Raw genomic sequence first — 142,471 nt, 5'->3', positions numbered from 1 at the left:
CTTATAGCAAAACATTTGAGTTTTAGTCACTGCAATCTGAAGACAGGATCACAGCAGTTGATGTAACACAGGGCATGAGGAGATCAGAGTAAAAGAGTTGCCTGAAAACCAACGGGGGGGGGGGGAAATGAATGAGGAAAGGAGGAAGTAAGGGAGGTAAAAACATTGCAATGGATATGAAATATATTCAGTCTGCTCATTCTTGTGGCTTTATGGATATGAATACAAATTGGCAATTTATGTAAATACATATGCAAATGAAGCACAGGCCACAGGCTCCAAGCAAGTAGCAGATGCAGCCTCTGATGCTGCAGAGGTTGTTTGCAGGTACACTAGATCATTTGTTTTAGCAGTGCTGTTCTACTAGCACTGCATTTCCAGAAGCAGTTACTCAGGAATATATTGCTACCACGTAGCTGCTCCACTCCACTGTAAAAGCACTGTAACTGGGTTCCACAACACAACCATCAACATATTCAAATGAGGACTTTTATTTTTGGGGTCTAGAGCTGAAGTGGTTAAAGCAAGGCATGGTCTGCATGAGTCACCGATCTGGCCCTCCAACTGCTCCTTACCTAGGGCTGTACTATATCCCTCTCCAAGCGCGAGGAAAAGGAGAACTCGGTGAAACTTATCTCCCAGCCTGTATTGTACTAAAATATAGACGGAAAAAAAATTGCATAAGCTGTATTGTGCTGCATACAAGTGCCGCCTCTGTTCCAAGTGAGAGGGATGGCAGCTCAGGGGCAAGCCTTCTCTGTAGTAGCACCCCAACTATGGAATTCCCTTCCAGGGGAACTGAGAACTACTCCCTTCCTCATGGCTTTTCAGCGAGCTCTCAAAACATACCTGTTTCATCTGGCATTTGGTTTTTGAGTTGATATTTGCCCTCTGTACCTCTGAAATATGCTGTGACTGCTTCCCTTGACTAATTTGTTCCCTATTGGCTCAACGACATTTGTTAGATTTTGCTCTGTTTTGGTTTATGTTTCATAATGTAATGTTAAAATTAATGTTCTAATGCTTGGCGTGATGTTTTTCTTTTTCCTGTTGTGATACTTTGTTCTTTATTGTAAACTTTATTTCTTATTAAGCCACCTTGAGCATTTGCTTTGGCATGGGAAAGGTGAGATACAAATTTCTTAAATAATAATAAATAAGTTGGACGCCTCCCAAACAGGAGAGGAAAAGCATGATATAAATATTTTAAATAAATGGTTAACAATCTGCCCCTTAGATTCTTCTCCCAACCAACACACACCCCAACACTGATGCTACAGCCAACTGTAGCATTCTCACTCCCAGATGCAGCATCTGTAAATGTGTGCAAGGCAGAAAGGAACAGGTGCACACTGTTCAACCATGCCAGGACTGATCATGAGCAATCAGGGAGAAGTTAGGTCTAAAAAAAACTGGCTGTAAACAAGAAAGAGTGAGAGAAAGTATGGAAAAACTTCCTGTTTTTCTCTCAAGAACTCCTCCAATTCAAAAATGTGTGTTGTGGAAAATAAAGAAGCTGCACAATAAATCTTGTATGTTCAAAAAGAACGTAATGCAAAACTTTTTTTTACACAGCAGTAATTAAGTTATGATGGTAATTGTAGCACACACACATTACGCCCTCCATTCATCTTCCATATCCCAATGTGATCTTCAAGTTAAAGAGTTTGCCCACCAATGACCTAGATTTAAATAAGCGCTTCTTTCCCTAGTATTCTCGGTGACCTATTAAACGTAAATAAATTTCATTATCTCAAGCAGAGCACCATCAAATGAAAACCACAGTGGCAAGACACATTTTGACAATCAATGTTTGTAACAAGCAGTGGCATCTCCATTCCCCAAACCATTTAATAGTCTTGCTTGAGGTCAAATATCTGCAGAGAGGGGCAAAAAATCACAGCAGTGACTGAATGCAAGTCAAGCAGCTAGTAAAGAGCTGGTAGTCGCTAAGTGTCAAATCAGGGCATTCTTAGTTTGAATCAAGCTTCTTCCATGGACTCAATAGCAGTGCAATTCTATAAACATTTTCTTGGAAATAAGTCCCACTGTGATCAGTGGGGTTTACTCTCAGGTAAGCTGCGACCCTATACACACTTAAGTGGCCTTAGGCATATCACTCCTTCTCAGCCACCCAGCTGCAATATGGCAATACAGTAATAATGCTTACTCACCTTAGAGAGTTGCTGTTAAGGACAACCTCAAATTAGTATACGTGAAGGGTTTTGCACACTCAGAAAACGCTACATAAATATTCAATATTATACTTATTGAATTGCTTATCATGGCAAACTATTTGTGACATCAGGATACTCCAGAATCACAAATACAGTACTCCTTCTCACACATTATTCTTCCACTTTAATTTGCACGTAACAGAACCCTCTGCAAATTTATCTGGAAATCCTTCAAAATTCAGTTGGGTTGATGCCCCAGTGACAGCAGACTAAAAATGCAAATTTAACTTTCACATTTTTGAAACATACTAAAATAAACTAGTGGGCACTTTTAAACTGCTTGCTAAAAGTACACAGTATTTTCTTGCAGCAGTTAGAAATATGCTGTACATTAACACTATGCCTCATATTTATCTGTAATATTCTAGTGTGCAAAATACTACTCAAATTTCTCCTGTTCGTTCTCACATTCACTACAGGAGGTAGCAACCTTGTAACAAATAGGCAACCGAAATTGCTCAAGATAGGAGCATAGCAGCTCAGTTCAGCCAAGAAGAGACTCTTTGTTATCTGAGTTAAAAATTTTTAATCCATTTCTGCCCAGCCCACAGGTGTACACATTTGATCCCTGTTGCATATATACAACGTTGGACAGAAATGGCTTAAACAGAATGAAGAAGCAAGTTATGGATTCAAATGAAAAGCTTAAGTCAAGCAGAGGTACCTCCTCATTTTGAGAACACAATATGACTATGAATTCCATGTTCCTGCAAACATTCAGCTTTTTATAATTGCTATTTGCGACATGATGAAATTCAGGGCCCAGTCCTACCCAATGTTCCAGCACCAACACAGCCCTGACATGAGGGAACAAGTGTTCCCTTTGCTTGAAGAGGCCTCTGTGACTGTCCCCCCATCACAGGATGTAGTGCATGCCCCACTGACATGACTGCATCAGTACTGGAAAGTTGGATAGGATTGGGCACACAGATATTATGAGAAGCATCACTGCATTTCTTCTAAGTATTTGTCGTCTTCTGCAAGTTACAATTTGTTTGTACAGTATCATTTAAAATTAAAACATTAATCCATCCATTCAATTTGATTATCTATTCACAAATATCTTATATTTATTTTTTCTTCGTACCCAGCATTAGAACTGAAAGAGATTCAAGACAGTTTCATTTTCATACCCTTCCTAACTGCATACGCTACAGCGATGGTACAATTTAAAAGTGATCACTGCTACTCTCAATATAGCCCTTATGATTCAAAGCAAATATTAACTTTCAATTGACTTACTGTACTATTAAACGCCTATAACACTTATTTGAAAAGTATTCCAAACAGCCCAAATATATTCAATCAAACTTCTGAACAAGATGAAGTTAAAAAAAGACTCTTTCCAGACTTTGCACAAAGTTTTAGATCTACTTCACAGCTCAGGGCTTATTTTAAGCAACCTAGCTAATTTCTGCATCTGGAGGTACATGACACTGACTTCTTAACTAACCTTCCAGCAAAAAAAAATAAAAATATCTGGCTGCATATAGGAAACAGCATATAGGAAACAATAGCATAAACAGCTTATTTATGAGAGAAAAGCAAAACATGCAAAAGAAAGGAAGCCAACACCACAAATTGTCCACTTCAGTTTAAAAAATTAAAGATATGTGGAGCAAAAAGGTTCTATTGCATTTATGGTAATAATAAAATTATTCAATTGTGTTAACACAATAAAAAGAGAAGGATAAGTATCAGGACTTGGAGCAGGCAGAACTGTATGAAGATTTGTGAATAAAAGGATAAAGGGCAACCAAACAATGAAATAAAATCTAGTCGCAATGTCCTCAATGTTCTTTCTGCAAAACACAAATCCATTTAATCTGGATCATTTTCATTGTAAGTACACCAATATATTTATTGGATCTAGAGACATTCTGCTAATCTCTGCTTCTGAACTACCTCCCCAGGGTGGCAGTGCTGCTGCTCAAAGCCCTCAACTGTCCTTCAGATCAGATTTAAACAGCTGAAATCTTGCTGAAGCAAGAAAAAATCCAAGCCACAGCCATACTAACATGCCATGTGACTGTATATATTTAAATTCCTGCAGAATTTCTTCCTTCCCCCTCCACAACACAATATGCATCACACAATTTAAAACTCAAAAATCCAATATCATCCCAATGTAAAACAGAAACCATCTTCAGTTCCTTATCGGTCCAGTGAACCAGAGTTAGCCCAGAAATGCTGAGATTCACAGATATACTCTTTGCAGGGTAGTGTGAAGAAGGGGGGGGGGGGGAATGTACACTCACAGATAGGCAGAGGAAATTGGAAAAAGATTAAGATAGACCCCCTTCCTCAAAAAGCAATCCCAGGATGCCTCCTTTTGGTCCATCCTGAGCAAACACTGACCTACATTGTGCCAGTGAAATTTAACCTTGTTAAAAAGATGCATTCCCAAATCTTCCTTTGCACTCCCCCAGTTTGCAACCAGTTCACAGTGTTAAACCCTCTGCGTGAAGAATCTGCTCTGAAATGAGACCTACTGGACTTACTCCCAAGTTGAAGTGGGCAACGGATGGCAGACTGAATGCAAGAAGCAGCATTCCTACTCTCCCTCTCCCAAAAAGTGATAGCTTGGAATAAACTGCATTGAACCCAGTGGGGCTAGGTAGGAGATCTGGCTGCATCTTCATAGAAAGGGAAACAAGGAACTCTTTATAAGTGAAGTTATGGGAAGGGGGGCCAGAGTGCCTCTACCTTTAACCATTGTATAAAAAGGGAATCTTGGCAGGTGCAGCTTTTAAAACCCTTCCATGTTGAGCTGCACCTGCTCAAATTCCCTCTTCTACACAACAGCTAGAGGCAGAAGTATTCTGTCCCCCTTTATACCCAGTAACCCTATTTAAGGTGCCACCAAAGTTTGTGGTGAAAGGAACCAGCTGCTGGCCTTTAAGGTGCTACATAAGACTCTTGGTTGCTTCAGCTCAAAATTGCCTTCTCCTCCCCCCCCCCCCTTTCAGCCACCCATGACTGCCAACTGAAGTTCCTTTTCCTCTCCTTGGCCAAAACCAAGCCCGGATTTCCTCATCACCAACTAACACACCTGACCAAACCTGGTTCCTGTCCCCACATTGGAGCCAGTCTTAAGTAGAGTGACCAGATCCAAGGGGGGGCAGAGCGCATCTACCATTAACCACAGTATAGAAGAGGGAATTTGGGCAGGTGCAGCTCTTTAAACCCTTCCATGCTGAGCTGAGCTTGAGCTGAACCCTACCATATTGAGCATTAAAGGTATAGGCACTCTGTCCCCACTCCCTCTTTGTATCTGGCAACCCTACTTATAAGGCACTTTTTCATGTTCAGATTGTCTCTTTATAGCACTAGTTCTCAACTTTTCCCCCCCACATGTGTACCCCTTGGCAGTCCATTTCCATAAATCATACCCTTCATATTTGTAGTTAATGTTTAAAATTAATGTTTAAAATTTAAAAATATTTATAATTTAGTTGCTGTTATTTCAAATTTATTAGTTGATTTTTCTCTGTAAACCGCTTTGTGATCTTTTTATTGAAAAGCAGTATATAAATACAGTTGTTAATAATAATAATAATAATAGTCTTCAACCACTAATCCATATCTGCTAATATACAAATTGATGACCAGAAACTAGCAGTTTCTGGAGCTTTCACAGCCAGCTAAGGCTGCAATCCTATCCACACTTACCTGGGAGTAAGCCCCACTGACTATAACGGGACTTACTTCTGAAAAGGCATGCTAAGATTTGGCTCTGCAATCCTATGCATATTTTCCTAGAAGCAAGTCCCATTGAACATAATGGGACTTACTTCTGAGTAGACATGCACAGGATTGGATTTATCCAAGTTCCATTAAACTTAATGAGACTTCTAGAGAAGTCATGCACAGGATTGGGCTCTAAGGTTACAATACTATGCCTATTTACCTAGGGGTAAGTCCCACTGAACTCAATGGGACTTACTTCTGAGTAGATATGCCTAGGATTGGGTTCTAAGGTTGCAGTCTATGCATATTTACCTAGGGGTAAGTCCCATTGAACTCAATGGATTGGGCTTCCGCTGCCTGCCTGGCTTGCCCCACAGGGCACTAACACGGACCTGCCTCCAGTGCCCCACAGCGTGCCCCGGGTGCGAGCCGCTGCTTCAGAGGAAGGACCTGCAGTGCTCAGACCCCCGCCTCACTCCCCGACCGCTGGCGCCTCCGTCTTCACCGCTCTCCCCCCCCCCCGCGACCCGTGTCCAGGCACCCGCTCTCCCGTTACCCGCGTAGGGGGCGCCGCTCCCGGGCTCGCTCCCTCGTAGAAGAGGCAGGAGGAGGAGGAAGCAGGTGGAGGCGAGCGGGGGCTGCTGCCGCCGAGGCTCCGCCATGGCTCAGCACCGCTTCAGAAGCATCTCCACACTCGGACTCCCGCCGCTCACCGACTGAGGCGAAGCCCCGCCCCGGGCAGGCGGGGCTAAAAGTGGGCGGGGCTGCTTCGTTCCACCCCGGACGGGCTCCTGATGCAGCAGTTGACGGAGTACCTGAGGCGAGGAGGAGAGGGGCGGCGACTGAGGCGAGGCCCCGCCCCCAGTGGGCGGGGCAAAGCGGTGGGAGTGCTGACGCGTGGCTGGCAGTTCTGCAGGTGGCTTCCTGAGCAACCTGGGGGGACCTGTCAGCCTGCGAGGCAGCTCCTCTGAGAGAAGGAAAATTGACCCCAAACCTCCACTGCCTTGTGAACGGGGTTTAGGCTGTGTGTGTGAGTATGTGTGGTGTGTGTGTCAATGACCCCCCAGCTATTCAGGGTGGTAAAAACCAAAGCAGATGGTGAACTGCTCCAAATAGGCCTCTCCAGACTGAGTAAACAGGCAATCAAATGTCAAATGCATTTGTAAAAGTGATGCACATTGGGGCACAAAAAAGAAAATTGGTGTCACATATACACTGATATGGTCTGAGCTCTGTGAGGAACCAAAGGTGATGGATAACTCAATGAAAGGTGACTCAATGAAAGGAACCAAAGGTGGACAACTCAGTGAAAACGTGACCCAGTGCATAGCAGTTTGACGAAGGCAAATTCCACAGTGAGGGTCATTAGGAAAGAGCTTGAGAATAAAAGCCCAAACCTGTCCTTCCCCCTCACTGGTGCAGCTGTGCAAAAAATGGACACGCTGTATGGGGGGGGGGGGCGGAGGCAAATAAGGAGGCTTCAGCAGGGAAAGGGGATTTGAATCCCCTTACCCAGTGAAGCCTCCTGCAATGGGTCTCCTTGGAGCTGCACTAGCATAAATCTGAGGGGAGAAAGGGAGCAGGGAAGCTTCAGAAAAGTGAGATAGGATCCAGCGCATGCCCATCCCACCCCATCCCACAGCATCCCTGCCCCCCATTACACCCCTCCCAGCCCAGTTTCCTGCCTTCCCCATCCTTTTGCATGCCTCAGTGGGCTTCTGCAGGCCTGGTGCCTTGCCAGGATTCTACTCAGCTGTGTACTCAGTTGTTGGTGTCTCCTACCAGCTGCTCACAGTAGCACAGTTCACTCTCCTACCTCAGCACTTAAATCTGTGTAACCAAACCATTTGGTTTAATTAGGTAACTCAATTAAGGGAGAAAATTTCCCCCCCTTAAATTGGTCTATAATTACATTATAAGGCTTACATTGACCAGAATGCATATTTGGTTTCAAAACAATTTCCTTCCACTTTCTAGTGTATCCCATTGTAATAACATTCAGATATGTGTGCTAATACTGTAGCTTAAGAAATTTGTAATTTGAAAGTGTTGTGTGTATAAATAAATAAATAATTTAAATAAATAAATAATTTGTTTGAGAAATAGTCTCATTGCCATTTCTTTCTGCAATACTCTCAAAAAGGTCAATAGTCAAGAAAAACATAGCATGCATGAGAGCTTGTGATAAAAATCTTTTAATATCTGAGGGCCCAATCCTATCCAATTTTCCAGTGCCAGTGCAGCTGTGCCAATGGGGCATGCACTGCATCCTGTGGTGGGGAGGCAGTCACGGAGGCCTCCATAAGGTATGGGAACATTTGTTCCCTTACCTTGGGGCTGCATTATGGCTGCACTGGTGCTGGAAAGTTGGATAGGATTGGGCCCTGACTCTTACATATTCCTGCTTCTTCCGTTTGAGAAGTACGAGGGGAATGGACTTGAGAACACTCTAGCCCACCAATCTCCTCTTCATTCTTTCTCTTCTGCTCCTTACCTCTCCTTTTTGAATTCAGGGAGCAAGTGGAGGAGGGAGTGGTGGAGGCAGGAAGCTGAATGCAAGTGGCTGTCCCCTGCCAATCTACTGCCAGGTGAGACTAACAGTGTAAACCTATGCATTTAGGTTTACACTGTTAGAAGTAAGGCCCATTAAATTCAATTATACTTGCTCCCAGGGAAGCGTGTATGGAATTTCAACCTAACTCAGTCACTCATGATGCAAGGGAGGGCACCAGGATACAGGTCTCTTATTGTCTTGTGTGCTCCCTGAGGCATTTGGCGGGCCACTGTGAAATACAGGAAGCTGGACTAGATGGGCCTATGGCCTGATCCAGGGGGGCTGTTCTTATGTTCATGAATTGCCCAGCCCTGATCTCTGGCTAATGTTGGTTTACAAATTTTTGAAGCGCAATTTTAAAAATCTGCCTGTCAGGCCTTCAGGAAGTTCCACAGAAGGGTTTCTGTTTTGCCATAGTTTGCCATAGAAGCCTATAGTTCCGTAGAAGGGCTGTTTTGCCTTTCTGTTTTGGATGCAGAAGGTCCCAGATTGAATCCCTAACCATTAGGTAGGACAGAGAAAAATTCCTCTCAAATGTTAGAAATTCCTGTCTTAAATCTTAAAAAATTCCTGTTTAAATGTTAAATCTACATGATTAATGTTAAATTAATCATGTTTTAAATGTCTGCTAGTCTGTGCTAACAGTACTGACTTAGATGGATCAATTTGTGACTCAGTTTGGTGATGACAGTGACATGGATGTGCAGACCTCAAGCAAAAATGGTACTTTCAACTCCAGGAGGTTGGTGAGAGAAAAATGTTTCCAGAAAATAAGCAACTCTTTATTTTACCCACAATGCAATAAACACCCAGTCGCGAGTCAAGTGGCTGCTATACTTGTTTACAAATATATGGAAAACCTTAGTGTTTCAGCATCACCTGAAGAATCTTAGGCTGCAATCCTATACACACTTAGTCCCAGGTAAATCCCAGATAAGTGGGACTTAGTCCCACTGAACTGTTTTTGAGTGGACATGCATAGGATTGTGTTAGTGAAGCCTTTTTCTTGTTAGAAATGTTTATTATATGGTCAATTTCTTGTGTATTCTGCATTAAAAAATTGTTTTTTTATTACAAAGAGCTATTTTTATACACAATTAAATGGCCAATTTCAAAACAGGTTTTTCTTGACAATTCAAAACCTTTGGTTTATTTATCATTTTAAGTGGAAGCAACTTTGAGAGTGAGACAATGAATATAACAGAGGTAGGTGAACTACTCCGAGAAAGCTGCTTACACAGTGGTTTTTCACCTACAGTGCTTTGCTATTGATTAGAACACTGTGCAGTAAATCCTGGCACTTTATATATTTGACATTTAATGAAGGCTTTCTTGACTTCAGGATATTTGGCTTCATATATGCTGAAATCCGGAATTGCACAATAGGCAGTTTGGAAGGATTATGGTGCAAGCATATTTTGATCATTTTTGCAATTTGTGGTCACTACAGAGAATTCAAAATATCAGATTCATGAGCACCATTTTTATTTTCTACAGCACCTCAGTGTGTGTTCTATTGCTGCCCTTTAGATGCACACAAAAGATTATCTTTCTGGGGCCAGTAACTTCCTGAATCATCCAGCAATTAACATAGCACCACTTTTATTGGTTTCATAGGTCTAATCAGTCTGAATTTCCAAACAGATTGCTCTGCTTTTATGATCCAGTGCAACTTATTGCTTTTTTGTAAACTCAATCTTGGCAATGAATGTGCTGTTTGGCGTGTTCATTGGTATGAATTGGCATCTCATACCGTCCAGTGTCACACAGATGAAAACAGGCACATGCTTGTGACCCAGAGAGGAAAAAAGGGATCAACAGGAGCTGTGCACCTGCACTGTCCCCCAAAAGGAGGAGTTACTTAAGGTTCTGTTTGACATTTTTGAAGTTTTTTATATTCTTTTGAAAAAGATTGGCTGCAATCAAATTTCAGGTGTTAAAGCAAACTCCAATCTTACCAGCTTTTTTTTTTTTTACATTACACATGAACAGTTGCTGTTGATGGTCTTTTTGCTGTCTATACAAGCTTGTGACAGGAGTACTGCCCTTCCCCATCCTATGTCTCAGTTACACACTGCTTAAACTCAATTTGGTGATAGTGCGGGGGGTTCTGGGGCAAAAGCCTCTCCATGGAGTCCTTGCCCGTTTTCCAATGGGTATGAACATGGGTATTAATCTGGGCTCAGCCTGGCCAAGTCCTGATCCCAGCCTTGGCTGTATTCTTGTCTATCATAGACTGTACAACTTTGCAGGCCAAGACAAAATACGTCATATCCAGAACTGCGTAAGTAGAAGGAGTTTCAGAAGTGGTAGAGGTTCAGTGCAACCTCTTTATGACCCAATCTTCCCTATAATTTTTACAGGGAATAGGCAGCGCTCTAATGGAGTTGTGTGTTGGCAGCTCCAGAGTGCTCAATGATCACCACCAATGATGTTGGTGTGTTGTGACATAAACTGTGTTGAACTCAGGTACAAGACAACATAACTAGTCCTGGTTTTGACTACACTATTCCTCCCCTTAAATGTGGCTTTCAATAGCCTCCTGCCTAGATTTTTAGCCAGGTCTGCATCTGCTCAGTTGAGCATGCTACAGCAGCAGTCTTCAACAGGTGGGTTGTAATAGTACTGCCACCACCATTTTGTTTTGTACTCCTCCTGCTCCCTCCATTATTTTTCTCTCCCTCTGTATTTCAAAATTGAGTGCACAATTTGCTATGCCATCACCTGCCCCTCTCTCCTACTGGGCTCTTTCCAGGTCCTCCCCCTTTTAGTTGGCCTGGAAAGAAACAAGGGACAGAACACCACAGTAACAGTACACACTGATTATCTACCTTCCAGTAGGAAAGGAAGTGGAAATGTGGCTGCTTCCTTGCCTGCCTCTCTCCCCCACGGGTGTCTTGAAGGTGGGTCTCATGTTGCAGGCTGGGATTTTAGGTGGATCAAATGACGAAGACTGCTGCTACTGCACAGAGCCATAGTTTGGATTCAAGTACAAACCGTATGCAAACTACTTTGGCCAGTTCTATGCAGAATTCCCTTGTGACAAGATCTTTGAACAAGCTAACTGTAAAATGTCCCAGTGCTATTTTACCCTCTTACAAAGTTATATTTAAAGCACTGGAGACACTTGCCAATGTATTCGACTGGGTGACAACTTATATAAAAATATTGGCTCTCTTCTTATCCAGATATTAATATCCTATATATCCTGACCCTGCCCAAGTCAGAAGAACATCAAACGGTTGAGGGCTTTGTAGAAAATTGACAAATGAATTATTTCTTTAGGCTTTTAATGAGACTGGTTGATTGACAGTGGCGGTTGCTATCTGGGGATTAATTTTAACTTTAAATCCCATAAGCAAAATTACTTTAAAAAGGAGAAAAACCAAGGCGGCTGCTCCTTTGTTCTAGTAAAAGTAATTTTATAGTGGAAGAGAAAGTGTGCAGTAGAATAAAGTGATGAACTAAAGCAGTGGTTTTTAAACTTTTCAGTCTCCATCTTTAATGGAATCTGGGTAACCCCTGCCAGTACATGTGTGGAGTCTCAAGGAAGCCCAGAGCTTCAGTGCATGTGCAGAGCGGCACAGCGCCAATCAGATGGTGGGAACTTATGCTGTGCTTGTGCAGCCCCTGAAGGTCTCAGGGAGCCCCAGTGCTCCTAGGAGCACAGTTTGAGAAGCGCTGGGTTATTGAGATGCTCTAAATCTACTATTCTTCCTGCTCTGGTCTATTCCTATCTTCCTTTATAAATCCAGGGAGTGAGAAAAAGAGGAGGAATGATGGAGGCGGGGACCACATATGGGGCAATTACCTCAGTCAGCCTTGTAGATGGGCTGGTCCTTTGTCAAGCAAAATAGCTGCCTTCAGTATTAGCATATCAAATGCTACTAATACAATAAAACCTTGGCCAGGACCCTTTAAAAAATTTTATTACATAAGAAAAGAAACAGATATAAGAACCAAGACATTAGAACTGCCTGAACAGGACTTGTCTGAGCAGTATAAAGGAACCAATTCAATAAACAACATTCCTCCCTGCTTCAGTCTATTAATGTTCAAGCAGTGAAGGTCTGTACTTGTTCATTGACATGCTCCCTACAATTTTCATTTATTTATCTTTTTCTTTTTGCTCTTTTTCTTTCTTTTCACGCTCTACTTTGGCTTCTTCCTCTTCATGTTTCTTTATCAACACTTCTACTTCTTTTTGCTTTAACACTCTGATTATCGTCTTCCCATTCTCTCTTGTCAGTGTTGCAATTTCAACTGAAACATGAATAATTTAAATATTAAAATGTGTATCTTCAGATCTAATTTAGAATTAGAGATAGCCAAGAGGTATTGGCTATGCAGTCCCCAAACAGTAAACCATTTTTTGACAAAAAAAGGACAAAGGGGATGGCTTTGTATTATTATCCATTCAACACACACAATCAATTTTAAACATAGTGAACTAGAATTATGCTCTATTTTTGACTAAGATACACTACTAATACTTAACAAAGGATGAGCTACCTATTATTGTTGCCAACCTCTCTGTCTCATCTTCCCTTATAATTGACTGGCAGCTATAACTCTTTTAAGGCATCATTGTACCACCCATATTGATAAATTGGGAGAAATCTTTATATGATGCAGAACGATTAATTTTTAAATATTACAATTACATTGAGCACCAGCAAAACTCTATCAACAGTAATATTGATTAAACTGTCACACAACTCTGCCAAAACCAACTGCACCTTCAGTCTTTAAGTATGAAGGAACAGCATCGCTCACCTTTCTCCGCTGAGAGTTTACTAACATCCATGGTTTTGTTCAGGACTTTGACAGCTAAAGCAAGTGCAGATTTCAAGGTCATTTCCCCCTCTTTGTAGTCTTGTTTTAACATTGACACGGCTGCCTGTTAAAAGAATGTAAAAGATGTCACAGCAGTTTTGCTGGGTGTGGTGGTCTATACAAGACTGTTGAAGCTCAGCATATTGAAGTTACTGTTGGACATTTTCTAAGAATGTAATTTTCACAAATAGAGAAAAGAAGCTTAACATAAGAGATGACATCACTCACAGCGCTATTGTTTCCGATGCATGTGGCTTTCCATCCCCCATAGTTTCCACTAGGGTCACTCTGATACAGCTGGAACCCATAATGCTTATCCCAGCCAATGTACAGCAATGAAACACCAAAAGGACGTTTCCCTGTTAACACACAAGGTTATGGGTGATTTAAATTAAGCAGCACAATTTGCCGGCTTTAAAAGAGGAGGGGAAAAGCCAAGAAGAATGCAAAATCTTTTCCTGTGAACTAGGATTTAGTTGACTGCTTCAGCTACTTAAGATAAGCTCCAAAATGAATCCCCCATTGCTTCTTTCCAAGATGCGGGGGAAGAACAAAATGCAACTGGATAACTTTTTCTAGTTTTTATATCACATTATTTGAGTCAATGCTCAAGGGTGATTAGTTGCAACATATTTACCTCCTTTTTATAAAGTAGGGCTACTTATATAGGTTATTCAAGGATTAATTTTGCCACTTTATTACTGTATCTACCACAAATCTTTACTGAACACAAATACACGAAACACATTTCAGAAATTAGGCATGGCAGGCAGCCTATTTCAAGTGTTGCAACAAGGTCCAACAGCCTGAACAACAAGTTTCTGATCTTTACATGGGTTTTCTCTCCTTCAGAGAGCAGACACCAAAGGACAATCTGTCTATTGGTTGGACCAACTTCATCAGATAAAATCAGTTGGCTTACAGATCTGCAATTTTCAGTACAAAGCCCTGGCCTCTAAGCTCCTATTCAGGTGACACAGTGATCTGCCTCAGATTGGTTAGGATGGAGTTTCGTGCCAATTGCCATAAACTGTTTAAACTTTTCTTGGACAATTAAGATAAAAATGTTACCTCCAAACTGAGTGTAAGCTTGCTTGATATCACACAGGGCTGTTACCAGCTGCTCACAAGGAATTGGTTCTTGGTACTGCAACAGGTACCTAGACAATATAATCAACGTTAGCATAACATTTAGGAATTTTTGATGCAAAAATTAATATGGCGTCCATGATATAATACATCCTGAGCTCCTTGGGAGGAATGGCAGGATGAACATGAAATAAATCTTGTCAAGCTAGTCTAACACTTGATTAAGTGAACCAATTCGTTTCTCCAAAAAGTCAAGGAAACAGTTGATTATTGGTCCCAACTAGTGGGGTCAATGCCCCAGTGGGGTGTGGCCCAGCCAAAGTTGGACAGTCCTGGAGACTGCCATTTTCCTTTCTATTTTAAAAACTATTTTTTGTATTTAACCCATTTTTGCCCAGCCCACAGGTACACATTTGATCCCTGTTGCGTATCTGCAACGTTGGGCAGAAATGGCTTAAGGAAGAGAAGTAAGAGAATAAAGTAGAAAGATGGGAAAGGGAGACTATGAAGAAAGGAGAGAAACAAGATGGACACAGTTTTTAAAAAAATAAAAAGTGGTTCCTAGTAGCAGGCTGGGGTTAAAGATGTTACCCAGGTCTAAAGATGTTGAACACTACTGATTTAATCAACCCATTCTAATTGTCAGTTTCTGTCAACTGCAAACAAGATAGATACAGGACACTGCTAACTCAGCAAAGAACTATGTGACTGCAAGGACAGGTTGTCCTCCTCAAACTCTGAAACCGAAGCATGATTGTATAAGTTCTGACTATCTTTGAGAAATCTTATTCTGTTTTTAAGACTCTTAGGCTGCGATCCTAACCACACGTTCCTGAGAGGAAGCCCCACTGAACAAAATAGGACTTACTTCTGAGTAGACCTAGTTAGAATTGTGCCCTTAACCAGGTATGCTATCTTTGTTTTAACTATTGCTCAGTCAATTTCCAAATCAAGCAGTTCATACCTATCGCCTTAAATCTCAGCAAGATCTAGCCAAAATTAAGCACTTGTCCCATTGATTTTAATTGGCAAGATTTTGACTCAACTCCTACTGAAACATATGGGACCTTAGGGCTTCTTGAGGCTGGATTTATCCTTTCTTCCTGCTACTGCTTCTCATTTGATACAGTTTTCAGCATATTTTAAATGACTATCCAAATTGGCAGACATAAAATGGAGGTATCTAGAATACATTTTAGATAAGTCAAAATAAACAGCTTTGTTTAACTTCTGCAGACAAGGGATGCAGCCCTAAGCAAAACTAATAAGAAGCAAGCAACAGAACTCAGATGGATTTACTGCAAAATAGATATTCTTAGGATTAGACTGCAAGATGGATTTTAATTAGTTCAGTACAAGTAATTAACTCCTCTGAAAATATTTATCTACTTCTCGACAGTACATTTACCAACTGGATTTACATCTTAACAGACATATTTACGGTCTATTATTTACTATCTATTACAATATGCCTAGATTTATAGATATATTTACATCTTTATAGAACGTCTCAAGGCTGAGACACATCCTCTTGCATGTCGTAAAATGCCACGCTCCTAGATGGCATATTCATATTATATATTACCCCCAGCAACATAACCATACAAATGACACACATTTTTAATATTATGCAACAACCATTCACCAAAAGAAGCTGTTCTAGTCATTTTGTTGGCTTGCTGGGTCTTCATTTCTGAGGCCTAGGCTGGCCTGTCATACATTTCAATCATTAAAATAAAAAGGTTCTACGTGCTTCTGAGCTCATACCTTTGCGCAATCAGCCTCAATTCATTTGTTAGCACGTTGGCATCTGAAGTAATACCAGCCACACTACAAGCCATATCCCTGAAACAGATATGTTCACGATGTTAGCAAATGAGCATTAGGTACTATTTTGCTTTTTCGTATGTCCACCACATATGATAAAAAGTTCCTTCTACCTCATTACATTTCCAACACAAGAAATACTGGAAAATGATACATAAATTGTTGCAAGAGATATTGCATTGTGTATTACCATTCAAACCAGAAATATTCCTCCTAAATGTGACATCAGAAATTAAAGATCAATGTAAGAAACGCCTTATTGTACATATTGTTACAGAGGCAAGAATATTGTTTGCGCAAAAATGGAAATCTACAGATGTGCCGACTAGAGAAAATTTAATAGACAAAATTTATGAAGTAGCAGAAATGGAAGTTTTAACAGAAAGAATGAAAGAGAGAGATTTAGATAGACTAAGAAAATATTGGAAGTTTTTTTGCGATTGGATAATTTTAGTTAAACAATATTGAGTGTTTCCCTAAATTTAATTTTTTATATCGATAAATATGATAGCCTTTGTACTGATGATTATTCTGTTGTTTTTTTTGTTATCTGAATGATGTATGTTGGAATCTAGGGCCAATACCCTTATGTGTAACCTGTGTTCTACCTACCCTAAGTAAAACCTATTTCCTTTCCGGTACTATTTTGCAGGGTGGAGGTAGTATTTCCAAATTACTATAGCACACTCCACTTCTGTCAACAGCTGCACCGTACCCAATGTACACTGTAATCACTCCATAACAGCATGTCCATTCTATAAGGCATATTCATTTGTGTATATACAAACTATATAAAGAGTTTGCGGGAATATAGCGCATATGCTTCCAGGGGGCATGAAAATTCATTCAGACATTTTTATAATGAAACACAATTTCATACAGTTCTGTAAACAACTAGATACAGATTTAACAGACGACAGACAAAATATTCTAGTTCAGAATGCTCTCACAATCAAAGAACAGAGATAGGAATAGACTGAAAGTTACAAACGGAAGCCCAACTATACAAAATCAAGCCAACAACAGGACAAAGTTTTCAAAAAGCTACACAAGGACAGGCAGGTCGCAGAAAACAAGGTGTTTACAAATTCACTCATGTACTCAAAAGCACGGAATACATGCACATAAAAGCAATTTATAACAGACTTACTCATTGAGCTTGTATATTTTCTCTGAAAAAAAGACTTCATCCAGAAGTTTGTGGATGTTGCGCCTTTCTGCTGCCAACAATACTCCATCATTTGCCAAGATTCCTAGGCAGGTGCCTGCATGCCCAATGGCTTCCATAGCATATTCAACCTGATATAGGCGACCTGGGGAAGAACATTGTTCGCAGCGTTAATGGTTGACTAAGCCACATAAGCAAAAAACTATTTTCACTAGGCTGAAAGAAGAAGAACCCACTATTACTGAACTCATGTAGAGAATGACCATCAAGCTATAAAATACTGTACAGTTACTTTTATAGGTCATTATTTGGCTCTAAAACTATTTCTGAAATTTACTCCAAGGCAGGGGTTCCCAAATTGTATGTTGCAATGTTCTGGGGAGTTGTGAGGCACTCCCTGGACAGGCTACCTGCCAGCCAGAAGTGAGACCGCAGTGCTGCAATGGCAATAGGAGGCTCAGCTCAGCAGACAGAGCTCCTGTACGTGGTTTTTGCACACTTGGAAAGGCTCTCCTGCCCACCTTGAGGCTCTTACTGCTGTCTGTAGCATCCCGCACTGTCTCTGAACCCAGAAGTAACTGGCAATCATACCATCCCCAGTCACTTCTGGGAGCTGTGTGCTGCATCTACAGTGCAGGGTGGGGAGCCGTGAGGCCAGGTAAATTTGGGAAGTGCTGCTCTAAGGTATATTGAATCAAGGTTCAAACAAATGATTAGCTGCCCAGGTGAACAGCAATAGCTGCTATAAAATCTAAGACAGCTGAAACAATCAAGCAGTCATGTTTCAGAGTAGTCAATAGGAAAAAAAATTATTCAAGCTCTGTCTGTACCACATACACACACTGACTACCAGTAGGGACAGGGGCTCTACATCTACACAGTCATGTAGCTTGGAATACTTATTTTGAGGGTTATGTCTCTTCAGGTTAGAACAATGACAGACAACAGAGCACAGTATTTTAAAAAAGAGAGTGACTCATGAACCAGGAAGCCCTTGAATCATCTCTCACCACTGCTATAAGCTTATTTGAAATAGTTATAGTCCCTCCACACACTAACCAAAATTCTTGAGAGGGCTTAGAATATATTAAGGTACTGTACACAAATAATCTGGATCCAGGTCACCCTTGTTGTGCAGGGCTTTCTCCCTCAGGCTACCAATGATGTCTCTGCGGCTCCTCCTTTTGGATGCAGACAAAAGATCTTGAGAGTGCATGTGTGTCTGGAGAGACAAAGATATTTATGTCTTTCCAGTTCTCAGAGATTCCAGTGGCTGTTCTGCTACTGAATCTCTGGACGACAGTGGTTGAGGCTTCCTCATCTGGGCTGCTGCCATTTCTTGCAGCTTCTGGCTCCTAGTGGCAGATGCAAGAAGTAGGAAGAAAGAAAATTCTCCCTACTTGACAAGTTTCATCTCAGATGACCTAACTGAGCAGGCAGCTTTAGACAAGCCACTATTCTATCTGCCTGCATCTGTAACAAGAAAATACAATGCTATCTGGCCTACCTAGCAGGGATGTTACTAAGATTTTGTGTGTGAAGCACTTTGAGTGCTATATCAGTATTATGATATTATTATATATGCTGTTCCCACAAGAGTTGACACACTCAAATCATTTCAATAGTAATTTGTGAATTTCAATCATTTTCTATTTTCTTCTTCTTCTGGCCATGCAATTACCTTCTGGAGAAAAAATTGTAGTTCTGGAATCATATCTTCGAGACTGCAAAGGGAAACAAAGAATTTTGCTTTTAAACACTCACCTGACAAAACTCAATACAGTTGTGCGCCACTTAACAAAAGGGATCAGGACCATGATCTCTATTGGCAAGCGACACCTGACACAATCCAATCTCTCCGCAGGGAATGGGATGCTCCGCTTTGCTCTCCTCACCTCTGGAAGGTTGTCTGAGCTTCCCAGAGGTAGCGAGCGGACTGCAGAGCTCAGACTGAGGGAAATCACATCTCTTGCACGACTTCCAGTTTCATGGAGGAAACCGGAAATCATGAGAGATGCAATTTCCGTTGGTCTGAGCCTTGCAGAGAAAGCATGCGAATGTGTGCTGCCTCTGGGAGGCTCAGACGACCCTTTGGAGGGGAGGGATGCAGAGCTCCCCTCACTTTCAGAGGGTTGGGATGTGTGCCCCCGAGGACCACATGGCCGCACGTGATCATCGGTTAAGCAATCCTGGCATAAGCCGGAACGTCGCAAAGTGGCGCACACCTGTACTCACAGGGTAACTAAACCCGCCCCATGCAAGGTTTGACACTCTCAATGGGAGCCCAGTTACAAACTATCTAATTTTTCTGAGAATACTCAATGGGAGCCATAGGAGAATCAATCAGTCCTTATCCCTGGCACACATTTCTGTATGCCAGATTGTACTGGGAATATATTTTATGCCCCTATAGACACATCCTCTTGGTTTTGTTTTTTTTAAACATTCCATTAGTCTTGTCTTTCAAAGAGCTTGAACCCCCAATCCAAAAATACCCCTACATTCAATTGTAAGAAATATGCATCTTGCATAGCTTTACACTTATGAAACTAGAAAAGATATACTTACCATGTTGCTTCAAATTTGCACTATGCTGAAAAACAAACAACCAAACAGATAATTATCCCTTAGTATTATCGCACACAGATTTTGCTTTTCTTTTAAACTAGTTATGCTCCTCTGCCTGTAACGGCAACCTCCTGCACTGAAATTTAGCAGTAAAAATTATTTCCCACCCTTTTTCCTTATCAGGAAAAGTTTGCCTTGCTAAATTTTTGTGAAACAGGTTGCCACTAATGATTACGCCACAGATGAAGGGATAGTCAGAAAGCCAGGAATCCTTGTCACAAATATCAAAGATGGTATCTCCGGCTCAGCATCAGTACTGGACTGCTGGGGGCCCAAGGAAAAGCCCTTGACTGGGTCCCTACCCACCCCCTAATAATGTAACGCAGTGGTTTTCAAACTCTCCTGGAGTTTGAGCCACTGTAAGTGCTTGTAAGTGAGGCAGGGGGGAGGCAGTGGGGGCGGGGGAGGCAGCGGCACGATCCCCAGGATTGTGCCGCTCAGGGGGCTGCAGGGGCTTGGGTGCACTTACCCAAGCCTCCTGCAGCCTCCCAGGGGTGCGAGCAGCCCAACGCTACCTTCAGCAGGGCTCCTGCAGCACTGAAAGTGGAGCGATCGCACTCCGCTTCTGCTGGGGGCACAATCGCTCCACTTTTACTTTCACTGCTGCGGGGAGCCCTGCCAAAGGTTGCACGGGGCTCCCTGCACCCCTGGGAGGCTGCAGGAGGCTTGGGTAAGTGCACCCAAGCCCCTGCAGCCCCCTGAGCGGCACGATCTTGGGGACTGCGCCGCTGCCTCCTCCTTGCCTCCAGGTTGCCCCTGCCCCTTAAGGGGGCCAGAGGCCAGGGCCCACAGGCTGGGGCGTCACAACGCCCCAGTCAGAAAAGCCCTGATGTAACGAGTGCAACTGCAGCCACTGGTTCTGAATGTTAAGGGGTTGCACAGCCAAATGAATCATCTGATGGAGTGTTTCTGAAACTGTGGGTCAGGGCCCACTAGGTAGGTCACGAGCCAATTTCAGGTGGGTCCCCATTCATTGCAATATTTTATTTTTAATACATTAGACTTGATGCCACCATAATATATGACTGCATTTGGGGAAATCTTAGAGACCTGTACCTTTAACAAGCTACTAGGTATATTCTTTTAACAATGATAGTAAATGGGACTTACTCCTGGGTAAGTGTGGGTAGGATTGCAGCCTAGGATAGTGAAAATTTTTCCTGCTTGAAGATGTCACTTCCAGTTATGACATCACTTCTGGTGGATCCTGAAAGATTATCATTCTAAAAAGTGGGTCCCAGTGCTCCCACTTGGCTTCCCTGCTTTTTCGAACATAAACATTCAATACCCTTTTCTGAAGCACTTGTTTTTGAATCAAAGAAGTCACCAGGAGCCAAATAAGACATTTTCCTTCCATGCTTTCTCTCTTCCTTATGGGCAGCCCTTTTAGTCTTGCACTAAGACTAAAGACTGTGCACTAAAGCATTAAAGACTAAGACTGTGCACTAAGCCTTGCACAGGCTTGCTCATGTTTCAGTCCCAGCATGGTTCAGTTGTACAGTGTGCTCCTGTGCCATTCCTTCATGCACACAGACATACTGCGTATGAGTGAGAAACACCAGAGTCAGTATGTATGCATACATGGAACTGAGAGTCAGATTGTTAGCCAGACTGAGAGCCTTTGAAGGGCCAGATTGGAGGTACTCATGAACCACACCTGACCCCCAGGTCTCATCTACCCACCTCAACAAACCATCATTTAGCACGAAGCACAAAGGAGCCATTTGTTTGCCTGCCCACCTGCCCTCACATGCTTTTGCTTTCGCTTTAAGAAGAGTTCCATGGGGGCCCAGAGCCCTGTCAGGGGGCGGAGGGCAGGAGGCCCCCCTCCTCTAGAGGCAGCCTTCGGGGGCTTCGGGGCCAAGGCCTCCCTCCAGCCCCTCCACCGCTTCCCACAGCCCGGGCGATGCCGAGTCATCCTACTGCCTGCCACGACCCAGCGCGACACATGGGCAAGAAGAGCCCCGGGGACGGGCTGGACCAGCTTCTCCACTGCGGCCCCGAAGGACCCCGACCGGGCAGCCCCAGAACAGTCCCTTCCCACGCCCCCCCCAGCAAGCTTACTCACCCCCACCGTACTCTCTGTCCACCGGCTTCGAAAATGGCTGCCGCGCATGCGCATCACTACCCAATAAAGAGCGATGGGAGCGATTGACACCATAGACACGATCAAAGCCCGGAGTGTCCGTTCCGCAGTCAGCACTTCCGGGTTGCTTTGGGCAGTCACGTGGCTAAAGGGACAGAAGGGACGGGTGCTCGTAGGGGTCAATTCCGAACCTTAGAGTAGCATCTTCTCCCCCCTCCACATACAGAGAGAGGAGAGACAGGAACTCATGTGGTCTTGCAGGCCGGGAGGGGTACATGATCAGTGCTGGTTTTTAAGAATTCTTTCTAAAGTCCTAATTAATTATTTATTAATAATTTAATAATAATTTCTTTGGGCTATTTTTAATAAAATTCTCAAAAACCAACACTAATCATATACACACACAAAATCTATCTATATATAAGTGTAAGTATTATTTATACACACACACATATATATAAATAAAATTGCATATACATATGCAAATATAGCCCACCATTATTAACCTCATATTGTAAATTGGGGCGGGGGGGGCACTGGGAGTTCTAATAACTCAGCAATGCAGAGCCCACCACCATGATTCACAACTAGCAAATTCACTATAGGCCAGTGTTTCTCAAGCTGTGGGTTGGGACCCACTCATTAGGTGGGTCGTGAGCCAATTTTAGGTGGGTCCCAGTCCATTTCCATGTGTATTTTATTTTGAATGTATTAGTCTTGATCAGCATTTCTGAACGTTTGCCCCCACTTCCCAAAAGAAGGCCCATAGCCAGGGAGACAGACCAGGGACAGACTGCACTTGCTCCCAGTGTGGAAGGGATTGTCACTCCCGAATCGGCCTTTTCAGCCACACTAGACGCTGTGCCAGAACCACCTTTCAGAGCGCGATACCATAGTCTTTCGAGACTGAAGGTTGCCAATACAATACTACTAGAAGTACTACTGGAAGTAACTGGTTCCCAAGGTCCTCCTACTAGAAGTACCACCGGAAGTAACTGGTGGTGATGTCATCACCAGTTACTTCTGGGTTGGGAGACCAGACATGATGCAATAAACACTAGTGAAAGGCTCCACGGCTTTTTTGAGCATGCAAAAAGCATACTTTGGAGCTCTGCCTGTCAAACCAGACCTTCTACTGCTGTTTGTTGTGTTTTTAAAAAAATACTTACTGTAAACTTCTATCTTACGTACTTGATTGATTTAATTTGATTTCTGTTGTATGGCGGGGGGGGGGGTGTTAAAAATTTTCCTGCTTGAGGATGTCGCTTCTGGCCATGACACCCAGGTTAATGACATCACTTCCATTGGCTCCCAACAGATTGTCATTCTCAACAGTGGGTCCCAATGCTAAAAACTTTGCAGAGATCCACTGCTGTAGGCTAAATAAGTATCCATGGACTGCAGTCTATGTAGTGTTATCCTCAACTGGAAGGTAAATGTATGTGGGTGCATACTTATATATTACACACACACACACACACACACAAGAGGGGGGGCAAAGAGCATCATCATTGGAATGCTTTCGTGTTTGATGTGAGAGGCATGTAACAATGCTTCCAAATATATTTACAAAATTAGCCAAATTTATTCAGGATTCAACATCTGAATTTCTGCTCCTAACATCTGCAATCTCAGTTTTTCTCAAGAGTCTTTTGTTCTCAGCCCTATTAAGTATGTAATGTCAGACTTATGAGGCGCATTTCAGGTATATGTTTTTGCAGTCTCCAACCAGATCTTCACAACAGCCTCTTGGCCCATCTCAAGCAGTTTCATTAAGTGTTTCCACCCAGTTTTGGCTGTGATCATTAAGTACTCTTCATTCTCAGGGTGCAGGAGAGTGGTGTACGCAGACATCACAAGAGACTGAGCAAATCTTGCACACACCAGGAGAAACAGAGCATTGCGCTCTTCTGCTGACAATGGAACAATGCTTTCAAAACCTGCAAGGACATGTCCACCCACACTGAGGGGATCCTTGCTTTCAATCATCATATACATAATGGTTATTGCTACTTCAAAAACATAATAACCATAACTCATGTCACTGAAGTCCAAGATACCAGATACTCTATACTGTGGTTCTTGAAGGGATACTGGACTGGTAACCAGTAAGATATTGTGGTCATTGAAGTCCCCATGATTGATACCTAAATGCAGAACAAACAAAAACAAAATATGTCATACAGGACATTACCCACCATACACTTTCTCCTCCCACTCTCTGAATTCAAAAAGGAAGAGAGAGAACAAAAGAGGAAGTGTGGAGGAGAGTTGAGTTGTAGGTTAGAGTGGCTCCAACTGCATGTTTGCTTCATAGTCTTGTTTTCTTTCTTTTCAAATCCTGCAAGCTTTGTTTGTTCATTCAATGTCTTAGTACACTTCACTCAGTATCGGGTTCCCTATTGACTCTCCAATCTTGGATCGTCTATCAGTTGGTGTGTTGGCAACCTTCAGTCTCGAAAGACTATGGTATCGCGCTCTGAATGGTGGTTCTGGAACAGCTTCTAGTGTGGCTGAAAAGGCTGATTCGGGAGTGACAATCCCTGCCAGACTGGGAGCAAGTGCAGTCTGTCCCTGGTCTGTCTCCCTGGCTATGGGCCTTCCTTCTTTGCCTCTTAGCCTCAGACTGTTGGCCAAGTGTCTCTTCAAACTGGGAAAGGCCATGCTGCACAGCCTGCCTCCAAGCGGGCTGCTCAGAGGCCAGGGTTTTCCACCTGTTGAGGTCTACTCCTAAGGCCTTCAGATCCCTCTTGCAGATGTCCTTGTATCGCAAAATTAACTGATAACTGATTAACTGATAAATTAACTGAAAAATTAACGGATAACTGATAACAGTTAAAATTAACTACAATTAACTATAGTTAAAATTAACATTTAAACATAGACCATACAAAAATGCATAAGTATGCATGACCTTGTTTGAGGCAAAGCAGTGAAGGTGTGATGTTTCAGACAAATGACAAGGGATACAGAAAAAGATTGATAAAAACATAAGAGAAGCCCTGTTTGATCAGGCCAAAGGCCCATCTACTCCAGCTTCCTGTATCTCACAGTGACCCAGCAGATGTCTCTGGGAGCACACAAGACACCTTTATCCTGTGGCCACTCCCTGCATCTGGTATTCAAAGGCAGCCAACATCTAGAACCAGAAGACTGAATTTACCCATCATGGCTTGTAACCTGTGATGGAATTTTCTTCCATAAAACTTTTCAATTCCCTTTTAAAGGCATCTAGGCCAGGCGCCATCATCACACCCTGTGGCAGGGAGTTCCACAGATTAATTGGGTAATCTGGGTAAAGAAACTTTTTTTTGTTCTAACTCTCCCAACACTCAATTTTAGTGGATGTCCCCTGACATGATCCCCTTCATGGATCAAACAAGACAATACTGGTAAGTAAAGACACACATAATGAGAGAACAAGATAGTTACTCATTGAACTAGAGATAAAACTGGTGTCATATCTGGTGTGATCTTAATTGAGAACTTTCAGTTCAAATTGTGAGGGGTCAGAATGCACTGCCCCTCTCCTCTCCTCTCCTCTCCTCTCCTCTCCTTCTTCGTCTTCTGCATTGCTGCCCCCCACCAGATTTAGAGCAGAGTTGTTCCACTGGGTAGCTGGTAGCTGGTAGCTGCCACTTTCCCTAGAAGTCTCCACAGAACAACACTATGTGATTACGTAGCATTGTTCTCAAAGGCTTCTGGGAACAGAACAATGGTGCCATATAAGGCCCTCCATGTTTGCCTTGCTCCCTGGAAATTACTGAAATGCTCCCCCTTTTTTTGCTAGTTGGCCAGTGCCACATCACAGGGCAGGTAGGGCTCTTCATTTATGAAGCATCCTTAAACATACACGATCCAGACATAGAAAAAAAAAACCCAACTAATATTGGACATTGCAGTTGTTTCAAATACTCACATGGTCTAAAAGTGCTTAGCTTTGGCACTATTTTAGCTTTGAACTGCTCAATAACTTGTTTTATCACCTCCAGATACATGCTCTGACCCAGTGCATACATGTAGCGTTCCAAAAGCGGAATATTTGCCAGATTCCAGATATATTCACCTCGATGTAGACATTTTATCAGTGGATGATGGAATTTCTTAAGGGAGGAAAACATAAAACATTCAGCAGCATTTTTACAGAGTGCATCATATAAACATCTCTGAAAATAGAATTGTAAACATTTTAAACATGTATCTTTGTCTCACATCTTGAAACCACACTTACAATGCTACAAGCCTCCTGTTCCAGGCTGGAACAAGAGTATTCCTGTTCAGAGACGTCTTTGTATATGATGACTTTAAACTGTGCACATTTATACAAGGTTATTGATAAATAGGCAAACTCATTTGAGTAATCAACTGTGCAAGCCTATACATATCTACTCAGAAGCTTTACTGAGTTTAATGGGGCTTATGCCCTGGTACATGTGTACAGGACTGCAGTCTAAGACCGCAATCCTATCCATACTTACCTGGGAGTAAGTTCCATTGACTACAGTGGGACTTGAGTAGTTGTGCATAGGATTGGGCTATAAGATTCCTTTAATTGGGTAATTTACCTCAATGTCAGGTTTGTAGCCCAACACAGAGGACAGGATCCAGCGGAGCAGGGAGCCACTGGTCCCACTGCCCTCCCAGGCCAGTTACTTCCTCCCCCCTCCGCCCCAGAACGCCTTTCCCTAGTTTGTCTGGAGACAGAGCATTAGACTAATAGCAAGGAAGGTTCCTATGAACTTACATCCTTCATACTCACACGCTAAATCTCACCTCTGCAAGTGTTTGATCCAGCCTGGCAGCTAGTTGCCCAATCTCATACAGAACGGGAGGACTCATTGGGACTGTTGCCACAGTTCTGCCTGGTAGGTAGGTCAGCAGCCTCACTATGTATTCTTTGGTACCTGAGTTAGCATCTAAGAGGCAAAGAGATAGATCTAAGTCACTTGATCAGAAAAACAGAACTGCTAACATCAACTAGACAATCAACTGGAGATCACGAGTCTGGATTGAAAGAGAACAGGACAGAAGAGGAAGTGTGGAGGAGAAAAATTTCTAGGTCTCCATCTCTCTAGTCCAGTGATTTTCAGCCTTTTTTTTATCTCATAGCACACTGACAAGGCACTAAAATTGTCAAGACACACCATTAGTTTTTTGACAATTGACAAGGTACACCACACTGACAGCAGTGGCTCACATGTCCCAGTAGCCCTACTAACAAAAGATCTTCCCCCCAAATTCCTCTGGCACACCTGCAGACCATCTGCGGCACACCAGTGTGCCACTGCACAGTGGTTGAAAATGGCTGCTCTAGTCCACCACAGTCCTGCATTCCACACTTCTTCCACCCCTTCCTTTTCAAATTCAGGGAGAGAGAAGAGAAGCAGTAGAGACTGGTGCTCCCTCCCAATCTGCACCTGGTGTGACTATCCCAGTTGGCCTCATGGATCTTGCGTGCTCGACTCATGCTTCTTCTAAGAAAAATATGGTAACAGCAGAACAGCAAAGCCAGCCCAACTTTAGACTCTCCTCACCTACTGATTCCTGAAACATTATTTCACCCTCTTTAGTGAAACGAGGGGTAGGCACAGGGAATCCTTCCTTATTCAAAAACAACATGATCCGGGTCTGCACCTCAATGAGTCTGAGATTCTGGCTCTCTTCAGAATTGGTAATTTTGAGAACAAAATCCTCTTTATGATCTCCATCCTCAAATTGCAAAACACACACATGGAAATTTTGATCAACATAGCTCGGAAGTGGTTTGAGCTCAGATACTTTTAATCCAAATCTTTTTTCCACCAGTTCAACAGCTTGCTTTTCACTGAATGCTGGCTTAGTCAGGTTGTGAGGCTGTTGATTACTTCTGGAAGACATCGTGCATCTAGAGGAGAAGAAAAAAAGAAAAAAGGAGAAGAAAATGAAACATCTGAATTGGATTTCGTAGATGAAACACCTGTGAATGCAACAACATTAGAATAGAAAGAAACGTGTTTTTTGTTTTTCCAAAGAACTGATCGTTATTTGACACAAGACATAGCTAATGGGGTACAGACTCCTCCACTTCTGGTAAGACCCATGTATAAGTGTTTTGTATGGCAACAAGATTAATCAGATGCATGTGAAGAGTTGGGTCTTCCACTGCATTGCTATAAAGTGGTGGCAACTGTGGGGTTTACTGTCCAGTCCTCTCCCCAGTGGGATTGCCAGGTGCAGCAGTGCCAAAATAGCAGCTGCAGTATCCTACGGCCCTGTGGAGACTGCCGGAGGTCTCATCAGGGAAAGGGGACATTTGACCCCTTCCCCTGAGTTAGGATGCAGGTCCCACAATGGGGCTACTCAAGTCTGCACTGTCCATTTTGCCAGCACAGACTGGAGAGCCTTCGTCACCAGTTTTCAGCTCAACATGGAGGGCAGGATCCGGTGGAGCAGGGGTCTGCTGGTTCCACCCCCTTCCCAGGTCAGTCACTCCCCCACCTTGCCCTCCCCCCAAACCAGAACGCCTCCCTCCACCCAGAAAACCCACTCGTTGCCTGGTGGTTTGACATTTGGGCGCTCCCGTGATGTCTCTACTTGTTGCTGAGGCCCAGTGCGGATTGGCGCAAGCCCAGAGCCAGTGGCCCCCCTCCCCAGTTGCTGTGAACATGCCTTATGGCATGTTTTGCAACACCCAGCACCAAGCTAGGATAGGATTGGGCCCTTGAAGAGCAGCATGGGTGGGAAGAGGGAAGCTTCCCCCCCAGCAACTGATTTTATAAACGCTGGGGTTTTTCCTCTTGATGGGGCTCCATGATCAGAAGTAATTCCCACCTGGAGAAAAACAGCTAACGATAAAGTAGAAACGTGAGGACGAAGAGTGGGTTCAGTTCCTCCCTGCACCTACCCATGCTGTACTTTCAATCTCCTTCTTCCCATCATTTTGTAGGGAATCAGCAGAACCTGAGCTGGGCCCTGCCACCACTGTGCCCTCAAAAGAACTCGTAGAACCTGTTTGACCAGAGGTGATGGTGGGATTTAAAAGAAATGTGAAAGTCAAGCCCCTTTTAAACTATTTTCAATTCACTCCATTTACACTTATGTTTCATCTGGCCACTATAGGGAACCAAATCAGGGTGACCAAAGATCTCCTTCCTCAGCAGTGCACCTGTCTCCACCACCACTCCTCATCCCACTTCCTGAATTAAAAAATAAGAAGAATGGAGCAGAAATGGGGAAGAGAGGAAAGTGGTGGGCTAGAGTATCAGGTGGTGAATCTGCCAGGGTGACTGCTTCCTACATAAAGCCACTCCTGCCCCTCCCACTCCCTAGATTTGAAAAGGAATTGAGGAATGAAGAGGAATGGTGGAAGAGAGTAGAGTGGTGGGCTAGAGCGTCTCTGATGAGCATATGTAATGCTAGCCCATCACTGTCTTCTCCTCCACCCTTCCTCTTCTATTGCATTCTCCTCTCTCTTTTCAAAACTGGGGAGCAGGAGGAAAAGGGGTAAAAGTGGGTGCCCCCAGTTGGTCTGCTTCTCAGGTGACCACTTCAGTTGTCCTCAAGGACATTTAAAGAAAGGGGAAAAAATCCCTAGTACGTCAGCACCGCTATTACATGAAAGTCAAAACAGAGCACTGTGTACAAAGATCAGAGATGTTAACTTTGTTAACAGAGTCCAAGGTTTAGCCGAGCTTTTCTGTCCTGGAGTCAAAAAGACGGATCCATGTCACTGCATTTTCAATAGCATGACCAAGAGTAGGAAGGAAATCAACATCCTTTGACTGTATTACATTTTGAGTTGTAAATATTGACAAATATTCAGACAGACGATACTGAGCTAAATGGATCAACCACCTGGGTCCATGCAAGGCACAGGGCTGGCCCATCCATGATGTCCACAAAGGCAGTTGCCTTAGGTAGCAGATTGACTTGGAGTACCCATCTCCACCTGCCCACTTGCCTCCACTGCTTGTCTTCTACCTCTCTAGATTGGAAAAGGGGGATCAAGTGGAAGAGGAAGCGTGGAAGAGAGAAGTGATAGAGTAGAACATGGACACTCTAGCTCACCACTCTCCTCCAGACTCCCTCTACTTCTCTGTATCCCTCCCCTTTTCTAATTCAAGGTGTGGGATGAAAAGAGGCTGGCACACCACCAGGTAAGGGGACAAGATTTGGTAAGCCACTTTAGGTGCCAAGAGCCCTTGGGCTAGCCCTGGTATGGCAGCTTCCTGTATTCAAGATCTTGAATCTAAAAAAATGGTATACTGGTCAGTGGTTCCTAAACTGTGGGTCAGGACCCACTAGGGGGTTGCAGCCTGATTTTTGGTGGGTCATGAAGGTCTGGACAGAGCCTCCAGTGTAAATTTAGGTAATGGCAAGATCAGATAACTAATTGCCTCCAGCTCTGAGACTATTCAAAAATCAGATAGCTGCTAATTACCTTGCAAACAGCTCAGTTCCTGGAGTTTGTAAGACAGCTGTTAATTGCCCTGCAAAGAGCTCAACTCTTGGGGTTTGCAAGCATGGGTAAATATAGGGAGGTAAATGTGGCTTATTTAATGCCCACTAATAAAGAATTTAAAAAAAAAACCCAGAAAATTTTGTTTTTACTTTTCTGGGGAGAAATGTGAGAAAGGAAGGAGAGCATTCATTAAAGTTCATTAGGGCTGCTTCGTTATGAGAAATAGATTGAGTTTTTGTAAATAGATAACCAAATAAAAATATTATTGTTTGTAAGTAAATAAATATTTCTTTCTGGATCCCTCTATTTTTAATTCTCGTAAACCTAGGTGGGTCCTGATAAGAGTGTCCTTTTAGAAAGTGGGTCCTGATGCTAAGAAGTTTGGGAACCACTGCTGTACATGATTTCATATTAAAATTAACCTTACCTGCACAATCAGGAAGTAAATAAATCTCCCCTTGGACAGTGCCACTGTTTCTCCTTCGCTGCCAGGAGCCCTGCAGTGAGTGATACAGTCTCACTTAGGTCCTATTGCAACAAAGTGTGAATGATCAAGTAGCTCCTGCAGTCCGATCCTGGGCTCAATGGAACTGCAGACACTGAAGGCACAGATCCCAAGAGGGAGAGCATAAGGGGCTGCAGAGAGGGGTGGTGGGAGGAGGAGATGGTGCTGTCAGTCACCAAGATCACTCACTGCTGAGTTCCCTTGTAGAAGCCTGGGTAGTGAAACAGCTCCCAAAGAGAATTCCAGTGATGCCATACTCTTTCCTTCCTATCAGAAGAGGCAATTCTAATTCCTCTGTTTCTTGTCCAGGGGGAGCTTATAAGGAAGCTGCCTATTGGCTATAGGCAATGAATGGGGCGGTGCTAGTCTTTGCTCTCAGCCTTTATTGAAAGTTGAAGCACCTAAGTTGAAGCTTCTCCACTAGAGGGCCTTCTGGGCTAAAGAGGCTTGCAGTGATCCTCATTATTCCAATAGGAAATCCAGCTTAAAGGCACTCGGAGCAGCACCCTCCACCCATCCCAGCTTGCAATAGGTGTGCATTGGAGAGGGTGAGAAAGCCACCCTCAGTTACAACCCCATCCTATACATCACTGCTCAAAAGCCTCAATGTATGGTGTTACACTTATTGTTAAGAATATTTATATACAGGTGTGCCCCGTATCTGCAGGGGATCTGTTCCACAGACCCCTGTCCCGCACATACCCATTCACATGCTTTAAAGCAGTGTTTCTCAAACTGTGGGACAGGACTGTTGGAGTTGGTGCCACTGCTGTCCAGAGGGGGCAGGATGCTGTCCAGAAGGGGTCGAGCTATGACCCAGTGAATCTGACTTTTCTACCTGTTCTCTCTGTGATCCTTGTGGGGTGTGACCCTAACCCTTTATCCTTCCCTTCTCCTCTGAGCACTTCCTCAGCAGCAGCAGGGGAATTTAGCAGACTCGACGAGGCTCTTCAGTATTTTGCATTGGGTTTCAAATGCGCAGGAGATTCTCTTGAATCTGCAAGCATGAAGATGAAACACATGAAGAATATCCAGAAAATAAAAGATGATGTGGAATTAGCAGGCAATACATTGATATGCGCTTACATGAGTATCCGGTTTATTGGAAAAGATGGACTGCTATCTTCCGTGAAGCTGGAAAAGGCTGCATGCAAATTAAGGAGTGCTACAATTATACTTCTGTAACACCCTGTCTCACCTCCTGAAGAAAATGCATGAAACTCAGATTTGCTGGTTGGAAATTTCTATGGCAAATTGTTTCTTAGTGGCTCAATTGCAGTGTATTTATGTCCTTTGTTCCATCACTTGCAAACAACCTCCAAGGAGAATTTATTACATTGTTTGCGTGTGGAAATAAGAGTAGTAAACAGGTTGCAGATGTCTTTTTTTTCTTTCTTTTTTAAGAATGGTGATTACAATGAATTGGGCAGATCTGCCATCTTGAACAGAGCAGATGGAAGGATGTTTTGCTAGATGGAGCTCTGGGTGCCATGCAATGGGACTTCAGCTGTAACTGGCTCAGTGTGGGCTCATGCTGAGGTGGCACCCATGCTGAGCCAGCGGCAAGTGTCGCAGCACGTTTGCAACACTCAACACCAGTGGAGGGCCAGTGCTGGCCCAACAGAACCAGGCCCTGAGTTAGCTGACGTGATTCCAACATTTATTGATTTAAAATATTGGTATTCCGCAGCTTCCATCACCAAGGAGATCTTCAGGCCAGCTAACAGCACTAAAAGGGCCTGGAGTTTGAATAATCTATTTCAGCATTTCTCAGACTGTAGGTTGGGACCCACTTGGCAGATTGTGACCCGATGGTGGGTCTCGCAGAGCCTCCAAAGAAAATACAGGAACCACCATTAACATCTGGAAAATAGTATGCTGCTGTACTGAGTCAGACCATTTTTCAATCTAATTCAGTGTTGCCAGCAGTGGCATCACTAGGGGGTTGCGGGGGGTGGTGCAGGCCGCACCGGATGATGCGCGGGGGGGGGGGGGTGACGCGCACTGGGGGTGACACACTAAAATCGTGGTGGTTAGGAGTAGTACCATCATGTTATATACCGTTGGATGCAGACGTTCCAGCAGAATGCAATGCAAGAAACCACAGTGAAATATCTCCTTTCTATCAAAAGTTATGGCCAAAAAACCAGAGAACAAAAAATGCAAGGAGCCCTATGCAAAGTGAAACAGAGCCGTATCACGCGCTTACTCACGAGTAGGCAAGCTTGCCGTAGTCTGTCGGAAAGGGTAGGTTGATAGGAATCCAACGGCACTAGAATGGTCCTGATCCAATGAACGTAGTCCCCAAAGACACCTGAGAAGGAAGTCCTTCCAAGCAGATGAATGTATTGAGTCCCATGGAAAGCAAAACTAAGCCTCACAGTTGTGTTTACTTGTGAGAAAGCAAACTTGGCTGGTGGTCAGGCCAGGCAAAATGGAATGTGAAGCCATCAGAATGGTCCTGATCTGATGGAACTGGAGCTCAACAAATGCTCCAAAAGGCAGCCTCCCCCCACTAAAAAGGATCAAAACAGAGGCTTCAGCTGATAAGATGAACTTTTTTGAGCCTTGCAAAGCCAGGTGAATCCTGACAGTGATCTGGTTTAAACAGAAGTTCTGAAATTGAACTGGGCACTGGGTGGGACTGAAAACCTTACTGGTTTTGGAGGGGGGGGTGTTATTGCAGGCAGACTACAGAGGAAATTCACTTGGTAGAACAGGGCTGGCTTCTGCTTATTTAATTATTTGTTTTACTTTAATTATTTATACTTATTTATTTTGATTTGCCTGATGATGTCACTTCCACCATGACATCACTTCTGGTGGGTCTTGGACAGACTGTCATTCTAAAAAGTGGGTCCCAATGCTAAAAGTTTGAGAACTGCTGCAATAAGATGTTAGTAAGTTGACACCCTGGGGGTGTGTGACATCACTAGTGACCAAAATCACTAAAATCACAGTTTGGAGGAATAATACCAGCATGTTATATATCAGGGGTGTCCAAACTTTTCGGCAGGAGGGCCACATCATTTCTCTGACACTATGTGAGGGGCTGGGGAAAAAATTAATTTACATTTCAAATTTGAATAAGTTTACACACATTTACATAAATGAATATATTAGAGATGAAACTTATATGAATGAATGAAAGCCTTGCAATAGCTCAAGACCTATAATAGGCCTTGCACAAAGCGTTCCTTCTGCATCACAGATGTGATGCATCCTTCTGCATCACAGATGTGAAGCAACTAGCAGTGGAGGGAGCCCTCATCCCACAGCTCATGCAAGAGGTCGAACAGTTGCCCTCACACTGAGAGCAGTTGCGTAGGGCCAGCATGGGCTCCAGCAAGTTTCCGGAGGACCAGAGGCTCATTGGAGGCTGGGGTCTCCCTAAGGGTCGCATTGGGAGTCCTTGAGGGCCACAAGTGGCCCCAGGGCTGGGGTTTGGGCACCCCTGTTATATATCAACTAATGTGTAATTTCATGCAGAATGTGTTCTCTGTTCCATCAAAATGTACAGCTCAAAAACCAGTGGGGGCAGAGTGATGGTACATCACCTGCCCACCACCTGGGGTGTTGCCCCGCCCACTGCATGGGGGCATTTGGTGGGCCACTGTGAGATGTAGGAAGCTGGACTAGATGGGTGTATGGCCTGATCCAGCAGGGCTCTTCTTATGTTCTTATGGGGGGTGACATAAACCCTAGTGAAGCCACTGATGTGTGCAGCTGGACTTACTCCCAGGAAAGCGTGTATAAGCAGCGTTTCATCCAACTGTGGGTTGGGAACCACTAGGTGGGTCATGAGCCAATTTCAGGTGGGTTCCCATTCATAACAGTGTGTTTTATTTTTAAAATATTAAACTTGATGCTACCAAGGTATCTGATTGTATTTGGGGACAGACCTGTACTTATTACAGGCTACTATGTACATATGCTTTTAATAGTCAATGGGGATTACTCCCTGGTAAGTGTGGATAGGATTGCAGCCTTTGGGATGTTTCGGGTTTTTTTTTTTTTTTAACAGACCAGCATCTCTTGGAAGGGTTAGGAGGGCTCTTCTTTATTTTAAATAATTTCTTTAGCTTATGCTTACTGTAAGCTTACTTAACTTTAATTTTGTCATGTGTGTGTGTGTGTTTGGGGGGGGGGGTGTTAAAGTTTCCTGCATGATGACATCACTTCCACATTAGTAATATCCCATCTGGTGGGTCCTGACAGCTTGTCATTCTAAAAAGTGGGTCCCGGTGATAAAACGTTTGAGAATCACTGGTATAGAATTGCAGCCCTAGCTTTATTTGAAAGGAATTAAAAGGCAAAGTGTCTCTGTACATGAGTAGAGGGCCTTTTTATTGAATGCAACCATGCTGAATTTTGTAATTATTGTAAATCAGAAGGATTTAAATATCCAAGGCTTCTGGGCAAATTTATCCAAACAGAAGATGAGGTGATCATTTATGTCACACATAATTTATGCAGTTACTCTCACAGCCTAAAGCAGCGATTTTCAACCACTGCGCCATGGCACACTGGTGTGCTGTAGATGGTCTGCAGGAATTTGGGGGGTGGGTCATTTATTAGTAGCACAAATGGGGGATTTTAGCTCCCTACCAGCATCATGGTATACTAATCAATGGCCAAAAAACCAATGGTGTGCCTTGGCAATTTTAGTGCTCTGTTAGTGTGCTGTAAGATGAAAAAGGTTGAAAAACATTGGCCTAAAGTATCTCAGTAGATCGTTGATAGAAGTGGGGGTGGGGAGGAAAAATAACTACCTACACTGCCCTGAGCTCATAAGAACATAAGAACAGCCCCACTGGATCAGGCCATAGGCCCATCTAGTCCAGCTTCCTGTATCTCACAGCGGCCCACCAAATGCCCCAAGGAGCATACCAGATAACAAGAGACCTCATTCTGGTGCCCTCCCTTAAGCTCCTTGGAGGATGACTGGAACAAGCATGTAATAAATGGATATATATCTTCAAGAAATTCCTTTTGAGCACACATGCCCATCAATTTATCATTTATTATGGCCACATTTCTCAAACTGTTAGCCGGGACCCACTAGGGGGGTTGTGAGCCAATTTCAGGTGCGTCCTCATTCATTTCAATGTGTATTTTATTTTTAATATTAGACTTGATGCTACTGTAGTATGTGACTGCATTAGGGGAAATGCTACAGATCTGTACTTTGAACAGGCTATTATGTATATGCTTTTAACAATGATAGTCAATGGGCTTACTCCCAGGCAAGTGTGGATAGGATTGCAGGGATGTTTGGGGAATTTTTTTTCAAACAGATCAGCAACTGCTAGAGAGGGTTAGAAGAGTGTTACTTTATATTAAATCAATTTTTAAACTTATAATTTACTTATAATTTAACTTATAATTTTAAACTTTTTAATTTACTTAATTTGATTTTGTCATGAGGGGTGTTAAATTTTCCAGTGTGATTGTGTCACTTCAGGACATGACATCACTTTCAGGTTAATGTCATCACTTCCGGTGGTCTAGACAGATTGTCATTCTAAAAAGTGGAACTAAAAAGCTGAAAAAAGTGAGAACCACTGTATTAAGGTGTTGCAAACTGAGATTAGAAAGATTCAGTATTAGCTTATATGACAAAATAAAACTGCACCATTTCTTGAAAGAAATTATACTTGGTATATTTTTTTTTGCTTGGCTGCTATTGCTAATTGCTTTCAGAGTTTGCGTGTAAATATATACACAAAAATTCAATCAGGTCTAATTCTGAAGCTGTTACAGTAAGTGAAGGTCTGTTTCTCTGATATGATGGGACGGGGAGGGGGTTGGAGAAAGAAACAAGGGGCAGGGAAGGGAAGACTCTGGAATATGAATGAGGGGGTGGGGTGGCAAGAACAGGGTTGGATGGCTTGGTTTGCCCTCTGTAACCAAAATAGCCTACTGGAAAAAACTAATTTCAAAGCAGGTATATAACCACCACAGAAAGAGACAATTCCTAAGAACTTTGATCAGTTTGGTAGGCCTCGGGATGTAATACCTTTAAGTAACCATTATGCTGCCATTTACCAACATGTGCTTTAACACTTGTTTATAAAAAACCATGATACAGCCCAGACATGGTACAACTTTCTTTATTAAAAATAATTTACATCAGTTAACATTTTATGCACAGTTGTCAGCAAACTGAACTTTGTCTCATAAGATTTCTATACAATACTTTTTAGTGAACTTAAAACCATTATACTGTTTTGTTGGCTTAAAAGAGCAGACATTCATTTGCAGTTGCTTAAGTGTGATTAATATGCATTTGCTTCTCATGTGTGTAATTCAAAAGAGTCTCTCCCAAGTTTGATAGTGAAGTCTTTTCAAAATATTAAAATACAAGTTCTCTTCCAAATCAAACTGAACAGGAAGATAAAATACATGTTCAGTTTGAGATTTTGTCCTCCCAGGGATAGAGATCAGAGTTTTGACTTGTGAATTTACCCCAAACCTTTCTGTGTAAAATGCACTGTTAACATTGCTAAGAGATGGACATAATTCAAATTGGTAATTTCCTTTGAAGCCAACAGGATCACCCAAACAAAGAACTTTACATGTCAGAAGTAGTTAAGGAAAACGAGGTTACTCACCCCACCCCTACTCCTTGCTGTTTCTGTCCAATAAATGGTTAAACCTAGAGCTTCTGCTTATATCAAGGTGATGTATATCAAGGTGATGTGGGGAAAATTCATGTGTCCATAACTGCAATCTAAAACAAAAGTGAGCTGTACCCATCTCATCAAAATTTGAGACATCACCTGACCCTATGCGTATTGCTTAGAAATTACTCCCATGTAAAGAGCACAGGCTTGCATCTTAAAAGCAGAATCTTTTAAGTGTGGAAGCCTCTAATGAAAACATCCCAACAATTAGAAGCTTTTTCCCTACCCCTGCCAGTTTTTGAACAGAAGGTCAAAAGAGCCCCATTCTTGCTAAGAGATTTCTCAAATATCCACATGCATCAGAATTGTGGGAAAAATGAAAAGCAAAATCAAAAAGCCAGCTGACTTCACAGCTGCAAAATCCAGCAACCTAAATCTGATTACTTTTGGAATAGGACTATTCTCTTGTCATTAATTTTAGGGCACAAAAACAAAGCCGACAGAGCCATGTTTATAAGAATGAAAGTGGGCCATTTAAGGAAACATAGCCTCCAGTTTCGGCACATGGACACTGATGGAAGAATTTTGGGTCATTAACTTCAGAATACTGTCAGATTTCTGGAAGTACCTGCACTATTCTTAAAATCAAATGGTGCAAAAGAGATGGACACTTGTGCTTCCACTTAGGTCCCAAAGTTTAAAATGTGAGCTCCTTGAAGCAGGAGCTAGCAAGTTTATCAGTTCAAACTAGGAACCACAGGGGTGCCTGATAGGGCATGCTAGTTGCAAGTTTCACAAGTTATTTTGGAGGCTAGAAGTACTGCCTCATCACACAGTGAGAGAGAAGATTCCTGTGGGCTGAAAAGTGTGTATAAGTCCTGTGCTAGAAAGACTTCCTTAGTAACAGTCAGCATTTGTTGTTGTCAGAACAGAACTGCAACTCTGCATAGATCACTGAAATGCCAATGGTGTAGGTAAGAGGTGTATGTTTCAAATGTCAGTGTACTGATGGCAAATCAATAAAAGAGGTTAGTCTTGATGAAAACGCTCAAGAAGAAGGTGGCAAAAGAAGAAGGTGGCAAGTTTTAGAATGTACAGATCACTCAATCATTTTTTTGGCAGCAGAAATCCCTATAGAGCAAAAGCAAAATTACTGCACACATCTGGTGGAACTAAAGTAATTCATAATTATGACCCATAATTATGTCACTGGTAGTCAAAAATAAAGCCATTTTTATGGCATGGAATGCTTGGAAGAATTTTGGACAAGATTCATTTAAAATCCCCCAGCCTTCTTTGTTTTCCTTGCTGAGTCATACCCAATTACATCAAGAAAATTGTTCTTTGTAGTCTCAGGGAAACATTTTCTCATAGCAATGTCTACACAGTCCCAACAACAGCAAAACTTTGTTATAATTGACAGTTTGGGCTAGGACATAGGAATCTTGAAAATGGCTCTCCAGTCAGGATAAAGGAGAATGAAGCCACAAAACTACCCTTGTAAATAACCTCTTATATCACTATCTTCTTCAGGGCAAACAGTTCCAACTGTTTTTGGTGGGATGCAGATAAAGGAGATCACCTGCCTAACCAAAAGAACAAGTTGAAGCCTCTTATCACAGCTCTGTTCCTCACTGCTTGCTTGCAAGGGTTTATAGTTCAACACCTGTGAATTGTCAAGGGAAAAATAAGGGGACAGAGGTGGTCCTGTTTCAAGCAGGGTCCATATTAAGTCAGTAAAGGTCTATTATCTAGTACTTATTAAAGATTCAGCTGCATGAAACAACACTGGACCCAGAAAGCCAATTTGTTGCCAGGCTGGAAGCCTATCTTGATAATTTTCAGGGGAAACAAACTATCTTCCACACAGAATGCATACTTTGTATGTTTGGTTGCCTTCAACCTTCTGCTCTATGGTGGATAGACAACTAGCTCTGTTTCTTTATTTAGGGAACCTGGATGCCTGAATTAACAAAAGCAACCCCCCTTTAACATTTCAAACCACAGACTGCCCCTCCAAACCAACAAACAGCAATAGAAAAAGTTAAAGGTGCAAAACAAAGGGAGAGAAGAATAACTGCAGAGAGTCTTGCTTAAAATCTTCAGTACAATTTTCCATGTCAGGTTCCACATCATTTATTTACAAAATGATCTAAGACAACCCCCACCCCACCCCCATACTTACAGCTCTCTTCCACAACACACACATCAATTTTTTTTAGCAATGTCAATAGCACCATTTTGAGTATTATTTTAAAATCAGGAAGGATCTTGCTGCAGTCACTACGACGATTCACAATCTTTCACATCCATGGACGAAGTATCTGAGCGCAGTGGGGCTTGGATGCAGTTCGGTTAATAGGCTGGAGCCTGCACAAGCCATTGCCAGGTTGGCCTGTATGCATGGTTCCACCCAGGGCTCTACAAGAGCCTTCGGACCACGTAGTTCAGAATGCCACCGTGTTTGTATAATGTTATGTCCACATCACTGTCAAATGCCGCAATCACATGGAATACTTTTCCAGTATTTGTCTTAAAAGAGAGAAAAGCAAGACCAACAGATCCATTAGAATCGTTGTTTGCCAAACTTGTCTCCAATGTTTTATAAAGAGTTAACTTTATTCACAGAACCACTTGGGGTATGTTTCATAATAGTGACAGTATACTGAAGAAAACTAAATTCCTAAGAGCCTTACAGTCGCTTGAAGAAATTTCAGCAGCTGAAGTGAAAAAAAAAATGCAGGCAAGGTCTACTATCTTGAGATGAGTACATGGCATCTGCCTCTAACAGTGTGGAACAACCATGCTCCTTGGGGCTACGAGGCATCTAACAAATGCAGGCAGTGACAGAGCTCCTAATTACTTGTTTCTACCATTTAAATGAACATGCTTCACTTCTCCCTGTATCTCAGAGCCTTCGCTGAGCTACTTAACATGGAAAAGTATGGTATATTTTGCATGCTGCTCATCCTTTGCCTTAAGAGTAGTTCTATAAGTCTCTAATGCCAGCTGTTGCTGAATTTCCACCAAATGAAAAAGGAAACCAGATCATTTTAACATACTTTTTTGTTTTGTCATTTATGAAGTACGTAGCACAGCAAGAATGCTATCAATTCCTTACTGAACTGCAACTCACAGTCAAGTATAGATGAAGGTGTTTTGAAAACAAGTGTTACAGGTGGGGCCTTGGTATCCACAAGGATTCATTCTCGGACACCCCACAGATAGCACAAACCATGGTTGAGATCCCTTTAAAGCCTCCAAAGGTGACCATAGCCATCGCCTTCTAATGCCCTGGGACTCATAATGCCTTAGAAGGCTTTAAAACCATCACTTCGGGTTTTCCTCTAGAAATCGGAAGCAGCGTTTTTCCAGCCTTTTCAGCCATTCTGAAGCCTGCAGAAAGCTTTCTGGTTGTCTTTGGAAGGTTCAGGTGGTGCCAAGTCTGGCTCAATGTGAGTCCAGGGGACCCGTGTTGAGTCAAATTTGCAGATAAACAAGCTCCACCTGTATTTACTTTACTCAGAAGTAAGCCCATTGTACAAGACATAGGCTGTAATCCTATCTTACCAGAAACAAACACCTCTAAGTATAGGAGATCAAATTTAACTTTTTTGCATCGTTTAAAAAAGTAAGTCTCTAATATTATAGACAAGACACCTGAATACAAAAAGCAACTCTGGAAGAAATACCTTTACATCTAGAGTGATTCCAGGAGACAGTTTTTGAGGAAATGAGATCGAAAATTGTTCCTTGCCGGTCAGGCCCAAAACACTTGCATTTTCCCCAGGGAGGAACTGAAGTGGAGCAATACCCATTCCAATCAAATGACCTTTGTGGATCTTCTCATAGCTTTCAGCAATAACTGCCTTCACACCCTGTAGAAACACAGTTATGTCTGGTGTAGACACAGTCTTTAAATTTTTATACAATGCTCCACTACTTCTGTTATACAGATGTGAGTGCCTTTGCCTTAAAATGGAGAACCTGGTTTACTGGAACTGGGTCTGGAATGTTAGCAAGGAGGCAGGTATCGAGAAAGAAGGATGTAAACAGCCATTGTACACAAAAAGAGGAAGAAAAAAAGATGTAACTTGTTCTATTAATGCCATTCAAATACATTGCAAGTGCTGGAATGATTATGGCCCAATCTGCCTGTAAAGGTTAAATACATACCAGCAGTTTTAAAACAGCCAATTTAGGTTAACTTTTAAGAGCTCTTCATTGTGGCCACTAGTTTGCAAATGTAATGAGTGAAAAAGTATAACCCAAAACCTGCTCCTTTGCAAAGTTCAGTGAAACCAGACAAGCTGATGCATTTACAAGAGAGAGACTGAAACTGGTCCAATTTAGCTCTGAAAAAAAAAATTAAGAACAGCACCTAATAGTAATCAAGGGACCTGAAACAACAAGCATGCCTGTGAACATATAATTCCATATCAACATACCAGTAAAAAAGGTCCTTTAGCAGCCCAATCTCTTGAGCTCCCTTGTCCATATTTTTTGCCGGCTAAGATGATCACAGGGATGTTCTCTTTTTGATAGAATTCTGCTGCATCAAAGACATCCATCTGAAGTGAAGGGGAAGCAGGAGGGAGGGAGAGAGAGTAAGTGACATAGTACATTCCAAAAAGACAGCTACCCATTAATAGTCTGTCTGAACAACTATGCCCTTACCGTCACTCCTTTCGGGAAGCAAATAGTTTTCGGAGCTGGTTTCCCAATGAACTTATTTAGAAGCTTGATGTTTGCAAAAGTGCCCCTTGTCATCACAGCATCGTTACCTCGTCGAGCACCGTAAGAATTGAACTCACGGGGTGTGAGGCTAGACGAGACCATGGAAGATACTCAGTACTGGCACTGGGAATGAACTTTGTCCATAGATATTATTACATTCTTATTATTAACAGTATTTATATACGGCTTTTCAACAAAAAGTATCCTGCCCATTCTCCATGGAACTTAAGATCCTGCATGTGGTCCCCCCTACTCCTTTGTCTCAGACCCAATCTACATGTTGCAATGAGTGAGGATGGTAAGCCGAGAAGATAGGACTGGAAACACACACCTCCAGCAAGTAGTACATTAGCAAATCTGGAAGAGGTCTGTGCTAAACACTTCCTCCAACGTGCACATTTACCAGCATACTAAGAGGATTTTTTTTCACATGGAGAAGCATTTGAAAATATAATTCCAGATGTGCAGGCTGAAGTGGAACAGTCCAGAATTCTACCATCTTGGCTTGCCATAATGCAACATATCCTGCATAACATATGGATATGGCCTTGCCCAGGTTAGGCTGAGACAGTGACTGGTGCAAGGTTACCCAGGAAGAATTGTGGTTAAGCAAGGTTGAACCTGGGTCCCCCCACACTTATACTGGCACTTTTAAGAAGAGCAGTCCTATCCCACGTCACCCTAAGGAAGGTCTGGATACTAAAGAATACAGATGTCCACATCATGTGCCCAGTTACAAACCGCAGGCACTGAAGTCACTGTCCTAATACTGCAACTAGATGGAGTGCGTATGAAATTTTTTCTCTGCCATCTGTCATACTAACACAGCACATTTTGCTATCTTTAAGGTCTTATAAGAGCAGGAGAGAAAGAATAAGAGATTACTGCGCAAACTGTGATCAACAGCCTGAAATTGAGTTAATCCTACTTAGCGACCTATTTTAACTAAGGCACATATTATTTAAACAGCCACTGTCAGATGAACACAACTAAGGGCCAGTTGAATTTTCAATCCCAACCCCCAGTTTCCTCTCAAGGTACATACCCCTTGTCTGCCAAATATCTGGCAGCAGCACTGCCTCTTGAGATGCTCCCAGCAGGTGAAATGTGATCTGTGGTGACACAATCTCCCAAATACAACAAAACATGTGCATTTTCAATGGACTGCACTGGAAGTGGATCTTTGGCCTGTTGGCAAAGAGAAACAAAAACTCAGTATGCATCTTTCCTGGTTTCTTAGTTCAATGCAGACTCAAACCCACTGCAAAGGTGAAATGGCCCATAACTGGAAGAAAAAAATGTAAGAAACATTTTGCAGAAACGGAACAAAGGTGCAACATCTTACTTTCCACAGTGGCCGAGCAGGTGCTTCTGGGGAAGCACAAAAGGAGAACTTGAAGACAATAGTTCTCTTCTCCTGCTGATGTTCCATCATAATATATGGGAACATAATAAAGTGGCATGCTGCACCTGAACACGGATGTTCCAAACAAACAACCATGACTCATGCCATAAATCTGTCCTCCACAAATGTGTCTAATCCCCCTTTAAAGCTATCTGGTCATCACCAGCGCTCCCTCTAAAATGCTCAAACTGGAGCCCTGTGCATTCTGTCACAGCACACCAAAGCTTGGCGACAGCCTCAGTGCCAAAGGCTGCCCCGATATAGCTCCAGTATGGTTCTGCACAGTCTGTAAAAATTACAGGGAAGACTGGTCATAACCACAGCGTGAGGCAGTGAGTTCTAAGAAAATGTGTTATGCAAGGTAATTTCTTTGGTCTCTCTTGAAGTTACCACCAATTAGTTTCACTTGGAAGAGCCTGGTTTATATTATTATAAAGTCTACTTTTTTTCCAGTGAGGGTCACGACAACAGGAAGAGAGAGAGCATTAAGCTATATTCCTTACATTGAACATAAGAACAGCCCCAATGGATCAGGCCATAGGCCCAACTAGTCCAGCTTCCTGTATCTCGCAGTGGCCCACCAAATGCCTCAGGGAGCACACAAGACAACAATGCATTCTGGTGCCTTCCCTTGCATCTGGCATTCTGACGTAGCCCATTTCTAAAATCAGGAAGTTGCACATACCCATTATGGCTTGTAACCCATAATGGATTTTTCCTCCAGAAACTTGTCCAATCCCCTTTTAAAGGCATCTAGGCTAGATGCCAATGCCACAGCATGTTCCACAGACCAACTACACGCTGAGTACAGAAATATTTTCTTTTGTCTGTCCTAACTCTCCCAACACTCAATTTTAGTGGATGACCCCTGGTTCTGGTGTTGTGTGAGAGGGTGAAGAGCATCTCTCTATCCACTCTGTCCATCCCCTGCATAATGTGAACTTTCCTTGATTCATTAAGCAGCATACTTACAATCTTATCAAAAAATGTAGGGTATCTAATGTAAGTGGACTTCCAATCCCATGTAAATAGATCCAATTCAGGAATTTCCAGAGAGTTCCACCGTTTATTTCCTTTCTGCAAAACGAAGAGATTATAGTACTAAAAAACAAAAACAAGTATCTGGCAGAACTAATTACTGATCATATTTTCCATTCTTGTACTAAAAATGCCAATGACAGAATGGAACATTGTGGAGGATGGCACTAAGTGTTATGCATACGACACCAACTGCAATACTGACATTATGTGTGACTTCTATTTCCTGGTTATTCAACTTTCCACAAACTCAGTCCTGAAGATGTGATTTATGGGTTGATCTCATGACATCCAGCTCCCTTCAAATCTCAGATCTGGGGGTTTGGGAGAAGTGCTCTCTCCATGAACAGAGCTTACTTTTCCAGCGCACTCTGGGCAGTCGAGTCTGCCCAGAAATCCAGGTGCAATGCCCATTGGGGCTTTGCACCATAAATGCAGCTGCCCTGAGTGTCCCATCGTCCTGATTTAGGAACATGAAGTGCCACAGTGCGCTGGAACAGTAAGCCAGTTGGGCCTGGGAAGGTATCCCAGTGCACAACAGTCTCCAGTTTGGAGACCGCTACATTAATTAATAATAAACCTCCCTCCCAACTGCATAACTAGATCATATGTGCTGAGGAGCGTAGGCTCTGACTTTTCTCATGGCTGACACATAGAACTACCTTGAGCCTTACCAGGGTGGATGGAACTAGATCTATTTTATTTTCTTCATTTATATATTGCATATTCTGCCATGCAAATGACACCTGAAGTAGCAAATCATTCACAGAAGACAAAGTGTTTGAGTTTCCTGTTACTTAGAACAACAAAGTACCTCCATTTTTTCCTTCAGCTCTTTAAACATGGATGTTATTACAAACTCTTCTTCCACTTGCTGAAGCTCTTCCCGAGTGGGCCAAATATCATACAGGAAGATGCTTTTGCCATCAGGACCAACCCCTAAGGAGACATTTTGCACATGGTGTTAACAGTCAACAGAAACTATTTCTATAACATCCAGGCTCAAGACTTTCTTTACTGCAAGTGGATCACAAGAGATCCACATTCACTTTGGGAAAACAGTTTCTCCCCTTGTTCTTAGGTAACCAAATCATTTTCATAGAAGAGAAATTTGCTTATCTGGCTTATAATAATTTTGTTTTTCTGATAGAAAACAAAAGTAGGTGGCTTGGTATGTAGAGTTTTGATGGTATGGTGGCATCTGGACCAATTATTTCACTAAACCAAGGTATGTCAGCCTCTTATGTTTTGCATAAGTACAATCTATGCAGGTGCCCCTACCTCCATATTTGGCTGTGGTAGGCAGGGGTAGGTGGCTTGCAGCGTAGGTGCCCCTGCAGAAAAGATGCTTCTTCTGAGTTGCTGCCACCTCCAAGCCTCTCCTAAACTATACAGCCTTCTTCTCTTCTTGCCTGATCTGTGCATCTTTAAAAGGCTGACTTATTCCATAGTCATACCTCACTATCAATACACCGTTGGCTCACAGCCCAATCCTACGCTGCCCGGAGTGCAAGGCCAAAAATGGCTGCTGCGGCATCCTGAGCGCTAAACAGGCAGTGCTGGCCGCACCTTGGGAGAAGGAGACTTTTTTCCCCTTCCCCCAGGTAAGGCAAGTAGTCCCACAATGGGACTACTTGATTCTGCAGCAACCCATGGGCTGACGTAGAATCGAGAGCCACCATGTCAGGCCCATGGTCCAATATGGAGGCTCTAGATGTGGCATAGCTCAGCTCCGCCGGTCTCTCCTCACTTCCTCCCCCAGCACGCCTCCTCCCTGGCTCTCCCCATGCCTCCACTCACCAGTCCACACAATTGCCAAGTGGCAGAGCACCAGTGATCCACTGGTGCTAGCCCATCGCCAGCTGGTGCTGAGCTAGCACTGGTGCTGAACTGGTGCTGAGGGCCGTGCATGTGCTTTATGGCACCTTTGCAACACTCACCACCAGCGAAGTGCCAGTGGTGTCAGCTAAGGATTGGGCTCTTAGTCATTTCCATTTCCACTAGGGTTGGGTGAGACAGAGTGGTGTGCACCAGGGCAGCGGGGCCAAGTGCCACCTACCATACTTATACCACTTGCTGAAAAGCACTGCATTAAACTAGAGGCATATGGATCTTACTGTGCCCTCAAACACCCTTTCAAGCAGTGCTAAAAAACGTAAACATTCTTAGTTCAAAAACGTTAAACTACTAGAGGAAAAAAACAGAAGCATCAGATTAAATATGAGCAGGAAGGATATACAGTTACCTAATGGCTCAGTCTGGAAATCAATATTCACAGTTCCTGCTATAGCATAAGCAACAACTAAAGGCGGAGAAGCAAGATAGTTGGCACGGATGCAACTGCAGAGACGGCCTTCAAAGTTTTTGTTTCCGGACAAAACTCCACAAGCAACTAAGTCACCCTGAAAGGTTAAAAATTAAAAAGATCTAAGCTCTCTCAATCATTGTCATGGTTTCCTTGAGCTTTCGTGGTTGAAGCTTTAAAGAAAATGCTGAAAAACCCTGAAAACCAAGGGTGCCTTGGAGGAGCTTATTCTCTCCTCACTACCTGGTCAACTGCAGGCATTGCCTTTTACAAAAATTAGCCCTCCCTTAATCTGCATCTTGAATTATAGTTTTTCCGGCAGGAACATAATCCCCTGGTAAGCAATATACAGTACATATTGTATTGTACAGTATACAATATACATTGTATACTACTGCCAGTATACAGAATAGGGAATGTAACTTAGAATGTGACCCAGGATGTGTGATCCAAGTGGGCTACAGCTAATCATATGGCAGAACCAGTGTCCCCACTAGATAGCCAAATACATTTTTCGTACACAACAAAACCCACCATTTTTCTTCATCCAGTCATTACACACAAAAGGCTTGCGTGGCTGTTGCTGCACATGTCTAGAATTTTAGGTGACAGTTTATTATTTCAGCCTACGCCACCAAGGATCAGGTCAGAATGTTTCAAAAACAAAGAATGCAGTCTGCCCTCCAGCACAATTATACTAGTGGCGGCTGGCAACAGTATTCAGGGACAGACTGCATCCTAAGATGTCCACTATCGAGAACTGAAGAACTGTTCTGAAGGACACCAAGATCTGTGGCACAACAACCTACTGATAGATACTGCATATCATAGATACTGCACACACACATAGATACTGCACACACACATCATGTCTGGTGTGGCCATATGGATTAACATAAGAGACCCATGAAAAGCATTTCTTGTTGTTTTTAAAAAGGGTTAATAGACTGTTTGGATTGAGACCATAGTGCTAGAGATGAGCTGTTTTCCCTCCTTTTTTAAAAATCATACATTACTCTTGTGCCATTTTCCCTAATGCAATTTCCTCTCTCTCCTTCCCTGTCCAGTTGCTATTTATCCCAAAGGGCAAAACAAATTCTTCCCACATAAATTACAGCACTTCCTTTCACACTGGGAAATTCAATTCCTGATAAACAGGACAAAATAGAATGCATCTTCTGTGAATAGGAGATAATGCACTATGTCCCCCCAAATATTTTCAAAGCTTCTACATTGTTGTATCAACTCTCAGACATAGTAAATTACACTGTATAGAATCTTAAAGTCATACATGCTTTTCTAAGGGTATTGAAGCCTAATACACTACGATAGGCTGCCCAATTTCAATTAACTAAATGTATTTAAAATGCTTTATTTCAGGTGTTAGAACATACCTGCACGATAGCATTCTGAATTGCTTCTGGCAAAGGTGCTGTGTTTCCAACGCACGTGGAACATCCATAGCCAATGACCTCAAACCTACAGTGGAAATCAAGATTCGGGGAGAATATCAGAAGCCTCACTAAATTTAATGGGGCATCCTCCCTTGTAAATGAATTTGGGACTACATTCTCCAGTTATCACCACCAGTCATGCTTTGCAGTATTCTGAGCTCATCAGACATGCTACAGGAAGGAGAAATGGCAGTGGCTGATGGTGGCCACACTTCAATTCTACAATCTGAGGCAACCCCTCAGGTGGTTTCACGGATGGGCAGGAGCTGTCACAGCTCAAACACTGGCAGCCCAATCCAAACATGGTGTTGCTGGCATCAGCACCAATCCATGTGCAGGTCTGTGTAGGTAAGTGTTGCAACAGGCAGTGTGGGGAATGGGAGAGGATGGAAGGAGGGCACTATGGGATGCGGTGTTTCTGGGCGGGAGGAGAGAGTGGTCGGTGGTGGCAGCACACTCCATATGCTAACCCCCACTCTTGGGCCTGAAAGCCCTACACAGGCTGCCAGGATTTGTGCCCACTAAATAGCTGGTACAGATCTAAGTAGCCCCATAGGGCAGGCTGAAGTGTTACATATTGTAAGAGGAAAAATATCCGCTTACCCTGAGGTGACCTCCAGCAGCCTCCTATCCTAACAGTGCAGACTACATGGCCTGCTTGTACCAGTGCACGGTTAGGACTGCACTCTAAGACTAATACCAAGACCCCTTCATACACTCTGAATACAGCTTCTATATACTTGCATGTTCTTTTAAACCTTTATATTTAAAAATAAAAAGGAGTTCGTACCCAAGTTTATTAAGATATGGCAGTACTCCACTGGAACTGAGATAATGGGTGACCATTCCACTCCCAGGCAATAAACTAGTTCTTATGTAAGGTTTAACAGTCAGACCAGCTTCAACAGCTTTTTTAGCTAACAAGCCTAATGGAAAAATGAAAAGTCAATTAAAATATTTGGAAAGAGAAATACAATTCCAGATGATAAAAATGTATTGCACATAAGTTCATTTTTACAGCAGGTAGAAGTAGTACAGGAAAGCATCATACACAGTTTGCATGCAGAAGGTCCAAGGTTCAATCCTTCCCCATCCAGTAAAAAAAAAAAAAAATTAAACCACAGGTCACAGGGATTGAAGAGATCTTTGTCCAAGAAATTGGAGACGAGCTGCACAGGATTAGGACTTATTCACTGCCCTAAAGACTCAGGTAAAGGGAGTTCTGCATATTGCAAAGGGATCTCAGTGGGTAGGAAGCCAAGCCAGCAGCAGTGCTCAGCTACTGGCACTCAGTGTGCTCTTTCCTCTTTGGGTAAACCAAAAGGTAAATCACAACAGAAAGCTGTTATCACATGAGCTACTGGGTTGGCAGCTGATGCATTTTAGGGTGAAACAAAAAGCAACGTTCACTGCGCATTGCCAGTTTTGCTGCCCTCGTGCTGGAGGCCTGGTTAGGACCCAGAGTCTCCATGCTGTTGTAACACCAGAACTGTAACTGCAGCAAAAGCCATTATTTATATATAGCTTTGCATCAATAGCAGTTCACAATCTATCATTCTAGCTATCTTTGCTAGGTGCTGCCTAGTGGAACTATGAAAAACTGCATAGCGCTGAGACTTGTACAGGATAGTGGTACAAACACATGGAATGACAGGATTATTGCAACAACAACAACAACAACAAAAAGAACAGAAAGCAGACCTAAGGCAGAGCATACCTGCCCCTAGCATCACAGAGGGATTGCAGTTGTTTGTACAGCTGATTACTGCGGCAATGACAACTGAGCCATGAGTCAGCTTGTATTCATTTCCTTCATACTCAACAGGGATCACATCATCTTGCTTTTCAACTGGAATCTGGAACCCTTTAAAGCCAACCTGGATGACCAAAAAAAAAATAAGTGATCACACAGTCACACAATATTCATCACTATTTTTGTGTCAGGAGGAACACAATTCAAATTCTGCATTTAACAGGCTAGGTATAAAAGGCAGCCAAAATTAACTGCATGGGAAATCTGCATAAGGTATTTCTACCTGCACTAATCTCCTCACAATTCGCATAGCTGATATCAATTAGTGAGGGCCAATACACATGCATGGGATTGGCCCTATACGAAAGGATGAGTATTTTGTTCATGTTCCACACTCATGCTTGCATACTACCACTAGCTGGACAAACCCTGTGATTTTCAAGCACTGCAGCTGATAGGAAATAATTTAAACTGCTGCAGGAATAAGGGGAGAATTCTTTATCCAGATTAGAAAGAGTATACTTGTTAAGTAAAAAGATGGGATTTGCAAAGGCAGTTCTGCATACCCATTTCAATTGCATACCTTCTCACTTAAGCATGCCTGGAAATCACTTTTCATATCCGTAATGGCCACTCTGTCCTGTGCCCTTTTCGGGCCACTTACGTGGGGTGTTATAGAACCTAAGTTTATGTGCACAACCTAAAAGGAGAAAGCCAGTTTAGTCATTGCCCAGTTTAGATGCCCACACTGATCCCTAGCTGTCAAGGTTGTCCACACATTTTAGTTAGCTATTCAAACATTCTGGTACATTTCTTCTTAAAAATAAGCCTTTTGACAATTTATGCAAATAGAACATTGAGGGAAGTTGCTGAGAACATTGAGGGAACATTGAGATTGAGGAACATTGAGGGAACATTGAGTTGCTGAGAACATTGAGGGAAGTTGCTGTGGGAAGTTGCTGTGAACATTGAGGCCTTGCTGAGGGAGAATCAGCATGGCTTCTGTAAGGGTAAGTCTTGCCTCACGAACCTTATAGAATTCTTTGAAAAGGTCAACAGGCATGTGGATGTGGGAGAACCCGTGGACATTATACATCTGGACTTTCAGAAGGCGTTTGACACGGTCCCTCACCAAAGGCTACTGAAAAAACTCCACAGTCAGGGAATTAGAGGACAGGTCCTCTCGTGGACTGAGAACTGGTTGAAGGCCAGGAAACAGAGAGTGGGTGTCAATGGGCAATTTTCACAATGGAGAGAAGTGAAAAGCGGAGTGCCCCAAGGATCTGTCCTGGGACCGGTGCTTTTCAACCTCTTCATAAATGACCTGGAGACAGGAGTGAGCAGTGAGGTTGCAAAGTTTGCAGACGACACCAAACTTTTCCGAGTGGTGAAGACCAGAAGTGATTGTGAGGAGCTCCAGAAGGCTCTCTCCAGACTGGCAGAATGGGTAGCAAAATGGCAGATGCGCTTCAATGTCAGTAAATGTAAAGTCATGCACATTGGGGCAAAAAAATCAAAACTTTAGATATAGGCTGATGGGTTCTGAGCTGTCTATGACAGATCAGGAGAGAGATCTTGGGGTGGTGGTGGACAGGTCGATGAAAGTGTCGACCCAATGTGCGGCGGCAGTGAAGAAGGCCAATTCTATGCTTGGGATCGTTAGGAAGGGTATTGAGAACAAAACGGCTAATATTATAATGCCGTTGTACAAATCGATGGTAAGGCCACACCTGGAGTATTGTGTCCAGTTCTGGTCGCCGCATCTCAAAAAAGACATAGTGGAAATGGAAAAGGTGCAAAAGAGAGCGACTAAGATGATTACTGGGCTGGAGCACCTTCCTTATAAGGAAAGGCTATGGCGTTTGGGCCTCTTCAGCCTAGAAAAGAGACGCCTGAGGGGGGGCATGATTGAGACATACAAAATTATGCAGGGGATGGACAGAGTGGATAGAGAGGTGCTCTTTACACTCTCACATAACACCAGGACCAGGGGACATCCACTAAAATTGAGTGTTGGGCGAGTTAGAACAGACAAAAGAAAATATTTCTTTACTCAGCGTGTGGTTGGTCTGTGGAACTCCTTGCCACAGGATGTGGTGCTGGCGTCTAGCCTGGACGCCTTTAAAAGGGGATTGGACAAGTTTCTGGAGGAAAAATCCATTACGGGCTACAAGCCATGATGTGTATGTGCAACCTCCTGATTTTAGAAATGGGTTATGTCAGAATGCCAGATGCAAGGGAAGGCACCAGGATGAGGTCTCTTGTTATCTAGTGTGCTCCCTGGGGCATTTGGTGGGCCGCTGTGAGATACAGGAAGCTGGACTAGATGGGCCTATGGCCTGATCCAGTGGGGCTGTTCTTATGTTCTTAAGTTAGGGACTAAAATAGGTATATACCTTAACAAAGATGCGTCACAAAAATACAGATAACCTGAAAGAGATAAGCCATGCTGTATTTACCTGTGAATACTCAGGGTCTTCTGTGGAAAGCTGATAATTTCTAAGTAGTTTCACAGTTTTAAGATATGCTTCCATGGATTTAAGTTTGGCCTCATCAAAGCCTAGGGAAAACATTTGAAGACTCAGAAAACTTACAAATAAAAATACAATCATTTGCCAATAGCCAGGGAGACAGTGTCTCAGTTCACATGTAGCCAAACACTTGGTCTGCCCGCTGCGATTTTACCTCAAACTTGTGCACTCTCCCCCCCACCCCAATTTATGCTCTGGTTCTCTCAGGCAAAGCACAATAATTGCAATAACTTTTATAACTAACACTTGTATGCTAAGTATTAAGTGCCTCACATGCATCATCTTGATGGAATCCTTAAAACAACCATGAAAGGCAAGTAGACATTAATCCCCTTCCCTGCAGAGGGACTGGTCTGAATCAAGCCCCGCTTGATGATAGGGATTGCAGTCCAGATCCCTGTTGTTAAGCAGCACACAAGGCTGTTGGATTCCTCACCAAAACTACAGTTGAAACTATAACACTATAGAACAGCATTTCTAAACATTTGTCCCCTACCGAACCACTTCGCACGTTCCACCTATTGGAAGTACCACTGGAAATAACTGGTGATGACATCATCACTAGTTACTTCCTGATTGGGAGGCCAGATGCAACGAGACAAACACAGGTAAGAGGCTCAGGGCAAACAGAAGGACATTTCTGAGCATGTGGAAAGTGCATGATGGCGCTCTGCCTGCCAAACCAAGCTTCTTACTGCTGCTTGTTGCACTGTATTGCTGGGTCTCGCTACTAGGTGGAGGGCATCTGGGGGTTCCACAAGTACCAACAGACACCACCTCAAGTACCACTGGTTGAGAAACACTGCTATAGAACATTTCAATAATCCAAGGACAACATATTGTGCCATATTACACAACTTCAGGCAACAGATTAAGTGAAACCTTGACATACCAATGCCTTCATTTCAGACCTACCTGTATGTTTTAAATGCTTTAACGTCACATTATCTACAGGGAAAAAGCTCAGAACAGCACCATATTCTGGACACATATTTGCTATTGTTGTTCGGTCACCTATTGAGAGTTGGGCAACCCCAGGCCCAAAGAACTCCACAAATTTTCCAGACACTCCTGCTTGCCTTAGTTGCTGGTGGGAGAAAACAAAGTCAATTCAAATACTCCATGTGGAACCAGGAAAAATAGCATGACTCAAGAAATGGAGCAGTTGCCACTCTAACAGAGAAATGCATAGGCTGGCTTCATTATGAGAGCCTTAAGGTAAGACTATCTCCAGGCTGACTGCAAGAGGACAGGGACAGAACAAGTAACTTGAAAGCACTTATAATCCTCTGCCAGGTGTCTCATGCAAGTGAACCAAGTTCCATATCAAATTCCTTCTTTAATTAAGCCATCTTTCAACGCTTGCTACTATAAACAAAGGGCTGAGCAACACTGGTAGTACACAGAGGGCTTTGCATTCTTAATCACAGAGAAGATCCCTCCCCAAGTACGTTTGCCTTTTCAGACAAATGATGTAAGAGTGGTGGGCAGCTCAGCATGCATGTGTGTGGGGTGGGCTTCTGCCAACACCTTTAACAAGGGTTATACAGTTACATCTCTCATAATGTGGATGATACATTACTGGAAAGTCGAACACTATGAAGCAGTACAATAGGGGACCTCATTAAAGGGAAGGCAAGAAACTGGCCCTGACCTTCCCAGAAAGCACTGCTCTCACTGGGTAGAATAGCTGTAAATCAATGACAAAGTTCCTCAGTCTACCTGCCATCAAATTTTGGGACTCTGCAAAACTAGTGCAAATGTCACTGTAACATGAGCACAAACCCCAGGTTCTTTATTTCACCTCTCAAGCACCTTCAATAGAGCCTGTATGATTACATGATCTGCTTAGCTTAGCACCAAAAAGAGCTCAAATTTACCTTAGTAATGCTTAGGACAATGTCTATAGATGTAGCAAGCAGACTGGCTGAGCCTGTCAGTTCACAGCCAACCACCTCGGGCAAGGTGAGGGCGACTGGCATTCCTAGCATGACCGCTTCTGTTTCAATTCCACCCATACCTGGAAGGAGAAATTGCACCACTTCACAGCTTGCTAAGTAATTGATTCCGTAATGTTAAAGAGTATATTTCAGTCCTTTTGTAAACGTCCTCTGCCTGAAGTCAAAACCTCATTTTTTTAATGCTGGGAAGAAATTCAGCATCAACCACATTTTACCCTAATTTCATGGCATGCACAGCAAGTGGCCTTTTGGCAAAGATACCGAAGAGGATATAAAGCCTCACCACTCAAACCATTTGTTCTTCAAGCCTTGCTAGGTTTGGATTTCATGTCTAACGTTGTACTAGTTTGGTGAAATGAAGGATAGATACCTTTATGTAAGCTGACATAAGGTTTTTCAAATGTGCCTTATGGCCCAATCTTATCTTCAGCCAGCCAGGAGAGGCAAGTAACTAACATTTTTATTTGCCTCTTCCTCTGCTCCCTGGTCCTCCTCAGATCTACACCAGCTCTTTTGCTGGTATCAAAGGGAGTGCGTCAGGTCTGGGGAATGGGCTGCAGATCCTGCAGGTGCTACTGCCACAAAGATCTGCCCCCAGCTCAGCCCAGTCCTATCCCTGATCCACCCCATTTTCACTGATGGCCAGCCTGTGGCATGCTGCCAGCATGCAGCCCAGACGGTCTTGTGCCATTGGCAGCTTTCTGCAGATCAGTGGAGAAGATGCTGTGCTGGCAGCCAGTGAGATGCACTGGCAGATTATGCAGTTTACTGGCATCTCTCATGAATAGGGCCGTCACATAAAGGAAGCTCCCCCAACTGATACCCTATGGGAGGGTGTCAGGAGCAGCAGAAACAGTTTACTATAAATGTTTCCTATTCAACTAGAGCAAGATTCTTGTTTTAGCAAACAACTCTCTTAATTAGCACCTGCTTAATCCCAAAATTGGATCAACGGAGTAGGGTAACTAAAATGGAGGACTGCCCTTCTGTCAATATGGACTCACAGGTCAAGGTACTTCCTCCCTAGAACTAACATGTTCCACAATGTGATGCAGGAATTTTAACAACTGCTTTTAACAGCCAATAGAAAGAAACCAAGGGTCATTTTGCTACAGATGGTAAATGGGGGTGGGAGGGGGTTTAGAATCATCTATCCAAGCAAGCTTACCCCATCCCAAGATGCCCAAGCCATTCACCATTGTTGTGTGAGAATCAGTGCCGATGACGCTGTCTGGATAGAGGAAGCTTTTATCATCAAAGACAACCCTTGACAGGTATTCCAAGTTCAGCTGGTGTGCCATTCCTGTTCCAGGAGGGATTACTGACACATTCTTAAAATATTTGGAACCCCACTAGTTCATTTTAAGGAGGAAGAAGAGAGAGAAATGATAGGTTATTTTCATGCTTTTTGAACCAGACACCTGCGTTAACAGTAACTACTCGTATGTTGTCTGTGAACACAGATATAGTCAAAGACCTCTTTTGAAACAAACACATTCCATATCTACTTGATGAAGAAAGCAACACAGCTAAAACTACTGTGTACTGAAACTACACATTACTTGGAGGATCCTGGCAAGCAATGTCAGTGTGTTAGTATGGCAAATAATGTCAACAGAGTAAATGTCAGCATTTGCTGACACATTGTACTTGACACAGCAGCCATAGTAGGTGGGGATCATCCAAGCATTTACACAGCCAGGGTTGACTCCAGATCACTTGCTGCCTAAAGTAGCATGCCAATACTATCCTATCCTAGTGATACACCAGCCTGTTCTGCTTCTCCTTCTCCCACTACCTAATTGTGAAAAGAGAGGAACAGAGCAGAAAAGGATGGAGGAGGGGGGAAAGGCAGAATAAAATGTAAATTCAGAAATAAAAATGTATTTCAGCTTTCCAGAACAAAGTCAGCCCTATAAGTAGTGAGGAATATTTACTGTCATCTAAAAACAAGAGTTAATGAATGCATAATGAGGGAGAAGCCCTTTTTTTTTTTTTACACAGTGAGCATGGGACATTGTCCCATAGTGAGAGTTTGGAATGGGACAACCAGGTGTGGGGTGAGAGGTGACTGCCATGGTTTTACATATCCCTTTTTACAAGCAGTTGACTTGGTTAGTGTGGTTAATTTATTTGATAGGTTATTCAGTGTTAACTTTATTTTCCACCTATGTGCATGTTTTTTGGAAGTTTTAAAAGGTCTTTGGGGTGTGAATGACTGAATTTGTTCTTGTATTCTTTTAACATTGCATCTGCCTCCCCCCCCCCCAAAATCAGGCACAACGACATCCTTAAGGAGAGGAAGAAAAGCACAAAGATTTTTTTTTTCCAAAATCTCTCACACAATAAGTGTATGTGCACTTGTTCTGAATTTTGAAGGGGAAGCATAAGGTCAAGAACTAGAACTGAAGAAGGGCAGGTTCTTGCTACCACAAATTTTTGTTTAGTAGCCAAGACCAGCCAAACTGCAATATTGTTTACCATTTGAAACAGCAAGCATAAAAGGTGCTAGTTGAGATAAAATCAAAACAGTAAAAAAAAATAGCCTGGCTCTCGATTTGTCCTGTTCCAAAGTAAAATAAATAAAGCTGGACTGAAATTGAAGTAGTTCCATTTGAGAACAAATTTATCGTGCTCACAATCAGCTGTCTTGTTTTCCAAATTACACATTCTGAAAGGATTAATTTTTTAATAGGTCCATCCACTAGACAACACAGTATTCATACAAAAATCATGCCATTTCAGACTGTCTCCAAAACCACCATACCTTGAAAAACTGGAGTCTCTCTCTATTTCTACCAAATTCCACTTCTTGGTTTTTTAATACTGTTTCAGGCCTGAGGAAAAGAAAATTAATTTAACTAGCAACATTTACTTTGCCGATATTTAACTTTGTTCCACTCTTAGGAATGGTTTAAGACAGAAGAGGCATTTTTCCCCTTAAGTGGTACCTATCCACCATGACCCTAATATGCTCTCTTAACACACACAGACACTCAGTAATAATGATAATAATAAAATCCACTCTATTGTGAAGTGTATTACAAGTGACAATTGTTACTACTTCTGTTTACTTGAAGCAAGTAGCTCAAATAGGACTTCTTAGAAAAGAATGTGCCTCCAGGATCACAGTCCTACCATGGGGAAGAGGTGTGGCTCTAGCAGTTTATCTTAGATATAACTAACCTTAAGCAACTCTGATGTGGGCATGAAACAGTGTGCTGGATTCACACTAATCTTGACATAAAAACTGCTTATCTTTGCATCAAGTTCTGTTACTGCCAGTTATAAAACCAGTAGGGCAACAAATCAGTGTAAAGAGAAGGCAGGAATTGTATTTACATCCTCTTTCTGATTTATGCACACGTTACCGCACCTTTCAAACAAAGGCCCTCAGATATTCAATTTTACTTATTACCCAGATAGAGACTGATTCTGAATACATATAAGTACTCACCAAGTGGTGTACTCAACCACCATTTGGTGGAAATATTTACTTATTAAGTTACTTATTAAATACTAATAAGTATTTACTTATTAGTTTCTATTTCTTTTTGCTTTGTATGTATGTATTGTTCTATAGTTTATGGTATTTGGTGTAGTTGCATTGTAGTTATGTCTATTTACTGTTTTTAGATATTCGTTTGTTTTTTATGCCAATAAAGGTTTTTAAGTGGGTGTGAAATACTCGTTAAGTCTTCATGATGAATTTTAAATTAATGGAGGACTAGTCTATCAATGGCTATTAGTTCTGATGGTTACAGGTTACCTCTATGTTCAGAGGCAGAGGGGTATGCCTTCATTCGTGGATTCCTAGAGGCAACTAGCTGGCCACTTTGGAAAGCCAATGGGCTTTGGACTAGATCTCTGCTGGATCTTCATATGCTTTTAAATAAATTGGGATGTAACTCTATGCACGATTTTGCTTTCATTGCTGCCAGAATCCACTTAATGCTTTCTTCAGGTAACTACTCAGAAAGAAAATTCCTCGCTCAACTCATCGTCTTGCTAGGAGTGACTAGGCAAACACCAAAGTCCATTTCATGCAGCAATATAAAGGTTAAAATCCACTTGTAGAGTCTAGTGCCAGCATTTTTCCAAAGCAACCGACCAAAAAGCACGTCTGCATTTGAGGTCTGCTTTTCATGGTATCTCTAGCTTTCAGAACATTCTGTATTGGGAATAGTACATAATTAAGAATATTTATATGCTACTTTTCAACCAAACTTTCTGGCTAGGGAAAGAAGAACCTGAACACTTACAATTGATAGTCCAGACTGGATAACTCTAAGGGTTCAGGGTCTTCCTTCCCTAGGCACAATGAATGCTTGGATATATTAGAATGACCATATTCTCTATGATAACACTTGTGTTGAACGCAAATTCCTTGTTTTGTTTAGCATAACTACCTACTCAGTAAAGCTATTTATGCAAGAGTGAGTAAGAATGAGAGCCAAATTAGCTATTATAACTAACATGTATCCCATGAAAGCTTTTGTCTGAGGGCAAACAGGAGCCAAGGGGCGTGGGGGAGAGGGGAAAAAAAGCCAAATCAAAACCATGGATTTAAAGTTCCTGGGTTAAAGTCCCTGTCACCCATGCTGCATTCCCATTCTAGATAGCAGATTTCACTCATGCAAGAGGCGTACCATATACTTTGGCTTTTAATGGTATCTGAAATTGTGCCTAATGTTAAGCTCCATGAGAATTTCTATTTCCAAAGCAGCAAGTCACAATTACAGCATGAATTCCCAATAGCAGAAGAAAAGCAACTCCTACATCAAAAGGAAATTTTTTTTTTTAAAAAAAGCTTACTCAGGCACTGGCTGAAGATGAAAAGGACACAGTAGAGGCGTGTTTTCGATCTGCACTGACAGTTGTCCCGAGTTACGACTTGATTCTCCATCACATGGCCCTTTGCAGCTGGCCTGACCTCTACACGAAAACTTCCGAGGGGCTTTAAGTGGAGAGAGCTTGGCTGGTGGCCTCTGTGGATCACCACCTCCAGGATTGGGAGCATTCTGTATTGCACTGTTATTTTTCAAATGAAATAAAAGAAGCATGTGTTAGTTTAGCAAAACTACTTGGAACTACTGGATGTAGCCAACTGCAAAAACATACAAGTTAGTTTTAAACACAACCACTAAGAAACTGAAATATTTCACTCCTGAACAGATCAAAGATGATGGGGCTTTGGTGAACCTCAATAGACCGGGAATTCCTATGCATTGACCAGAACTGGTACTAGAATGGTATACTTGATAGACTGCACTCTTTGCTCACCTGGGAAACACTAATGAAACAAAAGGGAATAAGTGATACATTAGAAACATGAGACTCCAGCTATTTAAGACTTAAAGTTCCAACTCAATATCCTCATGTGATCTAAAAACCTGAACGGCAGTTCTGGAATAATTGACAAAGTTGTCCTAAATCTGGAAATGAATCACTGGTGACATGGCAGATTTTAAGAAGACAAAACAAGTAACATCACTGCAATTGTTTCTCCCTCAATGCAATATGATGAACTACATGCCATGCTGACTTTTCCTGGCAGAAATTTCCAACAGTCCCATATTGTACACAGAGAAACCCACTCTCAATTGCCAGCACTATATTCGTAAAGAACAACCACCATCTTTACAACAAATACCATTTACTGAAGTCAATCTGCAAAGAATGGTCCACAGTGAGAGCTGTTGGACAGGCAGGATCGACTTTTGCAGGATCTCCTCCGAGACGTTTCACTGTTTCCCTCATAGCGGCAAAATCCACCATTGCAGGAATTCCACTGACAAAAGAGAACATTGAAAAGGAATTCTTACTAAGCATTCCCAGTCTGATTGCCTGCTTGCTGCATAGGTCAGCAAGGCTGTTTTTAAATCACTGAGCTTTTTAAATGGATTTGCTTTAATGCGATTTTTGCCATCCACGTGAGTTCTGGGAACGGAACCCTCGCGAATACAGACACTCAACCTGCACAACATGTGTTGCTATGTATGCAAGGACACACACTGTCTAGCTAATCCTTTAACCAGTATTTCATTGAAACCTAAGCACAGATGTTTAAAAGTTCAGATAGTACATGCAAATATCCTGAGGCATATACTAGAGCAGGGGTGCCCAAACCCCAGCCCTGGGGCCAATCGCGGCCCTCGAGGACACTCAATGTGGCCCTCAGGGAGCCCCTAGTCTCCAATGAGCCTCTGGCCCTCCAGAGATTTGTTGGAGCCCGCACTGGCCCAATGCAGCTGTTCTCAGCGTGAGGGCAACTGTTTGACCTCTCCCGTGAGCTGTGGGATGAGGGCTCTCTCCACTGCTTGCTGTTTCACTTCTGTGATGCAGTAGCAACAGCAAAGGAAAGGCTGGTCTGGCTTTGTGCAAGACCTTTTATAGGCCTTGAGCTATTGCAAGATCTTCATTCATTCATACTTCATCTTTAATATATTCATTTATGTAAATTTATTCAAATTTGAAATGTAAATTAATTATTTCCCCCCCAGCCCCCAACATAGTGTCAGAGAGATGATGTGGCCCTCCTGCCAAAAACTTTGGAAACCCCTGTGCTAGAGAGTAAGTTGCAGAAACACAACACTATCCCATTATTTCAACAACTCTTCTGAAACATTCACTGCATACAATTTATCACTGCCAATATAAACCTACATGAAGAGCTGGCCTTCTGACTATCTAAACACTGTGGAGGACCCACCCTGGACGTTTATCTAAAGTCTGCACTGCTTGAAAAACGCATGAGATCCAGCTTATATATACAAGAGGAAAAATGTAACTTACGTAAAGTCTTGAAGGAGGACTCTGGCAGGATAGAAGGGCACTTCAACATTGTTCTGTTTTATCTTCCAGTCCAAGATGTTCATCACATCTTCTTCTTTCACTAGGAAGCCATCACATTTACGGACAGCAGCTTCCAAAAGGACCCGTATAGAGTAAGGCAAGATATCTGCATAAAGATCAAGTAACTGAGTTGCTTAAGGAAATACTTTAGGTGGTGCTGTGTGAGTAACCTGGCTATTTCCCAGATGAAGAAACTGTATAATAAGCCAGTTATCTAGTCAGTCAGATGTGACAAGCTAATTATGCAGAAGAAGCCTAGCTCAGAATGTGGAAACAGAACACAAAGGTTACAGGCTGAATTGAAAGGTGTCTGTCCATATGCAGAAGACACATGGAGGAGCTATTCTAAACCTTGTTCTAGAGGAACATGGAACTAACCCAAGGAGTTCCAGAAGGGTAGCTATATTAATCTGCTATTGGAAAAACTAACCAAGAGTCTTGTAGCCCCTTAAAGAGTAACCAATTTATTTCAGCACAACTTCTTGTGAATGTGGTTTTGTCGCTTTCTGTCCCTTATCATGCAGTACAGGAAGAAGAAATATGAGAAGAAAGCAGTGCCTAAGTCTTTCTCTCTTAGATTTTCAAACTTTGGCAAGTATGTCTTCCAGATCTACTCAATGCAACACACAAAAAAGATGGCAGTTGCAAGGTTCAGGGTACAATCCTAACCCCTAATGTCAGTGCTTACCAGCACTGGCATAGCAGTGCCAATGGGACATGTGCTGCATCCTGCAGTTGGGTGTCACTCATGGAGGTCTCTTCAAAGTAAGGTAATGTTTGTTCCCTTGCCCCAGAGCTGCATTGCCCTTGTGTCAGTGCTGGAAAACACTGACATAAGGGTTAGGATTGCACCCTCAGTTGATCAAATATCACAAATCTTACTGATAACTTTATCAATATGTGGCCAGAACTATTCTAAGGAGATTAAAACAAGTCAGAATTGAACACTCATGCTCTTAAAAGCCAGATGGTCCCAATTAGTGTGTGCTTATTTTACACATGATTAATTTTAACAATTTGTACTAAATCCAAACACAACTAGTGGATGCAAATAACAGTGAGCAGGGAAACCCAATTCCCATCTTCCAGGCTGTCCATAGCCAGATAGAATTCCAGAGGTAATGATTCTCTGCCAATGTGATCTGTTAGCCCTGGAGATTAATTAACCTAATGGAACATTGGTAATCTTATGTGCCACAGAAGCAGGTCAATAAATATTGGATTGCATTGCTTACCTACTTCAACTTAAAACACACACACACACACACACACACACACGACAACCTTGTAAGCCAGATCACTTCAACTCTGTGTCGTGGTAAGATTTTTAGAAATCTGGGGTAGAAAGATCTTCCCATGATCTTGCCATGGAAAAATTTCAATTTCTAAAAATGCACTGTGTCATAAAATTATTTAGAAACATAATGAGTTGACACACCACCAGTCTACTTAAGACAGTTTCAAATTTGTTACTATTGCCTTCTAACATCCTATATATAAACCACATTGAAGGGAAAGTGGAAAAATGGAACACTGGCCCTGCTCGGCATCTTCATACGTTCAGCAAAAGGAGACAAACTCTACATCAGTCATTTTCAACCACTGTATCATGGCACACTGGTGTGCTAAATTTGGGGGAGGGTCATTTGTTAGTAGGACCACTGGGGGATGCAAGCCCCTTCGGCCAATGGGTGTGACTTGTCAATTGTAAAAAAACTGATGGCCTTGATAATTTATTACCCTGTCATTGTATGATGAAAAAGGTTGAGAATTGCTGCTGTACATACACATATGCATAGAGTCAGTTCTTATCTTCCATTGAAGTTTGGGGCACAGCTAGCAGGTGCAGTTTAACTCCTCCTGCACATATTGACTGCATGTTTGACTGGAATGTGAGAGGAGGGCTTATGTCTAGGAAATAGCTATACAGGTGGGACCTTGGTGATCCATTCTCGTATCCCTCGCTGATACTGAAAATTGCAGATAATCAAATCTGCAATTTTCCACCACTTTCTCCCTCTGAAGGGAACTGGAGCGCTTTCTAAAGCCCACAGAGGCAGCACGCATTCATCTGCTGCCTCAGCAGGTTTCAGAAGGTCCTGGAGAGGCAAAAAATGCCACTTCCAGTTTCCTTTGGGTGACTCTAAGTGGCATTTTTTTGCCTCTCTGGGCCATTCTGAAGCCTGCAGAGGGCAAATGCACGCTACCTCTGTGGGCTTCATTAAGTCCTCTGGTGGGGACTGGCGCTCAGCTCCAGTCCCCTCTGGAGGGTTCTGGTGGAGCCGAGTCTGACTCAATGTAGGTCCAGGGGACTCGCACTGAGCCAGATCAGTGGATGAAAAATTCACAGATAAACAGGCTCCACCTGTATATCTAATGTGCAACTCTTTGCATGCATTAAAATTAGTACAGAATATGAACAGTTTTCAGTACTGTGTTTTTACTTTTTAAAATAATTCTTTTTTTAAAAAAGTGCTCGCTACTGAATCGTCCTGTCTTAAAATGTTTACAAACATGTCAACAAAATAATTTATAAGTTAAGCTTCAAATATAAATTTTTAATCACTTAAAGTATTCTCCTCCCCATCAAATATATCAGCTTTGGCAAATAAAGTGTGAAGTTATTTATTCAACACATAAAATTAGCATGGCGCACATTTAGTAGACAAAGGTTAAACTGGAATTTGAACAAACATGCTAAATTAGCTGATTTAAGACATTAGGAGAAACATTCTGAAAGAAGCATCCAATTCAACATTTCCAGAAGGACCACATCTCTGAATATTTTATTTTCAGTAATGTTGGGAAGGCAGACAAGGCTATACAGTACTTAATGAGCCTTCTTATTGGCTAACCAAGAGACCAAATTTCACCCAACGCAGTTCAATAGCAAAAGTGCTTCAAGCCATGGTGAAAGAAAGAGGACAAGGTTGAAACTCCTAATTACCCATATGTTCGTTTCTGTGTTGATCCCACCCCAGACCCAGGCTAACACTAGAAAAAGGAAAACACAATAATTATAAGAATATTCCTTCCAAACAGAGAGCATACTGAAGGATTTTTTTTGCTTCCTAACTTAAAAGTTTTTTGCAGAGCACCATCAACACCTTGAAGTTATTCTCCCTTATGAGGACTAGATACAGCCAGGGTGGTGTAGAGAAAAGAAGGGTAGTGTAGTGGTTTGAGAGGTGGACTTAGACCTGGAAGATCCAAGTACAAATCCCCCCTCAGCCATAAAGCTTCCTGGGTGACCTTGGGCCAGTCACTTTCTCTCAGCCTCACCTACCTCATGGGGTTGTTGTGAGGACAAAAGGAGGGGAGCAGCTGTGTACACCGCCCTGAGCTCTTTGGAGGAAGGGCGGTATAAAAATGTGAATAAATAAATACATATTTCTGAAAGTCAAACTGGAGACTTCAAGGTGATTAACACAAGGCTGTAATGTGCATACAAGTTTTTAAACCAGGAACCATAGCAGTGGCTATTCCATGTAATGACAATTCATAAAGACAAATGGCAATAAAAGAGAACAGTAAAATGGAGAACATGAGTGAGCAGGTTTAACAGGTCCACAGTCTAGTTTTTTTTTCCGTTCTGAAGACCAATACCTGCTGCTGCAGGGTATAAAAAGCTTTATTTGAACTAGCAGTATTTTTATAAAGCAAACAGTATAATTCCTCCCTCATTAGGTGATTCATTCAAAAAGCTAACTGGACATAATGCTGTATATGAACTGGCAAATGTTTTAAATACAAGTCACCAATAGAAAAACAAGAAATGATCTATACCAGTGTTTCTCAAGGTTTGTCCTCTGCCGTACCACTTCACATGGTCCACCTATTCAAAGTACGACTAGAAGTAACTGGTGATGACATCATTGCCAGTTACTTCTGAGTTGGGAGGCCAGATGCGACGCAACAAACACCAGTAAGAGGCTCAGGGTGGACAGGAGGGCTTTTTCAAGCATGGAAAAGCATGGTTTGGAGCTCTGCCCACTGGGCCAAGCCTCCTATCACTGTTTGTTGTGTCACATTCCTGGTCTCGACGCCAGGTAGCAGGGGTCCTGCAAGTACCACCAGACACCACCTCAAGTACCACTGGTGGTACCCATACCACTGGTTGAGAAACACTGATCTATACCCCTTGTGATTTTTTCTTTTTAAATTAGGAATATGGATTCTTGTGCAGCATCTTTCTAACTGAACAACAAAGAATTTTTATAATTTTGAAGATTTTTCAATCTGTGAGAGATGGCATGACGACAATGGAATCTCTGATTCAATATCAGTATTCCTCATATATTCAATATTATTACTTTCAGTGTTATTCACATACTGAGAATTCATAAGCATAAAAGAAATGCACAATTTAGAGAGATCAAAGTCAAAATTCAAGTATAGATGCATTTTTGACAAGTATATCAAGGTTGATGACAAACAGGATATACTTTTAATGTGCTATGTGATGATCAAAATTATATGTACCAGAAAATCTCATAGGAATTCCCTCTTCCATAACTGTCCTGTGGCCAGTTACTGAAATTTGACTCCACCTCTACCTGCAGGAGGCTTCTCTTACCCCTTAAGGTGCTTCAATTTTTCAGTTAAACAGTTACCACTTGGTTTCCATCTCTTCAATTTTTGTAATGTAGAACTTCCATTGAACAACTCCAGGAATTTCTCAGACAGTCCTAAGAATCTATTGTAAAATGATTGTCAGAACCCTACTTTTGGACTATAATTTTTTTTTAATTGCTCTGGGCAAGTTTCCTAGCTTGGTAATCAAGGCTGTCATGTGCCTTGAACTGTAGCAGTTGGCAGGTTTCATTACCCCTGAGGACTGCATCTTTGTTCCTGGTGGGCCAGCTAGACTGTAGCCTAATTGGCTATTATTGCCATATAACAGAAGACCTTCTGGAAGGCGGCAGCAGGCTTTTGATCAGTTGCTTAGAAACCTCAACAGTGCTGAGCTGCTGGATCTCAGCTCTTTCACCTGTTTTCAGTTAGGCTCTTGCATTGTTCTGTGCCTTGAATAACTTCCTTGGGTTATTCTCTACAGCTGATCCTTTGGGGAAAAAAAATCTTTCAAAACTAAGCCCCTCTAGTTTCTGTCTTGCTGGCCCTTTTATCCAAGTCTCACACAGGAGGCTGCCTTCTGCTGAGTCAGACCATTGGTCCAAGTAGCTCAGGATTGTTGACTCAAGGTGCTTTTTTTTTTTTAAAAAAAAAAAAAGGATCTATCTGGTGATGCCAGGTGATCTGGAACCTTCTGCAAGCAAAGCAGGTGCTGTACCATTGAGCATGGCCTCTTATGGGCTGAGCTGTATTTTATGTCTCCTTCCCTGGAAACCTAGTCTTGTCAAAATCATACCTGCCTAGTCTTGAACTGTGCCTGTTCTATGACAGTGGACCACTCTAGGATTGTTCTTCCGATCAACACTGCTGGGCCAGGAGAAACAATAGTTTTGACTCAGTGTAAGACAACTTCATCTAGTCATAAATTTGCTTTCCAGAAGCACACAGCTGAAGCTCTTTGTATGTTTTTTTTGAGATAATGGTTACAGGTCAACATCAGCTTGGCTGAACAAACTGATAAGCTAAGGTTGAAATTCTACATGCGATTACTCAGCTGTACATTTCATGAAACTCAGCAAAACACTCTTATGAGAAGACATACATAGGATTGTTCTGATGAATTGAAAAAAGGGGACTGTAGGCCTCTGGGAAATATACATCAATTCTGAATCAGAAAGAAAGCAATTGTGCTGGTATTATCAACATAAGAGACTAAAGAGCTGGTATGCACAATGGTGAAAAATGGTTCCACAAATACTGCATTTTGAAATGATTTTTAAAAGTTTAGTTTAAGAGAGTCAAAGATGTTATTGTAACAGTTTGGGTGAACCATTGTTCTTTCATAAAACCTGCCTCAACTCTGGATTAATGAATAAAGAGTAGTCAATGGAAACTGTGACTTTTCTACTTGAAATGTTAGCACTCATAAAAATAATGTAGCCAACAGCACAATCCTATGGGTGTCTACTCAGAAGCATGTTTCACTTGCTTCAGCAAGACTTACTCCGCAGGAAATGCGCATAGAATTGCAACCTAATTTGATCTAGAGAGAGATGGCTGTCCTAAAATACTGCTCCAACAGTATTCAGAATAAGAATCTGTCAGGAGCCACCGGAAGTGATGTCATCATCAAGCAAGAAAATTTTTGACAATCCTAGGCTGTGATCCTACCCACACTTATCCAGGAGTAAGTCCTATTTACTATCATTGTTACAAGCATATACGCAATAGCCTGTTAAAAATCTGTAAAAATTCCCAAATGCTGTCATACACCATGGCAGCATTGTGTACTATATTAAAAATAAAATATTGAAATGAATGTAGACCCACCTGAAATTGGCTCATGACCCACCTAGTGGGTCCTGACCCACAGTTTCAGAAACACTGGTATAGTTTATGTCAAGACAAGACATAAACAAGTTTATGAATATTTGAAGTTTATGAATATTAGGACAGACAAAAGAAAATATTTCTTTACTCAGCATGTGGTCGGTCTGTGGAACTCCTTGCCACAGGTTGTGGTGCTGGCGTCTAGCCTAGACACCTTTAAAAGGGGATTGGACAAGTTTCTGGAGGAAAAATCCATTATGGGGTACAAGCCATGATGTGTATGCGCAACCTCCTGATTTTAGAAATGGGTTATGTCAGAATGCCAGATGCAAGGGAGGGCACCAGGATGAGGTCTCTTGTTATCTGGTGTGCTTCCTGGGGCATTTGGTGGGCCGCTGTGAGATACAGGAAGCTGGACTAGATGGGCCTATGGCCTGATCCAGTGGGGCTGTTCTTATGTTGTGGAATGTCAAAAATGCAACTGAAGTGTATAAGAAGCTACCTTCTACTGAGTCAGACTGTTGGTCCATCTAGCTCAGTATTGTCAAGTACTAGCATTGGGCTTTGGACAGGAGTTTCTTTGCCATACTTGGGAGATTCTGGGGACTGTACGTGGGACCTTCAGCAGGCAAAGTAGGTACACTACAGCGCTATCCCAACTAGTATGAATTTTGTATTAGGAGCAATCCCACTGATTTACACAATACACTATGCAAGAATAGCATGCAAGAATATCATGATGGAACAGTGAAACACAACCAAGTAAGACATAAGTATCTTATACCAAGCCACATATTTTGAACAACATCACTGCAGAAAATGATGAATTCATACAAACCTATAGAATTAACAAGTATTTAAATAATGTGTAACATAATATCAGAGGAACAACCATTTACCATCAATAAGCAGCAATTAAAAACTAATAATTACCATATTTGGTGCCTCCGAGTTTAGCAACATTGTAGAACTTCTTTTCTGTACCATCATCCAGTAGTTCAATTATGCTCTGGAATGGGCTGTCTGAAAGACCAATCATGTAAAAATTACATTATTAGTTAAGCAATATTCAAGAACAGAGATTCAGAATATATAAAGAACAGCAATTGTTGACCTTGACTCTCTAAGGCAGTGATTTTCAACCTTTTTCGTCTCATGGCACACTGACAAGATACTAAAATTGTCAAGGCACACTGTCAGTTTTTGAACAATTGACAAGGCACACCTTGCTGTTGGTGGGGGGCTCCTATCCCAAATGGTTCTATGAATAAATGACCCTCCACTAAACTCCTGCGGCACAGTTGGGGACCATTTGTGGCACACCAGTGTGCCATGGCACAGAGGTTGAAAATGGCTGCTCTAAGGCATTCTTACTACTGGATATGCTAAATTAGCTTCTTATGCAAGTCTTGCTATTAAACAGAGTTTACTTGCACACATCATTAATTTCAGTGACCAAACTGAGTGGTTAGAACTGCAGACACTGATAATTAACGTTGTACAAAGTGTTACTACCTACAGGTAATAATAATTGTCCTGTCTTAGAATTGCATGAAACATATGACACAATTCTATGTACAATGTAGAAATGTTTTGCATAATTCAACGCCTTGTAGTTATTTGTGTAATAGTTTAAATATATGTACTTGGAACTGAGAACTGCTCCCTTGTTGCTAACGTTTCGGCGTGGACTGAAGACCTTTTTATTTCAAAAAGCTTTTAATTGTCGACAGGCTGGCTGGCGTTCCTGCTTCTTGCTTTTTATATGAAAATCCATGGGGTTTGTTTGTTTTTATATTTTTTAATTATTGTAAATTGTTTTTAATGATTGTTTTTTATGTTGTACTTTTAAATTGTAAGCCGCCTTGTGTGCCCGTTGGGAAAAAAGGTGGGGTATAAATTAATAAAATAATAATAATAATACTTTCTTCCAATGGTTTCTCAACCCTTTGTTCCAATTATACAATTGGTACACTGGGAAGCGGCAACATATGGAGTAATAAAGAAATACTTCATATACTTTATTGGGAAGATTGTCTCTGCTCTCAACTACAAATTCATCACACCTATGGCCACAATTCGAGTTAAGTACACTTAGGTTGCAATCCTATACGCACTTTCCCAGAAGTAAGCACCACTGAACATCGTGGGTCTCACTTCTGACTAAACATTAATAGGATTTTGCTGTTAAGCTTATTGATTTTGATGAGCTTAAGCATGCAAGACTGTGCTGGATTGTGGTCATGACATTTTATTGCCACCTGATTATTAAACAAATAAAGTCAATGATAAAATAAATACACATATACTCACGCAGCATTAAAAAGAGTGAAGGCAAAGTCTATGACTAAGTAATTTTTATAATACAACATAAACTAAAGACTTTGATCAGAGTTTAAGTGGAGCTTACATACCTCATTATATTTATACACACACACATAAATACAATGACTTTTCTTTACAGCCGTGTCCCTGCAACCTATAAATATAATTTCCATTTACATAGAATATTCTCACTTAAGTTTTTTGAACCAGGATTTCAAGACAACCAATTTTTTGAACATGAACAGTCTGAAAGACAATTGTATGTCTTGCAAAATTAAAAAAAATTTTTTTTAAAGGAGAATCATGAACCAAAGACCTTTTCCTTAGATGGCATAAGATACACATACTTCATCAGCCACTGAATGGTTGTCGTTCAGGAGTGGGGATCTGTCTACTACTTATTTCAATTAGGTCAGACAATCACTTCTGTATCCTGTGTCATTTTAGTGTGCGCTTTGCCTCTCATCAGATAGGTCTGACAGCTTTGCTGAGAGATGTTTGCATGTGTGTGTGTTTGTGGGGGGGGGAGGGGAATTAATAACAGCAGAAGAAACAGCAGAAACCAGGCCCTACATATCTTTCTATATCCTGATCTGCACCTGTGAAAGCACGGAACTTCAGAGACTCCTGCTGAACACAGAAAGGTGAGAAGGCTAACCAAAAGCCAGAATTAGATAAGCAATGTTGGGGGAGGGGGAGAAAAGAATGACACAGAAGGTAGGGACAGAGTATACCCATGTCATTTCTTCCATAATGTATCTCTATATATTATAGTATATATTATATCATCAATATATCTTTGAACAGAAATAGTATAAAATACATGCCATGGCATAGTTCCCACAGGGCATGGTGACACCAGCACATTTAAACCTATGTCAAGCTTGTACAAACTGTACAAAACTGTACAAACAAGAGGCTCACTAAAACAAATACAGGTTGGGCATCCCTCATCTGGAATTCTGAAATACAGAACTTCTTTGAGAGTCAATATGACTTTTTCTTTTTTTACTCTTTAGCCTAAAGAAATAAATCAAAAACTTGTGTTTCAAGCATAAACCTTGTTTCATGCACAAAAATATTGTAGTTTCAGGTGATGTGTACAAGGGGTATATGAAACATAAATGAATTCTGCATTTAGACATGGGTCCCCATTCCCCAAGATCTCTCATTATGTATATGCAAATATTCCAAAATACAGAAAAATCCAATATCGAAAAATGCTTCTGGTCACAAGCACAATTAAAGGCAGTGGTTCCCAAACTTTTTAGCATCAGGACCCATTTTTTGAAATGACACTCTATTGGGACCCAGCCAGGTTTACCAGCCTTTAAAAAATGAGATCTAGAAAGAAATAATATTTTATTTATTTATAACTAGTAACCACCAAAAAAAAAGATCATCAAACATTTATCTCCCTATATTACATATGCTTGCAAACTGCAGGAGATCAGCTCCTTGCAGGTCAGTTAGCAGCTATCTTGCAAACTGCAGGAGCTGAGCTATTTGCAGAATAATTAGCAGCTACAGTATCTTAATTTTTAATAACCTCAGGGCTTGAGTCACGTATTTGAAAGTTCCATCACACACTGGCGACCCAGCAAAAAAATCAGGTCATGACCCACCAGTGGGTCCCAACCTACAGTTTGAGAACCACTGTATAAGGGATACCCAACTTGTACTTCCATACTTTAATAATTCCTGCACACAGAAAACTAGTGTATCAAGGAGGCAGCTACACTTTAACACTCTAGTTTTCTATATGCTGGGCTGAATTTTTCATGACTACAACTACTACTACTTTTTAATTGGTTTCTCTGCATGCAGAAAACTAGTGTGCCAAGAAGGAAGTTACACCTTCCCCTTGACACTCTAGCTCTCTACATGCGGGGCTGAGTTTTCATGCCTGCTACCACTGGGATAAGGGATGCCCAATCTCTACTTCCATATTTTAATCATAATCTCCACCTGCAGAAATCTAGTGTGTCAAGGAGGAGGCGACATCTTCCCCTTGACACGCTAGCTGTCTACCTGCGGGGCTGAAGTCTCCCATGACTGTTACAACAACTGCTGGGGGGGGCAGAATAAGCACTGCCATGATGGGAGAGCCCGCCCTGAAGGGGTCCAGCCCTGACAGGGGCTTGTTCCCTGCAGTGGGAACCAGGCCTGTAGACAAGGGTGGTGAGGGGAGCAAGAGGCCCGCACAAGGGAGAGAGTCGGCGGCAGAGCCAGGGGGCCGAGGGGGAGGGAGGCGCTGGAAGTCAAGCGGACGACCCTCCCCCCTCAGAGTGGCACTTGCCTGGCCTGGCCGGTTCCATCGCTGGCGACCATATTACTCCCACAGGCGAGGCGGGGGGAGACCTCAAGCACCGCGAGAGGCCAGATAACAGGCTGCTCGTGAGCCTCCGCCAGCCCTCTCAGGCTCTCGCGAGAGTTCCGCGGGCCGCAAGAAAGGAACGGGCCTCCAAATCTCGTGACACTTTGCAGGGAGGACGAAGGGAAAAGGGAGGGGGAGAGCGGCGAAGGAGCGGAACGGGGAATAGCGGTGTGAGCAGGGGGACGCAACTCTCGCGAGGCTTTGTGGGCTGGCTGGGAAAGGGAGGAGGGATGAGTGGGAGTCCAGAGGTTGTGAGTGGAATCTTGGTAAGGGGGTGTCTGGGGGGAGTCTCAAGGGGCCTGGATCAGAGCAAGAGCAGGCAGCAGAGTTAAAAAATATGACGAAATAGCTATCACTTATTATTAAATATCTATTAATTACATTAATATTAATTCTGTTATATATATTAATTATCTATAGTTATTAATCATCTACAATTAGCTATTGTCTATTCAATATTAAATGAAATATTTATTATCTATTTATTAATAAATATCTACTAAATTAATATTTTTATTAATTATACATATTAATTATCTATAATTAATTATCTATGCTAAATATTTATAATTAATTATTAACTTTCTATACAATAATAATAATTTATTTCATTTATTATCTATTAAATTACTGTTGATTATCGATATTAAATATCTATTGTCTATTCATTTATTATTAAATGAATTTACAGATTAGTCATACCACTAAACACTACAACTGTTTGTAATGCAACTATACCCTTGCAGCACAAGCATGGGCGTAATTAACCTGGAAGAAAGTTGCATACCATAGAGTTCACTAAGGCTTACTCTTAAGGACATAAGAAGAGCTCACCTCCATTTCTCTGCTTCCCCCCCCCCATTGTTCTTCTTTCTCATCTATCTAGAGTAGTGGTTCTCAAATTTTAAGCTCTGGGACCCACTTTTTAGAATGAGAATCTGTCCAAACCCACTGGAAGTGATGGAATGACATCATCAACGGCTTGTAACCTGTGATGGACTTTTCCTTCAGAAATCCATCCAGTCCCCCTTCAAAGGTATCAAGGCCAGATGCCATCACCACATCTTGTGGCAGGGAGTTCCACAGACTACTTCCTCAACCGGGAGCTTGCTTATACCCATCACTACTCGTAACCTGTGATGTTTTCCTCTTGAAATCCATCCAATCCCTTTTCAAAGGCATCTAGGCCAGATAGAGTCACCACATCCTGTGGCAGGGAGTTCCGCAGACTGAGGAATCTATGACAGCAGTGTGTTGGCTGAGAGGACAACCTGCTGGCCAAGTGCCAGCAGAGGACTGGAGAGAAGAAGAGGCTTCACCTTTAAGTGAGGGTCTGAAGCAGAACTGGAGCCCAGACTCTGAATCCCTGCAGCTGCCTTGAAAGGCATGCAGTGGAAGCCCTCACACAGTAGAGGTTGGCTCTCAGGAGTGCAGTACCCCCATTGGCCACTAGGGGCAGACGCTTCTATGGAACGTTGAAACTAAAGGCTCAAGCTGTGGCTCTCACCCAGGGCAGAACCCAGGCGGGGCGGAACCTTTGTGGCCGCCTCTGTGCCTCGGCGGAGCTCTTTGGGTGCCGCACTGGGAAAAAAGACGTGCCGCTCTGTGGCCCAAAGGAGGCATGGCGGACGCCCAGCCGGTTGTACTGAAGCACCGCCGCACCGCCCTCGAGCGGGGGGAGAAGTTCGTCTCCGAGGTCTACTTCACCGACTGCAACCTCCGGGGCAGGTGCTGGTCCGTTCCCTAAAGCCTTCCCCCCACTGCTGCCACCCACGCAGTGGAAAGGCTGGAGGGAGCCTGTTGCTCTCGTGCGTGGAGGGCTGGCCTAGAGGGGCCTGAGTGCCCCCTTCAGCCGTGGTGTGGGCAGAGCAGCTCTTTCAGCCCTTCCATGCTCAGCAGCACCTGCCCAATGGCTCAAGGAAGAGACACTCTGTCCCCCTTTGTATCTGGCCACCCTACTGCATAGTTACCTGGATGGAAGTGGCACAGTGTGGCCTCAGGCAGCTCCCACCCAGCCTCAGCTGCAAAAGGGGGGCACAGTAAGTAGGGAGCCAGAGTGCCCTCCCCCTTGAGCCATGGTGTAGAAGAGGAGATGTGGGCAGGTGCGGCTCAGCATAGATAGGCTGAAAGAGCTGCACCTGCCCAAACCCCCTTCTATACCATGGCTCAAGGCAGAGGCACTCTGTCCCCCTTTATACCTGGCAATTCTACTCCTCTGCATAGGGGGGAAGGAAGTGGCACAGTGTGGCCTCAGGCAGTTCCCACCCAGCCTCAGCTGCAATAGGGGGGCATAATAAGTAGGGTAACCAGAATCAAAGGGGCCAGAGTGCCTCTGTCTTTAACCATGGTATAGGAAAGGGAATCCAGGCAGGTGCAGCTCAACATGGAAGGGTTTAAAAAGCTGCACCTACAAAAATTCCCTCTTCTAAACAGTGGCTAAAGGCAGAGGCACTCTGACCTCCTTTATACCTGGCAACCCTACTCCTAAGCATATTTATCTGGAAGGAAGTGGCACAGTGTGGCCTCAGGTAGCTCCCACTCAGCCTCAGCTGCAATATGGGGGATAATTAAGGTGACCTGATCACCTCTACCATTAGCTCAACATGGAAGGGTTTAAAGAGCTGCACCTACCCAAATTCCCTCTTCTATACCATGGCTAACGATAGAGGCACTCTGGCCCCTTTTGTATCTGTTAACCCTATTTAAGGTGCCACCAAAACTTGTGGTGAAAGGAACGGCTGCTGGTCTTTAAGGTGCCACATAAGACGCTTGGTTGCTTCAGCTCAAATTTGCCTTCTCCCACCTTTCAGCCACCCACAACTGTCAATTGAATTACCTTTTCCCCTCCTTGGAAAAACTGAGCCAGGATTTCCACCTCTGTGTCAACTAACATACCAGACCTGGCTCCTGTCCCCATCTTCGAGCCAGTAGGATGACCGGATCTAAAGGGCAACAGAGTGCTTCTATCTTGTCTACTGTATAGAAGAGGGAATCTTGCCAGGTGCAGCTTTTTAAACCCTTCCAGGTGGAGCTGCACCTGCCTAAATACCCTCTTCTGTACAATGGTTAAAGGTATAGGCACTCTCTCACCCCCCCACCCCTTTTTATCTGGTAATCCTAGTCATGTCAACTCCTCAAAGCAGTACAATATAAGTAAGACTTTGGTTCAACCTCCTTTTCCCTGTTCTTGCAGAGAGACAAGTTAAGTGGGTGTAACTGAAAGGAGCACATATTATTTGGCCTACTTCTCTCTCTCCATTTCCCTCCCCTTCTTCTGTAGTTTCCCTCTGTCTAGATTGGAAGCTCCTTGGGGCAGGGGTCTCATTCTTGTCTAGTGTCATGTACAAGAATGGTGCCATATTTGGAAAAATAAGATATATTTGAAGAATGTTTTGAGAGCCCTGTGTTTTTATTGTACATATTGCACAGTGTTTCTCAACAAGAGATAAGGGTACCACCAGTGTACTTGAGATGGTGTCTGGTGGTATTTGTGGAACCTCTGGAGGTCTGCTACCCAGCAGAGAGACAAGTGACGTGTTACAACAAACATTGGTAGGCAGAGCTCCAAAGCATATTGTTCACACACTCTAAAAAGCCCTCCTGTCCTGAGCCTCTTACTAATGTTGGTTATGTTGCTTTTGGCTTCTCAATCCACAAGTAACTGGCGATAACATAATCACTGTTACTTCTGGTGGTACTTCCAGTAGGTGGATCATGCAAAGTACTACAGCAGGAGGTAAATGTTGGGAAATGCTGCATGCTTTCCTAGTGTTGCCAGATTGTGAACTGGCTCTTATCTGTCTCATGAACAGGCATTGATCTGCAACAATTTCCCTTCCATGCTCTGAAAAGTATCATTTGCTGATTTTTGTCCATCAAACCACTGCATAAGAGCAGCAGGTCAGATCTAGGTGGTAAGGGATATCATCTGACCAAATTTTGATGAAGAATGATTGAGAAATAGCAATTGAAAAATTTCAACTGTTTCTATAACCACCCTAAACTTTCCTTAATGACTCATTTTGGCTATATTATATCAGTAATTTAACGATATTGGCAGGGCCTGCCATTTGCTGGCTCAACTAATGTGATTCCAGAAGTCAGGAAGTTGCATTTAGCAGCACTTCAATAAGCAGATAACCTTACTCCCTCCTTTTCAACTGCAGATTGTTTGGTGATACCTGCCCATTGGCATCTCTCTCTTGTTTTAAAACTGCTCAACGAATCCCATATGATGAAGCTATCAGACAAGAATTCCTACCTATAAAAGTAGGGGACTGTTTTGGAAGCACGTAAGTATTCCCTTGTGGAAGAATTAAAGGGACCCAGGATGTTTAAACTGACTGTCATGTCACATGAAGTTGATGATGTCAGAAAAAAGTGGTGTGTGCTAATCAAGCAATTTCAATATCTGTATCTCAAAGCCAACCAGAAGATAAAATTTGGAACACTGAAATAAAGAATGCAAAATGAGCAGCTATATATGTTAGTTTGTTCTTTACTGCTAATGCGCTCTTTAGCCTTTGAGTTTTTTTTCCTGGTTGAGTGCTGGGTGGTCATTAATAAATAAATAGCAATATCTGGTGAGGTTGCATTTGGAAATTCAAAATCCTTTGCACTGGAAGGAATCTCACTGTGAAAGTGGTGTTTTGCTTCTTTCAGGTGGCAGACCTGCTGGTTTAAAATAGAACTCAGCATCCCCAGAGAATGGGCTGGAAAGGAAGTGCACCTTCTTTGGGAAAGCGATGGAGAGGGAATGGTTTGGAGAGATGCCCAACCTGTTCAGGTGAGCTGGAGGCACGTAGATTCAGTCTAAGTACTGAATAAATGTTTAAGAGAAGAAACATGCCAGGTGCCTGTATTTTGAAAAATCCAGAGGTGTGCTCCAAGCATGGGTGGGAGGCAACATGCTTGCAGAATTCAGAGCCAGATATGTGTGACAACAGAGGAAGAAAGGTAGGTGAGGGGTTTGTCTAGGAGCAGAGCTTGCTTTGTAACAGAGAAACTGGCCTGGATGCCTTTAAAAGGCCTGGTCTGGCCTGGACACCTTTAAAAGGGGATTGGACAAGTTTCTGGAGGAAAAATCCATTACGGGTTACAAGCCATGATGTGCATGTACAACCTCCTGATTTTAGAAATGGGCTATGTCAGAATGCTAGAAGCAAGGAGGGCGCCAGAAGGAGGTCTCTTGTTATCTGGTGTGCTCCCTGGGGCATTTGGTGGACTGCTCTGAGATACAGGAAGCTGGACTAGATGGGCCTATGGCCTGATCCAGTGGGGCTGTTCTTAAACATTCATTGGCTCCTATAGGGAGATGTCTGTCTGCACTCTTACCTTATCACTTATAAGCAAATGATTCTGCTGGAACATTATGCCAGCTGTTCTAGAAAGTGATGTCACCTATGGAATAAACATTTTTTTTAATGCATTGCAGCTAAGAGTTTAACTGCTGAATCTCTTTCTCTGCATCTCCCTTGTCTTTGGCAGGGCTTGACTCAAGAAGGTGAGAAGACCAGTTACATTCTGGTGGACAATCTGAAAGAGGCTGATCCTCACAGGTGAGCAAAGAAGCTCCCCAGCGCTTCAGGGAGTCACGCTCTTGGATTCTGAGAAGGTTGGTAGGATGAACAGATTGGCAAGACCCGGAGAACTAATTTTGTCCATTTTGTTCCGGAAGATTTTTGTGTCTGACTATACACATACACACACGCAGTATATATGTGTCTGTGCGCGCGCGCATGTGTTAATATATATAAATTTCTAAGCGACATAAGTAAGTAAAGCTTGCTTACTTACTTACTTATTAAGCTTCTAAGTAAGTAAACGTTATAGCAAATTAGCACCTAGCAAATTTGAGGCACCACATTTTTTGTTGTTAGTTCTTATTTAGAAAATATTTTATTTATAAAACAAGTAAAATCCACAGTTACACTATACATGAAACTTCCAGACTGGACCAGGACAGATGTGAAGGCTTGCTGTAGTACTTAGGAATAGAGAGAGAAGGATGGGGATGTGGCCTAATGGTTCTTCATGGTCAGGGGTGCCACAGCATTGGTAAGAAAGCCCTACCCCTGTGGTAAACAAGAGCACGATGAGATTGCTGTATCTCCTTTCTTCTGTAGTTTGACCCTCTATGTGGAAGCTGCTTGCAATGGCCTCTTTGGAGCTGGGAAAAACAGCATGATTGCACCTCCTGATCTGGACAAGAAGTTCACCTTGCACAAGGCAGAGCTAGTAGTCTTCAACCGTGATGTCCATGAGCTTCTGGTTGACTTTGAGATTCTTTTAGACATGGTCAAGGTAAACCATACATTTACTTGGTTGTGTAATAGATAACTTGGATTAATTATGCACCAGCAAAGTTTCTTCCTAGTCATGGATCAGTTAGGAACATTGAGATCCCAGGGACACCAAGAAGCAGTGCTGCTAATAGGATTTCCAGACTCTAGTCAACATATGTGGGTAAATGAACTAGGACTTTGGTCCCCAGGGCACATGAAAGCTCTAATGCTACATCACAGGGACAAGGAGCTGTTTCTAAATGACACTAGTCAGTGCTGTTGTGTACAACAAATGTGCATATGTACCCAATTGCCATGTCTGGCTATAAATGCAAATCAGGCAGTTGGAAATATAAGGGCACTCACTATAAGAAGCTGAAGGACCCCAGCTGGGGTTTCCGGTTTGCCCAGAATGGCCCTGTTTGCACTTCACTCTTTACCCTGCCACCTGAATTTTCCCTAATTTTTTCAAAGCTTGTGCCATTTTGTAACATCACCGGGTCCCACCTGTGATTCTTGGATGCATCCAACTCGACTCCTAAAACCAGTCAATTTTCCAGCTTTTCAGATCAGATGAACCTCTTTATGGAGGTCAGAGGGAGGAAGGGCAGTCATATTGCAAGTTTGTGCCAAGTCGAGATAAATAATGTTTGGGTACTGCTTTTGCTATCATGGAATTATTATTTTCTTCCCCTTTCATTTAGCTTCTTGGGGAAGAAAACCAGCGGAGCTTTCAGGCACTTTATGTAGCCAATCAGATGGTGAACCTGTGTGATGTTACCAACCCATCCACTTTTCCTGCTGTTCATGAGCTGGCCTGTTCTATCTTCAACCAGAAGAATGGGGAGAGCCAACATACGGTCCATGCAATGGGCCACTGTCACATTGATTCTGGTAATAGCTTCACCTGGTTCAATGGCAAAGTGGGCGCTGGGGGGATAATTTTCAACCTGGCCTTGGGCTGCCAGGTGCACATTGGAAAGAGTGTTCATTATAGGGAAGTGAAATCTAACTTATGTGAAACCCATTTGTGTGGGTGAAAGATATCGACCAGAGACAGTGATCTGCAAGTAAGTAGTCTATGCTTACTTAGCATAATTCTGTCTCCGTGTTTGGACTTTTTGACAGAAAAATTGAAACTATTTGGCAGAGATTGGGGTGGAATAGAAACAGATTATTTGAGAGGTTTGGAGGTTGGGGAGTAGGAATAAAGGTAGAATATGGCTGCAAATTGTGATCAAAGAATTGTACGTGCACATAGGATAGGAATCATAAGGCTTAATAGGAAGACCTTATGGATATTTGCAGAAATTAAGATGGTTTCATGTTCTTCTTGTGTTGGTATAAAGTCCAGTAGTGCTGGCAGAGTTAAGACTATCACAATTGGCTTTTATATTTAATGCAAGGGCTGGGGAATTGTGGAGAAAAGGTTTAAAATACAGGTAAAAAGAAAGTCAGAGAGGGTCTGTTTTAATAGGGTCAGGGCCATCCCATCCATGAGGTTGACTGATGTGGCTACCTCTGGTGTCACATTGGTGGGGTGCATTCACCTATACCCTCTACCTCCACTGCACTTCCTTCTGCGCTCTAGATTCGAGAAGAAAGAGGGGAATGAAGTGGAAAGGGAAGCGTGGAGGGAGAGGTAAATGAAGTGCTAGAGCATCTCCTAGCACTCTCCTCTCTTACACATTTTTTCTGCTTTATTCTCTCTGTCACTGAATCCAGAGGGGAGGAGGAAGAGCAGGGGGCAGCTGCTGCTAGATAAAATAAAGGGGTGGTACATTTTCTCTTGCTACTACCCATATACAAGGGATTTTTAAAACAATAATTGTGTATTTGTTGTATGTCACCTACCCAGCTTCCCTTGTGGTTGTACTTAGTTGTGGGATAATTGCTGTATGTTTTTGGAGTGTGGGTAAACTTATCTTGGAATCTGGGGTTTCTGGTTGCAGAATTAAGCACGTTAATTATGTCTGTTCAGTCGTACACCAATCTTGCATGTGGCCAATGACATTTTGATATCTTTAGTAACTGCTTTTCTAGATCTGGAAAGATAATGGAAAATTGGGTGCCTCAGGGAAAATTGGTGCATCTCTTCTGCCTCAGGGGCACATTACCTAGATTTATAAACTCTGCAGGTGTCTTGAAAATAAACATGACCATGACTTCTGTGGTGTATGGGGTTTTAAGGGGAATTGGAATTATAAGGGATTATTTAATATATAAGAGGGTGATGGGACAGGTTAGGATAAAGAGGGAGAGTACTTAACATAGAGGGTAAACATGGGAAAGGAAGTTATGCCTTTGAAGTTAGAACTGCATAGTCAGGCAGAGTGATGGAGTGGAAAAGGTGTAAAGCAGCAGGAAGAAGGAGGAAGAGTTAACTTTGAAGTGGAAAGAGAAGAAATCCAGAAGGCCAGATGGCTTTGGGAATAAGAAGGGCAGCACCAGGGCTCGGAGATAACACACAGGTGTAATTGATGAGATCATGCTATGGAAGAAAAGTACGTGCATTCTTATTGGACTGACGGCAAAAGTGGACCCAAGTGTATGATTGATTGAGCAGCATAAGCGGGACAAACATGACTCAGCAAGATTGTGAAATGATGATTGGCGGGTGGTGAGATAAAGCTTTGCTGAGGCTTAGCTCTTGGTCCCCTTTGGGGTTGGCAAATGCCAAGGGGAAATTCTGCTTCTCTGAACATCTGGAAGGAAGGATTATGTAAGTGTATATAGGCATGTAGTATAGAACTAGTGAACTCCTTATTTTCCTGTAGCTATGTGTGTACTGACATCTCTAGCTGCCCTTGAGAAGCCCACTAGTTGGGTGGCAGCTACTTAAAGTACTAACCTCAGTTATAATAAAGAACTTTTACCCTGATTTTTGGAGTGTGTGTGCTCAGGGGCGGGCTTGGATGACTCAGGAGAACCCAGGGGCTTGCATGGGCAAGCAGCATGGGAGTTGAGGCAGCCCAATCCCTTCACAACTTCTGCTTACCATTTTCTTCATAGCCTGGCTGTGGCCTTATGAGGAGACTATCCGGAAATGTGCGCGCAGCTGGGTGACTGTCGTACACCTAATGGAGAAGAACCCGACATTCACCTTTGTCTGTTCACAGGTATTATATATGTATGCACACATCTGTTTCTCATTTGATTTTATACGTATAATTTGGATCCAGGGCCAGCTTGAGCCCCTTTGTCTGAGGTCCTGATCTCCTCTTCCTGATCTCCTTGCTTGCGCATGCGTTTGTGCACATGCTCATGCACACATCCCTTGCTTGTGCCTCCTCTTTCTGCTATAAACTAATTTTAAAAAACAGGAAGAGAAAAGTGGAAGATGTGGGGAAGAAGAGTGGTGGCCCAGAGCGTCCTTAGGTTATTACTCTTCTCACACTCTTCTGCTTTCCTCTTTTTTTATTTTTATTTTTTTTAAACTTAATAGCAAGAAAAGGAGGTGGCAACAGTAAGGGAAGCAGGTGGACTGGAGACTGGCTGAGGTGGTGGGGTGGGCATAGGGTGTGTAGGAGTTCCCCCCACTGCCCCACACCAATCTGCAACTTGTTTTGTTCACATTAGAGCCAAAAGTGTGTACAAACATTACTACTCTTGATAATGTATGCGACCATTGTCTTTCTGTAGGCCCAGCAGTTTGAATGGGTGAAGACCCACTATCCTGGGTTGTATGCTAAGATTCAAGACTTTGCAAAACAGGGGCGCTTTATACCTGTTGGGGGCACTTGGGTGGAAATGGTAAGAACAAGGCACCTTTTGCCTATCATTGTCTTAGTAATAATCATGACTCGAGACTGCGAAAGTTGGCCTGCTGTCTGCTTATTTGTACCTAATTTGCAGTTTCTTGTGTAAAGAAAGGGAAATTCATATTGTTCTATAGGCTTCATATTGCTTGTTCTTCTCGTAGACAGTGGCAAGATGTGGCTAATTCCTAGTTAAGATTTATGTGAAGGACTAGTTGCCTAATCTAGATAAAGGAAAGTTTGATTAACTTGAAGCCCAGCATAGGGTGACAAATTTATGATTATCCCCCAGGATGGGAACCTTCCCAGTGGAGAGTCCATGGTTCGTCAATTCCTGCAAGGACAGCAATTCTTCAAGCAGGAGTTTGGGAAGACGTGCTCTGAGGTACATGCTTGTCTTCCTAGCCCCTAAGTTTTCCTGGAGTACTTAAATCACAGTGTACTCCTGGGGTAACTGCCATTTCTGATCTGTCCACACTCAACATTTACTCATGTTCCAAACTGGCATTGGTTGCAGCATGACTGCCAAGTTGTGGGTTGCTTCAAACTGTGTCTTTTTGGTGGTTGTGGAGAACCCAAGGATATTGTTTTTGATCAACTAAGATACCATTTTGTGACCTCCAGCCTCGTTTTATAAAAGTGGCTTGCTCAGATGTCCACATGAACTCATGTGGCTCTCAGCACGAACTAAAGTCTGTTAACCAGAAAATCTGTTCTGTTGTCAGCTAAATGGAGGCAAATCCAGTCTATTTTTTACAGATGTCTACAATTGTTCTTTTCCCCCTTGCACACTCTTTTCTTTCATGATCAGTTCTGGCTGCCAGACACATTTGGCTACTCAGCACAACTACCCCAAGTGATGTGTGGATGTGGGATACACCGGTTCCTGACTCAGAAGCTTAGCTGGAACCTTGTGAACACTTTCCCGGTGAGTTGGGTTTTTTCTTATTTGTGTAAAGAAGTGGCCAGGTGTGCTTGCATTCAGACAACCCAGTGCCTGAGGTGCTGTATCAAACACATCTGCCCTCTCTGTCATGTCCTCCCTGGATTTGAAAAGGAAGCGGGTAAAAGTGAAAAAGGCAGAAAAGAGAATGGTGGGCTAGAATGTCTGTGACATCACTTGCCTCTCTTTCAGCCTTCCTCATCTTCACCATTGTTATCTTGCTTTTCCAATCCCAGGGACTGGAATGAGGAAAGAGGAGCAGTTGTGGTGGGCAGAGTCCTTGTGAAGACTGTTTTTAAAAGCTAGGTTATAAATGTCTAAGGGTGCAATCCTAACCAACTTTCCAGCTCCATGGTAAGGGTTGTGCAGCTTCGAGGTAAGGGAATAAACATCCCCTTACCTTAAAGAGGCCTCCTGACTATGCCCCAACTGCAGGATGCAGCAAATGCCCCATGGGCACAGTTGTGTCAGTACTAGAAAGTTGGTTAGGATTGGGGCCTAAAATAAACAAACAAACTGATGGTAAAAGAATATCTTTTGGTTCAGTGTGGAACTACTGAATGGGTAGCGGGCATGAACAAAGCCAAAGTTCTTTTTTTAAATTTTTCTTTAATTTCCAAGTTAATAACAAACAGTACATCTACAGTACATTTGGTACATATACAGTACATACAGACTATCTAAAGGTAAAGCGTAGCGAGTATGAAGAGTATGTCCTATTTACTTGTATTCCTACTCTTATCTATTCTGTCCTTCAGACTACATAATACCAATCTCAGTCATAACTTTTTATACTTGTCATCATCACTAATCTTTTCTCTATAATTAAGTTTGTTTCCACTATTCTTATTCCTCAAATCTGCAAATCATTGTCTTGTTTTTTCCTTCATATACAGAAAGTCAATTAGTGGGTTTCCAATTTTCTGCAAAAAAAATTACTGATTTTTCTTTAAGCAACAGTTTGTCCATTTCTGCTAAATTCAAAATTTTTATCCAACATTCTTCCACTGAGGGTACTTCTGATGTCTTCCATTGTTGAGCGAAAAGTATTCTTGCCGCACTAGTTATATATAAAAATAATGCTTCAACGTTTTTTTCCATACATTCTTCTGTCAATCCCAATAAAAAGGCTTCTAGTTTCATTTGTATATTTACTTTTAGAATTTGTTTCATCGGAGTACCTATCTGACGCCAATTTTTTTTTTTTGCTTTTTCGGATATCCACCACATACGATAAAATAAGCCTTCTTGTTTTTAATATTTCCAATATCTAATTGAACAAAGTCAATTCATGATCACTCTCAGTAATGTATTTTGTTAGAGGAAAACATCAATCCTGTGTACACTTACTTGAAAGTAAATTCATTGAACTTGGCAGGGTCTGACCAGATTGGACAGGCAGTTGATTTTCTATGGAAATCTTCTCTTGTAGCACAACACCTTTTTCTGGGAAGGCATTGATGGTTCTCAAGTCTTGGCCCACTTTCCACCTGCAGATTCCTATGGGCTGGTTGGTCATGTGGAGGAGGTGAGTGAAGCAACCTTCCATGGTCCTGCTCCAAGCAAGAGCAATTGAGTACATGTAATGCAGCCATTTTCAACCACTGTGCTGTGGCACACTGGTGTGCCGCGAGTGGTCCACCAATGTGCCACAGGAATTTGGGATACGGTCATTTATTAATAGGGCCAATGGGAAATGTGAGCCCCCACTGGCAGCATGGTGTGCCTTGTCAGTTGTCAAAAACCTGGTGGTGTGCCTTGACCATTTTAGTGCCTTGTCAGTGTGCCGTGAGGTGAAAAAGGTTGAAAATCACTGATGTAATGTTATATGGTGGGATCTGGAAAATAAGTTTCCAGCAGTTCTTCAGATAGTGAAAAGGCAGCATCTGAGATTGTGTACCCTGCCATCTTCTGCCTGTTTTGTGCCTTGGGCTACAAATCCCAATAAAACAGATTCTACATCAACTCTTTATTTATTATTATTTTTTTCACATTTTATACCACCTTTTCTCCATGGAGCTCAGGGTGATATACATAGTTCCTACCCTCCTTTCGTCCTCACAACACCCCTGTGAGTTAGGTGAGGCTGAGAAATAGTGACTGACCACGGTCACCCAGGAAGCTTCATAGCAGAGCAGGGATATGAACCTTGAACTTCCAGGTCTAAGTCCAACTCCTGAACCAAAACGCCTCATATTAACAACTCTCGATGAAAAAGTGTATGAGTATCCTGTACTGTATGTTTAAAATATCTTATAGATATTAAAAACCATGAAGAATAATAGGGACAAGGGCCTTGTGAACCATAGTGCTGCTCTCTTTGGATTTGGAGATGGGGGAGGTGGCCCAACGCAGAAGATACTGGACAGGCTAAAGAGAATGAAGGATACAGATGGATTACCCAGGTCAGTCTTCCTTTACAATTCCATCTGTGCCTCTTTAAGTAAACAAAAGTGAAATGAAGGTAAAATACACAGTTTGTGGTTGTACAGTGTGAGGTAAATGAACAACTTCTCTGAATGGTAAAGGGGAACTGAGGCATCAGCAGAGAGGCTGGAGTTATGGGTGAGGAACAAGGAACTTTTCCAGGGAGGAAGATGATAACAGTAGCAGGCGGTAATAACCCTTTCTGCTAAGGCTCTTGGAGGATCAGAGGAATCTCGTGCAGGGAAAGCACCCTACAGGTAGACCATAGCTGCAATATAAGGACATCTGCAAGAGGGATCTGAAGGCCTTAGGAGTGGACCTCAACAGGTGGGAAACCCTGGCCTCTGAGCGGCCTGCTTAGAGTCAAGCTGTGCAGCATGGCCTCTTCCATTTTGAAGAGACACTTGGCCAACAGACTGAGGCAAAGAAGGAAGGCCCATAGCCAGGGAGACAGACCAGGGAGAGACTGCACTTGTTCCCAGTGTGGAAGGGATTGTCACTCCCGAATTGGCCTTTTCAGCCACACTAGACGCTGCGCCAGAACCACCTTTCAGAGCGCGATACCATAGTCTTTTGAGACTGAAGGTTGCCAACTAACTAGAGATAATGGGCAAGCCAGTCCTGTAGTTCTGAGGTCTTCAACAAGTGGACTGGGATTCAGAAATGGATTGCAACCTGACCTCAGGTGTGTTGTGGTATTGTTGCTGCCCTATTTTGTTTTGAGGTTCAGGCCCACACAGTTTGTATAGTAGATAAGGTAAATTCTGCCAGAGACTTTTGCTTCGGAAGGGTTTCTTTGGCCATGTACCCCAATTTTCAGTGAACTCCTTTAGCCTCCCGCTCATCCACTTACTCCCCTCAGCTGTAGCACTCCCTTAACTTTCTGCCATGCTTCACCTTGCTTCCTCTTTCTCTCCCTTCACATTCAGAATTGGTTGCACACCGCTGTCATGCCACCCTCTGCTTCCTTCTTTCCTTCCAGTTTGGTTTGGAAGAAAAAAAGGTGCAGAATAACAGTGCTCTGATTGGCTGCCACTGAGCAAGGAAAGAGCAGGAACCATGGCCATCAATTCACCCATCTTGTCTGCTGGACTCCTGAAGTTGGATCCTGTTTTGCAGGCTGGGAGTTGTGTTGATTCCTAGTTCTCAATAAGATTACTGCTGTAGTTTGCCCAGTTACTGTACCTCTCTTACAGAGTTCAGATGTCCACACCCGACCGCTTCTTTTCTGCCCTGGAAAAGGCTCAGTTGTGTACCTGGGTTGGAGAACTGTTTCTAGAGCTGCATAATGGCACATATACCACCCATGGGCAGGTTAGTGTATGCAAAAAGGAAAGATCACAGAAGACCTGTTAGACCATTGAAAATAACTCTTACCACCATGAAACGCTCAGTGTCTAAAGGTCTTCAGAATTTTCTGTGTCTAGAGTTCCAGAAAGCTTCACTGCAAGCTTATAACTTTATTCTTGTGACTGGTGATTAAAATAGAGCTGTCGCTGAATATGTATATCACAGTGACGGTCCAAAATGTAGTGAAAAATAAACATTAGCATGTGAATGCTAACAATCTCTCCCAAATTTTGGAAATGTCCCCAAAGTATGTGGCTTGTATCCTAAGGAAGTTAAGCATCATTAAGTGCTGTTGAAATTAATGTAACATTAATTGATGTCTGTTTGACTTAGGAATTCTAATTTTCTTAGACACAACCCAGTATTTCTCACTCCACTTTCTGAATATTGTGTATTACATAACTGTCAACCTTCACTGATATACATCTGAATTTTTGGACATTTACTATGGTTGTTGGGGCATTCATAATAAACTTACCAGTTCACAAGTAATGATCATCACTGACAATGATTAGAAATGACTTGTCTTTCATCTTGTTTATAAATCTGTTCTTGAGTTGGTGTAAAACCCTGTTTTTTATATTTTGGAGATCAGATTAAGAAGGGGAACCGGGAGTCTGAACACCTACTCCATGATGTTGAGATTCTCAGTAGCTTTGCTTTGTCAATGAGAAGTTCTTTCCCGTACCCATCTGCTAAACTGCAATATCTCTGGAGGTAAAGGCCTTGAATGTAACTCTTGACACTAGTAGAATGTGGGGGCACTTTGATGGTGAAAGCACCCTTGGGGGGGGGGAAGCAGGATGTAAAGGGAACAAATAAATAAAAATAAATAATACAGGTGACTGTATGTGGGCTCCCCATAGAAATTGAAAGTGTTTGTAAACACTGACATCACATTGCCAAATATCTAACTCAGTGAACTTGAAACTTTTAAATGCTTTGTTTTGTTCTATGTGAGTAAAAAAACAAAAAAAGAGCATTACATAGATATAAGAAGTTAACACATAAAGGAAAAATAATGTAAGAAAAAAGCAAATATATACTCGACCAAAATTAATCTACATATCAACATATTTCATGCACCTTATGTTATTATATTGAGGAATAGCATCCAGATATTCTCAAATATGTCCATGCGCAACTGACGTCATATGCTATTTGCTCAAATACTGGTAAAATATCCTCCATCCATTGGGCATATGTTGGTGGGCATGTGAACTTGAAACTTGCTTTTTAGTTTTAAAATGAAAGTTAAGTTTTCAGAAATCCGTATTTTATTTCATATTCCAAATTGATTATGGAAATCTGTGTATGTAGAGATAAAAATCCTTCAGAAGGGGGGGGCGCTCCCTGGTGGGCATGACTATTGTACTGTTTGTAGGCCCCAGGCAGTTTTCAAGGTATTAAGAAACATGAACCGTTTTTTGATCCTGAGGTGCAGTAGTTCCCTACAAGGTAGTTCCTCTCTTCCTTGGGTCTCGCATGCACTTCTGTTTTCTTCTGTCTCAGGTTGTTGCTACTGAATCAGTTCCATGATGTACTGCCAGGTAGCTGTATTCAACTAGTCGCTGAGGATGCCATGAGATACTATTCAGGTAAGGTGAGGTGAGGGAATGCATAAGAAGTCATTCAGTAGGATTTACTGCAACAGATTAGCTATGTTTGATTTTGGTTGTTAACTTTCTTGAGGCCAGTACAAGGTCTCCTGACACCTGAGGCTAGGCACCAAATTTCGTCCCCCTCTTACTAGGCACTGCCTCAGTTGCTGCTCCTCCCTGGATTTGAAAAGAGGAGCAGAAGAGAATGGAGGAGCAGAAGAGGAGGTATGGAGAAGTTGATTGGATTGGGCTAGAGTGGTTAATGCTAGCCCATCACTTCTGTCCTCTGCACTTCCTCTCTGTTCTGCTCTTTCTTTTCAAATCCAGGGAGCAGGAGGAGGGACACTGGAGGTGTTTACATCTAAACATCCAGTTGGCTTAGATTTAAAACTCTGCCCTGACCGCAGAGCACTAACTTTTCTTACATCTTCAGCACAGTTCTGTCAAGCGGGCTGAGTGACGAGGCTCTGAGAGGGGGAATCATTTGCACAAAGCTGCCCGATGAACCCATAGCTATACTCAGGCTCAGCTCCAGTATTTCCTCTCCAGTGGAACTGCATGGATCTTCATTTACTAGTTGGGTAACTAGGAAGAGAAAAGATTAAAATTATGGTTGCAATATTTGTTGTTGTTTTTATTTAGATTAATTAAAAAACAGCCACATCTGGTTTGAGTAAACATTGCCCTCATTAGCAGATTCCACTTTTTTTGTTTTTACATTTTTAGTACATACTTAGAAAGTTGAAGTTGGAAAGTGCAATCTTCTGCCCTGTCCATGAGAGAAGAGGGGCAATGCCTCCTTTAAGAGGATGTCTTCTGCACTGGCATGTGCTTTTCTTAGATCGGTTTGGTACTTTCATCCAGATTTCTACAAATTAAAACTTGAACGTTTGTTCTCATAAGACATTTTTTTAATTGGGCAATACTTCTCAATTGAACTGTCCCACTTCTCCCCTTCCTTATTTTGATTTTCTGTTTCCCTTGTGTTAATACCTTTAGAGCACATGCTGCCTTGCCCAATATGTATGCTTCCCAATCTGTTCCTTATCCATTATGTATACTGCCTTAACTCACTTCCTTACACTGGGACTATAGGCAGAGCATTATTGGGAGGCAAGGCAGACAAAAATTTCTGTCTGAACTACTGAAGGGCTGCTGCCAACCACTGTCAACAATCCTAGTTAGGTGAATCTATGGTCTGACTTGGTAGGAAGCCGCTTCCTAGGTTCTCTTCTTAATGGGAATTCCATTTGTCTGCCCAGAAATTCGCAGTGCTGGAGCCGGTCTTCTGAAAGATGCTCTGCAGTCTTTGTTTGGAGACCTGTTGATGAGTGGTCAAGAGACAAATGGAAGCACCCTCGTTGTCAACACCTTGCCATGGGAACGGACTGAAGTAATCTCCAAACCTGGAACTGGAGAATCTGAAACTTTAGGTGCTAATGATGCTCTAGCATTATTTAAGCAAGTTATTTGGAAGCAGATTCCACTAATATTATTGTGCATATTTCCATGTGCAAAGTGTATTATAATCGTTGGAGTCCTCCCAATAATTATGTGAGAAAAGGTCACGACTGTTCCTGTTCTACTGATTGAGGAATTTAGGGCAAGCCTAATTTGTCCCACTTCCTTTGGCTGCCCTGTCCATTGAACAGCTCCTAGCACTACTCCCTATCCCCTCTTGCTTTCTCTTGCCCGTCATGTCCCATTTCCTCTGTAGTGTCTGGGTTCCCTATTCCTTGTCTTCACAACCAACAGGGTCCTCTTCCTAGTCCTCAGTTTACTCCATAAAGTTGCTCCTGTCTGCAGGGCCTGTGCCATTTTGCACGTTATTGTGCACATGTTGCCCTCACAAGTGGGTCCCTTCATCCTCATGTCCCAGAGTCCTAGGAACAGACATACAGTCTCTAGGCCACTGAGCAAATTCATCTGTTTTGGGCTGGTAAATGTTATTCCATTAAGAATAGATCTAAACTCTTCCTTCTTTTTTTACTTCTCCTAGCTTTGGTGACAGTTCCCAGCATGGGTTACTGTGCCATTCAAGAGCCATTAACACCTCCACATCCTGTGACAGTATCCAAAGAGGTAAGCTGTTCTGTAGTTGCCCTGGGACACTGGAGCATCCCCCCCCCAAAGGTGTGCCTGTCCCCCTTTATTTTTCAAAGCCCCCTCAAACCTAGAATTATATATAAATCAGTCCCCAAACTCTTAGATTACATATTTAGAGGAACCAAGGCAAGTCATTCTGTGTTAAGTTCTACAATGTTCAGTAGCACTGCGAAGTTATCTAGGAGTATGTCTGTTGCTTTCAAGTGCACATAGATGCATGAAGGGGTGAAAGAAATGTGCAGCATCTTATTTTCCACCTAAAGTTGGCTCGAGACCTCCCAGCAGTTGTGGTGGTATGCAGATTGCTGCCCCCATTGTCTGGCAGTGCACTAGATGCCTCCACTCCTCCTCTTCCTCTCCGTAGCTTTGAAAAGGAAAAGAAGAACACAGCATAAGAGGAAGTTTGGAAAAGAGAGTGGTGGGCTAGAGAGTCTTTCTTTGCTTTATTTCTACTTTCTATCTGGATGGAAACCAATTTCTAACAAATTAAAGATTTTGGACCACAGAGTAATTGTTGTAAGCATACCTGAAGATTCAAGATGGTTTGGTTAATGTGGGAGAATCTGAGGATTGTGATTTGTTCTTCAAACTTTCTCCTCAGACGGATGGTTCTGTTACCATGGAGAATGGCATTGTCCAAGTTCGTCTGGATTCTATGGGACGTGTGACATCCCTTTTCTTAATGCATTCAAAGAGGTAACTTTAAACCAGATACGGATTACTGGATTGGAACCTGCATCTAATCCTCTGTAAATGCATTCCAGTTGGTCTGGAGTTATCTTATGGATTAAAACAAGCAGTGATGAAGGCCTCATTCTAGATTCAGCCAGCTAGATTGAGAGTTAATGTAGGGACTGTGTGATTTAGCTGTGAACAGAGAGGTCCCAATGCAGATTTCCTGATGTGAAGTCACTAGATGGTAGTGAGCATGCTACTCCCTTTCAGCCTTGGTGTCCACTCTTCCAATCTGCAGCCTGGGGATTACAGTACTGTAGGATTGGTATAAAGACTACTTAACCTTTTGAAGTGCTTGAACACGCAGAATGTTCTTATGAATGCTTATTGTTCTCATCATCAAGCATTTACTCCTGAAACACAAAAGCCTAGTTAGTCTGCCCCTCAATCCAATGCATGCCTTAAATGGCAGCCATTGGTTTCAGTTCCAGCTGTGGATTCCTGATCAGTGATCACAAATAGTCCTGCCCCTCAGTGTATTGTTGAATGCAGTCTACCCATCTTCCCTCCTGGTTGTGCTTCCATTGAGGGGTACTTCTTGTACATTTCTGCGGTGTGAAGAAATGTATCTTGGAATTTGGGTGGGGTGGGATGTTGTTGTCAGCCCTACTTATGGGCTCCCTAAAGGCATCTGGTTGGCTTTCATTGAAAGCAGGATGTTGTATTTGATGTATCTCTAGTCTGATCCAGTGGTTTTCTTCTTATGTTCTTAACTAAAGCCTTTTCTGTTTAAATGCCAACACCAGTACTTTAAATTGGACCCAGAGGTAAATTGTTTTCCGTTTCCTGTGCAGTTCCTTGACTGTTCTGTGTGTTTTGTTTCAGAGAGTCGGTTCCCAGAGGCTGCTGTGCTAACCAGTTTGTGATTTTTGATGATGTTCCATTGTACTGGGATGCCTGGGATGTCATGGATTATCACTTGCAGACCAGGTAAATAGCTGGCAATGAATTGGTACGGTTTAGTATTTCTGATAGCAAAGTCTTGCTTGCTGCAGAGAAGTCTCTGTCTCTTGGTCCTGTGGACAGCAGTAAAGTAACTGTGGAGAGTAATTCTTTGCAGGGAGGATGGAATTAATCCTCTCTCTTTCTAGCTTAGTATCTCAGCTACTGGAAATGCAAATCATATGGTCCAGCCTATAATTTTACAGAATTTGGCTTAAACATCTTGGCTACTTTTTCAGCCTGAAAAATAAGACAAAAACAAAGAGGATATAATTGAAGGTTAAATATGGATGGTATTGGAGAGAGTTGAGGAGGGCATCAGAGGTCAGCCAGATTGGGCACTAGTTGAGGACTCATGCCCATCAGGTGGCCCGCTTAACCAGGTCTAACCCAAAACCTCTAGCACTGCTAGCACCACAGCTTAGTTCCCATCGGTGGCGTCACTAGGGTTTGCATCACCTGGTGCAGGAGGCCAGCATGTCACCCTTATGATGGACCTCCTCCCATGCAGTGGGTGGGGCAATGCCCTGGGCAGTGGGCGTGGTGATGTACTATTGCCCCGCCCCTGATGATTTTTTGGCTAGAACTTTTGATCGAATAGAGATATTTCAATGTGGTTTGTATTATTGCATTGTGCAAAAAAATTACATGATTGATATATAACATGGTATTATTTGAAAATACCAAGATTTAAAATTTTTTGGTGAGTAGTGGTGTCACCTGCCCCTTTGAGTCACCTGGTGCGGCCTGCACCCCCTAGCGAGGCCACTGGTTCCCATTCCTTACAGTCACTGTTTCTGGTACATGTACTTAATTGCATATATTTGCCCTGTTTCTGTAGATGTAATTGAAGGAATCGCATATGCCTCCTGCCTATCCCTGCCTCCACCCCTCTGTTGTCTTCCTCTTGAAAATATCTAGACTGTAAGGCCTAGGATTGACTGTAAGGATTTGTCTTTCACTCTGTGTAAAGCAGTTTGTGCATTGAGGATGCTATATACTGATAAAGATATCAGATATTGATAAAGATATCATGGATATCAGATTTAAAGCAAAGTTCTCTGCGCAATATTTGTTTAAAAACATGTATCTTGCTATTCCTCAAAGAAATTGAAGCAATTTGCAAATTCAAAATATTTAAAATTGCTACATAATAAAAACAGCAGCAAAAAAAAAAACTCCAAAGAAGAAACAAATAGCAAAACATGCTGCCTTTTTAAAACAATCAAAACTGTAGCAGCATAAAACCTCCAGTGATGTAGATAAGCAAGAACTGACCCCGTATTGAAAACCTTTTGAAAGAACCAAGTCTGCGAATTCCAGACTATATAGTTGTCGCTCTCTCTTTCAGGAAGCCCATTGTGCACCTTCTTAAACCCTTAGAAGTCATCCTGTCAGGGGGACTACGAGGCAGTGTGACATTCTCCCTGAAGATCAGTGAAAAGAGTGTCCTTACCCAAGAGGTTATCCTGGATGCAACGTGCCCTTGCATCCGCTTCCAGACTCAGGTTTGCTCTGGCCTGTGGATGAAACATGAAACCACATGCAACTATAACAGGGAGGATCAGGAATGGGGGGGAGGGGGAATGAGGGAAGCTGACAGTTAGCTCACCTCTTTAGCAAATGGTATAGGGTTCTTGGGGCAAAGGTTGTTTGTTCAGAATGCTTGATGTACGAGTTAATAAGAATCTAAGCTTTCATTTAGTAATTAAAAGAGAGCATGTTTCTAGCCTTGATGTACTCTTGATGTACGAGTTAATAAGAATCTAAGCTTTCATTTAGTAATTAAAAGAGAGCAAGTTTCTAGCCTTTAAGGCTGAGAGAATCACTCAGTGTAGTGTGTGAGCAGTGTATGAGGGGGGAGGGTGTTTGGGGGGGGTCAAGGCTTTATTGCCTTTCATTGCTCTATCTCCAGGCTAGCAGGAACAACATGTTAAGCATGGTGAATATGTTCTTTGATGGCCAGGGACATCAGAGCAGGGAGGGGCCATATTTTGGTGGTAGAACATATGCTCTGCAATCAGAAGATCTCAGCTTCAATCCCTGGCAGCATCTCCAGGTAGAGAAAAATTTCTGAAACCCTGGAAAGCTGCTGCCTGTCTGCACTGATGATACTGAACTAAAAAGACCAAGGGTCTGATTTTGTATATTTTATGTATTTATTCAAGATGGGTGTATCTCACTTTTCCAGCCCAAAGGGCAGCTCACAGGAGCTTACACCAAAACTGCAAATGATATATGTAATCAAGATACTATTAAAATTGAAAAAGAAAAGGCAGAATCTAAATAACAATTATAGGGGAGAGGAAAATGCCTATAAAATATTCCTGTGTAATATTCATATTTGTGTAAAGATTCCTATGGTAACTTCAGAACAGTTGAAAGCATTAGAAGCTATGGAGGAAGAGGCCAACAATATGTTGGCCCCTCATCCAAGGGCACACATATAATTCCCGTGGACATCTTGGTTTCTACAGATTGACTGGAACGAAGCTCACAAGTTCCTCAAGGTGGAGTTTCCAGTAAAGGTTCGGAGCCCAAATGCAACATATGAAATACAGTTTGGCCACTTGCAGAGACCGACACACTGGAACACATCCTGGGATTGGGCTCGGTTTGAGGTGAGGAGCTAACTGCGTGCTCTTGCCTGAGGACTGAGGCAAAAACAAGACTGCTAGTGGAAGCTGATTGTTGAACTAGATCAGTGGTTCGCAAACTTTCCATGGTCATGGCACCCTGTTACAACGGCCTCTTCTTCCTGGCTCTCATGGGTGCCTCTGTTTTGAATTGCATGAGATCTCATATGATCCAAGATGAGGCTGCCTGGGAGAGCAGAGAAGATGGGCGCCACCATCTTGGATCTCATGAGATATTGTTCAATCCAAGATAGTGGTGCTCCGGAGAGCTGGGAAGAAGAGACTGCCAGGGATATCCCACAGCATCCCTGTGAGTTCACTCCAGCACCCTCGGGTGCTGTGGCACACAGTTTAGGAACCACTGGACTAGGTGGATGTTAGTGGATGACTGTTTTTATATTGTCTGCTTATAGTGTCATAGTGTAAATATGCACAGCCCTAGTTTATTGCTTATTGGTAAAGATACTGCAGATTCCAGTTGGATTGGGTGAAGGACACTGTCTCTTTTGAGGCTGTGTTACCAGTTTTTTTCTGGCAGGCAGTCTATGCAAACGATAGCATTAACTCTCCAGTTCCGTTCCCTTTAATTGCCCTCTGGCATGCTGAAACGTCGCTAACCTCTAGGTGACATTGGGTAACACCAGCTTGGTTGTTTCTTTTTCAGGTGTGGAGCCACAAGTGGATGGATTTGTCCGAGCACGGCTTTGGGGTTGCGCTGCTGAACGACTGTAAATATGGCTGCTCGGTGCACAGCAACGTGATGAGCCTTTCCCTGTGAGTTGCAGCAGTTAGCCTGGCAATTATCAGGTTTTCTGGAGGTTTGTTTTGGCATCTCTGTCCTCAAGGAGTTGGTGTGTTTCTTGGCTGCACGATTGCAGATTAATGTGTCTCATAGCTCAGTTATGCATGTTTATATACGTGCCTGTTTCACATAAAGAATGGTAAATGAAAGATCTACATTGGGGTTTCATAGTTACTGTTATTAGGGATGCAGGATGTTGAAGGCAGAACTGGGTTTGTTGTGATTATTCTACACAATTGCAGGCATAGGAAATGGGTGTAGAGCAGTGATTTTCAATCTTTTTTGTCTCACGGCCCACTGACAATGTACTCGTCGAGGCACACCATCAGTTTTTTGACAATTGACAAGGCACACCAGGCTGCTGATGGGGAGCTCACATCCCCACTGGCCCTATTAACAAATGACCCTCCTCCAAACTCTCACGGCACACTTGCAGACCATTCGCGGCACACCAGTGTGCTACAGCACACCAATTGAAAATGGCTGGTATAGAGGCAATTGGATAAACATTTCCTTACCTTGTGGAGGCCTCTGTAACCAGCCTCCCACCACAGGATGCAGCATACATCCCATTGGCATGGCTAAGCCAGGGCTGGAAAGTTGGAAAGGATTTGGCCCTAAGATATGTTGAGTTTAGCTTAGCACAATTTAAAATGGCAAAATGTTAAACAGGTTGCAGAACTCAGCATTTTGTGGCACAGAATTTGGGTTCCTTGGGGAAGAAATGTATGTTTTGTGTGTGAGCTTCTGTTGTTTTAAAACACAGAGTATAACCAGTCGTAGTGGCAGGGAATAGCAGTCATGGGAGATAGGTAGAAAATTGTATGGGGCCCATCAGGAAGAGTATTTTAAAGATAGGAAAAGAGAACTTTCAAGAAGACAAATTACATGCTTGTGCAACAAGTCTGGAACACTGGAATACCCAAAGCACACCCTATATACAACCAGTGGCTGATAAGATATAACACCAATGTTACTATAAATGTTAAATTAACCACAAAATCATGCCGTGCAAATGACTTGTAGCCATCCTTTTTTTCCATGAAGGTTAAGAGCACCAAAGTCACCTGATGCCACTGCAGATATTGGACGCCACCAGTTTACCTATGCAGTGATGCCTCACATGGGTAAGCCAGTCAGAGAAGCATCTCTTTAAAGAGCATGAGCAGAGATCCATGTAAATGATTCAGCAGCATCTTCCAAGCATGACCAGGAGACAGGGAAGGAAGCAGTCCCCTTATTGCAAGGCTCCACTGACTACAGTGGTGTGTGTACTGCAAATGCCATCTTGTCACAAATGCTGTCTTCTGTACAGGTTCCTTCCAAGAGGCTGGGGTGATTCGTCAGGCTTATAACCTGAACTTCCCTCTTCACACAGTGCCAAACATCTTAGCACAGCCTCCAACCTGGAGTGCATTATCTGTGCAGTCCCCAGCAGTTGTTCTAGAAACTATAAAGCAGGTAAGAGTCCACAAGTCTACAAAAGGCAACACATGCCTTCTAGGCAGAGTTCAGTATAATCCAGGTTACCCTTAGCTGCCTTACATAAACAGGCTTGATACTCTCTGCTTTCTTTTTTTTACAAGCAGGTTTCTGCCCCTGTGAGGCTGGGAGGACTGGCTTGAAAATATGAGTGGGTGATACCTGATTAAGGGCCCAATCTTATCCAATTTTCCAGTACTGGTACAGCTGCCATGCATCCCCAAGGCAAGAGAACAAATGTTCCCTTACCTTGTAGAGGCCTCTATAACTATCCTCCCACCACAGGATGCAGCACTTACCCAATTGGCACAGCTACCCCAGTACTGGAAAGTTGGATAGGATTTGGCCCTAAATCTCAGAAACCTGAAAGAAAAGGCTCAGACTCTTAGAGTAAAAAAAGTGACTTCCAGTGGGAGAGGGGAAGTTCCCTTGTATCGCAAGGGTGGTGGGCATTCATATTATGAGCTCAATATGAAAAAAAACAAACATGTTTGTTTTTTTGTCTTGGATCCATCCAGGCTGAGGACAGAACAGATGCGCTGGTGGTCAGACTGTATGAATCACATGGCAGTACGGTTGTCACCTGGCTTCAAACACGACTCCCAGTACAAGAGGCAATCATGTGAGCATGGGGCTTGGTGGGGAGTGGGAATGCCACAAGCTTGGCTTGCTCCAGTTTCTTAAAATCATGCCAATTCCTTTCTTAGGTGCGACCTCCTCGAGCGACCAGATCCTAGCAAGCATTTGCCACTGGAGGAGCATGGCCTGAGGCTGTCCTTCACACCATTCCAAGTGCAATCTGTCTTACTGATCTTGAAGCAGCAAGGCAGCCGCTGAAATGCTGGAGCTCTAATTTCACCATTGATTATGTGATTATCTTGTACCTAGCATGGACTTGGGGCTAAATTTAAGAGACGGATGAAGAGAAATAGGTACTGAACAAAGAAGGGAAAGCTTTTTGTTCAGGGAAGAAATGCCTGGAACCTGAATGCTCTGGCTTGTCCTGCCTGTTTGTTTTTATTACAGTGCTTAAAATAGCTAGGTGCTACAAGAACTACAAATATACAGGTGATCTGATAATGTGGCTATATTGGCATGGCGTATTGGGGAGGAAACTCAGTGGGGGAATCCAGCATGATAGCTGCCAAAAGAAGCCATTGGAAGGAGTCTTTCTCTCTACAGCATGTCTGGGCCAGTGAGATGACATCACTAATGGATGAATTAGCATGTACGACCTAGGCTCTTGAGACATCAACTTGACGAATAACTAGCATGCTTGTTGGACTGTTCTAGCTGTGAACCTGACATGTGGGAAGCATGCCCCTGGGGAATAGAGCAAATGACAGTTTTGAAGGCAGTTTTGCAACCTGTGCAGACTGTGACTCTGCTGGTAACAAACTGAAACAGACAAGGCTAAATTGCTTCCTTGTCCAAATTACATCAAGGAAACAGGTTCCCACTTGGATTAAGAGAACAGATGGCATAGCATCGTAGGCCAAATACCCTGTAGATCAAATTGCCTGTACAATGAACCTTAAGCCTGTTTCATGCCTACTTTGCAGACTATAAGTGGCAAAAAGCAGATGCACTAGTCCAAGAAGTATTCTACTTTTTCCTACTGCTTGTAACAGGACAAAGAGAACCTTTGAGTTCGCTAGAACAGTGGTTCTCAAACTGTGGGTCAAGACCCAATTTTTGGTGGTTTGCGAAAATAACAGGGTAGATTAGGCTATGTGCATTGAGGGTTAAAAAACCTGCTACTGGGGGCAGGGCACTGCTGCCAAATCACCCTTATAACCACAGAGGCTTGAGCAGCTGATAAAGTGAAACTTTTTTTAAAAGGTGGGTCCTGATGCTAAAAAGTTTGAGAACCACTGCCCTAGAGCAGTGGTCTTCAACCTTTTTTGTGCCACGACCCCAATAAATGAGACTGAAGACCTGCCTCCAATCCTGTCCCTCTCCTGATCCACCCACCCCTGCCTGTCTTCTGAGTAAGTTAGGGGCAGAAAGGGGGAAGGTTGCTGCAAACCCACAAAACAGGCTTCACAATGTGTGAGTTCTATTGGTGGATGGGGCTTACTTATCTCCCTGGAGAAAGATAAGACGGTCTCCTGTTTTTAAAGAATATAAGAGCTTTTCTACACCAGACTGAAGTTCCTTCTCAAAACAGCATATTCTTTCCCTGGTAGCTAACCAGGTGTCTCCAGTAAGTCTACAGACAGAGCTTGAATTGGTATTCAGCATGCTGTTCTTGAACATGGAGATTCTACATGCCTATCATAGCTACTTATTGCTGAATGATTGTTCTACAAATTTAAATCAAAAATTTCTACATGAATAAAAATCATAGTCCAGGAGAAAAACCTTTGTTTTTTAAACATTATTATTACTGTAAGGCTGTGGGGACATAAGCTAATATGGGAATGCAGTGATTTGGGGGGGGGGGGAATTTGGGGATGGCTACCACTGCCACAACAGCTTGTTTTCTGTGATAGGTGGGAAGAGACCTTGTGCTAGCTAGGGGAACCTCACGGAAAGAATACTACAGGGAGCTGCAGTGCTGAGTAGCTCAGGAGTGATTATGTGTGGTGAGAGCCTCTTATCAGTGGTTTTTGCAACTTGTTAGAGGAAGTAAAGGACTTTATTATAACAAAATACCTGATTCATAGACCAACTGTCATCCTTTTTTTTTTCTTTCTAAATGCAATATGTGGTAGAAAGCAGAATAAGTCTTCCCCCCACTCCTTGTAATTTACAAAGCCAGCCTGTGCCTTTGTAAAGCACCTGTTTGTACGGATCACTGAGCAGTCTTGGTGTCTTCAGCTTGCACAGCCCACCACGTCCTCTTAAATCTTAAAATGGGATGTGTAGTGACAGTGCCAATGTGGCTGGCACCAGTTCCTGCCAGAAGGATGAGGTTAGAGCAAAATACTGGAATTTCAGTATAGTTTGCTTATACCTGGCCATGGCTAATGGGTAGATTCAAGGGGCTGAGTTAGGGGTTGGAGTAGCAGATAGGTAAAGAATTTAGGTCCCCCCAAATCCCCTAAAAATGAGGAAATTGGATTAAGATGTTGCCTGTCTTGTTCTAGCACTGGCAAGGTTAACACACATTGCTGATACTCAGAACACTATGGGGGAGCTACTTCTGATCACTCCTTGCTAATTCTACATCTTGTGTGTGCAGAAGTGCAGAGGAGCTGGGATTAGTCAAACCAGTTGGCTTTCTAATCCTCCTCCTCCTAACTGGCCTTTGTACTAGGGAAACCCTTGTAATGAGTCACCTTGGACAGGAGGAAAGGCATGAAAGAATGGTGTTCTTTGCTTTATTCTTTCCTTGGGTTAGCAACATGCCTCTTTAGTATCTGAGGGTGTGTACCTGGCTCCTCCCCCTCTAGCTTCACCCTAAGCCCTTAAGTGGGGCAACTGAAAGCATTCTGTACCACATTGCTTGAAGTTTCAAGCCCCTGGGATGTTGCCTTAGCTGCATCTTGTGTGGCAGCAAAAAATGTTTCCTTGTGTGAGCTTGAGTTCTTTGTTAACAGGGAGACTAACAAAGCAGGGAAAATGGACCAGAGATGCTCGAGGCCTCCATTCTTCTCTCTTCCACACCTCTGCTCTGTTCTCCTTTCTAAGTCCAGGAAAGAGGAAGAGTGGAAGAAAGCAGACTCTCTGAGCCAGATGAAATGTCCTGATCCCCCACATGAAATGACTGCCTCAGTCAGCCTTATGAACAGGCTGGCCCCTTTGTGTTTATAAGCCAACAGGAAGTCACTGTAAAGCCAAACTATTTGTGAAAAAACTTTTATTAGTATCAAAACCATACTCCCAAAACTTACAAAAAGAAAAAGCCATCACCAAAATATAAAGCATCTGATTGGGTGACCATTAAAACTAGCTGCTGTGCCAAGCTAGGAGATGTGTATACAAACATATCCACATTTCTAGAAAGCGTCTCTAACTATTGTTAGAGATCAATGAAGCTGAAGCCTTGCTTTGTCCACATGGGCAGGTCATGGCTTCCAGAAAGAAAGCAGGGGATGGTGTAAGGTGTTTTAGCAGGTGAGCTTTGCTTCTATACTCCTGCTCAAACACACTTCAGGAGGAATACTGCGGTTGCCTTTAAAGGGAGAGCTGTATCCAAACTTCATATTAAAACACAGCTATTAGGAGAAGTGGATGGTTGGATGTAAGAAAGTCAGCTTGTCCTTTCCTCTTGTAAATCAAACTGCTTTCTACAGAGGACCAGCTGGGAGCTTCCACTAACTATGCTGTATTGCTCCTCCATTACAAATCAGCAGCACCCTTTCTCAGTGGAGTACCAGCCACTGTATGTCATTCCTTCTCCCACTCCCATTCCTTCAAAGCCACTCTCTGGCTTTGAAAAGGACAAATGGAATGATGTCTAGCCCCTCCCCACCTCTCTCCTGCTCCATCCCTCTCTTCCTTTTCAAATCCAGGGAATGGTGGAGGCAGGTGGGCAGATGGACAGGCACAGGTGTTCCTGTTACTTTATCATCTTAGGGGCAAGCCAGCCTTGTGGACAAGTGTTGAGACCCTAATGTGGTCTTGAGCCATGAACTACAGAGTTGTGATCTATAGCCATGGCAGAAAAGATATAAAATGCATTGCAGTAACTCTGTCCTCAAATTCCTCAACTGGATTTAAGATTCCATAACAAAAGGAATAATCATTTCTGAATCATTTCGCAAGTGCAGCAGTAGACTTTGCTCACAGACCATTCATTTTGCACAATAAGGCAGAATCGGGAGATTTATCCCCCTCTGTTGAGAGCACAGAGGGTAGAACTTCCCAAGCAACACAACCCACAAAAAGGGGGTGCTGGGTTGAGATAATTATTTAGCCTTCACCCGCTTGGCTCTTGGGACAGTGGCAACCACAGCTAAAAGAGAAAAGCAAAAGCAATGAGTCGGTTGGCTTGCCAGGCGTTTTAATATAGTTTCATTTGCTCCAGAGCAGCCCTGAAGCCTTAGCATCTCACCTATGTTCTTTCGAGCTGATGCTCGCCTCTTTTGGGATTCCATTGGAGCAACAGTCACAGGAGGTGCGTGCGAGACAGAGGTCTTTCTCCTAGACCTGGTATTTGGTTTCCCAGTTCTGCTTTCCATGGTGTCATCCTCACTATCTTGGACAGATTTAGTCCTTTTCTTTCTTCCAGATTTTCTTATTCCCTCAGCACCCTCCTGAAGAGCATTGATCTTGGAGTCCCTTTTCACTGTCAGCTTTGTGACCTAGGCAGATGTGACATGGATAAGTGATCTAAAAGAGAAGCCAGATTTCACCTCTACAATTCAAGGTGTTCAGGTGTAGAAAGCCCTTAAGAGCTACCAGAAGTAGTATGTGCAGCTAATATCAGGAGAGCTTCATACTTGCTATACTCTGCTAGGAATCCATGCACCCCAAGATATCTTCAGATGCCCTGGGATGGGTCGTAGCCCAATAGATGGATACCTGCTTTGTATGCAGATGGTCCCAGGTTAAATCCAGACTCTTCATGGAAGGTAGAAAAAATCTGTCTATTCAACCCTGGACAACCACTGCATCAGATGCAGTGATCTGACTCTGTATAAGGAAGTCACACGTGCTGGAATCCCTAGCATGTATGCACTGCTGAAACAGAGACACCTGCATTGGCTCGGTCATGTCGTGAGAATGGATGATGGCCGGATCCCAAAGGATCTCTACGGAGAACTCGTGCAAGGAAAGCACCCTACAAGTAGACCGCAGCTGCAATACAAGGACATCTGCAAGAGGGATCTGAAGGCCTTAGGAGTGGACCTCAACAAGTGCGAAACCCTGGCCTCTGAGCAGCCCGCTTGGAGGCAGGCTGTGCAGCATGGCCTTTCCCAGTTTGGAGAGACACTTGGCAAACAGTCTGAGGCAAAGAAGGAAGGCCCATAGCCAGGGAGACAGACCAGGGACAAACTGCACTTGCTCCCAGTGTGGAAGGGATTGTCACTCCCGGATTGGCCTTTTCAGCCACACTAGACTGTTCCAGAACCACCATTCAGAGCGTGATACCATAGTCTTTCTAGACTGAAGGTTGCCTACAGATGGCCCTATCCCCTCTGCTCATCTTTATCCATAGAGGGACCATATATTACAACAAAAAGCAAGGCATTTTTGCCATTTTTGGTCAATATTTATCAATATATCCTATTATGAAACAAATATTTTTAAACTTTACTGGAACTGCTCCACAGAAGGGGCTTACCTTAGAGGCTTTATATTATATTACAGTTTACATTACTGGATCATTGGGTTAAAAATGCCCAATGATCAGAACTATTGGTGGTTGGCAACCTTTAGTCTCGAAAGACTATGGTATAAGCCTACAGCACCCGGTATTCCCAGATGATCTCCCATCCAAGTACTAACCAGGCCTGACCCTGTTTAGGTTCAGAACTATTGCTCTCAGGAAATTTGTAGTAGAGAGGATCCCAATGAATGGAGCAGAAGGGCTTCTGTGTCTACTGCAAACTGACTCCACCAAGAATACTCTTGGAGAGAGAAACATGTATAATTCCAGAAGATTCCTTACCTTGGGACTTGCTGACTCAGCTTTTACCCGCAATAGTTTCTTGCGTGACTTTTTCTCTGCAAAAAAACACTCAGTTCAGCCCCAAAATTATCAGGCTCTTCCTGAAAAATCATGGTGTCTTAAAAGCAGCAGTGTGCAGGCTTTCCGCTCCTGGGAGTTGCCTTTTATTTCTTGCTTTGCTAGAGCAGGGGTGCTCACACTTTTTTGGCTCGAGAGCTACTTTGAAACCCAGCAAGGCCCGGAGATCTACCAGGGGGGAAGGAAGCGTCTGACAGACACCCCCTTTAATGTATGGAGCCCCTGCTGGAGTCTAGTCAGTTTCGTCAGTTTTGTTGCTGCATGCCTGAAGAGCAGCTAAAGTGTCAGTTTAGTGTCAGCTAAATATGTCAGTTTCGTCTAGTCACTAGACGAAACTGACATATTAACAGTTTGGAGAGACAGGGCTCCGCGATCTACTCATTTTGCCTCGCGATCTACCGGTAGATCGCGATCCACCTATTGAGCACCCCTGTGCTAGAGCCTTGGGTGCTATCAGTGTGAAATGGTGAATTGGGGAGGCAGTGTGGGCTCCAAAACACTTGGGGAGGTGCAGCAGGTCCTAAAACGGCTTGTACCGTTATTGACGCTGTTATAATAATAATAATAATATACAGTATTTATATACCGCCTTTCTTGGTCTTTATTCAAGACTTTATTCAAGGCGGTTTACACAGGCAGGCTTATTAAATCCACGCAGGGATTTTTACAAATTGAAAGAAGGTTTTCTCTTTCAAGAACCACCACATTCGAGATGTTACACTCCGATCTGGTTTAACATTCTGGCCTCCATCCTCCCACGCTCCGAGCAGATGGAACAGCTCAGCTGCAGCTTGCCAGCTGCTTCAAGGTCGCACGGTGCCGGTGGCCTCGAACTGGCGACCTTGTGGATGTTAATCTTCAGGCAAATGGAGGCTCTACCCTCTAGACCAGACCTCCTGCTGTTATGGTTGTTTTTGCACACATGCAAAACTCAGTGGGGCATTCTGCTCAATATTTCACCCCTATGCCAAACAAAGCTGGGCTGAGGTTTGAACCTGGGTTCCCAGGAGCCTGGTGAAGATGTTCAAACTGGCATGGCAAGGAGAAGACAGAAGATTCAGGAGTTAATTTAGATGACTGTTGGAACTACTGGCAGCTCCTGAATAAATTTCTCTCTCCTCCAGCTCCTAAGGATGTACAGTTGATGCTCACCTTTTGGGGCCATTGGTCCTGGATCCCCCTGAATGGAAGAAAAAACTGTTCAGAATGTGACCAAGTTCTGATGTAGTAGCATACTAACATAATGCAAGTTACACTCAAATCCTCATTAATTGTGCACTCCGTTCCTATAGATTAGCTTATCTGTAGGGAATAAGAGTGCGACTTCCCTTGCACCATTCACGATCTGTTCTCGACTCACTGTGGCATTCTGAAGCTATTTGCGGCTCTTCTAAAGCTACTGATGGTCCATTCTAAAGAACGGTACAGAAGCTACCATGCCATTCTAAAGGTCTCTGCTGATGGCATGTTAGCTACCCCTCCCACCCAACTCCATTGATCCCATAGGATCAATGACTCCATATCCGCTGATTTCCAGGTACCTAACCCCAGTGGATAATGAGACTATATGTGCTTATTGTCAAGCTTTCTTCCTTACTGCAAAATGTCTGAGTATAAAATTTTGCAAGAGTGTTTCTTTTTTTCCAGCATCTGGTATAGGAGATGGTGCTTTTTGTTTTTTTAGTAAAGTTTGAAACACGAGCAAAAAGAAGGCATGAGACAAGCACTGTCTTTTAGAGGGGTAGCTGTGTAAATCTGCAGCAGCAAATACAAAGAACTTCTTATAGCACTTAAATACTAACCAGTATACTTCAACACAAGCTTACGTGGATGACAATTTATCAGATGTATGAAGTGAGATTCTCAGCCAGCCTGCAAATGTTTCTACAGGAAATAAAGTTGAAACCAAGAGTGTCTGAAGACAGGAAATGAAAGTGGCCTGGGTTTGTGACAAGCTTAAAAGTATACAAGGTAAACACATCCTATTGTCAAAAACCCAAATTTTGTCCATCATCCTACCTGGAACCAGATGGTTCTGCCATTGGCATCATGCAGGGTCTTGCTGTCTGGATTAAAATAGCACTGAAACCACTCTTTAAAGGCTTCGTATTCTCCAGGGTTTGCTGGGTCATAATCTTTACGACCAAATGGGGAGAAAACAAAATGATCAAAGGCTACGAGAAACCTAACAAGTTAACGGGGGAACTGCTGCAAAACCTTTAAGAAACTAATGGTGGGCAGGTGGGGCTTTCAGGAGACTCACATGTGATATTTTTCCACCAAAAATCCTGTTGTGTTTAAGAAATAAGTCTAATCTTGCCACTGAAAGCAATTTAAATTTAATTTCTAACTCCAGAATTGCCCTGTGGTCATGAGCTTCAGTTGCAATTAACCGACTTATATAACTTCATTGTAACAAGGGCCTTAACCCAGTGAAGTCTGCAACTGATGTCATTTTCTGGGCCCCATTTTTGTGTACCTGGAGAAAGAACTGCAGAAGGTGTTCATTATTACACGCTGCAATTTTAGAGGAAGCTCAGCATTAGAGGCAGATTGCTGGCAACTCGAGCCCACAGGTTAGTACTTGGATGGGAGACCGCCTGGGAATACCGGGTGCTGTAGGCTTATACCATAGTCTTTCGAGACTGAAGGTTGCCAACCATAGTGACTCTCGTCCACACTTTTCTGCTCTATTCCCCAATTCCGTCAAAATCCAAGGAGCAGAGGAGAAATGGTGGAGACATAGCCCCCCCACCAACATTTCCAATACTCTAGGCCAGGGGTGCCCAAACCCCGGCCCAGGGGCCACTTGCGGCCCTTGAGGCCTCTCAATGCGGCCCTCAGGGGGCCCCCCAGTCTCCAATGAGCCTCTGGCCCTCTAGAGATTTGTTGAAGTCCACACTGGCCCAACACAACTTCTCTCAGTGTGAGGGCGACTGTTTGACCTCTCGTGTGAGCTGTGGGATGAGAGCTCCCTCCACTGCTTGCTCTTTCACATCTGTGATGCATCAGCGGCAGCAAAGGAAAGGCCAGCCTTGCTTTGTGCCAGGCCTTTTATAGGCATTGAGCTATTGCAAGACTTTCATTCATTCATATAAGTTCATCTTTAATATATTCATTTATGTAAACTTATGTAAATTTATTCAAATTTTAAATGTATTTAAATGTAAATTAATTCTCCCCCCCCCCGCCCCCGACACAGTGTCAGAGAGCTGATGTGGCCCTCCTGCCAAAAACTTTGGACACCCCTGCTCTAGGCCCAAAGTTTTTGTCCAAAGTTTTTGGCAGGAGGGCCACAGCATCTCTCTGACACTGTGTCGGGCTGGGCAAAAAAAAGAATTAATTTACATTTTAAATTTGAATAAATTTACATAAGTTTACATAAATGAATATATTAAAGCTGAACTTATATGAATTAAGGTCTTGCAATAACTCAAGGCCTATAAAAGGCCTTGCACAAAGAATAATAATAATAATAATAATAATACAGGTATTTATATACCGCCTTTCTTGGTCATCAGATTTCTCCTCAGACTTTAAGTCAAGGCAGTTTACATAGGCAGGCTGTTTTAAATCCCTGCAGAGATTTTTACAAATGAAGAAAGGTTCTAGCTTTCAAGAACCACAACATTTCAGATGGATCTTTGCTGATCTGGTATCACATTCTGGCCTCCAGTTTCCTCCCACGCAGGTTGACAAGCAGCTCCTTCATCTCTCACTTGAAGGGCGGCCAAGACGCTTACAGGTGGAATAACTCGGCTCGGCTTGTCAGCTGCTTCAAGGTCTCACCATTCATGGTGCCGGTGGCCTTGAACTGGCGACCTTCGGATGTTATCTTCAGGAAAACGGAGGCTCTATCCTCTAGACCAGACCTCCTGCCCAAAGCAAGGCTGGCCTTTCCTTTGCTGCCACTGCTGCCTCACAGACGTGAAACAGCAAGCAGTGGAGGAAGCCCTCATCCCACAGCTCACGTGAGAGGTCAAACAGTCGCCCTCACGCTGAGAGCAGTTGCATCGAGCCAGCTTGGGTTCCAACAAATCTCCGGAGGGCCAGAGGCTCATTGGAGACTGGGGGCTCCCTGAGGGCCACACTGAGAGGCCTTGAGGGCCACAAGTGGCCCCAGGGCCAGGGTTTGGGCACCCCTGCTCTAGCCCACCACTCTCCTCTTCTCCGTTTCTTTTTCCACTCTTCCACAAGAGAAGGAAAAGTAAAGATGGTAGTATGTGTTCTGCCAGGAAAGTATGGTGGTGGTGGTAACATTTAGTGCACTGCCTCAGGAGCCTGGGAGGTCTTGGCCAGCCATGTGCTCCCTCTCCATGTCCCTGTAATAGACCAACAGTCCAGAATCCGGAACCTGCACCCTGAACACATCAAGTAACTCAGTGTGAAAACTGCCTGGTTCTTACCCAGCTTAATGACCTCCATGGGCACCGTGTGACAGAGCTCCAGCAGATCTGGGTTCTCCTGTTTCCACTTCAGCTTTTTGCTCAGGGTCGTATCGGAATACTGTAAGGTTGAGATGAAGGGTCAAGCAAGGTGGATCCCTGCAAACAGGCACTGTAGAAGCATTCCCAAACCAGACTATTCTCATACTACCTTCCTCCACTGAACATTTCCATTACATTGATTTATAATTTGATTTACTTAAGCCATTTCTGCCCAATGTTGCATATATGCAACAGGGACCTAAATGTGTACACCTGTTGGCCGGGCAGAAATGGGCAATTTCAAAGAATGTTTCCTTTTTCCAGGATAAAGCCACTTACAAAATGAGGATCAAAACAAAGGTTGGGCAGTCTGACAAAAGTAGCATCAGGGGCATCTAAGCTCAGCAACAAAATGCCTGTTGAAATAAGCAATGTTTTCACTGCCCTGCAAAAAGCAAATCCCTCAGAAAGGGATTCCACAATCTAAGGGTGCCAGTACAGAAAAGGCTCTGTCTCTTAGGCCCACCTGTCAAGCATATGATGGCAATGAGAGAAAGAGGTGGGTTGCAGATGTTCATCGCATAATACTGGCAGGGTCATATGTACTCGAACTCAGTAATTGCCTGGGTGCGGGCCATTCAACTGAATCTCCTGTTTGTAGTCTGCTCCTCTTATATTTTTCAGCTTTATGGACTTCTTTGACAACAGAGATACACCACGCATGGTATGCCCCTGCCTGTCATGTTAATAGAGTTTGTACCCAGGGAGGTTATTTATTTCATCTCGTATTATTCAACTTTTCTTAAAGTAAAAAAACAAAAAGGCAGCTGCACAAAGCTCTTCCCCTTTACCCACTCTGACCTGCTCTCGATGCTGCAGGTTTTCCAGAACAGTCCGTGCCATCTCAAAGGGAGGAATTTTGGACCTAAAAAATAGAACTGTTTGCAATAGCTTTTTTTCAACCATCTAAGACTCTCGGGGAGACCTGCAGAGGGCTGAGCGAGGTTCCCCACAACTCCTGCAGCCTTCAACAGCCCTCTGTAAGTAAAAACACCCCCCTTTGCCCCCATTAGCAACACAATCCTGGGGATAGAATTGCTGCCTTTGCCCCCTCCCCTGCAAAGACTTACCATGGGAATTTTACTCCCAAGAAGTTTAAGAAGCCCTGCCCTAAAGCATTCCAATTCATGCTCTTACTCACCGGTAGAGGATTTCAGCCCGGAGGTAGTTGCCAATGCCATTGAAAAACTTCTGGTTGAGCAGAGCTTCGCAGATGGGCCTGTTGAAAGCTTTATCGGAGAGATTCTTCAGCACATTCTCCCTGCGTTGCAGTGGGGTTGGTCAGGCAGGCATGAACCAAGTGGCAGGAAAAGCCAAAGAAATGATCATCACTCAACTGAACAAGGGTCACAAAACTACAATGAAACTAATCACCAAACAGATCTGCCAAAATCTGCCATCATAACATAAACAAATGTACTCACAACTGGCTTCATGAATTGTGTTACTGTGTCTTGTATAGGATGTTTTGAGTCTTCAGACAGAAAACAGCCTAGAAGCTTTTACGTACTTTGACTTAAATTTTTTAGGGTAATCTGAGTCTGGGCTGTACCATTTCAGGCTGCAGGTGGGGTCTCATGCAATGGAATGCCCCCTGCCCAATTCTTGGCACACAGGGCTGGGTATCTAAGACTGACTGACATAATTACCACAATGGATTGGCAGGGGGTGCCCACCTCCACCGCTCCTCTTCTTCCTTGTGCTCCCTGGATTCAAAAACCAAACAGGGAAACCAAACAGAAAAGGAAGTGCAGAGGAGAAGAGAATGGGCTATGTTGCTTCAGGCTGGAAGTGTGCATGTCAGGGGCTGTATCCCCCATTGTTGAATGCTCCCCTATGTGCGATGCTTGCTGCAGGTCAAAAAATGAGCACTGCTGGGAAAGGGATGGAATAGTACTTGTCTCCAGCTGCCCTAGGTGGAAGATGGGTCCTTAACTCAAGGATCCATGCAAAACGTCTCTGGAAAAATGGTCTGATTCACTAGCAGCCAGCTTTCAGTGTACCTATATGTTTTTAGGATGTTTTGTACACAAAGGTGCACTTTAATTCTCCTGCATGGGTAGACTAGACCTGAAACTGTGTGTGAAGTTAGAACCACACATTGTGGCAGTTGCAGGGTTGCTGCTGATGCCAGGGTTGCTGGCGTCAAATTGCCCCAAGTGTTCCCTGCACGTGGCTAACTAGATATCAGGGAGAAGTATTCTATTCTAGCCTTCTTCCTGACATGCTGTTTTCTTATGTGCAGGCAGGAGTAGTCAAATACTTTTGGGTACCTGAAGCGATGCACTTACTCCTTTTTTGGTTCTTCCTCACACTCCCTGGATTTGAAAAGAAAGCAGAGGAGGGAGAAGAGCAGAGTCATGGCCCACCATTCTACCATCTTGTTCTGCATCAGAGGTGGATCAGACCTCACGCACAATCTGGGGCAACTGAAAGGTGGTCCTCACCTGAACTTCTCATATTCCAGCATCACACAAGGTCCTCGGTTCGGCTGCCAGGTGGCATCCACCTCCCACCTGCCAAAGCGCCGAACATCCACAAAGCAGAGGACTTGAGGTGGGCTCCCTTTGGTGTAGAAGCGCAAGTGAGCATGCTTTGGCATTTCAGCTACTGGAACTAGTTTGAAGGTACCAGACATCCCAAAGCGGAAGACAAGATCCATCGGCTCCTGAGTTCCCTTCTGGCTCCGGGCCATACAGACCTTTCCTCTGCCAGAAGATGAATTCTCCCTTTTGATTGGCGCAAGGGTAAGCTTCAACTCTTTGCCCCGGGAGGTGGCTGATACTACATACTTATCACTCTCAAATGGAACTTCTGGGTTTTTGCTCACCTCCGACTTCTCCACCTTCCCCGCAAAGATGAGCCCATCACACACTGTGTTGATGAATTTACTAGTTAGGAAAAGATCTGGGCCCTCTGGCATTCTGAAAATGTAGAGAAACAGAGACAAGAGAGAACTACAGTTAGATAAAACAGCAGCTACAGTGCCAAAACCATAAGATGATACCTTAGCAGTGGCGTTACTAAAGTGTGCATCACCTGATGAGGGAGGCCAGCACATCATCCCTCTGATGGACCTCCTCCCATGCAGTGGGCAGGGCAACGCCCTAGGCGGTGAGCGTAGTGATGTACCATCACCCCACTCCACTGGATTTTTGGCTATAACTTTTGATAGAATAGAGATTTTTCAATGTGATTTGTTTCATTGCATTCTGCATGAAATTACGCATCAAATGATATATAACATGATGGTTTTATTTGAAAATACCAACGCCACTGTAGCTTAGATTTTCTTTTGTGCTGCTGGCAATATAATCAATACAAGGAATGGATTTAAATTGCTAGCTCAGGCAGTGAAGCAAATGTGTAGTCTTTTGAAACATTGATACAGGCACCCTTCAACACCATATAGGCAAATTTCAGCGGTGCAAGTCTATATCATGAGACTACCTATGTTGTTGTTGTTGTCTTAAGGTCACATGCTGAGGGAGAGTCAGCATGGCTTCTGTAAGGGTAAGTCTTGCCTCACAAACCTTATAGAATTCTTTGAAAAGGTCAACAGGCATGTGGATGCGGGAGAACCCGTGGACATTATATATCTGGACTTTCAGAAGGCGTTTGACACGGTCCCTCACCAAAGGCTACTGAAAAAATTCCACAGTCAGGGAATTAGAGGACAGGTCCTCTCGTGGATTGAGAACTGGTTGGAGGCCAGGAAGCAGAGAGTGGGTGTCAATGGGCAATTTTCACAATGGAGAGAGGTGAAAAGCGGTGTGCCCCAAGGATCTGTCCTGGGACCGGTGCTTTTCAACCTCTTCATAAATGACCTGGAGACAGGGTTGAGCAGTGAAGTGGCTAAGTTTGCAGACGACACCAAACTTTTCCGAGTGGTAAAGACCAGAAGTGATTGTGAGGAGCTCCAGAAGGATCTCTCCAGACTGGCAGAATGGGCAGCAAAATGGCAGATGCGCTTCAATGTCAGTAAGTGTAAAGTCATGCACATTGGGGCAAAAAATCAAAACTTTAGATATAGGCTGATGGGTTCTGAGCTGTCTGTGACAGATCAGGAGAGAGATCTTGGGGTGGTGGTGGACAGGTCGATGAAAGTGTCGACCCAATGTGCGGTGGCAGTGAAGAAGGCCAATTCTATGCTTGGGATCATTAGGAAGGGTATTGAGAACAAAACGGTTAGTATTATAATGCCGTTGTACAAATCGATGGTAAGGCCACACCTGGAGTATTGTGTCCAGTTCTGGTCGCCGCATCTCAAAAAAGACATAGTGGAAATGGAAAAGGTGCAAAAGAGAGCGACTAAGATGATTACGGGGCTGGGGCACCTTCCTTATGAGGAAAGGCTACGGCGTTTGGGCCTCTTCAGCCTAGAAAAGAGACGCTTGAGGGGGGACATGATTGAGACATACAAAATTATGCAGGGGATGGACAGAGTGGATAGGGAGATGCTCTTTACACTCTCACATAATACCAGAACCAGGGGACATCCACTAAAATGGAGTGCTGGGCGGGTTAGGACAGACAAAAGAAAATATTTCTTTACTCAGCGCGTGGTCGGTCTGTGGAACTCCTTGCCACAGGATGTGGTGCTGGCGTCTAGCCTAGACGCCTTTAAAAGGGGATTGGACAAGTTTCTGGAGGAAAAATCCATTATGGGGTACAAGCCATGATGTGTATGCGCAACCTCCTGATTTTAGAAATGGGCTATGTCAGAATGCCAGATGCAAGGGAGGGCACCAGGATGAGGTCTCTTGTTATCTGGTGTGCTCCCTGGGGCATTTGGTGGGCTGCTGTGAGATACAGGAAGCTGGACTAGATGGGCCTATGGCCTGATCCAGTGGGGCTGTTCTTATGTTCTTATGTTCACATAAATTCTACACAAAAAGAACCCTTCAGTTTTGTAATGAAACTATCATCATTGCAAGCATTCAGTGAATACCTCTTGCTGTTGGGCAAACAAAGAAGCAGAGGACTAGTACAGAGATGAGTATCTGATGGAAGGAGGAAATAGATTTTTTAAAAACCAGCATAAGTGGCAGGGTGACCAGATGTCCTCTTTTTTCCAAGACATGTCCTCTTTCTTACTTTGTGTCCTGGAAAAGAACTGAAATGTCCTCCTTTTCCCTGTGAGTAGGCAGCAGATAGCCTTCTTGTAATTAATAAATTGTATGTAATAAACTATATGTAGCATAATTTAAATTTAATAATAAGTGTTTAATCACATGAAATCAATGTGTTTTAGCTTTATTTATTTATTTGTTTATCACATTTTTATGCCGCCCTTCCTCCAAAGAGCTCAGGGCAGTGTACACTGCTGCTCCCCTCCTTTTTTCCTCACAACAACCCTGCGAGGTAGGTGAAGCTGAGCAAAAGTGACTGGCCCAAGGTCACCCAGGAAGCTTTATGGTTGAAAGGGGATTTGAACCTGGATCTTCCAGGTCTGAGTCCACCTCTCAAACCTTTACGACACCCTGGCTCTTGTTTTGTCATGTCCTACATTTTTGGGGGGATGTGGTGCCTTGCCCTCTTTTGCGGTTATGACATCTGGTCATCCTGATAAGAGGTGGAAAGGCACTCTGCATATGCTCAGAGGCACTGTGTACTACTTAAAAAAAACAACAAAAACCTGAACTCTGGAACAGAAAGTTGGTGGTAAGGGGGAACTAAGCTCAAGCCTAAATTAAGACTTGGTGCCCTAATCTTAAAGTAAGTATATTAGCACACAGGAGGCGCGCACCGCTCACCCACCTCAATGCACAGAGTGCATGCACCTCTTACCCACCTCAATGCAAACTGTAGATCTTATAGCTTGAGCTGTTGCACAACTCTTGCACGCCTCCCCACTTTAACCAGCTGTGGGGCTGCAGCCTGCCAAGCACTGTGCTTGCAACCTGGGTCGAAAAACCCCGTTCCCACGACCAAAGCGCGAAGACCGCGGTGTAGCTGCAAAGTCCGCGCAGTCACTACCGCGTCTGCCTGCGGGAGAGCCAACTTGCAGCAAGCATTCATCTCCTCCCAGGTGAAAAGGTCCGCGAAGCATGCTGGGAGTTGTAGTTTCTGGCGTGCAACCAGGGCTTTTCCCATGGGAAGCTGTCTGCTTAGACGTCCATTCAGTACTTTGCAAAGTACTGAATGGATGGTGCCCTTGCTGCGCTATGATGCCTGCTCTCTGCTTCTCAAAACCCCAAAAGCCTTTCCAGTGAAGCGTTTGGAACTGTGATTTCTTTTTCTGGGCTGCAATCCTATCCCACTTACCTGGGAGTAAGCCCCATTGACTGTAATGGGGCTTACTTCTGAGTAGACATGACTAGGCTTGGGCTCTAAGCTTCAGTACCTGTAACAAGCAATCGCATATTCCTCTGTTTTTTCCCCCTCTGTTGTTTTTCCTTGTATCTGATTGTAAGCACCTCAGGGCAGGGACTTGTCCCTGCTTCATTCTGTGCAAAGCACCGTCAAGCACAGTGAGGCCCCTATATCAATAAAAAAATTGATGAAGTGGATTGTAGTTTACAAGAGTTTATGCCACAATAAATGTGATACGCTCAGGGCTGGCCTTAGGATGATTAGAGCTGGCCTTGCTCTTCTCCCCTATCCACCTACGCCGCCTTTCCCCATGTCCCACCTGCCCTGCAGCACCAACCTTGTCAACAAGGATGTTTCTTGGCAAGGTTCAGCTGCACTACCAAGAAGGGAGTTCCAAAGAAAATAAGAGAGCCCTGCTGGATCAGGCCAATGGTCCATCTAGTCCAGTTTCTTGCATCTCACAGTGGCCCACCAGATGTCTCTGGGAGCTCACAAAACAAGAGACCTGCATCTTGGTGCCATACCCTTGCACCTGGCTTTCCGAGGTAGCCTAAAACCAGGACGTTGCACATACCCATCATGATCTGTCCAGTTCCCTTTTAAAGGCATCTAGGCCAGATGCCATCCCCAAATCATGTGACAGAGTTCCACAGACTAAAGACAAGGAATTCCTGCAGCTAGCAACTGCAAGTACCACAGCTGCTGGGGGGGGGGGGGTTTAATTAAAGCAGGAAGTATCTAGGGGACCAGGGGCAGAATTTGTGCACCTCCCTCTTTTCCCCCACTCTTGGAGTTTCTGGACCACTTCCCCTACAGACAGGGTGATGGGCAAGAGTTGGGAGTGCAGCAGGCTGTGAACTGGTCCCCCAAGTTCCCTCCAGCCCTTCCCCCTGACATTACTGCTGCCTTGTAAGTAGAGCCCATACTTTAGAGGTTCTGGAGAGATGATTCTTGCTGATTGTGCATGGCTCGCTGCATTCACTCAGTGCCTGGCGAAATGGTGGGTCCAGTTCAGTGTGGGTTCAAGTCCCACCCCTGCACGTTACATATAGTATGTGTGTTCAGACATTTGCTAGACCCTCCCTAGAAATGGAGTTCAAGGATTGTTTCCCCAAATTTATAGTCATTCCAGAGTACCCAGAAGGCTGAACTGGAGATGTGCAGTTAAAGGGACTTTCAGGCCAGGCTGAAACTGGGTTCATGCTAATTACTAGAGAAGGTCTGAAAATAAGACATTTTAATGGGTGGTGGGTTTGACAATTGCCTCATAATACAGGCTAGCATTCTGGTAAACAGTTTCTTCTGTACACCAGGCAAGGGTGCTTGCAAAGTTTTTTTGGTTTTTTTTTTAAATATTTCAAATACTTTTCACAACCTACCAAAAATTAGCTTGGGATCCACAGTTTGGGAAGTACTGGTGCAGGCAATCTCCACATTAAGGGCACTGAAAATATTAGTTATAAATGAAAGGCAAATGCACACACTCTCTCACAAAGCCGCACTTGCCCCTTTATTAACCTTCCAGAGCATGTGCACATGAGAATCAACAGGACCAATTCTTCCACAACACTGACAGAGGCAGTCACTTTAGGAAGAAGATGTGGATGTAGATGTAAAGTAGGGTGATGGAAGAGAGGAATACGACTGACCACTTTTATATTTCTGCTCCATTTCCCCCTTTTAAAATTGGAGGAGGGCACAGAGTTAACCGTTAGTGTGTCACCTCAAGCACTGAAAGATCTTGTTCTTCTCTATAGCCTGGCTCCAGCTTGCTCACTTTATTGCAAGCGTTTGGGTGCAAGATTTCATTATACTTGGGTTATACTTTACATATACTGTGTGCATGTGCATACACTCTAAATACTTGCCCGAAACCCCCACTGGTGTCAAATGGCCTTACTGCCAAGCACACATGCTTTGGACCTCAACATCATTCTTTAGCAACTGAAATATTCTGTTTGAAGGTAGGAGTAGGACTAGAGCAAGGAACACTAAACACACAATGAAAGCACAAGATTTTGCAAAATGTGGGCATTATTTTCTTCTGTTCTACAATACAGAAGCATACCAAACTAGCTTCATGTTTAAAGGCTGAGCTGCAAGCATATCAAGAGATTCAGAGACATTTAATTTTCTCCAGTGTCTCCCCCTCACCTCGCTCCATGGTGCAGTGAGGAAAGTAGAACCTAGATGCAGATCTAGCGGAATTTCTTCCCAGGTTTGGAAACAGGTTCATCTAGTTGGGAACTCTCATTAGTCAAAGAAGGTAAAGTCAAAAATAGCTTTCTCAGCCCATCATGACCAGTCCAAGATTGGGAGAAGAACGGATATAAATTCCTGGCCCCTTAGCCTTATATCAAAGATGGAAAATCAGAGCAGGTATTGAGAGGAAGGATTCAACTTGAAAAAGATTATTGGCAAAATCAAATGAGGCCATGCTGAAGAATGAAGAAGTAGAATGTGGACCAAACCATTTCAGACTGCAAGTAGGGGTGACATGAGCTTCCTAAAACCATTTCAGTGGAAAACTAGCACTTAGGAAGCGGGCTCTCAATTGCAGAGCAATATTTAAACATAGGAGAGAATTCAGAAATGTGACTTCCTACTTGCTGCCTGGCATGGTTCAGTCCATTTTATCATCCCGTTCTGTGGCATGTGTTGACCAGACAGCCCCAACAGCAGGAACTGCCTTCAACCTGAAAAGTGGAACAGATCTTGATAAGCACTGCTTGCTCATAGTACTTGGACCAAGTGTCTGCTGTACAGACAAGAACTCTCCCAGAGGAATACATGTCCAGTGAAGACTTATTGGGCTACAGCAAACAATAAGCTTATTCCAGTCACACTGCTTTCCATCTTTGAAGCTTCTTACTCAAGAGTTTTCATTATAGCTTGGGCTTGCTTCAGCTCTGAGAGGAAGAGAGAAGGAAAGATCATAAGGGAAAACATGATAGAGCAATGACATAAATATACATGATAAAACTTTCATGGCCAGCATTCACAAAATGGTTCATATTATAATTTTGGGGGGTATAAAGGCTGCAGTCTACAACCAGCACTTCTAACATTGCGCCTGCTTCTATGGCAGGCTTTATCAAAGGGAACAGCACACACCAAGTTATAGCACACACCAAGTTGAACAGAGTTCAACAGACCATTCGGTGTGTGCCATTTCCTTTGATATTGCTTGCCACAGAAGCAGGAGAAACATTAGGCAGAAGTGCTTTTTGCAGACTGTGGCCTTTATACCAGAAAAAATTATAACATGAACTAGATCAGTGGTTCCCAACCTTTAGGAACCCATGGACCACTGAGACAAAAATTGAAATCTGCGTGGACCACATGCAACCAGGGCCTTCAAGAGGAATTTTATCAGGGGATAAAAAGTTTCCTTTGGGCCCCTTCCCAAGGGGGGAGGGAGCAAAACAGAGCAGGGAGGGTGGTAACAGCAGGAAGAGACTTTGGAACCCAGGTTCACCATGCTTCCCAATTTGGAGCCCAGGTCCACCTGCCCAGTGAAGGCATCAGTGCTAGATACAATAATACAGAAACACTACTAAGTCTCCCTAACAAATCATTCGTAGATGAATTGGTGATTTACAGCCAGGAGAGTACAAACAGGAATTAGCACACACCTTGCTCCAAATCCATGAGCAAAATAATAAACAGAACAAGAAAGGAGGATATAAGAACACTGCAAGTTGCCCTATACAGAGTCAGATCCTTGGGGTATCTAGCTCAGTATTGTCAACACAGACTGGCAGCAGATTTCAAGGGATTCAGGCAGAAATTTTTCTCTGCCCAATCTGGAGATTGGACCTTGGTTCCTGAATGCAAACCATGTGTTCTACCTCTGAGCTATAGTCCCTGAGCAGAACTTAAGACCTGGGCAGAAATATGCTGTCCATCTTCAACACCCATTTCTTGGAAAATACAGTAGAACTTTTTGCAATTTCAGACTGTGGAAATATTGGGTTATTTCTTTGCTTCTGATGAGGGAACAAGACTGATAGTTGTTGCTAGTGACTCTGCAGGGATGGTTGGGTGGTGGAATTGCAATAAAAAGAGCCTGAAGTTAAACAGGTCTAGGCCAGTGGCCTGGATGAGAGACCTCCTAAGAACCTCATACCGTGTTTCCCCGATAATAAGACCTATCCCGAAAATAAGCCCTCCCCTTACTGTGTAAGATTCCTCTAAAATAAGCCCTCCCCCGAAAATAAGCCCTATTGAGATTGCTACTGTAGTGAAGGTGATCCCCTGCGCTACACGCTACATTACGGTACCCTCTGTATGCACCGTCCCCCCCCCGGGTGAAACGCACACCGCGCTCCGAGCTGCATCCAATCAGAGCTGCAGCAGTGAGCGCGTCATCCTGTTCTTCCCCAGTGATTTGCTTGTTGGCGCCATTGAGAGCAGTGCCGCGGAGGAGAGCTGAGGCAGGACAACATAAAAACCCGGTATGTAAGCGGGAGTGAGGGGGCATGATGGAGGATAAAAGAAGAACTCAGGAGGCATGATGGAGGATAAAAGAAGAACTCAGGGGGCATGATGGAGGATAAAAGGGGCATGATGGAGGATAAAAGAAGAACTCAGGGGGCATGATGGAGGATAAAATAAGCACTCAGGGGGCATGATGGAGGATAAAAGAAGAACTCAGGGGGCATGATGGAGGATAAAAGAAGAACTCAGGGGGCATGATGGAGGATAAAAGAAGAACTCAGGGGGCATGATGGAGGATAAAAGAAGAACTCAGGGGGCATGATTTGTTCACATTTACCTGTTTATTAAAATTGCTGTCAATGTTCATTAAAATAAGCCCTCCCCTGAAAATAAGCCTTCTGGTGTTTTTCTGTCCAAAAAAAATAATAAGACAGTGTCTTATTATCAGGGAAACACGGTATATGACATCTTGAATTCCATGATGGAATCAAGGCTGTATTAATAACATCACATTTTAATGATATTCCAAATCACAAACAGCAACTCCAATGTTGATTCAGATCAGTCACCTCTAATGGATGGGAAGCACGAATGTATTCAGTGCAGACACCAAACCACGAAATCTAATTATATTACCATTACTGAAAGATTGCCAATGAATTAATACATTGTTAGCATTTGTACAGCACTTTCTGAGAAAGCAAAGCGCTTCACTTACCTTGATGCCCTTACAACAACCCTGTAAGGTAAAAAAGTATTGTTCCCATAATGCAGATGGGGAAGACTGAGGCTGAAAGGGAGTAGTTTGCCCAAGGCCACCTAATGAGTTCATCACAGAGGCAAGATTCAAATGGGGGAATTTCTGATTCACAGCTCAGGGCCAAATCCTAACCAACTTCCCAGCACCAACACATCTGTGCCAATGGGGCATGTGCTGCTTTCTGCTGTTGGGTGGCAGTTACGGAGGCCTCCTCAAAGTAAGGGAACGGTTGTTCCCCTACCACAGAGCTTCATTGGTGCTGGAAAGTTGGTTAGGATTGCTCCCTTAGCCACTTTGCTACACCAGTTCTTGCATAGTGTGAAGGAATACACAATAATACCAATATGTCATAAAGGCCGTGTTCTGCTTAATTGCAGAGAGATAAGCTGCGAGCTTTATCCTAATAACAGGCAATCTTTGAGCCACTCACTATTGTCAATACATTCCTAACATAAGGAAGTCCACTTTCCAAGTTCTTACCTGCAAGTAAGACTCGGAATTTATCTGCCGATAGCGTCATCGCAACAGGTTCCACAACTCCTTTGTCAACATCTTTCACATTCAGCTTGAGGTGAACGACAGGTTCATTGACTTGCTGGAGTTCACTGGAGCTGAGAGTGTAATCCACTCTCCAGGATGTGGAATCCAGGCGATTCACTGCAGGCAGAGAGTTGAGTGGTTAGGTATACTGTCTCTGCAGACTCTCAAGTTCATGGAAATTACTTCATCATTTCTTGTACGTACCATGATTTAACAGCTCGCAGCATCACTAAATTGTTACGTGCAAAAGGAAGGCCAGAACAGCCTAGAAGCAGGCGAAATCAAGACAGTTGGCTCTATATGGCTCTCAATTTGGTCAAAATTCCAGGCATAAAATTCAATTCAATGGCTCAACTTACATCTTAAGCTGCAGCCCCTAAGGCTGTCTTGCAGGGAGCTCTGTTTCTCTTCATAGGACCGGCACAACCCGGTAGCATGTTCTGCAAGAGAGGAGGCAGGAAATTCACACACAACTAGCTCAGCAACTACTCCAGCCCTTTCTCACCATTCCATGCAGTTCAGTCCCATCGTCAAGTTGCCTAGTGTGTAATAGGAGACTTTAAAAGGATTTTAAGAACAAGAATGTTAAACCATTTCTGCTCAAAGTTGCATATACGCAACCAAATGTGTACACCATGAGCAGAAATGGGTTAAGGAAAAATATTCATGGACAAAAAGAACAAAGGAAAGACTCACTGGAATGAGACAAGAAACTCCTTTCCCCCATACTCTCACAACGGTGCTGCTCCTCTCTTTGGGGGGGGGGATTTCCAATCTTGCAACCCACAGCAAGGCTGATCAACCCACTTCCTATCCTCTAGCCTCATTGGCTCACCTTTGGGCAAACCCAACTGCTGCAGTTCACTAGAGAGAGACTCGCTGTCGACATTGTGTTTGGCAGCACTGGAGAGGATGAAGCTGAGAACAGCAATGGTGGCCTTTACATCCCCAGACTCTGCAGAGGAGAACAGACAAGGATGACCATCAACATACAAAGTGACTTCTTTTCCCAAAAGGAAGCAGCTCAGAAGTAGCACTGCAATTATCTGGCTTAAGATTGAAAGGTGCTCCCCCTTTGGGCGCAATCCTAACCAACTTTCCAGCACTGGCATGGCCTTGCCAGTGGGGCATGTGCTGCATCCTGCAGTTGGGGTGCAGGCACAGAGGCCTCCTCAAGGTAAGGCAATGTTTGTACCCTTACCTCAGAGCTGCATTGCCATTAGCTCGGTGCTGGAAAGTTGGTTAGGATTGTGCCCTTTGTTGTCATTTATTTACATCAATAGTGAAACTCAGGTGGTTGCAAGTCTAATAGCGTGTATGCAAAACAAGTCACCCACAGGCAAGTTAGGGCGCAGTCCTAACCCCTTATGTCAGTGCTTTCCAGCACTGACATAAGGGCAATGCAGCTCTGAGATAAGGGAACAAACATTCCCTTACTTTGAGGAGGCCTCTGTGAGTACCACCCAACTGCAGGATGCAGCACATGTCCCATTGGCCAGTGCTGGAAAGTATATTTACAGTGTCAGTTGAAACAAAAAAAGGAAAGGGGAAATTGATGTGATTGTGCCTTTAGCAGCTTATGGCAGTGTTTCTCAGACTGTGGGTCTGGACCCATAGGTGAATTGTGAGCCAATTGCAGGTAGGTCCCCATTCATTTCAATATGTTAGAGTTGATACTACCCTGGTATGTGACGGCATTTGGAGAAATGTTACAGATTTGTACTTTTAACAGACTACTATGTATATGCTTTCAACAATGATAGTAAATGGGACTTACTCCTGGGTAAATGTGGATAGGATTGCATCCTAGGGTTATTAAAAATTTTTTTGCTTGATAATGTCACTTCTGGTGGGTCCTGACAGATTTTCATCCTAAAAAGTGGGTCTTATGGTATTGTGGAGGGAGGTGGGGAGCAACACCTACATTTGATCAGTGTGCACTGTGTGCACCCAAAAACTCCCCTAGCTGTGCTAATGGGGGGGGGGGAAGACACTTCAGTAGTCAACATTAGTAGTCAGCTATTGCATTAGGCTGAGGTTCACCTAGCCCCCCCCCCCCCGTTTTAATATTGTTGAGCTGTTGAGAGGGGGAATTTCCCAATTGTTTCAATAACCCCTTCTGCTCCCTTATAATAAAGCAACAAGCTGGACATCCTGGGGACAATTGCTACATACCACACAGTTCTGGAAGGACTCTGCTGTTTCATCCTAAGAGGGTCATTCCAAAACCCATGTCTGAGAATTCCATGGCTGAAATTAATAATAGCTCATAGACCTTGAAAAGTCACATCTAAAGGTCTCCCAACACGCACACACATGCACACACCTGCCATTAAACGGCTTTAAGTGGGAGACATCTACGATTCTGTGACCCTCCTATCCACTCCAGTTGGGCAATATCAGGTTGAGACATGCTGGCAAAGAGCGGAAGTCTTCAAAACGGTTTATGAATCAACCTCAGGTGGGGCACAACAGCACAATTTTGTTTTGAGGCTCAGGCCTAGATAGTTTGCCCCAGTCTAGATGCGATAAATCTCATCAGAAACTCTGGCCAAGCTCCCCAGTCTACTGTGATCTGCCTCGAGTGGGAAGATGAACCCACAGAGTTCTCAAAGGCAAGCTGCATATTGGGTTTTAAAGAGGGTCCCAGCTCTTTACAAATGGAAGACTACTATCATAGAGAGTACTAAAAAAGCAGTCCCACAAACTCTAAGCTCTGCTCACAAAAGGATACAGAACACTCACCAAATTTGGCATCCGAAGTGAGTTTTAGAATCTTCTCATACTGCATGAAAAAAAACAAATCCAGTTCAAACCAAGCCTTGGAAAAATCACGTGTGTTCTACACTTTTTCTCCCCCTCAAAAAATCTCAACAGACATAGGCCTAATATAATCTCTGCAGTGCAACTATTGCTGGAGAGACCCAAGTTTAAATTGCTATTTGGTCATACAGTCTGGCTCAGGGGATAACCTTGGACCAGTCATGATCTCTCAATCTGCCTTACCTCAAAGGGTTGTTGCGAAGATAAAAGGGGGAGAAGAGAACCCTATATATCACCTGAAATTCCTTAGTGGAAAGGCAGGATAAATATACAACATTCAGCATTTTAAGTACAATTTCCAATGTTAGGAATGTGTACCATGTTAAGGAATTCTGGGGGGGGGGGGGGATTGAATTAAGGTTTTCCAACAAGACATATGTCCAAATTCACTGGGCTGTAACCAACAGCCTTTTTTTTTTTTTCAAAAAAAATTCTGAAAAGAATGCACACACTCATTGTGCCCCATGCATATGAATCAGAATAGTTTCTAGCAAAACTTCCAGACCCCTAAAAATCATGAATTAGGGCTTGCAAATAAGGAGTCACTGTCCGAAGACCAATCAGTAAGTACAAGCCTGAAGAAAATGGCCATGCGCCTATTTCCTAAAGAAAGGATTCACCTTCTTTACCTCATCATCACTATGAGAGATAGAAAAATTTCTCTCCTACAGTTGTTAGGCAAATATGGCTAGAGTGAAAAGTAAGAGAGAGACAAATTTACTTACATCAGTCCCATCCCCAAGCAGATCCTTCAGCACCTGTGCACAGATCAGCTTAAGCTTCACTGAGGACTAGAATGATAATAAAATACAGTAAACAAAAGTTACTCAATTCACTTCTCTAGAAATGCCATCAGGAACCAAACAGGAAATTTGTTCCATGCAATCCTCACCATTGTTCTTACCCCATTACACCAAGAAAGGGGTTATGCAGAATGCTTTCACAAGGTCACTCTATCCAACTCTATCCACTCTATCCAAATAATTCTGGCCAGGAGCACAGACGCACCCCTGACTCCTGCTAACTGGGCAAACAGGCACGTTTTAAGTGGCGATTCTCATACCTAACAGGGAGAGCAACTGTCCTTGTCAGCCCAACATAGCACCTGTGATCATGCCTTTTTATTTTTACCATAAATGTCTTTTAAGGACAGGAAACAATCTTTTAATTTCTTTTGTTCTATTGTCCACTTTGCAAACATTTTTGTTGTTGAAAAGCAGTTAATAATAAAAGCAGAATACTCTCAACTCTTTCAAGCTTGTAGGAAAAATAGCAGAAAATTGTTTCTGGATCTCCCAGGAATAATCTAGCAACCAACGACCACTTGTCAAATACGAACTGCACAGTGAGCGGCACAAGCCTAATAAAAAACCAATGCTAAAACACCAACGCTACCACCACATCCAAATCTTATTAGAAATAACATCTTGTGCAGAAAGGAGTTTCACTTACTATTTTGGCCAAAGTGCTGATTTCTGCTAAGACCCAGTCAGGACAGTCCAAGTCACCACAAAATCGGAATCTCTGGAGGGAGAAAATGAAATTAGCATCTATGCTCAAACACAGAGACAGGTTAAGTTGAGCATTTCTAGGATACAGTACTCTTCCCATGTTTATTTGCACTCCCTTTAGTTTACTGTATCACTATCACTGTTTTGATTTGGGGGGATCCTTTTGCCTGTTTAGCAATCCAAACTTGAGTTCTTGATATAATCCTGCACAGCCTTATCTTGCTGTCTTGTCCTGCAGCTCCCAAGGCTTCAACCTCACAAGGCTGTTGTGAAGAAAACACAGGAGGTAGGGAGAAATAGGGCAGGTGGGGGGAAAGGGTGGGTGGCAATGGGGCACATCAGGTCCCGGGAGGGGAGCAAGATTGGTAGTGGATCCCCAGTTTCATAATTCAGTTATTTATTGATTGAGGTAGCAGCATGACAAAGGTTGAAGACCACTGCACTAATAATCCTATCAATCAAGGCAGCCACCATGCTTGCACAGCCCTGCAAATATCTCTGCAGCACTTTTATTGAGTGCTCACCAGCTTGAGTTCCCAGGAGGTTAGATCTCAGGGCAGCATCATCCCAGGTTTATCAGGAGCATGTATTGCAAATAAGCCCCCCTACCTGGGCCATCATTGTGACACATGTCACAATCACCCTGCCACCCATGCACAAAACCTTTCACTCACCATGGCTTCCTGCTTTCTGCTAACCCTCCACCCTGGAATGCAAGATCAGCTGACTCCTCCCTGCCACCCAATCACAGAAGGGCTTCAAATACATCAGCTGACACACACACACACACACACCCCCCCAAGCTAGTCAGCAGAGTATTAACTGTTTCTTAGCTGTAGCTGGCTGCGGCTCAGTCTCTCTTCCAGTTGACATCTGGTGCAAGAGTTATAGTGTATTACAGCCTTTGTCAGGATCTTACTTTGTAGGCGAAGTATGCATCACAGCACATTATTCTCCATACAACCCACAATTTAAAGTCTAAGGACATGTGCCTGAAAATACTGCCAGTGGTTCCCAAACTGTGGGTTGGGACCAGATTTTAGGTGGGTCACCAAAGGGCGATGGAAAGATCAGATAATTGCCTCAAGCACTGAGGCTATTCAAAAATCAGATACTGTAGCTGCTAATTACTCTGAAAAAGAGCTCAGCTCCTGCAGTTTGCAAGATAGCCGCTAACTGCCCTGCAAGAAGCTGAGCTCCTGCAGTTTACAAGTATGTGTAAATAGAGGGAGATAAATGTTGGAGGGTCTTTTCTGGTTATTGTTACTTATAAAAAAGTAATTTCTAGATCTTTTTTAAAGGTTGGTAAACCTGTATGGGTCCTGCTAGAGTGTCATTTTAAAAAGTGGGTGCTGGTGCTAAGACGTTTGGGAATCACTATTATAAATGTACATTCTTCCTCTGTTTACACTTCCTCCTACCCCCCCCCCCCCCATCTGCCCTGCATTACAAATTTAGATTGCAAGCTCTTCAGGGCAAGGACCTGGCCTCTGTATGTTGTAGAGCAGTGGTTCTCACTCCTTTAGTTTGGGAAACACTACCATAAGCTGCTAGAGGCATGATCACATCAATTCTCCTCTGCCCTTTTGCTCCTCTGGGCAGCTCAAGATTGGGATGATAGAGGCATAGACCAGGCAGAAAGAAGACAGACATAGAAAGTTATATTAATGATTTATTGTTTTCTTCAAAGAAGTGATTTCACTTTCCAAGCATAGCCCTGCAATATATCAGTGCTTCCCAACCTTTAGGAGCTCACAGACTTGAGGCAAAAACTGGAATTGTGGACCACACTAGCCCCCTGCACACAAAAATCCAATTAAATTTGTAATAGAGAACATTTGAGATTTATTTTTTATAGCAGGGGTATCAAACTCGTTTCATGCAGAGGGCCGCATAGCATTCATCATGCCTGCTGAGGGCCGAAAGTGATGTCATCAGACAGAAAATGATGTCATGAAGCGGGTCATAACCAAAAATAAACACTTTTTTCTCACTTAGCTGCAAATGAGAGAAGAGAAAAAATGCAAATCTTGATCATATTTCAAGATAAGGGACAGCCCAATTTTCATGTGGACTGCCCTTTCAGCAGTAACACCTCAGCACTGCTCAGAAGCCAAGAACCTGAGGGCCAGATAAAAAGCTTTGGAGGGCCACATCCGACCCCCGGGCCTTGTTTGACACCCCTGGTTTATAGAGAGGATTACTGGGTTGCTACTTTTGTTGCCAGTTGTGGCTGCAGGTGATCCGTTCTCTGCTCTCTGTTGGACCATAGGGAAGTATCTCTCAACCAAGTGCCCCCCTCCCCAAACTACCAGAGATGGCAGAGAATGGACTTCCCAGAGCCACAGCTGACACTTCATTGACAGCTACAGGCAGTTTGTTCTCTACCCCCTCTGGTGGGGGGCAATTGCTCTTCAAGATGCCTGAAGTGATCAAAGGTTATCTTTATTCCCGAGATCTTGCAGACCACTTCTCAGGTTCTCATGGACCACAGGCTGGGAACCAGTGCAATAAATGAATACCATTGGATTTATATTCTTTGGTTGTTCCTACAACAGAGCATGTACTGCCTCAACAGCATCAGTGCACTGAGCCCCAACTGAAGTTCTCCTTGCTTTTTTATAGCCTGCCTGTGGAAGCTTCCAGCAGAATTTTCTTATATGGGTAAGCTTTCTTGGTTTACCTTACCCTGACAGGCTTCACTTCAAAAGCAGAAGTGACTGTTAGGGAAAAAAAGGCGGGAAACTTTCGCACCTGCCCCCCCTCCTTGTTCAAGCTCCCTTTGGTGACTTTCAACTAGTCAAACATTCCAGGAGAATGATTTTAAGCATCTCCTTAGCAGTTTTGTTTCTACTTCTCCCTTCAAGTAAATATTTTCAGTAAGCCTGAAGTAACAACCCTGAGATAAGTTTTTTACACAACAAAATGAATAGGAAGTATGGAGGGGAGAAGTAGGTTAGAAGGTCTGAGCACAATCCTAATGGGGACATGTAGTGGGTGGGGAGGCTGAGCCTCCCCCACCAGAGTCCTTCAAAAAGCAGCACCTCTGCTGTGTGAGGCATACAACCACTTACAACCCACAAGCCGGAGTGTGTGGGTTGTGAGTACTTGTGCACCTCACACAGTGGAGGTGCTGCTTTTTGAAGGACTCTGGTGAGGAAGGCTCTACCTTCCCATCCACCACACATCCCTGAATCTTATGCCTATCTCCTCACCAAGTTCCACTGTGTTGGATGGAGCTTAGGCATCCAGCAAGTGTGTATTGTATAGGATTGCAGCCTAACCCACACATTCTACATTTGTGTTCCATTTACCCATTTCAGTTCTAGAAAGTAGATAGTGCAGCTACTTAAGACAGCCCCTGCCAAGCTGGGGCAACTTTTCATGAACAGGCTAGTTGTGAGTTCTCCATAATCTTTCAGTTCGGATTGGTCTGCCCCCCCCCCCCCCGCACAAGTCAATCCACTTCTTTACAGCATAATGTTTAATGCCATTTCTCCCTAGCAACTTCTGATTCTAGCTTCAAATACAATTTGATAGCTGGATTAATATAGTACACATTTAGGTAAGATGGAGATTCTTCACAGAAGTGACAACTCTTTTGCTCCTTAGAGGACTAAGTGTTGCTCAACCAGTGGCATAGGTGCCACCAGTGATACCTGAGGTGGACACCCCTGGACACCTGCTGCTTGGCAGCTAAACTTGTGGTAAGCTTCAAAGCATGTTTTTCCAGCTCAAAAAAGCCTTCCTATCCCCACTGTGCCTTTTACTGGTTTGTTGCATTGCCACTGGCAACTGATAATGTCATCACCAGTTACAACTGGTGATGCTTCAAGAAGTACCATGTGAAATGATAAGGCAGAGGACAAACATTGAGAAACACTGGACTATACCAATGGTTATTTTCTCTATTGCTGAAAATGAGGCTTTAAAATCAGTGCATTGCTGTGGGACAGCAAGTACATATTTTTCTCTTTTACCTTTCAGGACTATGCTTTCCTTCTCATCCAAAGCTACTTTCCCCTTTAGTGGAATGATTACAGTTACTATAGTCCATTGTCCTATTATCTCCCTCCCCCATAACCCTTAAGACAAACCAATTGCATTTCTCCATTTATTTTTTAACTTGGAAGTACATCACATTAAGAGCTTGAATTTCTTTTGGACCAAAGGAGAAATCCTAGAGTACTCAGAGCCAGAAGCATTGCTATGGCCATCAAGATCAGCCCCACCATCATTGCAGGAGTTCCAGAGGAGCCTATGAATGACATAAATTCAATTTTAAAAATGGCACCCAGCAATCTTAAGCTACAACTCTGCAGTCCTATGCTCACTTATTTTGAAAGAAAACCAGTGGAGAATCAGTGGGGTTCTCAGGTAAACCTGCTTTGGATCAAGCCGCCACTGTTCCTCTCTACTATAATCTCTACTTGAGAAAATGAAATCCTAATCAGGCCTACTGAAGCTACTACTATAGAGGTCAAGGAGATTATTCTCAGTGTGTAGGACTGCAGCTTCTACACCTTCTAGGTTTAAACCAGTCTACATCTTCCTCATATTTGCCAATTTCAAATGCTTTTCAAACCCACCACAAGTTCTGGGACTGGAGTCACATAAAAGCACATGTCTAATCATGTCTTTCATACCTAGACAGGAAAGACACATGACAGAACCTGTATCTGTCATAACTGACCATTTTGGCTCAGTTTCAAAAGCTTAGTATTAGTACAACTGGATGTGTCAAACCATTACCTTAATCACAGAGCAAGGTAAGTGGCTACCAGAGAAACGTATCTGTTTCAGGTTATATCTCATATTTAATCTGGGTTAACTCAAGGCCTCCCAAATACTGCTCCCTCACCTAGTAGCATGCCAGCTGCCACTTCTGTTGCTCTTCTTTCTCTGGATTCAGAGGAAGAGGCAAACATAGGAAGGAAGGAAGATTTCTATCTCAAGGAAGAGGAGATAGAAATGGGGACCTACAGTATCTACCATGCTTCTTTTCAGATCCAGGGAGCAAGAAACATGGAATTTCTACAGCAGAAGTACTCAGTTGCTGCTTTTGAAATTGCAGAGCTCTAAGCAGAGAATCAAGCTCAGCAAAAGGCAAAATGATGTTTGTCTGGGACCTAACCCAGCTATCCCTCCAGCTGCCCAAACAGTAATGTGACTCATCTCACGTTAAGGCCGCAATCCTAGGCAGGTTCACCTGAAAGCTGGGCTGCACAAGGAACTTCTGAGCAAGCATGCAAGATTTGTAATTCCTCTTTACACTTTTTAAACTACAAGCCTGGAGTTTTGAGAGGAGCTAGATTCAAGTTCAGGTAGGAATAACTTGAACAGCAGCAGAACGCATCAAGATATTTAATCTTCAGTCTTCATGGGACATTGCTAGTCATCAACAAGCCCCTGCACTTTCAAGCTTAATCACTATGCTATTGAAGAGTGGTTATGGAAGGTGCTCCTTCTGCCAATCAAGGCAACCATTTCAGTTGGTTTCTTGAATGGGCCTGCCTAGCTCCTAATGTTCTCAGCAATGAGCTATTCACATGTTCTTCCGTTGCAGGAATCTGCACCTGGACTGCACTCTTATTCACAGCCAGATTTAGGAACCTATTCTACTCCCTCTTGCAGCCTTAATATTTTAATTTGTTTCCCATATTACCATGTTCTGCTGTCACTTCCTCTGCTCCGATCTTATGGTTCTTGGAGGCCAGGTATGCATCAAAGAGGACGATGGGGCCTAGTACAACATCAGATTCTGCTTCTTTTAGTACATCTGCATAGGACCAAGTTAGACAAACTCCTCATTAGCTTGAATAAGGTCATCACTCTCACATTCCCAGTTAAAGCCATTAAGTAGGATAGGTTTCCCACCACAGCAACTCTACAGGGAACATACCATGCTTAGAAACCAGAGCTCGACCAAATCTTCCTCTTGTCCTTCTATTCCAGTCAGGAAGTCTCCTTGGCTGACCTCCAGTTAGACAGTTCCTAGTTTCACAGCAGTTGCAGATGTCTCTGGTGCCTTCAACTGGAACCCAACTGAATTTCAAGGGCATGAAAGGACAGCCAGAGTTAGTGCTGTAGGTAGTTTGCCCCATCAAGTTCTATTATGACAAGTTTCTTCCAAGTATGGATGAAACTTGTCATGACACCTCTCTGCATTCATGTGCTGGATCCCCTCCCATTACTTTTTCCTTCCTGTCATCCGTTTCTGACAGTCTACTACGCCTGCCTTCATGATCAGAGCAAAGTAGTTTAGTTCAGCATCCCAGAATGGGGAGATCTCTTGTATGTTGGAACAACAATACCCTTCCTCTGCTGTTCCTTCTACCCATTGCAACCTTTTACTGATGAACCTGCATATCCACTCCTTTCAAAGAGCTAAAGATCCAATGGCCATCATCCACAAGTGGCTTTTAAAGTGGATTGATTAAACAATTCAAGTCAATTACACCCAATGCATCTCAGTGGCCTCCCAGCTCAGTCATGGGAAGCCTATGTCCCATTGGACTGGGCTGTAAAGTCACTTTGAACAGGTTCCTAGAAAGGAGAAAGAAATGGGAGTGCAACATGGATTTCTTCCCAGTGCATTATAGGTCAGCTCACTCACCTGTTACTAGCTCTGTTGAAGGAACAAGCCTTGTTTTCAGGATCAGGAGCCTGGTCAGTTGCAACTACTTTCAAGTGGCAGGTTAAATAGATCTAGAAATGGGTACAAAAACCTGTTAGCCAATTTGTGGTGAGGGACACATCTTACATGTAGATAAACACAACATGAGGTCAATAAGTCTGCTGTTCCTCCCACCCACCCACTGCAGCTTAGCATCTGCAGTGTATATTGCATAACGCAGTGCCACCATTTAGACCGGGCTGTAAAGCAGATGGTCTCACCAAGTCACGAGGATCTGTTGTAAATCTGAAAGCCTCTATTCTGAACTGGAGAGAGTCATCCTTGACTCTTGGAATTAGGAAGGCAGAGCTGGAATCTGATCGCCCATCAACAAGGCAGCTAAGAGAAGAGAAGAACACCGACAGTGCTTCTTATTACAGTCAAGTTTCCAACTCTAGGAGTAAATGCATGCCAGTACAGCCTTATGGCCACTCCAAGGCTTCCCCTACTCCCCTCATGGGGTGGCATGCTAGCCACCATTTCTTTTCCCACCTGGATTTGAGGAGGGGAGAGTGGTAGGCTAGAGCGTTTAGATGCTCTAGCCTACCACTATCCTTCATAGTTCCTTTTCAGCTGATCCATTCTTTTCAAAGAGGCAGGATATATGCCAAAAGGCAAGAAATTAAATGGCATTTTAATTTTGGCACTGCCAAAAGCTGCCTGAAATGGTTGGCAACCTTCGGTCTCAAAAGACTATGGTATAAGCCTACAGCACCCAGTATTCCCAAGCTGTCTCCCATCCAAGTACTAACCAGGCCTGACTCTGCTTAGCTTCTGAGATCAGACAAGATCAGGCATGTGCAGGGTACAGAAAGCCTCATGAATGAACTAGCCCTGCACGGACTCTAAAAAGAAGGCTTACCCCTTGTAGTCGATGAGTGTATATTGGGGACTGGAATCTCTTTCTGGACTCAGGGTGGCCACACAGTTGTCAATGAAGAGCCTCAGAGCCACATGGTTCTCAGTATTCACATCAGCCTGGATGTGTATCACATCCCCCAGCTGGTATGCACTGGAAAGTCTCTCTGCACTCCAGTCATCTGAAAGCCAAATGTGTTCAAGTTTCAGGCCTAGAAAATCTTCCCCTTCAGGCTTCAGCACCATTTCACACCATGCAATCTTCACCCACAGCAGGCAGGGAATATTAACATCCCTGTACTCAGACAGCATCTCAAGCCATTTGCATCTGAATGTTCTATCGTCCATTGCATTTGGAGCAAGTGAACTACACTTGCTGAGTGCTTCTGTACTCCCCCATAGGAGCCAGATTTTCTAATCTTTCTCCAGACTGCAAGGGTGGTACTTATACAGTGGTGTAGTCTCACCATATTCCATATCAGGATTGCATCTCTCCGTGGCTGCTCTTATCTTACATTCATGATACCCCCTCATCCAGATCATCATGAGGAAGAAGGTTAGAGCCCCTTCCCCAATTTAGCCACCATTTACTGTGAAATAAATCCAAACAATGCACTTCCTGAAATTGATTCTTTAACCAAAGGCACCTTCTCTACAGCTGGAGAACATTTCCTTTCTCTTGTTCACAAGCAAAAGCACCTTTAAGAGTTCTTCCTGTATTCTCCCCAGTTAGGCCTTGACAAGATATACATGCTTCAGTCATCTGCTTATACCCAAGTTCATATAGCTATATCCAGTTTGCAATAGACCAAGAACTCTGCTGCAGGCAGACACCTGCTCCTGTGTAACAAGACATGGAAGTTGGTGGGACTAAAGCAGGAGTGGGATGGCAGATGGAACCACTGTCTAGTTTTCTGTCCACACACTGCTTTAGTAATTTGAATCTCCCATGTCTTTCCCAGTTCCAAGCCCATTCCTTGAACATGGGCAAACTTTTGAGCAGACAGCACCAAGTTTTAAATAAACTCCAAGAGGAAAAGCTGTAGAAGCAGCTATGCTGGGACTCATTTTGCATTCTTCCTCTACCTCTGCTTGTTGCCACTTGACCAGTAGCTCCAAGATAATGCACTCAAGTTGTTTCACCCGCATAAAATAACCACATTCCGATTAAATCCCTAACACAACAAACACAATCAGAAACGGCTAATAGGTCAAATCTACACTCTAGAACCAGGATGACGCATTTCAGCTTCATTTACCGTTCATCAAACGCAAGGAGAAGCTCAGCTTCGCTTCTGCAGACAGAGTCGAACTGAAAGGAACCCACGTTGGTTTGATGGCTTTGCTGCTTACGTTGTTTCTCCTGAAAGAGAGTTTCAGGTAAGACAGATCCTACCTGAGAAGTTGATCAGCATTGCTACTTATTAGGATGGTTTTCCACAGGTTACCTTGGATAATGACACTCAATAGGAATTTCAGCTGGATTGGTTCTTATGACAATTGCATTGCTGGCAGGGGTAGGTTTATAATAGAGGCTTATGCTGTAGACCAGGGAAGCTGGAGTCATCTGAGTAAAGCAACGCAAGAGAAGAGTTGATTACATTCATCAAGACACCAAAATACCACTGCTGCAATAGTTTTGAAGTGCAGGAGCTTGCCAGGACACATTCACACCCTTCTCATTAACCACATAGACTAAGACTGCACACTAAGCAAAAACATGCAAAACTATTAAGGCTGCAATCCTATATATACAGTGTTACAAGAGTAAGCCCAACTGAAGACGATGGGACTCCCATTTGTTTTTTTCATTAGAATGCTCTCTTCTCTTCTCACTTCTCATTCCTACTTTTGAGGCTTCTTTTAAGGATGCAGTTCATTTCATTCAAAACACTTGGGACAGGGATTGCAACAGTCTAACACAAGGACAAAAAAATTGAAAAGAGGATATACACCAGCTAACATGATTGTCCACAAGGAAATCCTACTGTATTCAGTGGTACTTGGCTACCATAGGATTGTAGCATGGGCTACATATCATAGCTTAGGACAGTGGTATTCAAACTGGGGCATCGCAACGCCCCAGCCTGTGGGTCCTGGCCTCTGCCCCCTTAAGGGGGGCCAGCCAGGAGACAGCAGGAAGGCAGCGGCACAATCCTCAGGATCGCACCACTCAGGGGAGCTGCAGGGGCTTGGGTACACTTGCCCAAGCCCCTTGGAGGTGCGGGGAGCCCTGTGCAACCTTCAGCAGGGCTCCCCAGGTCAGGAAAAGTGAAAGCGGAGCGATCGTGCCCCGCAAAACCGGAAGCGGAGCACAATCGCTCTGCTTTCCCTTCTGATGGGGCTGCAGGGACTGGGGTGAACTCACCAGTCCCTGCAGCAGCCGTTCCTGTGTGCAGGGAGCCCTGCGCGAGCGCCTGCAGGGCTCCCCAGGTCAGGGAAAGGGCGAGTGGGGTGATCGTGCTCCACTTCTGCTTTTGCAGAGGCAGAGCAGATCGCTCCCTTTCTCTGACCTGGGGCGCCCGCGCAGGGCTCTCCTCACACAGGGATGGCTGCTGCAGGGACTGGTAAGTGCATCCCAGTCCCTGCAGCACCGTAGCAGCATGATCCTGGGATTGTGTCGCTGCCTTCCCCCTGCTTCTGCTGCCTCCCCCCACCCCCGCAAAGACTTACTGTGGGTTTCAAACTCCAGGAGAGTTTGAAAACTGAAGGCTTAGGAAGTTTTGGGAGAAGACCATTGCCTAGGTAACATCCCACTAGGCAGATTTCTCAGTATGCCTTCCAAGTCTGATGCTGCTTCCTGGTTTAGGGCCTTTTGAGAAGTTCCAAAAGCAACACCTGAACACTTATACTAGTTACAGCCTGCTGTAGGAAGGAGGCCCAGCAATGTGCCCTATTCCATCAGCCTCCCCCAGTAGACTCAGTTCCCACTGCAGTGCTTGAAGTCCATCATTTGCCAGGATAAAGAGGGACTGAAGTAGCAGAAAGAGTGACAGAACTACAAGGTTCTTCTATCACAAGGTCAACTTAAAACATTTTATCATCATTGTCTAAACTAGTTCTTTAGACAGAACTGCAAGTGCGGTCTCTGCTATAGTTGTATTACACAGGCCCTCTTGATGTGAATACCAACCAGGCAAGGCAAAGCCTCATTTCACAGTTTAGCTCAGTAGCTTTAACTAAAAACACAATAGCATGGGTGACCAAAACACATATACATTACCTGCAAGGTGCTACCACATTCATGGAGCCCAGCTTCAAAGAGGACAGTCTCCTTTGCATCATCAACAGAGGTATACTGACAACCAGTAGAGCCCAGGCTCAGATCAGCAGCTTGGACCAGCCTCCCAGTCCCAAACAGGTCCCTGTTCACACTCACCACTACCTGAGCCTCTCCACACTGCACCACAACAGGGGTCAAGTCAGACAATGCCCTTGGCTGGGAGACATCCACTTCAGCCCAGGGATTGGATCCAGGCAAGGAAAGGCCATAAGGCTGCCTCACAGGGGGGACAGTCCTGGCAGAAGGCCTCCAAACATTTGGGTTTCTGGCAGAGAAATCCCAGGGGTCATAAGAAACCACCTCAGTGATAACCAAACAAAGCACAGCCATGCCCAAATTTCTCCCTAACCCCATTCTGCCTAGCTAAAGCTAACTAGCATAAGGCAAGACTGCCCTCTGGAGACTTTTTATCCCTTGAAGCCTATTCTCACCTGTCCCCAATAATGCTGCACCCAGGCCTATCTGTTAGCCAAGTACAGGCTGAAATGAGTCCCAGCTGCAGTCAGTACAGAACTATACTTGTTTACGGGGGAACTGCAACCAGTTAAGGAAGGGAAGCTATTTTAGCAACAGTCCTGAAACTACCTCTGAGTTGACATTGCCTTGTGATGTCATTAAATGGATCTGAATACTGTGTCTGAAGTAGGGTGATTAGTTGCAGTCTTACCAAAGCAGCCACACTGAGTGAGACTTTGTAATGGAAAGGACTGGGAAAATGCAGGGCAGAGTGTGCATTTTCTTCTTGCTGGTAACAGTTTTATTCTCAGGAACAAGGAGAGGGACTTGGAATTGTTCTGTCTGTAACTGCTCTGCAAAACAGTCTGGTAAAAGGGAAGAACACCAGACCCTATTTACTCCAGCTACATCCCACAATCCATTATTTAAGTTTCTTGAGCAGTATTTCTTAAACTGTGAATAGGGACACACTTGGTGGGTCGTGATCTGATTTCTGATGGGTCCTGCAGAGCCTCCAATGAAAACATGGGTGACAGAAGATCAGAGAACTCATTGCTTCAAGCCCTGAGGCTATCCAAAAATCAAATCACTACTACATGCCCTGCAAAGATAGGTGGCTCCTCAGGAGAAGGGGACATTCATCCCCTTTCCCTGGGCAGTGGCGTAGCTAGGTCATTTGACATCCAGGGCCCATACATTTTTGTCACCCCCACGACATAATTAATTAATTCACATTTTTATACCATCCTTTCTCTAAGCAGATCAGGGTGGTGTACATGGTTGCTCCCCTTATTTTGTCCTCACAACAACCCTGTGAGGTAGGTGAGACAGAGATAGTCATGTCTCATGTATCATGAGATCATGAGACATGTATGCATGTATCTTGTATAGAGATAGACATAGATAGTCATGATGTGAAATGAATAATAATAATGGCCAGAAAATAAATGTAGTGAATATTTCCCCACAAGCAATGGATGAAATTCTGCATAAATGGCATATGACATGATGGTATTATTCCTAAAAGCCAGGATTTCCAGAATTTTGGTCACTAGGGTGTCACACACACCCCCCCCCCCGATGTCTCATTGGCCTGTTTTGAGTTAAGGCAGTGGTTCTCAAACTTTTAACACTGGTACCCACTTTTTAGAATGATAATCTGTCCTGGACCCCCGGAAGTGATGTCTTGGCTGGAAGTGACATCATCAAGCAAAATAAAATAATTTTAAATAATTAATTTAAATAAGGGGAAGCCAGCCCTATTTCACCAAATGAATTTTCTCTGTAGCCTGTCTGAAATAATACCCCCACCACCACCAAAATATCAGTGAGATTTTCAGCGCTCCCCAGTGCCCAGTTCAGTTTAGGTTCTTATATTTCAGGCATATCACTATCAGGACCCACCTGGCCTTGCAAGCCTAAAAACAAATAAAAATTCACCGTACCAGCTGAAGCCTCAGTTTTATTCTTTGGGGGGGGGGGGGTGTGCTGCCTTCTAGAGCATTTGTTTAGCTCCACTTCCATCAGATTGGGATCACGCAGCTAGCCTTGCATTCCCCTTTGCCTGACTTGACCAGGAGCCAAGGCATGTTTGCTTACTTGCGAGCAAACGTGACAGTGTGGCTTACTTTAACTTTCCATAGGGCTCAATACATTCATTTGCTTGGAAGGAGGGACTTCCTTCTTGGGTCTTTTTGGGGGGCTGCTTTCATTGGATAGGAACCATTCTGGTGTCATTGGATTCCTCTTAGCCTGCCCTTTCTGATGGACTAAGGCAAGTTCACCTACTCACGAGTAAACACGCGATATGGATCAGTTTCACTTTCCATAGAGCTCCATGCATTTTTGGGTTTCCAGTTTTTTGCCCATAACTTTTGATGGAAAAGAGATATTTCACTCCAGTTTTTTGCATTGTATTCTGCTGGAAATTCCACATCCAACGGTATATAGCATGATGGGGTATTTGTAACCTCCGCGATGTTAGCGATGTTGGGTCATTTGTGGTTTACCCCCCCAAGGCTGGTACCTGGGGCAGAGTGCCCCGTGCCCCTTGCTAACTATGCCACTGCCTCCAGGTAAGGAAAGAGGCACCGCAATGGGGCTACTCAACTCTGCGCTGGCTGTTTAGCCGGCCCAGAGTAAGGGCCCATTCCAATTTTCGAGTGCTGGTGCAGGTGTACCAGTGGGCTGTGTGCTGCATCCTGTGGTGCACCTCCACCTAAGAGTTCTTTCACCTCTTTTAGAAGTTGACAAAGTGGAGGAGAATAAAATGGAAGAAGTATAAAGGAATGTATATTTAGAGCCCAATCCTGGACTTGGTGCCACAGCTTCATGCTGTCACGCACTGTTGCAAATGTTCCGTAAGGCATGTTTGCAAGCCTCACCACCGGGCTACCACCTGTGCTAGCCCAGCGCTGGCCGGTGTGGGGCTAGCGCTGGGCTAGTGCAGGGCGGGTGCCCAGCCTCTGCTGCTCGGCGGTCTCACGAACCACCAAGCCACGGCACAGTAAGCGGGAGTGGGGAGGAGGTGTCCCGAGGAGGGGGGACAGCAGCGGGGGGCAGAAAGAGGGCAGGTGGGAGGCGTGAAGAGGAGGGGGGGCGAGGAGAGGGTGGGCAGGAGGTGTGCCGGGGAGGGAGCAGGGAGGGAGGGAGGTGGGTCACTGGAAACTGGAACCTTTTAAGGAGCCCCTTCCCCAATTGTCACAGCTCGGTTAGCAGTCACTTTGGCTTCTTCACATATGCTGTGAGCCTGGTGGAGCAACTTGTTCAAACGTTAACAGAATTAGAGGTCAAACATGGACATACAGACTTGCCTCTCCTCACTCAATGTAGACTGTCTTGTTTTGGGAGGCTTTTGTTTTCAAATGGCATATCAATATTTTGTTATGAAAAAGTTATTATGAATAAGGGGATTACAAGAGAATGGCCTAATGAAACTCCCTTTTGAACACAGTTACCTAAAACTTCTCAGGGAATTAGGTGCAGGAGAAGGATCCACTGATCCCAACCATTATGTGTTAGTTGCCTAGACTGCAGTCACACCAAAATGTACTATTTGCAATAGTAAGGTCACTTAAGGAGGGGTGGCATTTGCTTCAGTACTTCTAAGGTACATCCCTGTAAAATCAGTGTAAACAGTGTTGAGTTGGAAGGACTCAGAGCCCAATCCTAGGCAGGTCTACTCAGAAGTAAGTCCCATTATAGTCAATGAGGCTTACTCCCAGGAAAGTGTGGATAGGATTGCAGCCTCAGTGGTCCAACTCAGTATAAAGTAGCTTCCTATGTCATAAAAGCCAAAGAGCTGCTCTCAGTCCCAAACAATGGTATAGTATATCTAATGAGGGGAAGAAATGATTGTCCTTTTTCTGAGTTCTGAGAGGCTCTGAAACAGAGACGCCTGCGTTGGCTCGGTCATGTTGTGAGAATGGATGATGGCCGGGTCCCAAAGGATCTCCTCTATGGAGAACTAGTGCAAGGAAAGCGCTCTACAGGTAGACCACAAGGCCATCTGCAAAAGGGATCTGAAGGCCTTAGGAGTGGACCTCAACAGGTGGGAAACCCTGGCCTCTGAGCGACCCACTTGGAGGCAGGCTGTGCAGCATGGCCTTTCCCAGTTTGAAGAGACACTTGGCCAACAGACTGAGGCAAAGAGGCAAAGAAGGAAGGCCCATAGCCAGGGAGACAGACCAGGGACAGACTGCACTTGCTCCCGGTGTGGAAGGGATTGTCACTCCCTGATCGGCCTTTTCAGCCACACTAGACGCTGTTCCAGAACCACCATTCAGAGCGCGATACCATAGTCTTTTGAGACTGAAGGCTGCTAACGGAGAGGCTCTTAAATTGTATTCATATTGCATAATGCAATGCCTTAGGCCACAAACATCTTGGGCAGTGTCAAGATGGCATTGTCTTGGGATGGCATTCATGTGCCATTCATGTGTATGTGCATATGTGGGAAGGAGCACCTCCCCTGTTTTTAAAAGTGGCCATTGTTATGGTAACACTTTTAGACTAGTTGAGATTGTGTCCTAGAAAATAGGGACAGACCCTAACAAACATGCAGTGTTTGTGCTGATTTTTAGGAGGCCCTGAGTCCAGCATTGGATTCCCAGTGTGTGTGCAGTGGCAGGTTTTTGGCCAATGGAGCAAGAGCTTCTGCTTCTGCAGCCCTCCCTACTGGCCAAATGAGTGCATCCTCTAGAGCAGTGTTTCTCAAACTGTGGGTCGGGACCCACTAGGTGGGTCGCAAGCCAATTTCAGGTGGGTCCCTATTCATTTAAATTTTATTTTTATTATATTAGACTTGATGCTACCATGGTATGTGACTGCATTTGGGGAAATGTTACAGATCTGTACTTATAAGAAGCTACTATGTATATTCTTTTAACAATGAAAGTAAATGGGACTTACTCCTGCATAAGTGTAGGTAGGATTGCAGCCTAGGATGGTTAAAAATTTTCATGCTTGATGATGTCACTTCTGGTCATGACATCATTTTGGTGGGTCCCAACAGATTCTCATTCTAAAAAGTGGGTCCTGGTGCTAAATGTGTAAGAACCACTGCTCTAGGAGGATTTCCTACTACAGGCAGGGGGCTGATCTAAATGGCCTTGTTGGGTCCCTTCCAAATCTATGATTCGATACTGAGCTAGGTGGATCAGTGGTCTGACTCTGTATGAAGCAACTCATGTGCTGGTGCATCATAGTTCGTAACTGTTATCTTTTGTGTTCTTGTGAATAGCTTTAGGCTATGCAGTAGGGGCAGAGGAGAACTGCTGGGATTTTTGCAATTAATTTTTAATGCTAATGCATCTTAGATGTCATCTCCATCTGTCTGTTCTGCAGCATGCTGCTGATCATCGACCCTCTACCAAGGCATTTTGCTGCCTAAGATAGAAAATCCAATTGCTATACCCCCACCATGGTGGCAAAAATACAATTTTAGATAGCCTGATGCTGTCAAAAATCAGCTTCCTTATGCAAGCCATCTTACCCAGCCTAATGACAGGGGTGGCCTCCCCTTTTAGATGCTGTCAAATCTAATGGATGTTACGTGAAGTACATTGGGTAACCTTTTGGTGCTTCTGGGTTTCTGCTTACCACAGCGCGGAGTCCACTGATTGCTTTCCTCTCCACCTCTGCACTGTTTTCACTGATATCAGCCAGCTTCTTGTGCAAATTTTGAGTTCTGCAGAACTATTTACCACATGGCTTGCCCCTCCTGTCTGCCCACTTGCTGAAATGGCAAAATGTTAAAAGTCATGGAAAAAAGGAGGGGAGCAGCTGTGTACACCACCCTGAGCTCTTTAGAGGAAGGGTGGTATAAGATGGACAAGACCAATCTTTACACTACCCAGAAATTTATGATGTGTTTCACCTCAGTTGATGATTTTATTGATGCTTCTATTTTTTTTTTTAAAGAACAGTTTTTGCTGCTGATTTCGAAGGCTTGATTAATTGCACACCACAAGCTCAGCTTCCTGGAGAACTGGCAATTCATGCCTTTTATACATAAATCATCCTGGGGCAGGGGTGTCCAAAATTTTATGGCAGGAGGGCCACATTGTCTCTCTGACACTGTGTCGGGGGTGGGGGGAAAAAGAATTAATTTACTTTTAAAATTTGAATAAATTTACATGTGTTTACATAAATGAATGTATCAAAGATGAACTTATATGAATGAATGAAGGTCTTGCAATAACTCCAGGCCTATAAAAGGTCTTGCACAAAGCATGGACAGCCTTTCCTTTGCTGCCACTACTGCATCACAGATGTGAAACAACAAGC

General features: G+C 43.5%; 7 protein-coding genes across 8 annotated transcripts; 1 reads left to right on the top strand and 6 right to left on the bottom strand.

The window, feature by feature from the left end:
• Positions 1-12,393: 12,393 nt before the first annotated feature.
• PSMA4 (proteasome 20S subunit alpha 4) lies at positions 12,394-22,160 on the bottom strand. 2 transcript variants are annotated; one of them, XM_066635107.1, is made up of 9 exons: positions 22,098-22,160; positions 19,970-19,994; positions 19,083-19,125; positions 17,384-17,546; positions 16,174-16,251; positions 14,389-14,477; positions 13,546-13,676; positions 13,258-13,381; positions 12,394-12,744 (listed from the first exon to the last, which is right to left on the bottom strand). In XM_066635107.1, exons 2-9 carry the CDS (start codon positions 19,970-19,972, stop codon positions 12,590-12,592), a joined length of 786 nt encoding a protein of 261 aa, XP_066491204.1. In that variant the 5' UTR covers positions 19,973-19,994; positions 22,098-22,160; the 3' UTR covers positions 12,394-12,589. The 2 variants fall into 2 exon arrangements, with proteins under 2 accessions (XP_066491204.1, XP_066491205.1); XM_066635108.1 differs by having other exon boundaries at positions 19,970-19,988; positions 22,099-22,148.
• Positions 22,161-23,700: 1,540 nt separating this feature from the next.
• HYKK (hydroxylysine kinase) lies at positions 23,701-31,248 on the bottom strand. Its single transcript, XM_066636248.1, has 5 exons — positions 30,983-31,248; positions 27,650-27,999; positions 26,889-27,031; positions 26,035-26,218; positions 23,701-24,262 (listed from the first exon to the last, which is right to left on the bottom strand). Exons 2-5 carry the CDS (start codon positions 27,990-27,992, stop codon positions 23,817-23,819), a joined length of 1,116 nt encoding a protein of 371 aa, XP_066492345.1. The 5' UTR covers positions 27,993-27,999; positions 30,983-31,248; the 3' UTR covers positions 23,701-23,816.
• A 5,909-nt stretch (positions 31,249-37,157) lies between these two features.
• IREB2 (iron responsive element binding protein 2) lies at positions 37,158-66,357 on the bottom strand. The gene is made up of 21 exons (XM_066635241.1): positions 66,302-66,357; positions 61,666-61,831; positions 60,524-60,661; positions 59,686-59,901; positions 57,638-57,707; positions 56,039-56,222; positions 54,790-54,929; positions 53,825-53,996; positions 52,838-52,938; positions 50,962-51,078; positions 50,343-50,502; positions 49,416-49,551; positions 48,566-48,650; positions 47,112-47,268; positions 45,681-45,805; positions 44,801-44,905; positions 43,469-43,611; positions 42,364-42,511; positions 42,135-42,257; positions 41,379-41,564; positions 37,158-40,218 (listed from the first exon to the last, which is right to left on the bottom strand). Exons 2-21 carry the CDS (start codon positions 61,746-61,748, stop codon positions 40,108-40,110), a joined length of 2,700 nt encoding a protein of 899 aa, XP_066491338.1. The 5' UTR covers positions 61,749-61,831; positions 66,302-66,357; the 3' UTR covers positions 37,158-40,107.
• Positions 66,358-74,435: 8,078 nt separating this feature from the next.
• Positions 74,436-100,247, top strand: MAN2C1 (mannosidase alpha class 2C member 1). Its single transcript, XM_066635019.1, has 26 exons — positions 74,436-74,557; positions 76,996-77,121; positions 77,492-77,615; positions 78,317-78,387; positions 78,955-79,132; positions 79,818-80,007; positions 82,126-82,232; positions 82,756-82,866; positions 83,164-83,256; positions 83,683-83,799; positions 85,247-85,342; positions 86,074-86,219; positions 87,438-87,555; positions 88,187-88,308; positions 89,104-89,189; positions 90,455-90,625; positions 91,192-91,274; positions 91,900-91,994; positions 92,859-92,963; positions 94,327-94,483; positions 95,453-95,596; positions 96,276-96,385; positions 97,461-97,540; positions 97,729-97,874; positions 98,414-98,517; positions 98,603-100,247. The coding sequence occupies exons 1-26, from the start codon at positions 74,451-74,453 to the stop codon at positions 98,730-98,732; spliced, it is 3,117 nt and encodes a 1,038-aa protein (XP_066491116.1). The 5' UTR covers positions 74,436-74,450; the 3' UTR covers positions 98,733-100,247.
• A 1,467-nt stretch (positions 100,248-101,714) lies between these two features.
• On the bottom strand, positions 101,715-115,036 carry NEIL1 (nei like DNA glycosylase 1). The gene is made up of 10 exons (XM_066636373.1): positions 114,817-115,036; positions 111,470-111,946; positions 110,164-110,283; positions 109,824-109,887; positions 108,939-109,041; positions 106,555-106,676; positions 105,688-105,715; positions 104,458-104,513; positions 102,898-103,147; positions 101,715-102,798 (listed from the first exon to the last, which is right to left on the bottom strand). The coding sequence occupies exons 2-10, from the start codon at positions 111,943-111,945 to the stop codon at positions 102,752-102,754; spliced, it is 1,266 nt and encodes a 421-aa protein (XP_066492470.1). The 5' UTR covers position 111,946; positions 114,817-115,036; the 3' UTR covers positions 101,715-102,751.
• A 1,789-nt stretch (positions 115,037-116,825) lies between these two features.
• On the bottom strand, positions 116,826-126,154 carry COMMD4 (COMM domain containing 4). The gene is made up of 8 exons (XM_066635714.1): positions 126,086-126,154; positions 125,353-125,424; positions 124,626-124,691; positions 123,823-123,862; positions 121,913-122,032; positions 121,437-121,517; positions 121,018-121,194; positions 116,826-118,246 (listed from the first exon to the last, which is right to left on the bottom strand). Exons 1-8 carry the CDS (start codon positions 126,086-126,088, stop codon positions 118,206-118,208), a joined length of 600 nt encoding a protein of 199 aa, XP_066491811.1. The 5' UTR covers positions 126,089-126,154; the 3' UTR covers positions 116,826-118,205.
• Positions 126,155-129,553: 3,399 nt separating this feature from the next.
• Positions 129,554-136,582, bottom strand: LOC136658671 (zona pellucida sperm-binding protein 3-like). The gene is made up of 9 exons (XM_066635469.1): positions 136,169-136,582; positions 134,394-134,512; positions 134,205-134,308; positions 132,950-133,127; positions 132,309-132,426; positions 132,028-132,119; positions 131,314-131,456; positions 131,077-131,190; positions 129,554-129,669 (listed from the first exon to the last, which is right to left on the bottom strand). The coding sequence occupies exons 1-9, from the start codon at positions 136,580-136,582 to the stop codon at positions 129,554-129,556; spliced, it is 1,398 nt and encodes a 465-aa protein (XP_066491566.1).
• Positions 136,583-142,471: the final 5,889 nt, after the last annotated feature.

Source organism: Tiliqua scincoides, chromosome 8 (genome assembly GCF_035046505.1).
Source record: "Tiliqua scincoides isolate rTilSci1 chromosome 8, rTilSci1.hap2, whole genome shotgun sequence".
Lineage (NCBI taxonomy): Eukaryota > Metazoa > Chordata > Lepidosauria > Squamata > Scincidae > Tiliqua > Tiliqua scincoides.
This window is presented reverse-complemented; position numbering and strand designations above follow the sequence as displayed.

Bases quoted from the DNA above. Each gene is read 5' to 3' on its own strand.
- COMMD4 (XM_066635714.1), bottom strand. The intron at 121,518-121,912 runs GTGAGCCAATGA...CCTCTCTTGCAG, and splicing joins GCAGTTGGGTTTGCCCAAAG to AACATGCTACCGGGTTGTGC. The intron at 121,195-121,436 runs GTAAGTTGAGCC...CTCTGCCTGCAG, and splicing joins TAGGGGCTGCAGCTTAAGAT to TGAATCGCCTGGATTCCACA.
- PSMA4 (XM_066635107.1), bottom strand. The intron at 17,547-19,082 runs GTAATTGCATGG...GTTCTTCCCCAG, and splicing joins TACAATTTTTTCTCCAGAAG to GTCGCCTATATCAGGTTGAA. The intron at 16,252-17,383 runs GTAAGTCTGTTA...TATCTGTTTCAG, and splicing joins AAAATATACAAGCTCAATGA to GGATATGGCTTGTAGTGTGG.
- NEIL1 (XM_066636373.1), bottom strand. From the start codon at position 111,945: ATGCCAGAGGGCCCAGATCTTTTCCTAACTAGTAAATTCATCAACACA. The intron at 109,042-109,823 runs GTCAGAGTGGGT...TCAACCTTACAG, and splicing joins ACCTGCAGCATCGAGAGCAG to TATTCCGATACGACCCTGAG. The intron at 104,514-105,687 runs GTGAGCATCAAC...GTTTTTTTGCAG, and splicing joins AGGACCAATGGCCCCAAAAG to AGAAAAAGTCACGCAAGAAA.
- IREB2 (XM_066635241.1), bottom strand. From the start codon at position 61,748: ATGAACATCTTGGACTGGAAGATAAAACAGAACAATGTTGAAGTGCCC. The intron at 59,902-60,523 runs GTATTTGTTGTA...GAAAAATAACAG, and splicing joins CAGATTGACTTCAGTAAATG to TGCAATACAGAATGCTCCCA. The intron at 43,612-44,800 runs GTAAGTATGCTG...CTTTGCCAACAG, and splicing joins CTACATTTTTTGATAAGATT to GCCAAAGATCCACTTCCAGT.
- HYKK (XM_066636248.1), bottom strand. From the start codon at position 27,992: ATGTCTTCCAGAAGTAATCAACAGCCTCACAACCTGACTAAGCCAGCA. The intron at 27,032-27,649 runs GTGAGGAGAGTC...TTTGCCTCTTAG, and splicing joins AATGTTTCAGGAATCAGTAG to ATGCTAACTCAGGTACCAAA. The intron at 26,219-26,888 runs GTGAGATTTAGC...TCCTCCCTTAAG, and splicing joins TGGATCAAACACTTGCAGAG to AAATTCCATCATCCACTGAT.
- LOC136658671 (XM_066635469.1), bottom strand. From the start codon at position 136,582: ATGGGGTTAGGGAGAAATTTGGGCATGGCTGTGCTTTGTTTGGTTATC. The intron at 134,309-134,393 runs GTAACCTGTGGA...ACTCTCTTTCAG, and splicing joins ATTGAGTGTCATTATCCAAG to GAGAAACAACGTAAGCAGCA. The intron at 129,670-131,076 runs GTAATATGGGAA...TGTCATTCATAG, and splicing joins GGAAGTGACAGCAGAACATG to GCTCCTCTGGAACTCCTGCA.
- MAN2C1 (XM_066635019.1), top strand. From the start codon at position 74,451: ATGGCGGACGCCCAGCCGGTTGTACTGAAGCACCGCCGCACCGCCCTC. The intron at 90,626-91,191 runs GTGCTAATGATG...TACTTCTCCTAG, and splicing joins TGGAGAATCTGAAACTTTAG to CTTTGGTGACAGTTCCCAGC. The intron at 98,518-98,602 runs GTGAGCATGGGG...TTCCTTTCTTAG, and splicing joins CCAGTACAAGAGGCAATCAT to GTGCGACCTCCTCGAGCGAC.